The 112,411-nt window shown below is 53.8% G+C and overlaps 11 protein-coding genes across 20 annotated transcripts; 5 read left to right on the forward strand and 6 right to left on the reverse strand.

Annotated features, from left to right (window-relative positions):
* Positions 1-24: 24 nt before the first annotated feature.
* On the forward strand, positions 25-1,944 carry LOC308184416 (microtubule-associated protein 1 light chain 3 gamma-like). The gene is made up of 4 exons (XM_080571499.1): positions 25-99; positions 196-251; positions 541-647; positions 1,101-1,944. The coding sequence occupies exons 1-4, from the start codon at positions 48-50 to the stop codon at positions 1,318-1,320; spliced, it is 435 nt and encodes a 144-aa protein (XP_080427625.1). The 5' UTR covers positions 25-47; the 3' UTR covers positions 1,321-1,944.
* Positions 1,945-14,270: 12,326 nt separating this feature from the next.
* PIN1 (peptidylprolyl cis/trans isomerase, NIMA-interacting 1) lies at positions 14,271-26,763 on the reverse strand. Of its 2 annotated transcripts, XM_080571493.1 has the most exons (5): positions 26,510-26,763; positions 24,755-24,955; positions 18,719-18,829; positions 17,365-17,467; positions 15,741-17,274 (listed from the first exon to the last, which is right to left on the reverse strand). In XM_080571493.1, the coding sequence occupies exons 1-5, from the start codon at positions 26,595-26,597 to the stop codon at positions 17,265-17,267; spliced, it is 513 nt and encodes a 170-aa protein (XP_080427619.1). In that variant the 5' UTR covers positions 26,598-26,763; the 3' UTR covers positions 15,741-17,264. The 2 variants fall into 2 exon arrangements, with proteins under 2 accessions (XP_080427620.1, XP_080427619.1); XM_080571494.1 differs by lacking the exons at positions 15,741-17,274; positions 17,365-17,467 and adding an exon at positions 14,271-15,562 and having other exon boundaries at positions 26,510-26,661.
* A 140-nt stretch (positions 26,764-26,903) lies between these two features.
* Positions 26,904-42,332, reverse strand: UBL5 (ubiquitin like 5). Of its 4 annotated transcripts, none has more exons than XM_080571505.1 (5): positions 42,326-42,332; positions 28,522-28,582; positions 27,995-28,078; positions 27,853-27,890; positions 26,904-27,135 (listed from the first exon to the last, which is right to left on the reverse strand). In XM_080571505.1, exons 2-5 carry the CDS (start codon positions 28,575-28,577, stop codon positions 27,092-27,094), a joined length of 222 nt encoding a protein of 73 aa, XP_080427631.1. In that variant the 5' UTR covers positions 28,578-28,582; positions 42,326-42,332; the 3' UTR covers positions 26,904-27,091. The 4 variants fall into 4 exon arrangements, with proteins under 4 accessions (XP_080427631.1, XP_080427628.1, XP_080427629.1 ...); XM_080571502.1 differs by lacking the exon at positions 42,326-42,332 and adding an exon at positions 28,955-29,048; XM_080571503.1 differs by lacking the exon at positions 42,326-42,332 and adding an exon at positions 28,812-29,021.
* On the forward strand, positions 28,977-31,116 carry FBXL12 (F-box and leucine rich repeat protein 12). The gene is made up of 3 exons (XM_080571489.1): positions 28,977-29,155; positions 29,359-29,431; positions 29,535-31,116. The coding sequence occupies exons 1-3, from the start codon at positions 29,049-29,051 to the stop codon at positions 30,285-30,287; spliced, it is 933 nt and encodes a 310-aa protein (XP_080427615.1). The 5' UTR covers positions 28,977-29,048; the 3' UTR covers positions 30,288-31,116.
* LOC308184412 (hepatic lectin-like) lies at positions 33,004-35,899 on the forward strand. Its single transcript, XM_080571491.1, has 6 exons — positions 33,004-33,163; positions 34,015-34,122; positions 34,384-34,458; positions 34,761-34,912; positions 35,234-35,346; positions 35,556-35,899. Exons 1-6 carry the CDS (start codon positions 33,121-33,123, stop codon positions 35,689-35,691), a joined length of 627 nt encoding a protein of 208 aa, XP_080427617.1. The 5' UTR covers positions 33,004-33,120; the 3' UTR covers positions 35,692-35,899.
* On the forward strand, positions 36,336-67,088 carry LOC308184406 (LIM homeobox transcription factor 1-alpha-like). Of its 3 annotated transcripts, none has more exons than XM_080571476.1 (9): positions 36,336-36,597; positions 37,453-37,518; positions 40,616-40,802; positions 56,430-56,662; positions 57,156-57,313; positions 57,407-57,484; positions 58,148-58,280; positions 58,699-58,857; positions 59,227-67,088. In XM_080571476.1, exons 2-9 carry the CDS (start codon positions 37,461-37,463, stop codon positions 59,379-59,381), a joined length of 1,161 nt encoding a protein of 386 aa, XP_080427602.1. In that variant the 5' UTR covers positions 36,336-36,597; positions 37,453-37,460; the 3' UTR covers positions 59,382-67,088. The 3 variants fall into 3 exon arrangements, with proteins under 3 accessions (XP_080427602.1, XP_080427601.1, XP_080427603.1); XM_080571475.1 differs by lacking the exon at positions 36,336-36,597 and adding an exon at positions 36,611-36,942; XM_080571477.1 differs by lacking the exon at positions 36,336-36,597 and adding an exon at positions 36,968-37,265.
* Positions 65,315-68,541, reverse strand: CHCHD5 (coiled-coil-helix-coiled-coil-helix domain containing 5). Of its 3 annotated transcripts, XR_013942645.1 has the most exons (5): positions 68,408-68,541; positions 68,193-68,333; positions 67,897-68,048; positions 66,801-67,060; positions 65,315-66,682 (listed from the first exon to the last, which is right to left on the reverse strand). XR_013942645.1 is itself a non-coding variant. In XM_080571501.1 (4 exons), coding segments are annotated over exons 1-3 (279 nt in total). In that variant the 5' UTR covers positions 68,410-68,541; the 3' UTR covers positions 65,315-67,060; position 67,897. The 3 variants fall into 3 exon arrangements, 2 of the variants coding, with proteins under 2 accessions (XP_080427627.1, XP_080427626.1); XM_080571501.1 differs by having other exon boundaries at positions 65,315-67,060; positions 68,208-68,333; XM_080571500.1 differs by having other exon boundaries at positions 65,315-67,060.
* On the forward strand, positions 68,409-83,469 carry ATP13A1 (ATPase 13A1). The gene is made up of 26 exons (XM_080571470.1): positions 68,409-68,973; positions 69,514-69,603; positions 69,907-70,097; positions 70,454-70,526; positions 70,823-70,978; positions 71,389-71,458; positions 72,086-72,192; positions 72,818-72,947; positions 73,215-73,270; positions 73,905-74,031; positions 74,304-74,441; positions 74,940-75,060; positions 75,704-75,861; positions 76,628-76,803; positions 77,093-77,203; positions 77,730-77,855; positions 78,187-78,295; positions 78,884-79,083; positions 79,448-79,544; positions 79,942-80,123; positions 80,443-80,557; positions 80,847-81,043; positions 81,479-81,621; positions 82,210-82,321; positions 82,572-82,715; positions 83,065-83,469. Exons 1-26 carry the CDS (start codon positions 68,434-68,436, stop codon positions 83,173-83,175), a joined length of 3,780 nt encoding a protein of 1,259 aa, XP_080427596.1. The 5' UTR covers positions 68,409-68,433; the 3' UTR covers positions 83,176-83,469.
* Positions 83,470-83,729: 260 nt separating this feature from the next.
* MVB12A (multivesicular body subunit 12A) lies at positions 83,730-86,169 on the reverse strand. Its single transcript, XM_080571490.1, has 9 exons — positions 86,011-86,169; positions 85,838-85,930; positions 85,331-85,427; positions 85,126-85,252; positions 84,892-85,029; positions 84,638-84,735; positions 84,217-84,281; positions 84,079-84,129; positions 83,730-83,973 (listed from the first exon to the last, which is right to left on the reverse strand). The coding sequence occupies exons 1-9, from the start codon at positions 86,095-86,097 to the stop codon at positions 83,911-83,913; spliced, it is 819 nt and encodes a 272-aa protein (XP_080427616.1). The 5' UTR covers positions 86,098-86,169; the 3' UTR covers positions 83,730-83,910.
* An 84-nt stretch (positions 86,170-86,253) lies between these two features.
* Positions 86,254-89,717, reverse strand: DSN1 (DSN1 component of MIS12 kinetochore complex). 2 transcript variants are annotated; one of them, XM_080571478.1, is made up of 12 exons: positions 89,598-89,717; positions 89,464-89,511; positions 89,326-89,371; positions 88,878-89,135; positions 88,393-88,466; positions 88,038-88,110; positions 87,565-87,652; positions 87,174-87,233; positions 86,921-86,992; positions 86,653-86,800; positions 86,488-86,575; positions 86,254-86,401 (listed from the first exon to the last, which is right to left on the reverse strand). In XM_080571478.1, the coding sequence occupies exons 1-12, from the start codon at positions 89,700-89,702 to the stop codon at positions 86,316-86,318; spliced, it is 1,146 nt and encodes a 381-aa protein (XP_080427604.1). In that variant the 5' UTR covers positions 89,703-89,717; the 3' UTR covers positions 86,254-86,315. The 2 variants fall into 2 exon arrangements, with proteins under 2 accessions (XP_080427604.1, XP_080427605.1); XM_080571479.1 differs by having other exon boundaries at positions 89,464-89,500; positions 89,598-89,707.
* Positions 89,718-89,805: 88 nt separating this feature from the next.
* On the reverse strand, positions 89,806-104,643 carry PBX4 (PBX homeobox 4). Its single transcript, XM_080571474.1, has 9 exons — positions 104,334-104,643; positions 100,770-100,843; positions 93,408-93,649; positions 92,859-93,049; positions 92,409-92,544; positions 92,000-92,156; positions 91,693-91,799; positions 90,986-91,072; positions 89,806-90,618 (listed from the first exon to the last, which is right to left on the reverse strand). Exons 1-9 carry the CDS (start codon positions 104,564-104,566, stop codon positions 90,526-90,528), a joined length of 1,320 nt encoding a protein of 439 aa, XP_080427600.1. The 5' UTR covers positions 104,567-104,643; the 3' UTR covers positions 89,806-90,525.
* Between the last annotated feature and the right edge of the window lie 7,768 nt (positions 104,644-112,411).

Raw genomic sequence — 112,411 nt, forward strand, 5'->3', positions numbered from 1 at the left:
CCCTCCAGCAGCCCCTGCCCTTACTGCCCCCCCCTCCAGCCCTAAAAATGCAGCAGGCTGAGAGCAGCACTCGTCCCTTCAAGCAGAGGAAGAGCCTCGGTGGGTCCCTGGGGGGTGGAAGAGGAGGAGGAGGAGGATGAAGGACAGGGAGGGGGGGGTGCTGTGCTCACCGCTCCCCCCTTTTCTCTCCTGCAGCCACCAGGATGCACGAGGTGACGGAGATCCGCATCAAGTACCCCAACAAGATCCCGGTGAGGGCTGCGCCCCGCTCCCTTCCCACCCCCCAACGCGAGGCTGGGGGCTTTCGGGCTCTTCCCCAAACCTCAGCTTCTCAAAGGAGTCCCCTGTGGCCCCCCCCCCAGGACCTCGAAGCAGCCACAGGGGTGGCACCTTCTCCCCCCCCAAGGGGCTAAAAGCAAGCCAGGAGCAGCTTCAAAGACCGGCTTTGCTTCCCTGTTCCCCCCCCTGCAAGCCCCGTGAGCTGCCCCCCAAGCCCCCCAGCCCCTGTCTCGCCCCCCCAGCCTCCTCTCCCTGCTGCAGGTGGTGGTGGAGCGCTACCAGAAGGAGAAGAACCTGCCCCCCCTGAGCAGGACCAAGTTTCTTGTGTCCCAGGACCTGCCCCTGGCCCAGTTCGCTGTCACCCTGCGGTAAGCGGCGAAGGACACGGAGGGGTCTGGGGGCTTCCTTTGGGGGGGGGGGGGGGGGGCATCGACACCCCCATGTGGGTGCAGCTGATCCTGCAAAAGCAGCCCAGCTTGGAAGCCGCTGCTTCAGGCATTTGCCCCACCGGGCACACGTTGATTAGCCTCAGCCTGATGCAATTAGCCTCCGCAATTAGCCAAGAGCGTTTGCTCGCCAGCGTTTCCAACCTGCCCCAGCCCTGCAAGAGAGCAGCATCTGGCCAAGGGCTTGGGATCTGCGGGGGGGGCTCCAGCCCCGCAGGCAGGACCCCCCCCCCCGCTGTACCCCATCTGCTCCGGCTTTAGCGGGCTGGGGGAGGACGCAGGTGAGCTCTGCGCCTCCCCTCTGGGTGTTTTTTCGGGTCCTGCCACTGCCACTCCGCCGCAAAACTCAGCCGGTGCCTCCCCTCCCCTCGCCAGGACGCGTCTCTGCCTGGCCTCCTCGCAGACCCTCTACCTGCTGGTGAACAACAGGGGGCTGCCCAACATGACCGTCACGATGCAGGAGCTGTATCGCGACAACAAGGACGAGGACGGCTTCCTCTACCTCACCTACGCCTCCCAGGAGATGTTCGGGGGGCTCCTTCCCCGGCAGACCCCCTCCAGCCCCGACCTCGCCTTCTCCCTGGCCGTGGTTTGATGGCCGCGGCTCTGTCCCGGTCCCAACCCCGCTGCCGGCTGCTCCTTAATCCTTGGGATTTAGGCCCAAATCGCTCCCCCGGCGCAGCAGGGGCTGGTGCTGGCTCGCTCGGGGCCACGCAGAGGTTGTTTTTTGTTTTTTTCCGGGGGTTTTGTGCAAGGCTTTGCAGCCCTGGAGCCGGCCGGCCGCGTGGAAACCTTGGGCTTCTCGAAGCCACTTTGCTCTCCTACTAGGATCGGGGCTGAGGATTTCGATGGGTTGTGGAGGTTTTGTGCTAAGCTGCTGCTGGAATAAAGAGAACGGGAGCGGGCCGGTTCCCCTGCTCATCAGCCTGGCTTCATCCCTGGCTTTACTGGGGAGAAAACAGAGAGGGGCAAGGATTTTGCTTCCCCCCCCCCATGGGATATGGGGCAAAAGCAACCCCTGGAGCAGCTCCCCATATCCCTTCCCTGCTCAGATCCTGGGGTTGAGCCCCCCCATTGCCTCCCCCTCCCTCCCCGGCAGGGCACGGAGCAAAAAGCTGCAGCAGAGCTTAAAAACGCGCTCGAATTTTCGCGTCGCGCTGTGAGTCAGGCACCGCCGCTTCCTGCCGCCGGCGCCGCAAAGCGCTGCTTAAATATTTAAGGCTTCCCTCGCGAGAAAGTGCCTCGTCACCCTGGGTGAGTATTTCACGCACGTTTTACGGTTAAAACGTTAATAAGTAAAGCTCTAAAATTAGCCGCCACCAGCAGCAGGAGCTGGGTCCCTGATGTGATGGGGGGGGTGAGTCAAGTCCCCCCCCCCTCCTGCACAAGGATGGAGAGAAGGGGCTGGGGGCTGCCCCTTGGTGCCACCCGGGTCCCTCCGAGCCATCTCTGCCCCCCCAGCGGTGCAGCACCCGAGGTTTTGGGATGGGGCGAGGCATTTCCACGGGCGCCAGCAGCCGGGGAAGCATTCTGGGGCACTGTTTGCCTCTTGAATGCTTCGGGAAGCCGGCGCGGGGTGTTCTTGTTACAAGCGTGTATTTAACCTGTCAGCCCGCAGCCGCTCCAGCTCTACCCCAAACCCTGCTGAACAGGGAAGGGGCTGGCGCACCTCGCTGTGTTTGCACACTCCCGTTATCTCCTGGCATCTTGTAATTAAGACCGCGAGCTCGTCAGGGCGAGGACTCCGCTTCACCCACGTGCGTAACTCCATGGGGCCGGCTCGGAGCACCCCCGGTAGCTCCGTGCTGAACTGCCTCGTGTGAGCACATTTGGTTTTTGTTTTTTTTTTTTTTTCCAGCAGCATCCCTCCGACACCTGAGACCTGCCTGGAAGCCTTCAGGCTATGAGCAAAGCAGAAAAGCACCGCGTGCGGTACGAGGGGGCTGGGGAGAGACCCCCCCCCCCTTCCATCCATCCTCTCCTTCCCTACCCTCATCAGAGCAGGATGGATGGGGCTGGCATTTGGGAGATGAAAGCGCATTCCTCACCGCTAGCGGGGAGAATCGCTTCCCAGAAAGCGTCTGCAGCCAGGGGAGGCTGAAAGCAGGGAGGACCTGAGCTGCCTTGCAGCTGTGCTCCCCTGCAAATCCCCCCCCCCGACACGCACCCATTCCTCCCACACCGGGCCGTGTATTGGTTGCAGAGGGATGGGGTGCCCTTCCCCACCAGGAAAAACTCTCCATTACCAGCCGGGGCCAGTGCTCGGTTAAATCCAGCACCCTGGGAAGCCTCCAAACCCTCCTGCAGGGCTGCACGATGTCCTGGATGGGGAACTGGGCTTTGCCGCTTGATTTGCGCGTGGCCGCTCGCAGACGCGAGCCGCTTGCGTTCTTCTGCAGTAATTGCTGCTTGCACTTTTGCACTAATTGCTGCTTGCAATTAGTGGTGGATGCAGCCAGGAGTGAGCTCAGGGCCAGAGCAGTGGAGCAGAGCATGGGGGTGAGCGCTGACACCTGGGGGGGGGGTCTCACTGCTGGCCACCAGCCCCTTCCCACCATGGGGGATGTGGTTCTACCCCCAGCATCCCCAGTTTGATTTGGGAAGGGGTCTCTGAGCACGGCAGCTGCTTGTCCCACGCCCCGATGCTCGCTGAGAGGAGCCCCTGGCCCCTTTAACCCCTTTGTTCTGGCTTCAGGAAAAGGATGGGGCTGGGGGGAGATGGGCAGCTCATCTCAAAATGAAAGGGCATTTTAAGGGCAGAAGCTGCCCTTAATCCCGTTTCCCTTCCCAGAGCAATCCCAGGCTCCAGCTCCACCGTCCCCACCCTCCCTTCCCACTTCTTCCTTCCCAGGCGGTGGCGAATCCCTCGCCCTGGCCCCGAGCTGTGCCAACCTCCCTGTTACAAAAACTCTCCTGTGGTTTAATCGTCGTTCCCCGTGTGTTTGGACCTTTTTGGTCCTGGTGTGCCCGGTGCAAAGCTGCTGCCAGCCCCATAACTGGGGAAATCCCTCCAGGGAGCAAACCACACGTGGAGGAGACGCCTCTGGATATGCACCAGTGTTATCCATGCTTCAAAGGGCACGGGGAGGACGGGGGGCTTTGGGCTCTCTGCTGGCTCCAGATCCAAGCACAGACATAAAGCGCTGAGGAGCCCGGCGAGGATTACCCAAAAGTGGCTGTTTATCCTATAAAAAGGCTCCTCGGAGGGATAGAGCAGCTCAGGGAACGCGGCACATAAGCGCTTGACTTCTTCCCATTACAAATCCCTGAATGGAAGCAGCTGGGAGATGGGGTCCCCAGGGACCCTGCTCCCCAGGGTGGGTTTTCTTGGGGGGGGGAAAAAAAAAGGGCATTTTTAGGGCCAGTGGGAGGCAGCTGATGTGCCCCGTGGGATGAGGAGCTGCAAAAGGAGCGGCCTGAAGGCATTTTGGCTGCTCTGGGTGGCCTCAGAGGGCACCCAAGGAGCATGGGTGCAGGTGGGGGGGAACTCGGGTCCATCTTCATCACATCCTGCAAAGGGAGGGAAGCTTGTCCCGGGGGGGGGGGGGGGCGATGCTAAAAGATGCCACCTGCCTTCTGCTCGGTCCATCAGGAAAATGAAATAAAGCAACCGGCTCGGAAGGGGCTGCTGGTGGACTTTTCGGCTGCTTCGTTTATTTTGCTGGATGCCATTTGTAATCGTAAGCTGTCCCTCCTCGTACAAACATAATCACATATTTATTGCCGAGACAATTCTGAGTTAATTATAAGGCAACTAATTTTCTCAGCAGGGCCTTGCAATGTTTGGGTGTGAAGGAGCCAGCTGTAACGCCGAGCACTTCTCCTCCCCGTTTCTTACATGCAATGCGAGTTACTCAAGTTCCTAAAACAGAGCAAGACGAAACACGGGCAAACGGTGCCCTTTTTGGGCACAAATCCCTCAAAAAAAAAAAAAAAGGCGAGAACAAGCTGGTGGCCGTGTCCTGAGTCCAAGCACCAGGGTCCCCCGGGTGCCCACCTGCACCAGCTGGGCAGGATTGTGCCCCTTGCTCCTCAGTAAGCTCCCTTCGCAGCTGGTGTGTGGCTTCAGCAGCAGGGAAACGTCCCTGCCTGGGCTCTGTGGGGTGGGAGAAGTGATGTGCCTTTGTTTTATAAATTGGTCTTTCATCTCCGAAGACGCTGTTTGTGTGGGAAACGCTGCTCAGCGCACTGGCTCCTGATTATACTCAGCTCCTTTTGTCTCCCCCTTGAATAGATGTTTTCCATCAGAGCCGGGACAATGAAGCCATCTCCACGTTGAGGTGATTAAGCCCTCGCTTGCACCTGCTTCCTCTGCCTGCTTTAAGCCCCCATCCAAAATTTGGGGGCTCCTTACGTGAAGCTTCTGCCTTGGGTTTCAATCCTGTGGCCACGAAGCGATGGAGAAGGCTCAAAGGCTCCTGCACCATCCGCTGTCCCCCAAACCCATTTTTCCTGCGCCTTGCTGCTGTAATTGGGATGGGGGGTGAGGCCGCCTGATGCGTCAAAATAACCCCAAATGGAAAAAATTAAACCCCAGACCCCCAGAAGAGGGTTTGCTGCCCGGTGGGACCTGGCACCTCTGCGCATTTTGCAGGGCTTGAACGGCTTCGAAGGGCTCAGCGAGCCCAGCCTCGACGTTTTCACTTCTTCGGAGCCATTTATTCCCCTTTATTTACCCTGGGATCCCCCAAGGCTCTTTAATTTCAGCGCTAAATCCAGGTTGATCCGGCAGCGGTGATATTTCCTGCCTGCATTCCTCCCCTCCTCATTACTTTATATTAAAAGCGGTTTCGCCGCAGTCACATCCCGCGCTATTTATAACCCGCGGGAGGGAATATTTCAGAGCGGAGCTGGCTGCACCCAGCCTGGCTCCTCGCCTGCACCCTGAGCATCCGAAGGCACCGAGCCTTTTGGGGGGGGCCGCAGGATTTTGCTCGCCCTCGTCCATCTCAGAGCACGGTTTTGGCCGGCGCTGGCTCCCCAGCGGGATGAGCAAGGGCAATGATTCACCTTCCCTATCAGGCAATTAGCACCAGGTCTGCAGCTAATGAGCTGTCCTGGCTCGCTCCGGGCAGAAGGAAGAAATTAAAGAGAGGGATAGGAAAGAGCAGCGCTGTCTTCCCAGCACAGCACGGGGGGGTTTTGTCGATTACAGGGGGGCTGCGAGAGGCAGGGGCTGCAGGACCCCAGCGGCACCCAAAAAAGAGGGATGCTCCGGGCGTGCGGGGGGGGATCCCTCGCAAATCCCTCCGCTTCCCAGCCTGAGCAGGCTTTTAGGATCAAGGGGGGAAATGCAGAAGGCATCGGCTCCTCCGATGGCATCTCGGTGGCGTTAACGTGATGAACTTCTCTAATCGACGCTCATTATGAATAGAAACCTTCTAGGAATCCAGCCTCGTCTCTGGCTGCTTTATTAGCACCGATCATCCATCAGGCTGCCTCTCAAAATAAAGGCTTGGATGTGACCGGGGTGTGTGTGTGTGTGTGCGCGCACCCTTTTTCGGGTTTTTTTTTGCAAAACGAGAGGCAGAGGTGAGAAAGGAGGCGCGGGAGGGCAGAGCGGGGGGGGGAGCAGCTCCGTTAACACCGCTGCTAATTGCGTTCCTGCTGTTCAGCGCGAGAGCAGCCAAAAAAAATAAAAATAAATAGAAAATCGCTATTTTGCGCCACGATCCCGGCTTCGCCTGAATTCTCCCCATCAGCAGAGGCCCCCTTGGTGCCCGGTGATGGAGCAGAGGCCGGAGAGGGGACGCGAGGACACCCAACCGCCAGCACCCACCCAGAGGAGCACCTGGGGGCTGCCTCTGGTCCAGCCCAAAGAGCAGACGAGAAAAGACGAAGGGAGAAAAGGGAGAGGAAGGGGGGGCGCCCCCCGGCTCCACAAGGATGGAGATGGAGCTGGAGAGGAAGAGGAGGCTCTTCCCAAGGACCACGCTGCCTCAAACACGCTCAGCTCCACCGCGAGCTCCATCACAGCCTCGCGCGTGAAGATGGAAACCCTGCCTGGCCCTGGAGCCTCAAATAATTCACCGCTTTCTCCGTCCGTCCCCCGAAACCGGCAGCGCTGCTTTGTTCAAATTAAAGATTTCCCCCAGGACCGCAACCCGGCTCCTGCTTTGCAGATTTACAGCTGCTGGAAAGGGATAAAAAAATGTGCTTTTTTTTTTTTTTTTTTTGATGCCAAGTGCTCCCAGTAGGACGCCTTGATGTCTGGGTAATTTCGTTATCCGGGCACGAGGGGCCCCTTCCTTCTGCTCTGGCTCTTCCAGCGCTTTGCATAATAAATCCGCAGAAAGCAGCAGAGGACTTTTACCTTCTTTCCGAGCGTCGGAGCGCGCGAAGGAGCAGGAAGGGAAAGGGATTCCCCACCAAACAGCCCCGCGGCGATGCCAGGTGGGAGGGACAGATCTTGGAAACAGCTGGACGGCCGCGAAGCTCACCCTCTCTCCGCCGTCGCCTCCCAGATATCTGCAGGCAAAGCAGCCAGACAAAACTCCACCGAAATAAATAAAGGAGCCTCGTGAACAACCCGAATTACCCCTGCCCGAATCCAGCAGCAGGGGGAAATCCATCGCCCGAATCCGCCGGGGCTGAGCGGAGAATCAGGGTCGTGACTTTTTTTCCCCCATTCGTGGTGGGGGATACACTCGCGCTGCGAAGCCCCTAATTAAAGCCACGCTTCGTGGCATTGCCAAAAAACAAAACCAAAAAAAAACCAAAAAAAACATTAAATTGGGCTAAAATTGGAAGGGGACAAGGGGAGAGGCACCTGGCCAGAGGCAAAGCTGCTTCTGCCCACCAGGGCCTCATCCTGCCGGTGCAAGCGCGCTCATTCTGCATTAGCAGCACATTCCCTGGAAGTAAGAGCAGCCCCTCAGGTCATTAATATGGAAATGTATTCCCGCTCCACGGCAGCGAGATGTTTGTGCAGATTGGAAGCAGCTTGCTGAGATTCGCTTCTGAATGCGTGGACATTAAAGCTTCCCCATTACAATGTTGATGATTTCTTCCCTTTTGATGAATAGCCTGCCATAAATAGACTCTGATTAATTGCGGCTGCACTTGGAGGGCTGGAAATGCATCATTTGCCTCCGCGGATTGGGATAATGGTCATCATCTGCCTTTGAGAGCCATTCAGCAGGAGAGGGCTCGGCTCTGCCGGGGAAGCCAGGTGGCTGCTCGCGAGTTTTTGCGCCAGACACCCAGCTCCCAGCAAAAGGCTCGGGTGCCTCGCCGCAGGCTGGCTGCGAGCTAATTGCAGCTCTTTCCACTCTTTTGCTCTTATTTATCATCCCTGCTTCGGGGCGGGATGGCCAGCGGGAAGCAGGAGGGAGCGAGCGTCCTAAGGAAAGGGGCAGCTTTCGGGAACCGAGTCGCGAAGGGGACGGGAGACGGGCGCGCAAAAATCGTTTTTTTTTTTCGTCGAGCCAGGCGCGCGTCCTCGCACGCTTGAATAAACCAGACGGAAGGCACCCGAAACCGCGGGGCACCCCCGAGCTGCAGACAGAGACACCCGCGAGCACCGCGCCGTGCCCAAACGCTGAACCCGCTCCGGGCAAAGCCACCCCCCCCCCAAAGGGCTGCCCCGAATTGCACGGGGTAGGGAAGGAAATGTCGAAAGGTCACGGGGGGTGATGCCAAGCTGCTGAGCCCCCCTCCCAGCACCGCATTTGCAGCCTGGATGCTCGGGGAGTTGCCATGGAAACCCGGGAGCTTTGGGATGCAGCCGAGCATCCTTACGGGGCGGGACGGTGCAGGTGGCGCCCTGCGGCGGGGCGCGGAGGGCTGCAGCCCCAAAACTCAACAGGGATTCGGGCACCGGGGCTCCCCGCGAACAGGGGGAAAGCCATGCCCTGCCTCGCCCACCGGGCTTTACTCCCTGCTCGTTAACGGGGCTGAAATGAGCTAATTAGGCAGGGCTCGCAGCCCCGGGGTGCTGCTCCTGGACACCCCGAAACAGCCGATGGGACCAGGCTGGGAGACAGGTCCCAGCAGGGCAGAAACCCGCGGCTCAGGAAGGAGTAATAGGATTTTCCAGCTCTGCTGGCTCAGTGGAGGCAAACAAGGGCTCAGCGATTAAAGCCCCTAAGTGAATTACGGCAAGACGCTGCCGGGCCCACGGGGAAGGAGCCGAGGCAGCACGACGTGCCGGGACGGCCGCTTACTTGGGGTCCGCTCGTCCAACTTCAGCCTCAGCCGCTGGCTTTTCATTTCAAGGGGGGGTTGAGCTACAGCAGGTTATCAGCGTCGTGCTCGATTTAACGCACCCGAACACCAAAGGCGCCGGAATAAATCGTGAGCTATGCGTAACGAGGTCATAAAGGGTGAGAAACAGCAGGCTGGGGCACGTCCAGGGCTGGCTGCATCCCAGGGTGTGTTACCGCAGCGAACAGCAGGCGCGCAAACCCTCTCTGCTTTGCATTTCTCTCGTTCCAGCTTCCAGCCCTTGCATCTCGCCCTGGCTTTTCTCTGCTGGCCTCAGAGCCACGGGGATGCTTGCCCAGGGGCAGGAGAAGTCTCCTTTCCCCCCCCCAACAGAACGATCCCTCCCGGCCGCTGCAGGTTTCCAAATATTTGTTTGAAGGGACCGTGTTTAATGGGCCAACTGAAGAGCATAAAACCAGGCACTAATTGGCTCAGCGAAAAGCTGAGCTCCCATCCCTCCTGTCACTCGCCGGGGCTGACGGCGGCGAGGTGCAGCGTGATTCATCATTACAGCCGGGGCTGCGAGAGGGAGGAAAAACAAACGAACGGCCCACCGGGCAAACCTGCTGGAAGCTGGGGAAGTTTCTGACTCATCTGGAGCGACGAGGAACGGCGGCGGCGCTGCCTGCTGCGGTGGGACAGCTTTGTGCGAAGCTGCCCCCACCTCCGGGGGCCGTTTCTCCGGCTCGTGGCTTCCCCGCGGCAGCTCCCAGCAGGGCGAGGAGGCAGCAGTCTGCAGGGGCAGAGCCCGGCCGTTATCCGCGGCCAAACCTTTCGGAGGAAGGAGGTTTAATTCAGGTGGCTGAGCCTGGAACCGTGCACGGGAGCCGGGCAGCGCTACCCCCCACCCCAAAGCATCCCTTTGTAAATTCCGAAGACGAGCAGCTGCCCCAGGCTCCCGCCATCCCAGCACGCAAGCACCGGGTCCCGCCGGCCCCGCGTGCCTGATTTCCAGCCACAGGGAAGAAAACCCTGGGCACTGCCACGGGATTTACCAGCCCTGTGGCCACGCACACCTTTGAAGCACGTTGGGCTGGATCCGAACAACGACGGTGACGCTCACCCATCCTCAGTTCCCTGCCCAAATCCTATAGGAAGCAGAACCACGAGAAGGAAAAAGCAGAGCTACGAGAAGGAAAGCAGCTGTGACGCATTTGGGATGGAAAAGCGGTTGCTTTTAAAAATAATAATAATTAAAGAAAAGGAAACAACACTTTTAAAAGCAAAAGGGGGAAGTTTGGCACCGCGCAAGGGCAAATGGCTCCCTACGCTCGCGGCCGGGTGCCCGCAGGGAGGCAGGAGGAGGGGGACAAGGAGACCTCGCTCTGTTGAAGCCGCCGGAGTCTTTGTCCCATTTAAACGTTCTCCAAGCCCTTTCGTGGAAACAGCGACCTGAATCCTCGCCCGTGCTGCTGAACATGAATAAAGCATGCTCCCCATCCATTATAGAGCAGCCGGGCGGCACGCGGCGCCGCCGGCTCCCCGCTCGGGTCCTTCCCTGCTGCTCACGTGGGCAGAGGCCAGAGGTGGCGAATGCCCCAAGGAATTTGGCCTCAGCTGCGTTTCGAAGGCAAGATTTCCCTCCCCTGCTCTCCAGGCACGCAGCGGCCCCTGCGACTTGCTGCTTTCTAATAATTCGCTGCTGCAGGCACGGCTCCTGCCCTTCCAGCATGAGTTTGCAAGCCTGTTAACGCCCCGTGAGCCTGGCCGGGCTGCAGTCAATGTGTTTTGGGCTAAAATATAGGAAAAAAAAAACCACCTTGGTTCTCTCTAGCCCCTTTCGGAGGAAGAGCCCGGTGCAAAACATCGCGTCCCTCCAGGCTGCACCCGTCCCGCGCCCTCCAGCCAGGCCACAGCAGCGAGAGCTGGCTGTCCTTTAAGCTACCTAAAAATAATTAGCAGGAAAGTTCATTACAGCAGGGCTAAATGCTCCGGCGGCGTCCTTGGAAGCTGCCAGCAGCTCTCCCGCAGCTGGCAGCGGGCGCGCACGCCGCTCGGCTGCCCAGACCCGTAATGAAGCGCGGGGGGGGGGGGGGAGGCGCGCTCGGCAAATTAGATCCAGTTGATGATCCAATTAAGGGTATGTTTGCAGAACTATTGGAAGCAAAAGATGCTCCCTGGGCAGGCGCCACGCTGCGAGGCAGCTTTCACAAAATGGCCCCGCAGGGAGAGGCCTCTCGCTGCTTATTCGTTGCAACGGCTGCACCCAGAGGTCCGGGCACCCTCCGAGCCGAAAACCGCGACCGGCTAACGGGGGAGATGGCTCCTGGCTGGAATATTTGCAGTCCGAGCAGCGCATTTCCTCATCTGTAACAGATAATAATAGCTCAACGTAAGCAAAACGCGAGCGCACGCAGCAGGCGGACGAGCCTGAGCGCACGCAGGTCCTCTCCGGGCCAGACTTTGCCTCCCCCAAAAGTCCTTGCACCGGTGCCTTTGTAAGGTTAAAGGAAAAACGTGTGGTGCCAGGAGGGGAAGGAGCAACCTGAATGTGAGGGGTTAGCCAGGAAACCTAGCAGACTTGTTAACTGAACGCAGAGCAGCATCAGGGCAGCTGAGGATGGGGAGGAGCGGGCTTCCGCGGACGCGAAGAAGAGGATTTTGCGGCAGCTGTGACAGTCCTGGGGAAAAGGATCTGAAGGATCAAGGTATTCAGGAAGAGGGATTAGATGGAGCCCAACACAAACGAACGGAAAACGTGCACGCCTCAGCAGAGCTCCTCTGCCCCTCGGTTTTTACAGCAAACCCAGCGATGGGCCAGCAAAGCCCCGGGAGCAGAGGCACCGAATCGAGCCCCCGAGCACGCAGCTCTACTGCTTGTATCCAGAAAAGGCGATTTTTTGTCAAGCCTCCGTAAAAACCGGACACATTGGGATCAAACCACTCAGCAGCACAAGCAACGAGCGCCGTTTCAACACAACCACCACCAGAACCTCGCCCCAACGCGGCCGTTATCCCCTCGAGGCTTGGAGCCACAAGCTCGGACAGCGCTCCACGGTGCGCTCGCTGCATTCCCAGGACGAATTTTGGGCTGACCCGAGCCCGATTCCCTCCCCAAGCCCCTCTCCAGGGCTGGAAGCGGGGATCCCCAAGCCGGGCAAGCCCCGCTTTAATAGCGGGTACGAAGCGCCCGCTCTGCCTCCAGCCCAGCTCCCGATCTCCTGGGATGTGACGGCCTCCTCCTGGAGAGCAACCAGAAGAAATCCCTTAAATGATCCTTCCGGAGAAGTGAAGGCTTCAAACGCGGCGCCGTCACAAGCGGTTACCGTCAGCGTCACCGCTCCGGCGCCGGCGTCCAAGGGCTGACACGCGCTCGGAGGACGGAGCCAGAGCCCCTGCAGGACCAGGAGCCGCGCCGCTCACCCGTGACTCACCCAGAAACGGTGCTGGGAAGGGAAGGGCCCCGAATCCAGGCCACGACGGCGTGCCAAATCAGGTTACTGTATCACAGACGCTCGCCGGGCGCAGCAACGAGCGCGGGTTCCCCGGGGAAAGGGCAGGGGACCAAGGCAGCTCGTGGTTTGTCGCCCCTGCGAAGAGGAGAGCGGGCGCAAACAAGGCAAGGATGCGGCCGCCTCGGGATGGAGGAACCGGGGGCTTTGCCACGGGGCTTTGGGAAACATCGCTGATGCTCCAGGCACGTCCCCCTGGTCATCCCGAGCCTCTCCCAGCCCCTCCAAGCTGCTCCACGGCCACCGCAGCGCTGGAAGGGCTCCACGGGGGCTTCAGCAAGCACTGCCCGCTTGGGCTCGGGTTTCCCCCCTTTCAAAGGGCTGAAGATCACAAGCCGAGGCCGCAAGGGAAGAGCCACCAGGCTCCAGAGAAGCAGCAACGAAGAAGTCGTTCCCTCCACGTCAAGTGGCAGGATTTCCAGCGGAGACGCTGGCGGGCAGGTCCTTCCCCAGCCCAGCCGCTCGCCTCGCTTCAGCAGCGCGTCTACAAAGGGTTGTACCCTACCCTCGTCTCTCCATCTCCGTCTCCGAAGATCCAAGAGGTGTACAGACGGAGAGGAACCGCTGGGGAAAACGACGACAAACTTCAGGCGAAGAGCCTCGCCGAGCAGAAATGCCAATCCCCATCTGGAGCTGCAGGCGAGCAGCCCGTAAGCGAGGTATCGACCAGATCCTGCCCTGAACCCCTTTGGGTTCGACGGCTGCTTTGTTTTCAAGCATATATACGGCGGTACAAACCACGTTTTCAAGGATTTATCCCCGGCGGCATAAATCCCGAGGACGTTTATTGTCTCTTGCTGCTCGGGCACCGTCATACAGCAGAGCCCCAGCGGCGTAACGCTTTAGGGAGCTCCCAGCGGTAGGAAACACCCTGCACCCGCTGCCTGCGGTGAGAAAACCCCACCACCAAGCACCTTTTAGAGGCCAGCTCCCTCTCGCACAACCTCACAGAGGTCCTGCTCCATTACAACCCACCGGCAGCATCTTCACCCCCACCCCAAAAAGCTCCCCGCCCCCCCCCATGGCCACTGGTCCCAGTTCGAAGCCTGTGCTGGGACTGGCACAGCACCAGCGCCAACTGGGAAGCAAAAACCCCTGCAGCAGCAGAAAGGCACTCGCCTTCTGTGTTTCCAGACAGAACTGACATCTCTGCTCTCACTCATTTACCTTTGATCCTGCTTTCATGATACCGCGCGGTTACTTGAGGTAAATTTCCCTTTTTAAGTCCCCACCTGCTTGTCACCCTGTGCTGGATGTGTTTTTTTTTTTTTTAAAAAATCGATGCGTTGCTACGGAAACCAACTTTTATCTGATGCACCAAAGCCTTCCATTCCCCCGGCATAAGCAGCAAGGGTAAAAGCAAAAGCAGAAACGCCAGCGAAATTCCGATGTTTGCTTTAGGTGAGCACGATAATTGGAGAGAGTCGGGAGGAGACGTTGCCTTTCCCCAGCTCTAAAACGGGAGCTCTTCGGAAAAAAAGCACACCGAGGAGCCGTCGCGGCTGGTTTTGTACTGTGAACGGGACACTTAACGTTTGCAGAACTTGGGAGGGAAGGATCAGTTATCAAATCGCACTTTTAGTACTTTTTTTTTACCCGAATTAGCAGCTCATAGCAGGATTTAAACAGTTCTTACAAAACATCGACTCGACGTTAAGCACGTGAACCCAACGCCAAGAGAGAACAGAGAATATTAGCTTACAGCTTAAGACAGAAATTTTGAGAAGTTTTTCTTAATACCACGCGAGCCAGATTTCCATTGTAAGGATTAAAACAACGGGCATCAGCCAACTCAGCAGATATTGCAGGGGTTTTCATTTGCAATAGGAGCAGCGAGATCTCAACAGACAGAGGAGGAGAAATAATCAATACCAGAGCTCCTGAAATGTTTAATTGGAGAGGGCTTTATTTTCTGCTTACGAGAACTGGAACTTTACAGCTGGTTTGCACTGGACCGAAGCTGGGATTTATTTATTATTTTTTTTTTCCGTTTTTATTTTTGCTAAACATAAGCAATGCAGTGTAACTGGAAAACAATGACCTAACAGTGTCTAAACCACAAGTGGATCGAGAGGAACTTGAGAAAAAAAAAAAAACAAACAAAAAAAACCAGCCTTCTAGCTAAAAACTGAAAATCCGTAACACAGTCCGCCCTACAGGATGGCACTGCCTAACGAATGGAGCGACCTCGGGCTGGAAGGGGCAGCACACGGCACCCTACGGACCGCTACGCAGCTCGGGCTGCCTACCGCCCTCCCTGCCGCGGGAGCTACTGGCCGTGAACCTCTCTCAGTTGCTTTCAGGACCAAAAGGCATCTTCAAGTTTTAGTCAAAAGCGGCGGCAGGAGCCGGGGCTAAGGGGGGAAGCTCCGGGTGCCACCGCGGGACGGGACAGGGGGACGATCCTCGCGGGGAGAGCTGCAGCGAGGGAAGCTGGGGAGAGGCGCGGGTGCCCCCACGCCAACTGGCTCATCGCTTGCTATCTTACGGTCAATTTACAAGCGGCTTGAGTAAATCGCTTCTACAAACCGACGGGCTGGACTGCAGAGCAAACACAGTTTATTCTGGTTAAAGTGTGTTCGAACAAACATGCAGAGGGGCGGGGAGTTCATTCCGTCATAGCACCAGAGTTCACAAGTCAGCTTCGCCATCAGTCAGTGCTGCGCTGCAATAAATAACTCTGCGTCTCTAACGGGGAGGAGGTGGGAAGCACTGAAGTGTGACCTTTAGCATTGACAATTCCTCGGCTTAGGAGACATGTCAATATAACTCAAGCAGCTGTGGCATGCCAGAACTGTTGTTTTTTTTAACATTCTGTCTGCTCATGAAAGATGCTACTGCCTCGTTTTGACTGCGTTCTCACCCTTGGCTAACCATGCGTCTCTGCAGGTGAAAAACATTGTGTCAGGTGCCACAGGAGATATTGAGATATGAAATGAGCTTTTTTGTTTTGTTTTGTTTTTAAACTGGATATGAAGTTCATCTGGGAGAGTGCAGGGTTGGAGTAGGTTTTTTTTTTTTTTTCCTTTCTTCCCCTCGCCCTTTCCTTTCTACGTGTCACCAAGGCACTTCACTCTGTGCGTAGGATGATGTGGATCCCTGATTCTGTGAAAACTGGTCCGCTCATCTCGCCCGCCCTCAGCGCAAATGAGGCGTCTTCAAAAGGTTTCTGCATCTGACCTGCAGAGAGCAGCAACGAGAAAGTTCAATTAAGCCCAGCAAAGACTGGAAGATCTTTCCGAGCAAGCAAGCTTCAAATGAAGACAGCTTCCAGGCAAACAACAAAGTCACCAATTAACAACTTGCAGGGGGTGTTTGTTTTTGTACACTCCCAGAAGATGATCCAAAACAACTCATTCACACATGCGTGTGCACGCTTTTATTTATTTTTTCTCCTCCTCGAACAGAGATTTTGTTCAGATCCTGCAGACATCACTGCAGCAAGGGAAGACAGTCAGGGAGCTGCAGACTCGGGAGGCAGAGGAAATCTTCTCTGCAGACTCACGGGCACAAGGGGACGTTTGTCTTGCAGCCTCACGCGCCCTCGAGGTGCGCGGGGAGGGCGGACGCGGTGTGCGTTACAAGCTGCGCTAAATAATTTACAAGGCACGCCTGGCTAATGTCATGACCTAGATAAGAGCTGCCGTCAGGGCTCCGAGTCACTGACTTCCAGGAGGTTCGGTAACCCGGGCTCAGGAAAGCCAGAGGAAGTTCCCCACGAGGGGAATAACGAGCAGAACGAGCGCGGCTCTGCGGGGAGCAGAGAGGATAAGCGGCACGGGGACGGCGTTTGTGCCTGGCTTCCTGTAAGAGAAGTTAAAGCGAGGAAACTGGCAAACCCCAGCCAAAATAACGAGGCTCTGCCCTTACCGAAAGGCTGAAATCTCACTGGGGGGGGGCTCTCGGCGAAAGCTTAAGCAGCAAAAGGAGATGCCTGCGAGGTGACAGCGCCCCGTGCAAAGGAAACCCTCGCTCTCTGCTCGCAGCGCCGACCGCATTCGTGACGCTTGCCTGCGGAGACGTACAGACCGGTGCCTTGCCAAAAACGCGGCATAAATCTCCTGGTGGTTTACGAGCCCTGTCTCCAAGCTTCAAGGCAACGCTGTGGCTTTGGGTCCTGCTACACGCGAGGAGAGGGCTGCGGAAAGCTTACAGGCTGGATCACCAGCAGACGTTTCACCAAAATACTGATTTTTTTGGAAATTAAAGCTTCCCAGCCCGCTCGGTGGCCACACATCCGTGAGGCACCGCGTGTAGCCGAGCAGCATTGCCAGAATTTAGGTTTGATTTCAGGTCCTACACCCAGCCGTACCCGTTTCTCCAGCGAGGCTGCTAAGACGCCACAAGAGCTCAGCTCCTCCCTTTCAGGATTAGCCCGAGCAGCTTCGGCTTGGTGCTTTCCCCATCCGAAAAAACATTTGATTACTGAAGTGATCCGATGCCTCTGACTTTCCCGTTTCACTTCTCTCTCTTCAGCATTTAAATTGCCAGGGGAGGCAAACAGCTTGCCTGGCTCCCAGGCTCCAGTTACAAAGCCAGTGTCAATCACCATCAGATAAAAACCACCTTGGCACCTCAGGTTTTTGGTTCTTTTCTCCTAGGACCTGAAATCTTTACTTCAGCTGAAGCAGCAGCCTCCCCGCTACCCTGCGGCGCTTATTCGAGCGGAAGGCAAGACTTATTTGAAGGGTCTCAGGAAGATAAATGGAAATGTTTTAATAACTTCACCTCTGAAGAAACCAATGTTCCAAGTTCTAGCAAATTACATTTTCAGCCCAGTAAGAAAAGCGGCAGAGATGGGGACAGCGTGACAGCCGAGCAGTTTGGCCACCGCTCATAGCGCTAGTGTCATCTAGTGGAGACTGCCTCTTGCAACATTCCTTTAGGTTTTGCTGCAGCCATGAAAAAAAAATATATATATATATTTTTTTCCTGCACTCCTCCAAAGACCACAGGGAGCTGAGAGTTTTTACTGAACCTACCCTCCCAGGGCGGATGTTTCGTTGTATACGAGCCCAGAAAATGTCATCGTTTTGCCCTGCGACTGCAGAAGCAAGTGCTGCTGAACTGTAGCAGCACCGGACCCTAAAAAGGAGCAGCGATTAAATAAGTATATTGGCAAAAACATGATGAAGAAAGAAACCAGAACCTACACTCTCGAATGCAGTTTCGCCTGCGAAAAATGGGTGGGCTTCGGGCAGCAGGGGCTGAAGCAGCAGCTCTGGAGCCCCTTCCAGCATCACCCCCGCAGCAGCACGCCCACCGGTGCCTGAAATATTCTGGGGCTCCCTGCCTGCGTGGGTGACAGCCCTGGGGCAGCTGTGCAGACTCCTCCTGCCGGGTTCGTGTGCTCGCCGCAGGGTGAGAGCCTGGGGCGAGCTTCTGAGAGCTCCAGCCTGCTTCCCACCAACCCCAAGCGTGAGCTGGGGGAAAACACTTCCAGCAAAACGACAGGCTTCGACGCGCTGTTTGCCGCTTCAGACGTGGGCAGCTCTTACTACAGATCCTCCTCTGGGATTGCTGCAAGTTCCTGCGACTCCGGGGCACGGATTATAACGACAAATATAGCGTTTTCTCTCTTTGACAGGTACCTTTCTTGACCTCCTTCAAATAAAATATGCATGGACACCCTCGACTGCAAAGATTTGGGTTTGTTCTTTAAATACCATAGCTGTACTTGTGACATCATTGCTTTTATATTTTGCTCCTAGTGGAAATTACTGCAAAAAGCACTGGTGAGATAAAGCAAGACAGGTTTCAGTGCTCCGCTTTCCCATCCCAAAGATCATTCCTCCTGCCCTCGCAAATCTCATTAACGAGGACGCATCCACGAGCTTTTTGCTATCGCTCCCTGACTGCGCCAATCAATAACCCCGTAACGAATTCTCTCGCCAGCAACATTATTTTTGGTGGGCTGCGAATTGTTCCCATTTCCACAATTTGCTAATGGCTTTCTCATTTAAGACTAGAATGCCAAATCATTTATCCAGCATGTCCTTCGCCAGGCTTAACCGCTTCTTCCTTATCCGTGGCCTGGTACATCGGGCAACTGGATTTCCACTCAGCGTAACCAGGGAAATCTTTTCCTAGAGGGAAAAGCCAATTCCAGCATCCCCTCTCTGCCTGGAATAGCATTATGGTTGCACCGCTAATTGGTTTAACTTCTAGGCAGCAAGCTGCATTTCCTGCACAGCAGGCTGCTGAGCACACGGATCCGTTTCCGTGCCCGTTCCCCCGAAGCAGGGTGCGTTACCAAACCTTGCTCCCTGCCAGGGAGATCAGCACCCCCCTCGGGAATCTGGTGCTGGTGGCGGCGCTGGTCCGAGCTCGACTCACCTCGTCCGAAGGCGCCCAGGTCGCCGCCCGCTTTCGCCGAGCTGCAGTCGCTAAACTGGGAAGCGAGGGATTCAAAGTCTTCTTCCCCCGATTTTATCTTCTGGATGTAGCCTGTAGATAGAGGGAGTAATTCAGTCAGGAGATGGAAAACGGGGAAAAAGACAAAAATCAACACCTCTGCCCCCCAAACCCGATGAAGAACAGCGCAAGAGAAACTTTCCCAGCAAAGAAGGGGACATCATCGCCTTTTGGAGGTGCCTTAAGCATTGCATCCCACAAGAAAACGGGCACAGAGAACCACGCCTGCACAGCGTTCGATATTCCCCCCTACACACGAAGCCTTTCAAGCCCGACCGAAGACAGAGCCAAACTTCCCTAACGCCCCAAAAGCAACTGTCACAGGTTTTTATTTTGCCGAGCACGTTTCCGCCTTTGCCCCAGGGTCCATTTCTATTTAAGCTTCTGTTAAAAGAAAAAAAAAAAAGTTAATTCCACCTACTGCTACCCCTAAAGCACGGGAATTTATTATTGGGCTTCAAAATAGATGAGCTTTCGCCTTCGGAAGGGCTCGCCTCGGTGGAAGACCAAGCACGAAGAAGCCCCAAGGAGCGAGTTATTTGCAAAGGCAGCTTTTTAAAAGGTCAGTAAAGAAATATTCGTAGCCTCAACCGAGAGCCCTGCCTCACTGATCCAGACCCATGGAAACCCCCACGTTAGCTCACGGGACGATCTGGGAGCTGGTTCACCTGGCAGAGCACATTTTCCAGTTACCGGCGTGCCAGCAGGACTGGGGAGCCAGTAATTACAGAACCTGAGCGCGTGCGGCCACGAGCGAAGCTCCGATGCCGCCGCCGCATCCCTCAGCCTTTCACGGATGGCTGAGACGAGGAGAAAACCCCGTGCGGATTCCTGAGGCTCGGCCGGCTTCGGCTCCATCCCGAGCGTAACCGCTCGGCCGAAGCCCAAGCCAGCGTGGGTCCAGCTGACTCGCAGCCACCCCCCGCCGAAACGCTCAAAAATGTTTAGCAGCGGCCACAGGAAATGTTTCTGCATGAGGACGGTCGTGTAAGCCGGGATTTTGGGAAGCCCTCTGCCTTCCCAGGACAGCCTGTTCCTGCCAGGAGGGCTCGCTTTCTGTGCCTCGGAGCGTAGGTGAGGAATTAAGACGAAGTCACACTGAAAAAAAAATCACTTGTCCACATGTTTTAAGCAGGGGAACGTCTCCAAGAGGAAGCCAGGAAGCAACGGAGCCACAGGTCCCTACCCCAGAGGAACGGCCCCAGACCAGGGCTGGTGAAACCTGGCTAAACCGATTTCTCCTGAGAGCTTTGCTTCAATCTGAAATCCCTCCTCGCAGAAATCTCCTCTCGGCTTCCGAAAGAACTGGCAAAGCCATCTTCCACGTCAGACCAAGGCAGTCTTCCACCTTCAGAAAGGAACACCAAGAAGTCGGTAGCAGTAGCAGCACCACTTGGCTAAAATTTTGGCCGAATTATAAAACGAAGCGAGTCCGGAACAGGGCAGTAACAGCAGCTCGTGCTCCTTAACAAGACATCAAGAGAAAAGGAACGCAACCCCAAACACTGAAGCTGTTAAGGAGGGATGCTCTCAGGTGGTTTCTGCCGCAAAGGACGAAGAAATCAGCACTTCCCAGCTCAATTTGATGCCATATAGCTGAGGAAATACCTGGGAGAGCAGCTTAAACGGGAGCAGAGGTTGCCTCTCAGTAGCTGAAATAGCAAAGCGAGTTACCTTCGTTCCTGAAGCACCTAACCTGCTTTAACGGAAATCACCAGGATTGTTACCAAAGTGGGATTATCCCACCCGCCCCGTGCGTACAGGCAGGAGATACCCCAAAAGTCTGGAACTCGACAAGGCTTCCGACAACAGCTACACATCCTGCGCTAGGAAAAGCAGGAGGATTATTTATCCGGGTGGCAGGCGGTTCACAGCAGTCACGCAGGGATGCTCGAGGAAGGAAACCGATGCTGCTCATCCTATTAAACTAAGCTGCTTGAGCACGAACAGGCTACTTGCTGACAAAACGGAGTTTATCCTAAAATACATATTTGCACCACCACAAATACACATCTAATTGCATAAAGCTGCCGGTCCCCAGCAAGCGCCCATCAGCCTGGCACGCATCACATCCCGAAGAGTCAGGAATTACGCTTTAAAGCAACAAAGCCCCCAAATTAAGGATCCGAGCGTCTACATTTATGCGTTTCTCTCTTAAACCGCCCACGCTGGTCGCATCAGCTGGGCCCTAGTGGTAGAGCCTTTCCCAAGCTTGCAGAGCAAACAATTAATAATGCGCTGAAAGGGAATTTGGTCATTAAAACTTCCTAATTTTACACGAGCAACCAGCCTGAGAGCAAAATCTGCCTCTCAAGCGGATGAGGGTTTTCCTGGGTAAAACCTAAAGCTGAGAGCGCTGCTTCACGTCCCCTCTATGAGGACGAGACGCTTGCATCGTGTCCGAACTTGGGCTCTGCGAGGAGGGATTCGTGAGCCTTCTCCCCAGGTGATCTCTGCTGTTTAAAAGAAATCACCCAGAAAAAAAAGGTACTGCTTTGAATAAATCCCCCCCCTAAAAATCCCTCGGGTGTCAGCGAAGTCAAACAGCGGGAGACTGGCGCGAGAAAAGCGAGGTGCAGGACGGCGGCGGGTTGCGCTGAAACGAGACGGGGAGAAATTTGGGGGCTGGAATTTTGGGGGTGAAGCCTGGCGTTTCGCGAGCCGCTTCTGCGGCACGAAGCGGGGCCAGGCCGACGGGACGCGCACAGAGGGAGGCTGGGGGGCGGCGAAGCGCTGTCAGCGGAAAGGAGGGCCGGAATACCAAACGGGCCCTGAAATGACCAAGCAAGATTCGACGGCGCTGAGCGAAGCGACACGCAAACGCGGCGCCGGTTTCTGCCGGGGGCCGAGGGCTCGACCGGGAGGAGGACGGCAGGTACGGGGCTGCAACCCAGCAGGAATCGGGCAGCGGGGCTTTAACGGAGAGCACCGCCGCTCCGAAGCGGCGGCACCTCCGCGAGAGGAGGGCAACGTAACGGTAAATGCCACAGGAGAAGGCCAAGAGCTAACGCGGAATGCTGCATCCCACGATGAAGCCGTGCTCCGGGAAGATTAATTGGAAGCGAAGTGCGAAAAAGGGCTCAGAGTAGAAACAGCAGAACGGATGACCTACATTACCAGCAACTAAAAGCCTGGCTGGCTTCGCGGGCAGGAACAGGCTGGTAAAAAGAGCAGGACGCTATAAATCCACTGGGAGGTCGCCATCAGGAAGAAACTAAATTTAATTAAGTAATGAAACGGCTCTAACGCAAGAAACGACGGGGAGAAAGTGATCATAAGCAGTATTTAGCTGGAAACCGGAGTGGAGATGTTCTGGAATAGCCTTCAGAGCAAACACAGCGAGGAGAAACAAAAAAACCCTCCGTGCTTCTTAAACGGTGACCGATCAAGCTTGCAAGAGGGACCAAAAGGTTTCCTCACCCTTAATAGGGAGGCCCAGCCTCAAGTCGCCAATTTCTTTCCGTCAGCGCCCATCAGAAAGCACCCGGCAAGAGCCGGGTCCTCCAGCTCTGGCAACGTGAGGCCTAACCTGCATTTAATCCTCCGCTGCACCTTCTTTAATGGATGAAAAATTATTCGTGGCCAACGCACCCCTCCAGCTCTCTCGGCTCTCCTCCGTTTTTACTGGAGGAAAGCCGTCAAACGGAGTATTTGACATTAATTGAGCTCACCTACCTAAAACATTTATCTTTAGCACCGTCCCCTCTCCTGCGGGAGCGGAGAGCTCCCTAATCAAATTACCTTCTCGGGTTTTTATTGCGTAAAGCGTTAACGCCAGCGCCAGATATCCCAGACAGAAGCGATCTCCAAACAAAACACGGAACCGCGTGGTGCTGTGCCTGTCAAACAAATTCCTCCCCGGAGACCTACTTAGCCAATTCCACGCTATAATTACATCCAGCAGGTACAGCACATCTGCTCGGGGAAGTTCAGCGATGCCTGACTGACGAAAAGCCGTGGCAGAGCTGAGCCGTGCGTCCTCGCAGCGAATTTCAGCTGTTCTAGAAGCTCTGGGCGCTTGCGAGAAGCCGCGGAGCTGATGTTCCCTACGACCTTCCCACCGATAACATTTACCGGGGACAAACACAGACGGGAACAAAAAAAAAAGACGCCTTTCGACGCCGGTATCCCAGACTTGGGAATGAATTCCCTAGGGGCTTTTAGGGAGGAGGCAAACAGGGTGTTTACACCGTTTGAAGCACAACTTTCCCCTCTTCAGGCACCGCAGAGAGGCTGGGAAATGTACGATCTGCTAGCAAGGGGGCTCGGGAGCTGTGGAGCTTCGTCGCACCCTTTGGCACCGAGGGAAGATCAAGCTGTTTGGGGTTTTCCTGGCGTCGCCTTACAGGGAGCAAAGAACCGCGGCACCTGAGAGAGAGAAAAGCGCCTACAGGAAATAAAAACGACGACAACTGTTGAGCCCAAAAAATGCTATCGGGGCTCCTGAAGACAGCCAGTTCACGGAACTATCAAAAAGCCTACCCGGTCACGAGCTCCCGAAACACCTCCTGATAGCTCTGCCTGAGAGCCCCCCCTCCTAAAACACCACCGATTCCCTCTGCTGCCGAACCAAGTTCGCCCACGCCAAAAAGAGAGGGGGCTAAAACAGTTTTGTTCCTCAAACACAAAAAGGAAGAGAGAGAGAGAGAGAGAAAGGAACCGCAGGCTTGCAGCTTGGCTGACATCTTTCAATCTGTTTATCTTTACGCCATTCTCAGCGCCCTTGGCACAGGTCTCCACGCCAGGCGTGCATCCTGCTTCATCTCCCCCCGCCCCGGCCACGCTTCCTCAGCCACCCGAACCTGCCAGAGACGATTCCCTGAGAAAATTCCCATCCCCGCCAGCTATTTCAGCTCCCCTTCCAGAAGGCCTGCACACCACCTGCTGGTCGCTGCCTCCCTGCTTCCGATTACGCAGCAGAGGGAGAGATTTTCCCCACCCAGGGCTTTCAAACGAGACAGCCCTTCCATTTCTTGCCGGTCAGGATCGAGGCAATAAATAAAGCACGCTGCCCATCTCCTTCCCCTCGCTGCTGAAGCCAAAATAGAAAATAAGGCAGCTCCAGGACGGCAGAATCTGTCTGCGGGCTCGTAGGGTCTGGACAGTCCCCAGCCTTTGAAGAAGCCAGCGCCGCCCACTAGAGAGCACGGGCTCATTTCTTAAATTAATCAGCGGGCGCGATTTAAACCTCACCTCGAGCCCCACGTTTCTCACCCTAAGAGGAAAAAGCCAGCAGGAGGAGCAGCGCTCTCAACGTGCTTCCAGAGGAGCAAAACCTGAGCACCGAAGGAACGCGGCGTCAACTCGATTCTACTGCCAGAGCTGTGAGGGAAGAGCCAGGCTGCGAGGATCAACGCCACCGACTGCGGAAGACGTGCAGGACCCTTGCCCCTAGACCACGCCACGAGCCAGAACGCATCGGGGAAAAGCCCGGGCTGACAAAAATCAGCCACACGGCCTCGGCGGGGCCGACTGCCTCCTACGAGCAACTCGGTTTCGAGCAGAGGTTAATCGGAACTTCGCTGCTCTCAGGGCAAGGAGTCGAGTGCCATTAAACAAAAAGAAAATGTTTAAAGAACATTTTGGTTTAGCTTTAAATGATTTTATTATTATTTTTTTTAATGGAGAAGTACACATTTACAAAGAAAATACAAACAAACCTGAGGTAACATCACAAAAAAAAAATAAATAAATGAAAACGAGGGGGAAGACAGATGGGCTGGGACCTATCTTTACATCATTTAATCGTGCTGAGTAAACCACAGGGCAAAAAGGGTCTCTCCAAGCGGCTGCGCCACGTGAAAAGTCCACGTTCAAGCCTCTTGGCTTAAACGCTGCTTCAGTGAGTCCACGACACACTGAGCCACTTAGCTTGGGGTTAAGTCTAGCCTTAAAAGGGCTTTTCCCCGACAACGGTACCGTTCTCTCTCTCTCTCTCTCTCTCCTGCATTTACTTGCCATTTATAAGCTCCAGTGCCTCATCTTTGGTCCGCGTGATCTTTTCCTGCCTCCACGACGAGGGCCTTCTGGACTGGTTGTGCTTCACCAAGAGATGCGAACACCGCACCTTGCTGGGCTCCCCTTGGCCGTTCTTCCCGCTGCCGCTGGGGCGCTCCCACTGGCTGGCATTGGTGATGTGGTTGAAGTAATAAACGCGGCCTGCGGACAGAGAGAAGGCTGGGGTTAGCACAAAAAACCCCTGAAGAACCAGCTCCTCGTCACGTTGGGCACCACGAGCCGCGCTGCCGCAAGCGGCCGGCCCCATCAGCTCGAGCGCAGGCGGAGGAAACGACGCCTGACAGCGCCGCGCCGTCTCCTACGCGAGTCAGGAACGAGCCTGGCTTCAGTCAAAGCAAAATCTCCACACAGGAGCAGCTCCAGCTGCCTTTCCCGGTGCCACAGAGCGGTGGCAGAACACCCACGGGCACAGCCAGGACCACAAACGCTCGCAGGCAGCGCCCTGGCGGACGGCGCCGTGGTGCCGGCCTCGGGAGGTACCGCTAGCACCAGGCGGATCTCGGCACGGCGCAAAGTTTTCTTTCTGAAGTCAGTTTTCCAGCAGAAAACGCGACCTTTCCGGAGCAGGAAGCTCTCGCGAAGAGCTTCTCAAAGTGAGACGGTCAGCGTTAAGGCCGGGTAACGCCGGTATCCTGCCTCAAATCCACCCGCAGCAACTCAGCGCCGAGACCGTTTCTGCTCCCCTCCGCCCCAGGGCTCACCCCAAATCACTCCACTGATGCCAGGGGTCGAGAAAAGAGCCGAGCGAAGCGCGGTGAGGGATCACACCGGCAACTGCACATTGCGGGGGGGCAGAAATATAGGATCTAACAGCAAGGCGCATGATTTCCTAACGAACCCCCAGCTAACGAACTGTTAATTCCGCAAAGCCACAATGCTGCCCCTCTTCAGGACGCAGCAACCGCAGCGCTTCTGGCAAAGCTGGGCCACGCACGCCCTTTTTTCCTCCCTCATCTCCCCCCCTGCAGCAAAACGAAGGATAAAACCGAGCGTGAGCTGCTGGGAGCCCGTTTTCGAGCCCCTAAACCCGAAAGCTCTTGCTGCAGAACAGCAAACCGTGCTGGAAACGCCGCCCTGGCCCAAAACTTCTCCCAGCCACGCTCCGTTTCAGAGCATTATTTACCGGGCGTCAGAGCGTTATTTACCGGGAGTCAGAGCGTTATTTACCGGGAGCGTCTTTTGCTCTTTTTTACTTTCCTCTAAGGGTGACGGAGCACGGGAATCGGTCGCTCTGAGGGCTTTTGGAGTCTCCATCCCCGGAGACACCCAAACCCCCGCCTGGATCCCGCGCGAGGGGCTCGGGGCGATCCTGCCGGTGACCCCCACGGATCCCTTCCGACCTCGGCCGCTGCGGGACCCACCCCGGGACCAAACGGCGGCCGCCCCCCCCCCCGGTTACCGGGCCCCGCACCCGCCGCCCCCCTCCCCCTCCCCGGCCCCTACAGCCACCGGCACCGCCCCACGCGGGGGGCCGGGAGCACGGCACCGGCCGCTCCGGACCCGGAGGCCTCCAGAGCCCAGCTCTGGGGGCCCTCCGCGGGGCTCGGCCGCTGGGGGCTGAGGGGAGAAGCCGCCCGGCCGCGGGCCTCGGGGCCTCTACCCGTGCCTCAAGGCCTCCCCCGGTGCCTCGGGGCCTCTCGGGGCCTCCCCCAGTCCCCGCCGCCCACCCCCCGGTCCCCGCCGGCCGCCCCGTACCGGAGCTGCGGCTCATCCGCTTCTCCCAGCCCGCGGGCAGCTTCTCCTCCTCCGCCATCTTCCCTCGCCTGCGCCTCCCGGCCCTCATTGGTCCCTTTCGTCCCCCCCCCTTCTCGCTCTTCCCATTGGTCCGCTCGGCCACGGGGCGCCGCCCACTCGCCGCGCCATTGGCTGGAGCGCGCGTCGCTCCGGTGGCTAGGGGAAGAGGGGGGGTGCGGTGAGGTGGGACGGTACCCCGGCACGTGATCAAGGAAGGGACGGTGGCCGCCGAGGGTCAAAAAGGGTAAAGGCGCTCGTTCCGCCCCCGGCCCCCGGTGCTTCCCGGGGCACCGATCGCGGTCCCGGGGGCACCGATCGCGGCCCCCGCTCCCAAAAGCACGCAGAGAGCAGCGAGTGGAGGGAGGAGTTTATTAGAAACTAGAAAAAAAACCACCCGTGGGGACGCTTAGAGCCTCAGCGGGGCCGGAGCCCAGCCATGCCGGGGGAAAGGAATGGGGGATCCCATGGGGGGACACTGGTTTCACTGGTGGGTGGGGGAACTGGGAGCACTGGGAAGGGATGAGGAGGCCGCTGGTGGCCCGGCTACTGGTAGTACAGCTCCAGGTTCATGCCATCGTGGATCTCATCTGCAGGCTGGAGTTAAGGAGAGGGGGAAGGAACCGAACGTGAGCTGGCTGCGCGTCCCGGTGGCCAACGGCACCGTGGCTCGCATCAGGGACAGCGCGGCCACCAGGAGCAGGGAGGCGATCGCCCCCCCTGCACCCTGCTCTGGTGAGGCCGCACCTCGAGTGCTGCGTTCAGTTTTGGGCCCCTCGCTACCAGAAGGGCATCGAGGCGCTGGAGCGTGTCCAGAGAAGGGCTCCGAAGCTGGGGAAGGGCCTGGAGCACAAAAGGGAGGTGCGGGGAGCCGGGGGTCGGCCTCTTCTCGCAGGTAACCAGTGACAGGACCAGAGGGAACGGTCCCAAGTTGCGCCAGGGGAGGTTCAGGTTGGAAATTTTGAGAAGTTTCTGCTCAGAAAGAGCGGTCAGGCGTTGGGACGGGTTGCCCGGGGAGGCGGCGGAGTCACCGTCCCCGGGGGTGTTCAAGGAAAGGTTGGACGTGGCGCTTGGGGACACGGTTCGGTGGGTGGCAGCGGCGGCAGGGGGACTATTGGCCCTTGGAGGGCTTCTCCAACCTTAATAATTCCACGAGGTGGTTGTGACGGGGGTGACGACGTCCCCGTTCCCCGGTTGAACCTCCCCGCCTGCTAACGGCACAGTGCCAGGCACCCGCCCTCGCCCCCCTATTTAACGGGAACGCGCCCCCGGAGGGGGGCCGCCGCGACGCCCCGCAGGAAGGATACAGTCCCCGAGCGTGACGTGGTCCTTGAAGATGGTGTACCTGCGGGGAACGCGACAGTGAGGCACGGGCCGGTCGTCACGGCCCCGTCCCGAAGCGCCCCGGGGACGCAGCGGGTGCTCCCTGTCCCCTCCCCGGCCGCTCACCACTTCTTCAGCACGATCTTGTCCCAGCGGGTCCCCGTCTGCGCCGCAATGAGCTTCTTCAAGTCGCGGATGGAGTCCTCGGTGCTGGCGGCCCCGTTAAGGAAAGCAGAAGCAGGAGGAGCCCCCCCTGTGCCCTCCAGCGTCCCCCCAGCACCCTCCAGCGTCCCCCCAGCACCCCCCTGGTGCTCCTTGGTGCCCTCCCAGTCCCCAGTACCCTCTCGGTGCCTCCCCCAGAGCCCTCCTGGTGCTTTCCTGGTCCCCTCCCAGTGTCCCCCAGTCCCCTCCCAGTGTTCTCCCAGTCCCCCAGTGCCCCCCAGTCCTCCCCAGTGCTCTCCCAGTCCCCCCCAGTCCTCCCTCTGGTGCCCTCACAGTCCCCTCCCAGTCCCCCAGTGCCCTCCCAGTAGTCTCCTGGTCCCCTGGCAACCCCCTGGTCTCCTCCCCGGTCCCCTGGTGCCCGCTGGTGTCCCCCCCGGTGCCATCCCGGTCCCCCGGTGCCCCCCCGGTGCTATCCCGGTCCCGGGGGATACTTGCATTTCACCCGCACCTTCTTGCCCAAGCGGTCGTTGCAAACGACTTCGATCATGGTTGCTGGGGGAAAACAGGGGTCACCGGGGGGTGCTCGGGGGAACGGCGGCGAAAGGGGGGGGGGGGGGGGGAGGTGGTTACCGGGAACGGGGGGGGGGGGTTACCGGAGGGGGAGTACCGGGGGGAGGGGTTACTGGGGCTGAGGGTTACCAGGGGTGGGGTTTATGGGGGGGGTTGGGGGTTACCGGTGGCGGGGGTTACCGGTGGCGGGGGTTACCGGAGGGGGGCTTACTGGGGGAGTGAGTTACCGGAGGCGGGCTTTACCGGGAACGGGGATTACCGAGAAGCGGGAGGATTGCTAAGAGTGACGGGAGAGACCCCGGGAGGGTTTATCGGGGCTAACGGGGCCCACGCGGGGGAGGTCCCAGCACTCACCGCCGCCGCCGCCGTTCCCTGCGCAGCTCCTCCGCCGCCTCCGCCGCACCGGAAGCGGAAGTGCGCGGGGCCGGAAGCGCCGCGGCGCCCCCTAATGGCGGCGCGCAAGATGGCGGCCAAGATGGCGGCGGAGATGCCTGACTCGGTGCTGCTGCGGGTCCTGGCGCTGTTGCCGCTGCGGGATCGGCTCCGTGCGGCCAGGTGGGGCCGGCACCGGCGACCAGGCCTCTCCCGCGGCCTCCTGCGGAGCCCTGGCCGCTTCCTTCGGTCTCCAAGCCCCGACTGCCTCCTTCCCCGAGGGTCCCCGGTCCCCCGGCCGCCTCCTCCCCGGTCCCCCGGGGGCTCGGCCGCCTCCTCTCCGGTCCCCCGGCCTCCTCCGTGACTCCTTTCTCTCCTCCCTGCAGGGTCTGCCGGCGTTGGAGGCAGCTGGTGCAGGACCGGGTGCTGTGGGCAGACGTGGACCTGAGCCCACACAAGGTGGGCTTCTTCCCCGGCTGCGGTCCGCACCCCTCCGGCCCCCTTGTGTGATCGCCCCCCTTTTTTTATTTTTTATTTATTTCTATTTATTTTCTCCCCCCAGCTCAGCACCAAGATCCTGTGGCAGCTGGTGCGGCACCGCCTGGGCGACAGCCTGAGGACGCTGCGGGTTCGGGGCGCGCTGCTTGCCGGCGGCAGGGAGCGGCTGCTGACCCCTGCGCTGCTGGCCGCCCTGGCAAAACGCTGCCCGCGGCTCACAAGGCTCTGTCTGGCCGAAGCCGACCTGCGCCTGCTGCCCTACGAGAGCTTCCCCGATTCCATCACGGTGCTGGAGCTGAGCCGCTGCGAAATCCCTGCTGCCTGGTTCTGCGGCTCTGACGCCCAAGCCCTGCCCCGGCTGCAGCACCTTGTGGTCCGCAAAGTCCCTGCGTTTTCCAACCAGCACCTGCTGAACGTCTCTTCCCGCAACCGCCTGAGGACGCTGACCCTGTCGGGGACCTACCGCATAACAGACGCGGGGATTCAGAGCGCGGCTCCGCACCTGGAGCAGCTGGAGCGCCTGGTGCTGCGTCACTGCGTCGTTACCGACTCGGCCCTGCACTTCATCGGGCGCCACATGAAACATCTCCGGTTCCTGGAGATCAGCAGCACTCACTCCCTGACAAACATGGGCCTGGCTTGTTTAGCAGCCCTGACGTGCCTGGAGACGCTGCACCTTGACCACTGCAATAAGTTTTCCCCCGATGCCATTGCCACTTTGTGCCAAGCGCTTCCCCAGCTGAGGAACCTGAAACTGGACGGGGCTGACTTTGGAGATGAGGCAATGGGTAAAATTCAGGCGAGCTTGCCAAACTAGCTTCTCACACACTCCTTGAACAGCCCAAAGTGGGAGGGCGTTCACCACTCATTGCTGAGTTTCCAATTCCCCTTTTTGGGGGTAAAACCTTATTACCTGGGAGCTGCTGTTCACGTTTTGGGGAACAGAATTATTTAGGGGCTGAAACAGTGAGCCAAGCTGGTCTGGCTGAGGCTAGAGGGTGTGTGCGTGGCCGGTTTACAAGCTAAAGCTCTGTTTGCTCCTCTTCCCCCTGCTGCTAAGCATCAGGCAGCAGCTTAACGCGTGCCGAATTGCAGGAGTGAAGCGAGGCGCCCTCCTGCCGCTGAGCCCAAAGCCCAGACGTCCAGTTAATGCCTAACCCGATTGCCTCACCGCCCCGCACGTAGGCTGCAGGCTGTGCTGAGGAAGAAATATTTCAGCCACACGTGCCAGGGCTGTGTTCTTGGAAGAGCTGGGGTGATCTGCCCAGACAGCGTTGTTGTCACAGGCCAGGCTGTCATCACACTGGTGCCTTCCCCCAGGACTGGTGTTTGAAGCTGTTCTCCAGGAAGTTTTGGTCCCGGGGCTTCCTAAATGGTGCTAAGAACAACGGGTGGCCACAGGCGGACTGGCGTGGGCTTGCAGGCATCGTCGAGGCTGCCATCGCCTCTCTTGGCTTTCCTGGGAGCAGCCACGTTGCCCTGCCACTTTTTATTGCCCCGGATCTCCTCCCACCTGCAGTGTTGTAACCCCAGATAACGGACGTTGTGGCTGTAGCGCTGTGACATTGCTATTCTTGGATCGCGGAGTCAGCCAAGGGCGTTTTTAAATCAGATATTGTATTTATTAAATAAATAACAAATATTTTGACTTATGTCTCCTCCCTGCTGCAAGGTTTTAACTGAACTAAATAAAATAAAGAATTCAGGCAGCTTCTGACACCAAGCAGTGCACTCGGGTATTAACAAAGCTGCGGTGAGACAAGGTGCCTCGGGGACACCCAGGGATTTGTCTCCCACTTTAGCCACCCTTCCAGTCCTAGGGAATATTTTCCTTTATGGTAGGGACAACGCTTGAAGAGAGCTCGAGCAAATGTCCAGGCCCAGGATCCTCTAAGAGATTCTCTTGGATGTTCACATCCCCTCTGATACAAACCGGTTTCCTGCAGAACACAAGTTGCTCGATGTTTTTTTCCCTAGTGGGAGCCAGGAGAGACAAGGGAGATTTCCTAGGAAATGCAGTGGGAGGAAGGATTAATGGCTCTGCTGAGCCTCTCTCCTACCAGGTCCTGCTTCGAGACGCGGCTCTTTTCACCCCCTGCACCCCCTCCCCTCCGTTCAGCTGCGGGTTGTGCAACGAGCTGCTAGGTTTCGGCCAGCCCTGGATGGCACTGACCCCTGTGACGAAATCCTCGTTGCTGTGCGCCTCGCTAGCAGCCGGTCTTTGTGCCCTGGCCTCATTCTGCTTTCCTGTTCCTATACACAAACAATCTCGCTGTAGCTTTGGGGCAAATAAACAGTGGTAAATGCCCCAGCTCTGCTTTGGAAAGCATCCCAAGGCTGCCAGCTTAATAACCGCTGCTACGTGTTTATCGCAGGCCCAGAGATTTACGCTGGAGTAATTAGCGTTATTAAAACTTCAGCACTATCTGTCCCAGCACTCTCTGGGCTCGGAGAGCGAAGGTAAAACAGCAAAAGGGAAAATTAAAACCAGACAAATTTGTCAGTCAGTCAACGTGCAGCCTGATGCCGGGAGAACCTAAATGTTCTCCCGATGTTTGCAGTGGGATGCTTGCGAGCCTGATGGCACAGCGCACCGAACAACGTAATTTAATATCTGACGGTCCCAACTTGCCCGTTTTCCATCATCTCTGCAGAATGCATAATTTCTGAACGTGGAATAGCACAGAACAGCAATTGCAAGTCCACGCGCCTCAGAGCAGCCTTCCCGCTGCATTAAGTTTTGGCTGCTGGCTATCGCCTGAGGGGAACTGTGAATATTGGGTGACCAGAGGCAAAATGTAGGAGTGAAGGACTGGAAGGGCCCTCTGAAGTCATCCATCGATGCCCCAGCAGCACAGCATTGCCCCTCCTCATCCATCAGCTGAAGCATCTTCTCCCCACAAGCTTTGGGGAGCTCTTCCAGGGCCTCATTTCTTCTCAGTCCCAAGCTCGGAGGGGGGTCCGGTCTCCATTTCATCTTTGGCCATCACGTAACTCCTTTAGCTTGCACGGTTCTTCCCCCAAGCCCGCCTCACTGTGTGCACATCACAGAAGCAACCCCCTACGCTTCTTAAATGCGGGCCGAAAGACTTGCAGAAAGCCAGCCACAACCCCAGCAAAGCCGGCGTATGGAACAGGAGACGGGGTTGTGTCGGGGCTGAGGGGAGTGAAGGCCACGGCCCCCAAAACGAAAAGAATTCGGCACAGAGAGGCCCTGAACTCCGGGTTATCGATGAATTCAGGGAGCAGCGCTTCGTCAGAAGGCTGACGTTCCCAAGCAGCGCCTTCCCAAACCGGAGTCTGTTTTCCAGACCTGCTCTGGAAGCGGCACGTTCGTTCCCTTCCACTCGAGGGAACCGCCTCAGGAAGCCGACAATTTGCCCTTTTCACTCCACAGGGATGTTCAACCCAAACGGGCGCCCGGCTCGGCTGGCCGAGAGCCCCCCAGACGGGCGGGTTGTTGGAAGTGGACGCGATCCAAGCTGCTATTTTGAGAGCAGGAGCCAATAAGAGGCAGCTCGAAAACCTGCTGGTTAAACGCTAACCTTTGGACCGAACGTCCCCAGAGGCTCTGCGCGTCCTCTCCTCCAAACACTCTGATGACCAAGCTCCTACCTACGTGCTCCTAGGGCCAGCCAAAGCTCGTGGCGATGGACGAGGAACATCTCCACGATGACCTGCACATCTTTAAAGGTAAACCTCGGCCCTGCTAAACCCTTCGATCCGCTGCTTCATGGAGAGAGGCACCGAGCCCCGGTCTCCCAGCCTGGTCTTCCCCTGCCAAGGCGCCTGGTTTGTGAGGAAGAGGAAGGTCTGGTCTTCAGGGCAGCCGTTAGGGAGCTTGGCTAATTGGATCTAACGGGCTTGATTGGTTGGGGTGAGGAACCTTGCCCTAAGAAGCTGCTCCCTGAGTTGAGAATCAGCTGGAGAACGGGTGAGGGGGGCAGTGAGGGGCTGTGGGTGCTGGGGAGGAGCCGGGTGCCCACCCAGCAGCACCCGAGAGTGGGTTCGTTCAACCTGGAAGGGACCCAGGGCCCCAAAATGGGCTCCCAGCACCCTCACAGACCTCCCAAGGGTGGCTCTGACCCCCTCCGAGCCCCCCAGCACCAGTAAGGGACAGCAAAGACCCCCCCCCAGAGGGCTGTCACTAGGGAAATCCATTTTGCTTTTCCACCAGGCAGCCAGGAGGGTCTAGAACATGTCATATCCCAAAATACACAGCATAAAAACATCATTTCTGTAGAGGAGGCACTGGTTTTGTTCTGTTTGTGTGAAACCTGGCAGAAAATCACCTGCCCTGCCCCATAACACGGGGCAATGCTAGCACAAGGCACCGGCGTGACAGCCGTTGTGCCCATCGCTGTGCCCCAGAGGGGTCGGGACAGGAGCTACCACCCAAATTTTGCCTTCTGTAGCAAAAAGTTAACCATTCCAGGTTATTCATTAACCCTTCTATCAATGGAGCCCGAGGAGCTATGAAACTCAAATTAATCCGGTGGCCAGAGGGGAACCGTTTTTCACATCTCTTGTGTTTTATTTTAAAGACAGAAGCTTCTTCCAGCAGAAGCTGAGGTCCTTTCTCACGATTTACCTTCTGCTGGCGCTCTCCTTCTTGCTGATGATCACCCTGTTTGCGGTGTCGCTCTCCAGAGGTACCAAAGCCCCTCTGAGCGGGTGGATGCTTCACGCTAATTCACGCTAATTAATGAGGCGGGTAGGACCAAGAGATGCATGAGGTTGTGGGGCTGGGGGCTGGCACCATGCTGGGGGCTCGGACCTCCACGGAGACCTCCAAAGGATGAGGCATGGAGCAGGGAGTGGGTTCAATGCACCAGAACAGAGCTCATCCTCATCCTTGGCCGATACCAGTACAACCAGTACCCCACCGTGTCTCTCTCCCTCTCTCAACGCAGTTTCTGCCATCTCTTCTAAACTCAACGAGGTGCACACAGAGAAGAAACTGAACTTTTCCAACAGGGATTCCCTCTGTAAGTCCCGCAAGCTGCCCAGACCCACGGCTTTGTACCCCCCCAGCCCCCGCGCTTTCCCTAAGCTGGCACCTGCACAGACAGGGCTCCAGGAGGGCTGGGTGGTCCAGCGGGGTCTGCTCTCCTGCCTTCTGACAAGTTTTTTTTCCATTGGAAATAAAAATCCACCTTGTAGTAGAGGCGTCTTTTAGGTGCTTTTGTGGGAACCCAATATACAGCTGCAGGATTGTGCCCGCACCAGTTTGGCACTGGAGCACTGCTGGGAAATCCCTCCTGACTGCCCCCCATCCTTCTTCCCCCAGTGTTTCCCTGCGGAGCCGAAGCCAGGGAGTGGGAATACTTCGATGGCAAATGCTACTACTTCTCCATAGACAGAATGAGCTGGTACAAGGCAAAGACCCAGTGCGAGGAGATGCACTCGCGCCTGGCCATCATTAACAGCTTCGCCAAGCAGGTAAAGACCCCAGCAGCCACCAGTTAGACCCAGCTCCTGTCCGCATCCTTTGCTCCGTGCCCCACGGCCCCAACTTTGGGATGCCGGAGCATCCCAGAGCCTGCTGTTGTCCTCGGCAGCAGCCAGCAGAGAGCAGGCAGAACTCGTGCTGCCTGCCCGCCAGGCCGGGCTCCGCGGTTCTGCGGGATGCTCTGGTCCCCGTCCCGCTCCTCCGCGACCCCAAGGAGCAGCCAAGCGCAGGGCTCGGCTGTGCCCCGAGCCCGCTGGCTCCCGGAGCCCTTTCCTGGCGCTTTCCCCTCCTGATCCCTCTCCCCGCTGCAGAATTTTGTCATGTTCAGGACAAGGAATGAGCGCTTCTGGATTGGGCTGACGGACGGGAACTCGGAAGGGGAGTGGGAATGGATCGACGGGACCGACTACAAGAGCACGTTCACGTGAGTGCCAGCCTGCCCCCCCCGGGCACCCCAAAACCGCAGCCTGCTGGCGCACCCCTGTTTCACACCAGGTCTAACACAGTAGCAGAGCCAAGCGCAGCATCTAAAGGCGCCCAGAATCATCCAAAATCATCCAAGACAGGCGTAGCTAGTCCCCACCCCACGCTCCCTGCATTTCCCTCACCCGATTCGACATTTTCTCTGCCCAGGTTCTGGAAGGAGGGCGAGCCCAACAACAGCGGCAACAACGAGGACTGCGCCCACGTCTGGACCTCTGGGCAGTGGAACGACGTCTACTGCACCTTCGAGTGCTACTACCTCTGCGAAAAGCCTGTGCCCCACTGAGCGGTGCTGAGCAAAGCGGCGTGCCGGCGCCCCGGCACCCCAAATGTTTCCTTTCTCTTCTTAATTTATACTATCCTGCCCGTTTCCTGCCGGTTCCTCTCGACCGCCCTGTCCCGCTGGGGACGGGGTTGGACTTCCATGGTCCTAAGCAGGAATCCAGCTTCTCCATGGGGAGCTCGGCCGAATAAAGGAGGATTATTGCTCTGGAGCAATGGTTAACGCGGCCTCTCTGCTCTGGGGAGGCCGAGCTGGGGCGGCGGCGGGCACAAAGGGGATGCAGGGTGCGGGTCGAGCGCTGTGTCTGGGGAGTTGGTGCCAGCTCAGTTTTCCTATCAGGGAAAAAAAAAATAGTCATTTTTGGGAACTTTTCCTTTTTTTTAAAAAAAAAAAATATAATTTGGATTCCACTTTGCAAAACTGCCCGGCCCCCGCTTGGCATCGGATGAGCCGAGCTTTGCGCTGTGCCAAGAGGGGCTGCTGGCACCAAAAGGTGGGCGCCCCCCCCCGCCATGGCGCCCCCCCCGCCATAGCGCCCCCCCTATAAGGACCCCCCCCCCCCCCCATAGGGACACCCCCCCTACAAGGAACCCCCCCCAACAAGGGCACCCCCCCGCCGCGCCCCATCCCGGGGGTCCCCTGCCTCCTTCTCGCCCCGGGGGAGCCCCCGGGGTTCAGGGGGCGGCCGGGCCGGGCAGCCCCCGGGGGGGTCCCCACCGTCCCCCCCCCTCTCCCCGCTGCCGGGACGGTGCCGGCGGCGGATTCGTTTGGAAGCCGGGGGAGGGCCGGGGCCATCGAAGCGAGCCGAGCCCGGGCACCGCGACCGCCCCGACGGCGGGAGGACGAGCCGCCGCCTTCCCTGTCGGCGACACGGCTGTCGCGACAGAACCGGCAGCCCTTCGGGGAGCGGTAAAGCGGCGGATTAACGCGCCGGGCTGCGCGGAGCCCCACGACCGCCCTATTCCCACGGAACCCCGACCCCGGCGCCAGCGGGGAGCGCCGCCTCTATCGCGACAGTCGCCGACGGGGCTCCGCGCGCAGCGGGCTCCAGCTCGGGGGGCCCGGCGGGATGGGGCCCCCGACGCGCTCCCGGCTCAGGCGCGCTCCCGGGGGAGGCGGGGGGCGGCGGCGCTCACGGGCACGGGCGCGGACACGAGCGGGGGCTGCGCGCTCTGCCCCGCGCACACTCGCGCCCCGCTCCGCTCCCCGAAAAGCGCCGGTGCCGGTACCGGTGCCGGTGCCGCCGGTGCCCCGGTAGGTGCCGAGCACGAGGGAGGGAGGGGGGGGGGGGTCGCGGGGAGCCGGTACCCGGTTGACGGCAACCCCGGGGACGCGCTCCCGGTGCGCCCCGTCCGGGCGCGGAGAACCCACCCAGCACCGGGCACCGGGAACCGGGCACCGGACACCGGGAACCGGGCACCGGGAACCGGGCACCGGGAGCCGGCCCGCGGGTGTGTGGGGGGGGGGTCCCGTCGGGTCTCCTGGACGCGGAGCTGGGGATGGGGGGAGCGACCCCCGCCGCGGCATCCCCGGGACCCGGAGCGGACGGGGAGGCTCCCGGGGATCCCGGGGGCAAGGTCGGGGCTTGCCCTAACGGGACCGGGAGGACCGGGGCGGGTGCGCGTCGCCGCCGCCGGGATTTCGTTGCCGTTCGTTTACCGGGACGCGGAGAACGCCGGGGGTCGACGGGACCCCCCCGGGGCTGGGGGGGGGCTTTGGGCTCGGTCCCCCCCGGCCGGTCCTAACGCTGCTCTCCGCCCGCAGCCGCCGGGATGAAGACGGAGGAGGCTCCGTCCTGCTTGCAGCAGGCGACGCCGGTTCTGGGCTTCGGTGAGTGCCGGGGGCGGCGGGGAACGAGCAGAGCCCGGCCCCAACCCTCCCGTCCCGTCCCGTCCCGTCCTGTCCCCGTCCCCCTCCGTCCCTATCGGCTCCGGTCCCGGTGCTCCGGGAACGGGAGCGGCCCCGGGCTCAGCCCGGTTTTGCGGTTTGATGCTTTGGAGGCAGCCCAAGCCCCGGTAAAGCTGCGAAACGTCCCCCTCGTCCCCCTTCCCCTGCGACCCCAAAACAGCTCCGGGGGGCTGGTGCTGTCCTTACGGTGCTCGGTGGCTCCAGCGAGGCACCGAGCGCGGGATGGACGGGGACAGCCCCGGCATCCGACCCTTCCTTGCCTGCCCTGACCCCAAAAAAAAAGCCCCTTCGCCTCCTCCGAGCCCCGTTCCCCCCCATTTCCTCGCTGATTTTACGCACAACCCAACTGCGCACCCGCACCCTGCCTGGGGTTTGCCGCTCCCCAACGGAGCGAGGCCGGATCCGGCCACCCCAGCAGGGCCTGGCCGGGCGGGGGGGCACAATTTAGACCGAGGCACCCGAGGGCTGCCCCCCTGATGCCTTCGCCCCTTCTCGCAGAGCTGCGGCAGGGTGGGTGGAAATTGCTCTTCGTTAGCACAGCGGCTGGGCCAAACTGTTGCATTTCTACGGCCGCTCGTAAAAGGCTGAGGTCTTTGGGGCAGCGAAGGGCAGAACCTCCTCCGCTTTCGGTTCCCGCTGGGGAATGGGGGCAGCCGGCGTTCCCCCGGGCCTTTTCGCATCCCCTCTGCCCCCCGAGCTCGACACCGCTCACGCTGTGCTAAGGGCATCGTTCGCGTTCGTGTCCTTGCACCGAGAGAGGCTCTGGTGGGAATCACAGCCTGGCAGAGCTGCGCTGCTGTCCCTGCCCCTGCATCCCGACCCTTCCTCCCCCCAGCCTCAATCCCCAGCAGCCTCCCTGCCCACCCCCTCCGCTCCCAAGTTTTCTGCCTCTCCCTTTCACAGCGATCCCCCTTTTGCTATGAAACGGTCCCCGGCTGTTTAAATATCCGCCCTGGGCTAATCCGGCGTGAAACGATTCCCTGCTTTTTCCCCCCAAATTAAAGAGGAGTTTGGGGTCGTCGGCCACACACCGTAACCCACTGGAGGTTTGGTCCCTTGGGATGCAAGAAGGGTGAAAATGTTTGACCGCAGGAGTTGCTAGCGGAGGAAAAAAGGGGGAACTGGACGGAGGTGGGATGAGCACCCACGGTCCCACCGTGCCGGTGCTGCGCCATCACAGCCCTCCTCGTGGCCCCGGTGCCGGTGTGCTGCTGCTCCGGCACGGCACACCTTCATTTGTCACCTTCCTGAGCTCAAATCCCCATTTCCACCCCCGAGCTGCTTGCAGGGGCTGCAGCGAGGACAGATCCGTGCCTCTGCCCTTGAGGAGCGAGTTTTGGGCTTGCTGCAGCACCGAGAGCCCCGACACCGGCTCTGGCCCCAGCCGTTCAGGGTGGCTGCAAGAAGCGTAAGCTTTCAGGGTCTGTCCCCCTCCCACAGGAGCTGCTGTCCCATTTCCAAGCCCCAGCACTCGATTAAGAGGCTGTGCTGAGCCCGGGAGCCGCGAGGGGCTTGGGCAAGCAGCCGAAGTCAGCTGGGATGGGATGCCGGTGGTGCAGGACCCCATGAAACGTGGCAGAAGCTGCTGCTGCCCAACACACCCCCGTTTTTGGAGGTGCTTGTGGGTGTAGCGAACCCGAATTACTCAAATTTACTCCCTGCCGACATTTCCTCCTGCCTTGGTGTAATGGCAGCAGTGCCCAAAACGCAAAGAGGATCACCTGCCTTTACCCAAATTTCCCAGAGCCACCCTCGCCTTTGCTGCGGTTTCAGATGATTTCAGGACGTTGTGGCTTCTCCGTCTCTGGCTGCAGCTAAACCTGGGCAGAGCGAGCGCTCAGAAAGCTTCCTGCGTGCAGACACTTTCTGCCCACCCGCATTTTGTCCCTGCAGCAGCCCTGCCTGCTCCGTGCCCCCTCTGCACCCGGGGCACACATTTCCAAAAGCTGGAAAAGCTGGAAAGCCAGCTGCCGAGGGGCTGGGTCAGGGCTCCTCCGTGTGTCCCAGCCCGGTTTTGGTGCAAATCTCTCTTTGGGCAGAGGCCAGCAGAACCCCTCTCCACTCCTCGCCCCGGAGCAGTGACCTGCGTCTGGTCCTGCTGCTCGCCAAGGGCTCGAGCCCTCCGAGCCCCCCGCTCCTCCGAGACCTTGCTTCCCCTCGGCAGCTTCGTCCCCGTGAAGCCACCGTGTCCCCCCCAGCCCCTCTGGGGCAGGTGTTCCCAGGCTGGGGAGGGAGAGGACGGTGATAAGCGCTCGTAAAAGCCAAGGAGCTTGGCACCGTGGAGGCTGTGCGCATCGGAGGGGGCGTCTCTGCCTGGCTCAGCCTGCAGCCCAGATCCAGCGCGGCAGATAGTGCATTTATTGCTCACTCCTCTACCTTGAAGCTATCATGACGAAGCCTTTGAAGAGCAGCCATAGATTTGCATGTTGATAAAGCTGAGGGGAAAAAAAAAAAATTCCCAAATCTCTGCAGCCTTTCCTCTTTTAAACAGCTTAGCACCGAGCGTGGGGCGAAAGTGGGCAAAATTCACCCCCGGGGCCGTGCCCTGGCCTGGGTCAAGGTTTGCAGCCCCGCCACCTCCTGCGTGGATCTGCTCCACGTTGGCTCCCCGGTTCCCATTGTGCGTGTCCCCCACGTCCAGCTCGTGCGACGCCGGGAGCGCGATTCCCCTGGAAGTCACCGCACAGAAACCCTTTCCTCTGCTTTCGCAGGAGCGGCTTTGCTGCTGCTTTCGCATGGGCCAACTTCTGCCTTCATTTTCAAGGCTGAGCTCCATGCCGAGCCTCCCTTCTCGCCCTCCTGTGCGTGCTCAGCCGCTGACACCAACACCACGTGGTGCTTTTTTTTTTAAAAAAAAAAACAACAAAAAACCCACCCAAACCAGTAGATAATCGTGCAAGCAAACGGTTGTGCGAGGCTAAGCGTCGCCCCCTCCCAAAAGGCAGACACCCCCGCACGGAACATGCGTCCCGGGGCAGAGCCCAGCTCCTTCTCACGCCGCCTTCTCCCCGCCGCCCAGGTTCCGACCCCAAGATGCGGGAGGTGTGCGCCGGCTGCGACACCCCCATCTCCGACCGCTTCCTCCTGCGCGTCAACGAGCGCTCCTGGCACGAAGGCTGCGTGAAATGCGCCGTCTGCCTGCAGCCCCTCTCCGGCACCTGCTACTGCCGCAACCGGCAGCTCTACTGCAAGCACGACTACGAGAAGTAAGTGATTTTTTATTTTTTTTTTTTGGCCGGGCTCGGCGCTGACCGTCTCCATCCCAGGCGGGGAGGGAGCTGGTGCAAAGTGGGGTCCTGGAAGCGTGGCCACTGGTGGCGCGCAGGGCGGCGAGCAGCAGGTGAGGCGAGCAGGGGCACGGAGGCGTGCTGTCTCGATTTTCCGCCACGACGTTGGGATCGAAGGCTCTCCTGGGCTGCTGGGATGGAAGGAGGGAGGCTGAGCCTTAGGGACACGCCGTCCCGGGTGGATGCTTTGCGTCCTGGTGATGGGGCAGGAGCCGGACCCCGCTCCTCGGTGCGGAGGAGCCCGTCCCAAAGGATGCGCCCTGGGGCTGTGCCGGTTTTCTTGCTGTTGCTCGGCTCTGCTCGCGGTGGCAGCCCCGGCCCTTCAGCAGGGCGGCCACCACCAAGTTCTCCTTCGGAACAACTTGCCAGGGCTTCCAAGAGTAGAAGGGCTTCTGCCTTTCTCTGCTTGTTGTTTCGTTTTAATGGTGTGGATCAAATGAGGTGTTAAAGTGCGAATCTGGAGGTGCAGCATGGAAAAAGGCACCCCGACATTAACCCGTGGCAGGATCAGCTTCCCTCTACTGCTGGGCTCTGCCTTGTGTGTTGGATAAAACACAGCCAGTGCTGCGCGTGGGGTTATTTGGAAAAAAAATCTGGTTTTTAGATTGATTTCGTCAGCAGGGGCAAAAGCTAGAGTGGGATGGTGGAGGTCGTGCTTTGTCATGAGAGTGTGGAAGCAGAAATGAGAGAAACGGGGCCGCGGGCAGGGTGGCATCTCTGCAGTTAGCGAGTCAGGGCGTCCGTCTTGCGCATATTTCCAAGAAAACCGTATTTATCCCCAGCTCAGCCTTGTCTGCAAAACTCAAAGATACGAACACGGGCGTAATTTTTGGGGTGTCTGGTGTTGGCCAGGGAGGTGGGGGAGACGCAGCGGTGGCAGGCCGCACGGACACCCCAGGGTATTGCTGGGTTGCTGGAGTTTGGCAGCATCCTCTAAAGGCTTTTCTGACCGGCCCGATCTTATCTCCTCCGTGCTTCATCAGAGAGCGCAGCCTCCTCCCCGCCCGTGACGCAGGCGCTTGGCAGCGATGGGGATGGCAATAAAAACACCAGGGCTTGCCCGCTTCCCCGGGGTGGCTGGGAGAGCCGGGCAGGCACGAGAAGGCTTCTCCCTCACCCTTCAGCCACAAAGGGTGGGCACCAAGGGCTGCTTGGGTCCGAGCGGGCTGGGCCTCTGCCAGGTCTCTGCTTTGGCCAGGAGGAGCCGGTGGCTGGAGGGGATTTGGTGGCCGCGGTTGCGTGTAATCAGACACAAACGTGTTGGCAAAACCCACCTGCGCAGAGCCCCTCATCCCTCCGAGGAGCTGGGTGCCTGATTTGTGATGGGATTTCCATGGGGTATTGTGGAAACCCCAGCCTCCACGCTGCTTTTGGCCAGAAAAATGCGTCCTCAGGACAGCATGGCCGTGCCATTTCCCCTCGCCCTGCGCTGAATTTGACCACGCCGCCGCTGCTCGGTGCTGGACCCGGTCTGCTCCGTCTCGCTGCAGCGCTTGAAGGACCTCAGCCTGATTTGCAAAGACGCCTTTAGGGTCTACAAGTACTGAAAGTCGGTCCTCTGGGCGCTTCCGACGGCGTCCGCTCAGCACCTTTGCGCTCCCAGCATGGGAATTTCCAGGGAGGCAAACTCTCAGTCCTGCTGTTTGGAAATCCGCTCCCCCCAGAGTCCGCATTCTTGGCCTTGACTCTCCAAAAGTTCCCGGGCTTGGCCAGCGATTAATCCCAGGCTGCAGGACCCAGCGTCGCCCCGGGGCCGCGGCGCAGGCCGTGGCTGCAGCAGGGTGACCTGGAGGGGAGACCCATCTGGCATTTATTCCCCCCTCATGCGAGCTGCGCAATAAGAGGAAAATGCTTTAATGGCGAGATAAGCCAGCAGCTGCAGCTGAACGTGGGGGAAGGAACGGGCTGTTGATCTAGAGATGAAATGTTAAGCCCGAAGATGGATGTTGTTCTGCAGTCCCTATCATATAAAACCACAATCTGAAGGCTTTTGGGAAGCTTTCCTCTTCCCCTCTCGCCTGGGGCCCCGCCAGCTCTCCTGCGCTTTGCTCAGGCACCTGCCCTGTAAATCCCGCTCCGGGCAGCTCGCGTAAATGCTATCAAACAGCAACGGCTCGGGACGGGCCGGGGGGGGAGGAAGGAAAATACTCCTGAAGGATGATAGAGTGGCTGCAACGGCCCCGTCCCGGGCGCCTTGTTTACTTTGAAGTTTGTTTTGTGGAATGACAGGCAACGCGGGGGCTGCCGGGGAGCTGTCGGGAGGGATCTGAACCGCGGCCGCGCGCTGGCAGCCGTCCCCCTCTCCTCCGCGCTCTCCTCTTGCCCATGTGGAGATGATTTCGTTCGTCCTCGCTGGAGATACGGGGTGAACTCGGCTCGAACCTGGCTCGCCGGCTCCCCATCGCCGCGCTGCCGCCACGTGATCGAGCGCGGGCTCCGTGTGCCCTTGTGCTCCCCGTCTTTGCGTGAATCCCCGCGGCTCCTCCGGCTGGATGCTAAGGGATGAGGAGGGGGCCAGCGGCACAACCCGTCCGTCGGCCCCCCACGGGTGCCTTTGGGTTGTTAGCATCCCGGCCGGGCATCACGCAGAGCCCAAGATGACCTCGAGCCCACCCTAAGCAGCCCCTTCCCCACCTATTGCTGCGCTCGGAGATCATATCCACAGCCAAAAGGGTGGTGTTTTTTTTTTCTGAAAGCTCACCCAAGGAGCACCCGAGCGGGGCACGGGCAGCCCCGCTGGGTCAGATCCTGAACCAAGAGCAGCAGCGGCTCGCTTCGCCTTTTGAAGCCTCAGGCACCCCTGAGCAGCGGGGTAGGGATGGCCAGAGGCAGGGAGCCTTGCAAAAACGGTCTGAGAGCAGCAGGCTGGGCGCACACCCCCAAAATAGTGATGTAGGCGCACTGCGGGGACACCCGGCATCGTCCTGCTGTGTCCCGTAGCGCAGGGTGGCACCCAGCACCGATACTGGCATCCAGCGCCGACCTGGTTTTGGCCAATTTTCTGGATGGAGCAGGTTGGGAGAAGTCCAGCAGCCAGGGTGGGAGGTGAGAAATGGGAGACGGGGAGGCAAAGGTGGCAGCGAGCTGCCTTGTTCCATCGGGGGGGGGGACACCCAGGCTGCAAATCCAGGCTGGCATGCGGAGGGGGGGCAGAGGGGACCCAGAGGCAGCTCTGCTGAGCGGGCTGGGTCATGCTTAAAACCCTGCGGGAGGGCTCCCCCCCAGGCATGGATCCCCTGGGGAGGAGACGCCGGGACAGGGCTTTGAGAGCAGAATGAGCCCAGGCGCTGTCTGCAAACCGCACACATTCCAGGCGCGGGAGTCAGGCCCTAAAAATGATGAAATTGGTGTTGAAAGCAGAAGGATTTGGGATTTTTTTTTTTTAATTTTTTTTATTTTTTTTGGCTTTTGAGCATAAAAACTTTGCCGTGTTTGGGACGTTTGGTTACAGCCAGCTCAGAAATTATCAGCGCGCTTCCTAGGCCCGAGGAATTTCAAAAATGATGCTTGAGATGCGCCTGAAATGCCAGAACCTGACGAGCGGGGACTCAAGGACGAAACGTGATGGATTGCAAGAGCTGCTGACAGGCGCTGCTCTCGGGAAAGGGCTTCTGGCTGCCCCCTGCTTGGCCCAGCTCTGCTTTGCGGAGCGTTGAAGCTCCCAAAGGTGCCGATTTTCCCCCAAAGGCTTCGGGCAGGGACGCCAGCCCCGCTCGGCCACATCCAGCTTCTCCATCCGCGGAGCGCCGGGGTCCCCCCGTGTCTCCCCCTGTCCCCCGCCGCCCATGGGGCAGGTAACGAGAAGTGACAGCGCTCCGAGAAGCGAGCAAATAAACGAGATAATGAGCACCGCGACAAGGCAGTGATGAATGGGGGCCGCCCGCCCAGCGAGCGGACCCTGCGGGTGCCTCTGCGAGGACAACGGGAGATGGAGGAGGAGGAAAGGGAACGTCCCGCAGCTCCTTCCAGCCCCCCTGGGCAGGGAGCGAGGATGGTGCGAGGCGCACCTGATGTTTCAAGCCCCCTTTCTGCTCCCAAGCAGCCTGTGCTGGTCGCAGATGGTTGCCACTGTCCCCATTGCGCCAGTGCTTGGGGTCTGCAGCAAGAGTGGAGCTGGGGTGGAAGGAGATGGGATGGAAGGAGCTGGGATGGAAGGAGATGGGAAGGAAGGAGATGGGAAGGAGCTGGGATGGAAGGAGATGGGATGGAAGGAGCTGGGAAGGAGCTGGGATGGAAGGAGATGGGAAGGAAGGAGATGGGAAGGAAGGAGATGGGAAGGAGCTGGGAAGGAAGGAGCTGGGAAGGAAGAAGCTGGGAAGGAAGGAGCTGGGAAGGAAGGAGATGGGAAGGAAGGAGCTGGGAAGGAGCTGGGATGGAAGGAGATGGGAAGGAAGGAGATGGGAAGGAAGGAGATGGGAAGGAGCTGGGAAGGAAGGAGCTGGGAAGGAAGAAGCTGGGAAGGAAGGAGCTGGGAAGGAAGGAGATGGGATGGAAGGAGCTGGGAAGGAGCTGGGATGGAAGGAGCTGGGATGGAAGGAGCTGGGAAGGAAGGAGCTGGGATGGAAGGAGATGGGATGGAAGGAGCTGGGATGGAAGGAGCTGGGAAGGAAGAAGCTGGGAAGGAAGGAGCTGGGAAGGAAGGAGCTGGGATGGAAGGAGCTGGGAAGGAAGGAGCTGGGATGGAAGGAGCTGGGATGGAAGGAGCTGGGATGGAAGGAGATGGGAAGGAGCTGGGATGGAAGGAGCTGGGATGGAAGGAGATGGGATGGAAGGAGCTGGGATGGAAGGAGATGGGAAGGAGCTGGGATGGAAGGAGCTGGGATGGAAGGAGCTGGGATGGAAGGAGCTGGGAAGGAAGGAGCTGGGATGGAAGGAGATGGGATGGAAGGAGATGGGATGGAAGGAGATGGGATGGAAGGAGATGGGATGGAAGGAGATGGGAAGGAGCTGGGATGGAAGGAGCTGGGATAGAAGGAGCTGGGAAGGAAGGAGCTGGGAAGGAAGGAGATGGGAAGGAAGGAGCTGGGAAGGAGCTGGGAAGGAGCTGGGATGGAGCTGGGATGGAAGGAGCTGGGAAGGAAGGAGCTGGGATGGAAGGAGCTGGGATGGAAGGAGCTGGGAAGGAGCTGGACACACAATTTGCAGCCTTACATCCATGGTTTATGTGGAGCAAAGCAGCTCCCCAAAGCTTAGGGCACGGCCAAACCATGGGCTCACCGCGATCTTTTCCCCGTCCCAAGCCTTCCCTCTCTCCTCGTCGGGTGGGTGGCTGAGCCCCGTCTCCCACCGAGAGCATCATGATTAATGACGTTAATTACACAAAGCTATTCCTACCCCAGTTCTCACTGTTCCTCGCCTTGGTTTGTTCACAGGGCCCAGGAAATTAAACACTAACTCTATAATCACCGCAAAATGAAAGAAATATGCAGATGTGCCTTGAGCATGATTAAGAAACCAGCCACCACGTGCTGTCTGTTCCCCATCGCTGTTGGATTGTTTTTCTAATGGGGGAATACATAGGGGAGGAAGAGCTTTTTTTTTTTTTTTTTTTTTCTTGTGCCACACATTATTTTTCTAGTTTAATTAAATGTAATTTACTCTGATAGATTTCTCTCTCTTTTGGCCTGTATTTTCCTTCCTTGCTTTGCGTCCCATGGCTTTGAGCCTCCCTTAGACCCACGTCACCAAATTCCACGCCATGAGTGGGCACAGCTTTCTTACCCACCAGCTGACCCTGGTCCGATAGCAGCTAGGCCTGCCTCTAAAATGGTTTGCTTTCTCTTGTGCCTGATGAGGAGAAGGAAAATATGAACCCCAAAGGAGTTGGAAATCAAAGTAAACTACCACAGGTCAAGGTAACAGCCCCCTGCAGCAGAGAACACAGATGTAAATTAACAATCAAGTGCTTGCCAATGCTTTGGATACTTGGTGCTTCCAGGATTAGTGATTTCTCCGGGATTAGTGCTTGCAGAAGTGGTGGAGAGAGTGGCAAGGGGATCGGTGGCGGCTTAGGGAGGACGCGCGAGCAGGTGAAAGGTTTGCACCAAGGTGCAGAGCCCACGGCTGGTGAGATTGCAAGGGCTGAAGGGGAGGTGGTTTACGGAAAGGTCGCTTGTGGTTAGCCCTGAAGTGCTCGGGCAGTTGGACTCGGTGGTTTTTGTAGGTCCCTTCAACTGAAATATTCTATTCTATCCCCTTCCCTTCCCTTCCCTTCCCTTCCCTTCCCTTCCCTTCCCTTCCCTTCCCTTCCCTTCCCTTCCCTTCCCTTCCCTTCCCTTCCCTTCCCTTCCCTTCCCTTCCCTTCCCTTCCCTTCCCTTCCCTTCCCTTCCCTTCCCTTCCCTTCCCTTCCCTTCCCTTCCCTTCCCTTCCCTTCCCTTCCCTTCCCTTCCCTTCCCTTCCCTTCCCTTCCCTTCCCTTCCCTTCCCTTCCCTTCCCTTCCCTTCCCTTCCCTTCCCTTCCCTTCCCTTCCCTTCCCTTCCCTTCCCTTCCCTTCCCTTCCCTTCCCTTCCCTTCCCTTCCCTTCCCTTCCCTTCCCTTCCCTTCCCTTCCCTTCCCTTCCCTTCCCTTCCCTTCCCTTCCCTTCCCTTCCCTTCCCTTCCCTTCCCTTCCCTTCCCTTCCCTTCCCTTCCCTTCCCTTCCCTTCCCTTCCCTTCCCTCTGCTGCTGTCCCCGTATTTCCACAGTTCTCTCACTTCCAAGCCTGGCTAGCACTGGAAGGGCAGCGCTTGCAATCCTTCATCCCATTTCTTCATCCTCTCTTTCCTTCCTCGAGGAATCTACGTGGAAGCAGGCGATGGGGGCTGTGGGGAGCCCCCTGACCCATCCTGCTCATGACAGGTCCCCACCTCCCCCGGCTGCCCCCTCGTCTAAAATGCCGAGCCAGGCATTGCCGTCACAAACTCCTCACGGGTGTTTTAGCAGATTTTTTCTTTTTTTAAGCAGTATTTTCCTGCGTTCTGCTTTCCAGCCCTGCGTCCCTCTCGCTGCTTCTGCCCACGGGTCGTCTTGGGGTCCGGGGAGCTCCGCACCTCCCGTAGGGCCAGCACGGCGCTGGGAATGTGGCCCCTTCTTTCCTCATGGCCCCTTCTTTCCTCTTGGCTCCTTCTTTCCTCATGGCCCTTTCTTTCCTCGTGGCTCTTTCTTTCCTCGTGGCCCCTTCTTTCCTCGTGGCCCCTTCTTTCCTCGCGGCTGCCCAAAGCGAATTACAACCCAGAGCCATCGAGTGCTTCCTCCTTCCTTTCCCCCGCCCCCTTAATGCAATTAGGCTTCCATGTGGCTAATTGCAGCTTACCCTAACTATCTCGGCGCCACCTCCGCACCCCCGCCTGGTCCCCCATCGTCGGGATCGCGCTGGTGCAGCCGCGGTCAGCCCTGCAGAAGCCCCGTCCCGAGCCTCTTTCCCAACTCCTGTAAAATCAACGCACAGCTTTTAACCTCTTCTTACTTTTTTTTTCCCCGCCACTTTGAACTTCCCTTCGCTTCCCTCCTGGCCCCGTGTCACGGGCTGGGGGAAATCTCCCTCCGGTGTTTCTCGAGCTAAAGGCTGGGTTCCTGTTAGGGGACAGCTTTCACTGTTTTTCAAAAAAAACTCTCTTTTAGACGCCTGATACGATTTGCAGTGTGTTTAACTCACATCTGCTGCTTAAGGGCATCCCCACAGAGGGGCTCGGAAGCTGACGGCGCTGGCTTGGGGTGCTCGCTGTCACAGACCGCTCATGAAGGCAATTTTCCTTCGAAAATCTTTCCTAAGGTGGCTGCTAGCAGACGCGCGCCTTCTCCGTTCTCCGTCCTTAACACAGCGCTGAAATATTTTGGGGCCGTGGTCACGCCGGGCGGGCATTTACATCATTTCCAGTCCTGTTTTAAAGGACTTTAAGGGGGGGTTGATCCCTTTGCTGCGTGGATCTCCATTCCTCCTGACCCGCACAGGGAACCGCAGCACAGGGAGCTTGCGGGACGCGCAAAAACCCCGGCAGGGCACGGTCACATCCGAGCGCCCTCGATGGCACCGGAGGCTTTTTGCTGGAGGCGGTGCGGCGAAGCTCGGTGTCACCCACGGTGGCCCGGCCAGGGACGCGCGTCCCGGTGCTGCTGCTGGCTGCCGAGCCTCCCCCCGGTGCTGCCGCACGTCCCCTTCCTCGCTTAAAACGGAGGGGAGAGGGAGAGAGCCCGGAGTTTAATTTAAATCACATCTCCCCAGCTTGTTCTTTTCTCAATCAATATTGCTTTTTACATCATATCTAATCTCTTCTTCTTTTTTTTTTCTTCCTTTTTTTTTTTTTCCTCCCCTCTTCCCCCTCCGAAGTAAAATTTAATTAAATAATTCTAATGAATGTTTAATGATGTTCTTTTGTCATTATTAAATCTGTAATAAAAGTGTCGGCAGCCCTTCTGCCTCCCCTCCCCGGCTTCCCCCCCCCCCCGTTAATGCCCCCCCCTCCCCTCCCCGGCACACACCGTCCTGCTGTCTCCCCCCACCCTTGCCAGCCCCCCTCGCGCTGTGACAACGCTCGCATTCAGACCTGCAAACAGGAAATGAGAAAAGGAGAAACAGGATATTGAGCCGGGATACTATCGGGGTGGGTAATATCACCCCTAGCTACTAGCGCAGGAGCCCTTCTCCTGCCGGGCATACTAATGGAGCTGCCCGCCGGCCCCGCAATAAGGCAGGACGAAATCAATAGGAATTGATAACTCCGGCGTCGAGCCCGCGTAGCCGGGGCGAGCTCTCGGGTCGTGTCTCGTTGGCTGGAGAGGGGGGAGCGGGAGAGGAGCCTCGTCGAGGGGGTGTCTCGCCATGCAGGGCTTGGCACCACCCGTCGGAGGTGCAGCGCCCATTTTTTCGGAGCTCCTTCAGAGCTCGGTGAGAAGCTGGGTATGAACGTCAAGCTTTACGCTTGGAAGAGGAGCTGATTTCCTAAGGGAGTGGAAAGCACCCTTCCCGGGCATGCAGGCAGGGGGCTGGGCTCACCTCTTCTGTGCCGCAGCAGCATCGGGCTCTGCTCTGTTCTTTAGGCAGCTGGCAGAGCATCACCGAGTGATAAAAATACGCAGCGAGTGATAAAAATATGCACCAAGTGATAAAAATATGCACCAAGTGATAAAAATATGCACCAAGTGCAAGGCCCCACCAGAGCTTCCGAGCTGCAGCAGCGGCTTTAAAGGAGCTACGGGAAAATAAAGGCTGCGCCCGAGCTCTGGGCGTCCGGCAGCCCACTCTGCCTGCCCCTGGTCAGCCCAAGATGTGACCCCCACGATCTGCATTAAAAATAAAAGAAAAAAAGCATTAAAGCGTGCTCCAGAGGACACAAAAGCAAAGCTGCAGCCTGGTGCCGGCGCAGCCCAGGGTGTGCAGAGATTCAGCGGCTGCATCGCACCTTCCCGCAGCTCTGAGATGGCCCGGTGTGGGATCCAAGCCGGGAAGGAACCTTTTTGCCGCAGCATGGCAGAGGTGAGGGCGATCACAGAAGCTCGAGAGAGGCCAAATTCCCCGCACGCATCACCCAGAGCATCCCCAGCTTCGCAGGGCGCTCGCGGGGCAGCTTGGATGCCCGACAGGGCGTTAGGGGCAGGAGGCAGCAGCTCCAGACACCGTCCCGCTGCCGTCCCTCTCTCCTGGACCCGTTTTCAAGGTGTGGTCCTACCCTGCTCCTCTCACCATGGGGTGCCTGCGTGGGGATGGGTTTTGCAGGCAAACCTCAATTTGGGGGACCAGTTTTCCTTGCCATCGAGCTGTGCCCGTGGGGAGCACCCGTGGGGTGCGGAGGGAGGTTTTCCTTCGCCTTTCCCACCGCCTTCCCCTGCCACCTCCCCTTCACCTGGCAGAGCCACCGCAACGCAACCCTCCCCGGCGGTCCTCGGAGTTGGGGGGGGGGGGTGGGGGGGTGAAAAATAATAAAAGAAGAAACACGCATTTTTTGTTAGCATTCAGCAGTGATATGACAGGCGCCCTATGAATTCTGGGAGATTTTAATAAAGAAGACAGGCCTGTGAAATTTAATAAAAGAGTTCATCAGATTATATGGTGATGGCTCGGTGCCACCGTGCTGGCAGTAATATCCTCGCAGTGGGGGGGTTAACCCCTTGAGGGACAGAGCAGCAGCACAGTATTAAATCTTTCAGTAGCATTTCACTCGTGTCACTTTAATATTTATGAATCTCTCCGGCTTTGGGAACCTCTTTGGTGTTGTTTTGCTTTTTTGTTTTGTTTTGTTTTGTTTTGCTTCTGGTTCGGATCTTTTTCCAGCGTCGGTTTCCATCTCTGACACGAACAGAACCGAGCCCCGGGAGCAGGGCTCCTAACACCTCTTGGCTCCTGGATGGGTGCTGGGTGCACTCACGGGGTCGGGACAAGCCGGACCACACTCGTGAGATGCTGAGGTTTGGTTGCTTTTCATAACCAACATCCCCAAATCCTTCTGTTCTCCACGGCCGTGGTGTTGCCCTCATCCTTCCAAGTTGTGTTCCCAGCGATGGACGGCGAGGGTCAGGTTTGAGCACGCCTTGCACAATTCTGTGCACAAAGTGCCCTTCTGGGGGTAAATCTACCCACCTAGCCCACAAAGAGCTTTGGAGGGAGCCGAGAGCAGCTCGTTGTCCCCCAGTTTCCTCCCTTTCTCTGACCCAAATGTTGCTGCAAGAAGCCAGAGATTCAGCACGAGGAAATTTTTCCCCACCGTGCCCCGGTGCCGCTCTGTATGGCCGAGCCAGGGGACGTGGCTGGTGCAGGAGGGAATGAAAGAGCATATTGTGCTGTCATTGCCTCCTTGTTTCCCCTGTGTGTCCCCGTCCCCGTCACGCCCCTAGCCCCCAGCCCCAGCCCGAAATCTGGCCGGCGGCTTTGCAAGCTCCACTTCAATATTTCAGCCAGCTACAATGGATTTTGCAGCTCAGTGTTAAGTAAACAGACCTTGCTTAAGCCTGGACTGCTTCATTTTGACTAAACCCTAACTAAATAAGCTAGTTTCATGAAGCACAGGCCTCCCAGCTTATTCCTTGCTTCATTAACACCTTTTAATCCCATCGATGCAACCGTATGCGCTCCAAATTACCCTTCCCAGGCCTGGGTCAGCATCCCCTGCGCTGCTGCTGCAGGTCAGAGGCTCTCATCCTGAACTGCAACGGGGACGCTCAGCGAGGATTAACAGACAGCCAGGCACTGGGGTGGTTTGCCAGGACTGGAATCTGATAAACGCAGTCCATGAAATGTCTGAAAAGAGGTGGGAAGACCTCAGAGCAGTCTGCAGCTCCTTTGGCAATATGCAGGGGTGGACGCAGAGGATGCTTTGCTGTGATGCCCCTTGCCTGGGCTCAACGCTTGGAAACTTTACTGAACTTCCAAGGGAAAATGAACAACGTGCTGGTTTCTCCCAGCTGCTTTGCTGGTCTATGTTATTAAAAGAAAAGCAAGTTAATGGTAAATAAAGAGTGAGGACACTTGTTTGAAAGTGTCAGCAGAGCAAGGGGATTGAATAGTGGAAAGAAACTGTTTTCCATAGCGCGTGACTCCTCGATACATGATGCTGAGCAAGACTTCAGCTTCAAAAAGGTGCTGGGCATTGCTCGAGTGCCCAGGCATGAAAGGAGCCGTAGAGCAACAGTGCTGGGACTTCCAGACTGCAAATCAGTGTGCTGCTGCGTGTGCTCCTGCAGGCAGCGTTTGGGGTTTTCTGCAGCTGCGCCAGCCGCGCAGCCCTGCTGCTGGTCTCCGAGAGCTCCCTGCAGACACAGCGTGGGCAGCCGGTGAATTTGGCCTCCGGCAGCAAAGCTCCTAAGATGTGCCGTATCTCCGTCCTTGTTGGGTGACAGACACGCTGCCTCCGAGCCATAAAGCAGTACAGATGTGCTTGCCCTACGTCGCGTGGTCGCCGCACGCTGCTCTTCTGCCCACACTGCTCTTCTTGCATCCAGCATCCACCAGCTTCAGGAACTGGCTGCCAAAATCTGTCCCCAGAGCCCCAAGCCCCTCTCACGATGCTGACCTGTGAGCAGCCATGCAGCTTGCAATCCCCAAAGACATTCAGGCTTAGAAACCCATCCGCCTCCCAGCTCCTGATGGTTTTTCCATCAAGGTGAGCCTTTCCCCAGCGGGAAAATCCAACCCTATCTTTTGCAAAGGTAATTAATCTGAGGCAAGCAGGTAAGGATGTGGGATACGTGTCTGTAGGCATACTGTGAATGCTGCGTGCAGGCACGTGCCTCTGCTTGTTGGAAGGTTTCTGAACATCCCCAGGAATAAAAATTCGTAGCGTTATCACAGCTCCCGTAAGGAAATCTTATCAGACTCAGCTTCTTGAGGAAACGTGGGTGTTAAGGACACGGGAGTGTGGAGACCCAGCCAAAAAGTGGGGTCAGCAGGGGCCTTTTAGGACAAACAGAGACACACGGGCCGCGAGGCTGACACTGCACAACGGTCCTCCCAGAAAACGGGATGCGGCGGCAGCGAGCTACGAGCCCTCGGAAGGGCTCCTGCTGCTGCTCCCTCTCCGTCAGCTCGCAGACATCCTGCTCGTGTCGCTGCTGCTCCTCAACGCGCTTTTCATTACGAAGCCAGGAACCCGCTTCGGTTTTGGACCATCCCTCGGCGTGGTTTCTCCAGGCAGCCGCTCCCAGACGTCGGGCAGCCGCGTCCGCCGCTCAGCCTCCCCAGCCTCCTCGGAACCCACTGCCAGCCACGGAGATGTGTTTTGTTCCTATGGCAACCTAAACAATATTACCTTGACTTAAACGGATTCAGGCAATATTAAAACCAGCCTCTTTAGGAATTCCTGGTGTTGGAGGGGCTGAGAATTTTAATTTTGTGTAATGCGAGCTGACACCGTGTTTATGAGCTGCTTGCTGAATGTTTTCTTCAATTAGTACAAAGCAGAGTGGATTTGTTTTCGGGGCTTAGCTGGGAGATGGAGTGTGCGAGCCTCGCAGTGCCAAAAGCATTATTGAGTTACGCTGCAGTAACGGCACTTCCCTCACCTGGTAGCTGCACAAAAAAAACCCTTTTCGGGGAAATCTGGCACATGACAAGGTCTTCACATGAGGCTTGCTAACTGCCTGGTCCCGACAGCGGCAGGGGGAATGGGTTTGTTGCCTTGCAGGGGAATGGCTCTCCTTTCCCAGCCCCAACTTCTGTACCTCCATCTCCTTGCTCTGCTCCGCACATCCCACTGCGCCCAGGTTCAAAGCTTTCCTTTATTTGCTGTTTCTGGGCAATCTTCTAGATGTTTTGCCCAAGCAACCATCAATGTCACCGAGGGTGGAGATATGAAAGGCCCCAGGAGTGCTGGGCACCTAACTGGGTACAAATGATTGAGGAAACACAAGTGTGGATCCATACAGAGAGTTTTCCATCGGCGTCTTCCCAAACGCTCCCCTTCCTTGCTTGGAGGCAGGCCAAGATGTTGAAGTAAAACTTTGGTTTGATGGGCCTGTGGTCTTACCGCCTCCCTCTCTGGATTTGGGGCTCTTGGGCTGAGCCTGGGCTCCCTCCAGGAGAAAAAAACCTCTGAAAAATTCATCGGGACCGGGTGGGAGCGTGGGGCCGGCTTGTCTCAAAGTCGAACAGTCTGTCTGGCACAGCAGATTCAGCTACGCAGCAGCACACAAAGAGGCAAGGCAGAGCTTTCTTCGGGGACAGCAGTTCTGAAATTCAGCGCTCACTCCTAAACCGGTCGTTTGCGGGATGAGGGACAGGAACTTTGAAAGACCCGTGTGATTTCCCACAACTGGCATAACAAATTACAAGAAAATAAAGACGTGACAAAGTCTAGCCGCTGGGCGCGGAGTAAAGGCAGATTCAAGTTGGAAATAGGGGCCGAGGACGTGGTCAGCCTCTGGAGCCTCTGCCAGCGACGTGGGCAGGTCCTCCTCCACCTGGAGCCCTCCACCTGCAGCTGGCTGGGTGCCACGGCCCGCGAGCAGGATCCAGGTGGGAACCCCTGGGTGAGAACACAGCAGGAAAGGGCTCTGGCTACACGATCGTTACGCTCCAGCCGGGCTTGAAGTCCAGGAACGTTAATAACCGAACGGTTGGTCGCATGTCACTTGTTCCCGGCCGGTCCCAGAAAGCCACGAGCACGGATTGGCTCTCTTGTTGGGTTGGGTTGGTGGTTTTTTGGGTGTTTTTTTTTTCTTTTTTTTTTTTTTCCTTTTTACTATTTCACTTCTGCTGTAACAGAAGGATGTCGGTGTTAGGAAAGGGACAGGTTTGGACTCAGCCCAGATTTGGGCTGGGCTTGTGCCTGAAACACTCTCCCAGCTTGCTCCTTCCGTAAGACGCTGAGGTTATGGCTAAAAGGCTGCTCTTTACTCCCCACAATTCATCTCAAATTCAGCTATTATTTTTCAAGTGTGAATTAGAGAAAGACAAAGAGGAAAGGGAGAGAGGGAGAGGCAGGGCGAGGAACGTGCGTGCAAACGCACTGACACAAAGGAGAGAGAAATCCCACACCATTCCAGTTGGAATGTCCCAGGCACCGCAGCCGAAAGCCACTGCACAGCGCAAATCCATGGTGGTATTTGGAAGGGATGAGCCCACCCCTGTAAGCCTCTTCATCCTGCTCCACAGAGTTTGCCAGGAGGATTAACCTAGTCTTGTTCTCAATCCCAGTTTATGAGTTCCCTGCTGGTGGGGAAGATCCTGTGTGTTTAAACAACAGCCTAATTAATCCCTATTTTATTACTTTCTCTTGTCAAGTGGCTAAATAGAAGCTGTCAGCCGGCAGCCACCGCCGCTCACATTTGTTTAGATCCCAAATTACTTCATCAGAACCATCTGCTCGGTGCGCGGGGCGCTCGCAGTTGTTTATGCCTCTCTCTGGACATGGAGTGGGGCACAAACACCTCCCGGTGGGACTCCCCGCGCCAGGCTCCGCCAAGCCCTGGGGACTGTCCCGGAGGGGTCCGCAGAGGAAATCTGCCATGAACCTGGCGAAGCCAGGCAGCCAACAGCCCTGGAGAGGAAGAGGGGACACCCAGCTCTGTCCCGATGGGCCAGGCACGTTTGCGTTCCTCCCTGGGGTTACAGGTGGTCAGGAAGCCCCTGAAAAAGACATTTTTTGCTGGATACGAGGCTCCACACATCCACCCGCTTCCTTCCTTGGCTTCCTGAGACCCTCAGGGATGGAAGGAGTTGGGTGTTTTCACCCCGGAGAAGAGCAGGCTCGGGGGGACCTCATCACAGTGTTCCAGTACTTAAAGGTGGATACGAAGTGGATGATTCTCTCCACGAGGAGCCACGTGGAGAAGACACAGGGCAATGGGTACAAGCCATACCAGGGCAGGCTTCATCTTAATGCGGGAAGGAAATGGTTTACGGTGAGAGCAATCCCTGGAGGAACCTCCCCAGGGCTGTGGTGGAGTCCCCATCACTGGAGGATTTCAAGGTGCAGGTGGGCAGGGTGCTGGGTAACCTCATCCAGGCTCCCTTTTCCCACCAAAAGCTTGGACCTGGTGAGCTTTCGGGGTCCCTTACAACCTGGGCTATTCTGTGGCTATGTGATTCTGCCCCGGCAGCCCCGCGCAAGTGCCTAACCCCCAGGACCTTCCTTGCAGGCTGTTCCAGACCAAGTGCAGCAGCTGCCTGAAGGCGATCGCCCCGTCCGAGCTCATCATGCGGGTGCTGGAGAACGTCTACCACGTCCACTGCTTCTACTGCTGCGAGTGCGAGCGGCGCCTGCAGCGGGGGGACGAGTTTGTGCTCAAGGAGGGGCAGCTGCTGTGCCGCAGCGACTACGAGAAGGAGAAGGAGATGCTGAGCGCTATCAGCCCCGCGCCCACCGAGTCCGGTGAGGGGCCGGAGCAGTGCCGAGGGCGGGGAGCGGGCTTGTGGGGTATGGTGGTATTTGGGAGGGGTGAGCTCATCCCCGTGAGCCTCTTCGTCCTGCTGCCAGTCCCTAATTAACGCTGAGGAAGGCTCCAGAGGAGGAGGAGGAGGTGGGTGGAGGTTGCAGCGCCTTGTCCCCTCGGTGAGGGCAGAGGGGCAGCCCAGGGTGTACCTCGATCTATTTGGTGTGTCTGGAGAGGGTTGGTTGGGCTGATTTGAGACGTTATGGGATGGAAGGTGCGGGGCCAGGCTGGTTCCTCAGCACCACCGCTTATTGACCGTGTTCCCCTGAGCCGCAACTCAGCCCGTGAGCTCTCCTGGCTTCGTTCTGCGCTTCTGGCCCAAATTGCTCCTCATGAGGAGCAAAACTGAGCGTTTCTCTGCATCCTTGCCCTGGGAGATGGCCTGGAAAGGCCACTCTCTGCTGAGCCACCGCTCCCGACCTTCCGTTGCAGTGAAAAGCGAGGACGAAGACGGCAGCCACTCGCACGGCAAGGGCGGCGAGGAGAGCAAAGACCACAAGCGCTCCAAGCGCCCGCGCACCATCCTCACCACGCAGCAGCGGCGGGCCTTCAAGGCTTCCTTCGAGGTTTCCTCAAAGCCTTGCAGGAAGGTATAACGGGGCCGTTACACGATGGCAGGCTTGGACCCTTTTAAGCGTAATTAATTTCTGATTCAGCTCTCCGCCCCTTCGTTTTGCGGACAGGTGAGGGAGACCCTGGCAGCTGAGACGGGCCTGACCGTGCGGGTGGTGCAGGTCTGGTTCCAGAACCAAAGAGCCAAGGTGAGCAACGGTCCCTGCCCCACAGCTGTGTTCCCAACACGGCTGGGATATCACACACTCATCCAATTCAGAGGAAACACAGGACAGCTTAGGAAAAGAGAAAACGGTCAGAACAGAACAGCTACGCGGGACCAAACCACGGGTGCACCTCGCTGTGCAACAGGGATCTAATAATAGCAAAAGCCTAGAGAGGAATGTAAGAAACCTATAGATGTTTGCAGAGCTTCAATGTTCTCTTTTTTTTTTTTTTTTAATTATTATTCATTTGCCACTTGCTACTTTTTCCCTCTCACTGTGAGACTGGGAAGACTGGAAGGATTTCCCACTTCTTCCCTCTAGAAGTTGCAGGGAAAACCTTTCCAGCGGTGCAGGATGTACAGGGTGGAAGCAGAACCTGCCTTTGCAGTAAACCAAAGTCCTTTGCTTTTTAAATTGTGCGTGGCATCCCCCGCAAAGATCCTACAGCCTTTCCTGCCAGCCCCGCTGCTCACAGGGCTTGTCTTGGCCGGGCGTAGAGGATGCTGACTGCAGAGGAGTCACCCCGAGCAGCCTGGCAGAGATATACCGGGGCAATGCTCGGTGGCGACGAAAGGCAGGTGGCAGTCATATGCTGCCTCTCCCCCCGCTCAGAGCCTCAAAGCTGGGGTCTCGGTCTCCTTGCAGATGAAGAAGATCGCTCGCAGGCAGCAGCAGCAGCAGCAGCAACAGCAGGAGCAAGACCAGCTGGGCAACCCTCGCCTGGGGAGCGGGAGGGGGACCGGCCGCAACAGCAGGCAGAGCAACGATGACAGCGAAGGTGAGGAGCTGGGGGGCACGCCGACAGCGCTGGGGGCTGCAGGCTGGGGCGGGGGGATTGGCTCGAACAGATCGGAGAGGGAACACACACGGGGAGTAGCAGAGAGCAGGCAGGTTGTCGCCGAGTTGGTGCGCAAGTTGTCGGTGACCACAAAGGTGGAATGATGCTGGGTAATGCTCGGCGGGACTCAGGGGTACTCACGATGCGGCGTGCCTGGCCTCTTCTTGGGAAGAGGATCCTTTTTATAACATCGCATGGATGTTTGTAACCTTGCATCCATGCTGCATGGGTGCCCTGAGCCTCGTGCAGTGCTGACCCCGACTGGGACTGCCACACACCGCTGCAGCGACGTGAATAACGTTCCTGCACCTGCGCTGCGCGCCCCTTCTCCAACCCGTCCCACTGCTTGTGTCTTTAGACGGTGCAAGCGTTCACGGCCTGGACGGGCTGATGGTTCCCTATCCTCGCATCCCCCAGCAGCAGCTGCTGCCCCTGGATCAGAACGGCTACAGCACAGACTTGTACAGACAAGGGCTCACACCGCCCCAGCTGCCAGGAGACCATCTGCACCCCTACGGTAGGAGAGCGCCGGGGAGCTTGCACCGAAGCCGTGTCCCTGCGCCAAAGCTGCCCAAGCCATGAATCCAACCCTGCCAATGGTCCACGGGACTTGGACGTAGCTCAGAGCCTTTCTCAGAGGAAGTTTGGCGAGGCCACAGCCTCGGGCTGAGCTCTGCTGGAGGCTGGGGAGTGAGCCTGGGGTCTTCTCTCCAACGGGAGACGTTTGGGTGAGGGAGGGAAGAGCCGTGCCCAGTGCCGGTCCCGGCGTGGGGTCCCCTCGTGCTCACAGTGGTTTGTTTTTTTGCGATGCAGCCACACCCCAGCTCCCCCCGTGGAACGTGCCCGTGCCACGTCCCCACTTATTTCCCTCTCCTTCCTCTTCCAGACTCAGAAGGAGTTTTCCACGACATGGACAGCGACAGCATCAGCCACCTGGGAGACTGCCTGCTGTCCACGGCTGAGGCCAACCTCCTCCAGGCCCGTGTGGGCAATCCCATCGACCGACTCTACTCCATGCAGAGCTCCTACTTCACCTCCTGACCATAGAAAAGCTCCCGGCTCTTCGCGAGGATCTCGGGTGGATGCTGCTCCAAATTCAGAAGTGGGGGTGAGGGAGGAGAAACCAGACTGAGACCGTCGGAGACATTCCTCGAGCACTGCACGGCGGAGGAGGCAGCTGGGTCCGCCGCACACACGAGCACTAACCCACAGGGACCTTTCACAGCCTGAAGGACTTTGGATTGCCTCTCTCCTTTTTTTTTGTCTAGCCACGAGTAGATCAATGGTATGATGTTGTTTAGCTGTACCTTTAGCAGTTTGTCCAGTGTTTAAGCTTTTGAGCATTATGTCCTTCAAACAAAGACTGGCCAAGCTAACCAGGGTGGCCCCCCGAAGTAGCAGGTGCCCTTCGCACACAAACTCTGTTTATTTAAGTCCCGGTTGCAGCTGAGCTGCCCGCCGGGCTGTTTTGCCTCATTTCCCAGCCTATGGGACAAGGTTAATTTTCAACATCAAAAGCCAAGGTCCTGAGGCGTCTCCGAGGGATGCCACTGCCGCTTCGGAGGTTCTCTTCGTGGCTGTCGATCAGTTGGCACGGTACGGTTTTTTAATGGTTGACATTTCAGAAATGCACGACAGCCTGGCTCCGGAATGAAACGGCTGTGCTCGGGTATCTGCTTCAGGAAACAGCAGTATTCGTGCTCCGTCATGCTCAAGGACGCCAAGAGAAGTGTAACACATCCACAGCGAGCTTTCTATTGCCTTTACGTCTGTCTTTCTTTCTCTAAAGGGGCACTTCTACTCCCTTTATGGGCGGAACAAAGACTGTCTTCTGTTTGTTTCCTTTCTAAAACAGCAGAGTGAAATGGTTTTACTCTAAAAATATTCCTGCTAGAAAGCCCCTTCTCTATAGCAGGATTCCCCACTCTGGCTCCTCTTTCAGGCATCCTAACACCCCGCTTCCTTCCAACAAGTGATGGGAGAAAGAAATCGCGTTGCATTATCTCACTTACCTCCAGCAGGCTACGTCTGGATTGTGCTTTGAGGACAGCCCAGCGGTGACAGCAGGACTCAGCCAAGAGAAAAGCGTGTCTCCGCTGTGGATAGCGAGCAGAAATCCATTTTCTCCCAATTTTTTTCTCGTGAAAGAATCCATTTCTTTCATCACGACGCCCTCCCGCATGAGGCAGGCAAGAGTCACGAGACGCCGACGGGTGCCGATGTGAATATCCACAAAAACTAAAATGGGCAAGAAAGAGAGAGCAGAGACTGGGAGCCTGAATTATTACCAAAGGGAAATCCTTCAGTCTCCTGCCCAGGACCCAAGCCTGGGATTTGGTTCTTTGTGTTTGTGAAGGACAGCCAGTATTCCTAGAAAGGTCAGGTTTCCCCAGGAGCACGCCAGCTGAAGGGACAAGGGCCTTCAGAGCTTCAAACTGTCTGTTTGAGCAGTGACTAACTGGCAGGCAGCTCCAGAAGGAAATGACGGCTTCTTTTCACATCTCCATCTCCAGGGTTGTGAGCCTAGAAACGCAACCTGAGAACCTGGCTGGCTGCTGTTTCTGTATGTGGTGTTTTACTTCTACGCCTCCACAGGCTTGCCGGTCTGATTGTAAAAGGTGTGTATCCTCTCAAATAAGAAAAAAAAAAAAAAAAAAGGAAAAAAAATGGCTAATTAGTGTTGTCTGTGGTTATGGCGGAAGATACCCAGGAGCTATATAATCCTGGCTTTGGGGATGAAAGGAGATGCAGTCCTGATGCATTTTGCTTCTTATCAGGCATTTTTCACCTTCTCAAGACTACTTATAGAGAACGGACACAAAGATGCTGTGTAACAGAACCGCAGCCCTATAAAGCTCACGCCACCATTGCTTCACCTTTAATAAAGCTGTGTGAATGTGACACGTCCCGTTGTGTTTGCAGCGCCAGATTCTGTAGCTGGACTCTCCTTTGCTCTCACCATCAGCCCGTGTACATAGTTTACAGACAACTTTGGCATTTCTTTTCAGGAGGGAAGGGGGAGCCTTTTGCAGAAACAGGCGTTTCTGACGTATGTTCGCCCACAAAGACAAGTTCTAGGCCCAGCTACTGCAGTTGGTTGGCTTCCACCTTTGTTGCGTGGTCATCCGCCCGTAAGAAATGAAACTGAAAAACTCCTGAAGCTGCACGTTTCTTTTTGCACAAAGACGGCCTCAGCTTAGACTAAGTTTTAAGAGAATGTTACGGTGAACTCTGTGCAAATTGGTGTTTCTCCCGGACGCTGGAGCCAGCTTCACCCGCTGAAACCCTCCCTTCTCTTCGTTGTGATCTAGTGCTGTGATGTGCCGATGTTTTTTTTTGCATGTACGTTTGAAAATAAAAAGCAAACCCTAAGTGGAAACCTGAAGCTTGCCTCAGCGCAGGCAGGCAACCTGCATGCACAGGCAGCCCCAGTGAAGGCTGGCCTGGGCTCCTCGGATGGCCCGGCCCTTCCCTTCCCCGGGAGCGAGGTATCCCGGAGCAGCTGAGGAACTCGTGCTGGCAGCTCTCCACCTCCCCAAGCAGCCAGCTCAGCAGCAGGAGTCCCAGGCAGCTGCTGGAATCCCAAGGCGAATAAATAAATACGGGGAGCTGCTGTGAGGAGCTGTGCGAGACCCGGAGCTGCTGAGAAAAGGAGTCCGATGGTGACGAGAGATCGAGTGCAAAAGCCACTTCAGGGTTATATCCTATAGAAACGACCGGCTGTTAGCGTGCAGGTGCTCTCCAGGTCTGGATTCTGCCCGAAAGGAGCAGAGGGAAAGCAGAAAGGTGGGCACCAGAGCCACAGCCGGTGCTGTCCGCGCCTGGGGAGCTAACGGGCTTGCCAAGCGAGCCCTGACGCCTCTCCTGGCATCAGCCCGAAGGACAGGGCTGCTTTTAGCGTCGCCAGCATGGCCAGGTGTCCGAGTTCGGTGATCGCAGGTGAACCTGCTCTCTCCTGCAGCTCTTGCGTCTCCATTCTTGCAGACACGAGGGGCCGGGGGAGGCACGGAGAGGAGCGGCAGCGAGCACCGACCCTGACCAAGGGGAAGAGGCGGAGGCAGCTTTGTGACCATCGCCCACCGTGGCGCAGAAGGGACCTGACCCTTCTGCACCTCGGGGGTAACGGCGTGCATCCCAAAGCTCCCGCGGACGTCGGGGAGCTAAGTCTCACGGCTATCACGGGCCCTGGAAATAATCCCAGGAAAAGGCTCCAGCCACTCGCTGGCAGAGCGAAGAACCCAGGCTTTCCGGCTCTCCCCTTTTGCTCCGCATTTTCGGAAGATTTGCTCTCCTCACGCAGGGAGACGCAGGCCCTCGGCTGCGGGATGCCAACGCAGGAGGGTCGGGGAACGCCCACAGCGTGCTGAAACACCCGGCCGTCCTCTCTTTTCTCTCCAGAGAGAATAAAGGTGAATGAAAGCGGATCAAGGTGACCGCCGGGTGAAAAACGTTCCCCCTCTGCCCATCCAATTCCCCTCGTGCTTGCAAGGGACTCAGAAACCAACTGGACAACGGCCAAGCAAAGCAAACGTGTGTGTGGATGGAATGTGGCCCTGCACAGCTCCCTGCCCTCGGCTGCTGCCCATTTCAGCCCTGGCCCTGCCAGCAGCACTAAATCTCTCCCGGTGACTGCAAACACCAAAGGAACACGCTGATTTATGGCTCCTTTAAGTAAGAGAAGCAGAGTGTAAAACGAGAATATTTTCTGGATGAAAAATTAAAGAGATGTTTTTGTTAGTTCCTCATTCTAGGATCGTGTGTAATTTACCTTATTGGTTTTAGAGTTCCACTTGAAAGGAAAAGTGACATCAACAGGAGTTAAAGCAACAGGCTGAAAAAAGCCCTGACATACTTAACTTCGTATTCTGAGATCTAAACCTAAAAGGAATTGAGCAAAAATAAAGGAGAGAATGAACCTCGTGATTCTTAGCTTTCTCTTAGTTAAGGACCTCAGAACTCCTTGCATATATTAATTAATTATCCCTCACCGCTCCCCAGCCAGGTAGGTGTTATTTATTTCAGAGGTGAGTAAACAGAGGCACAGAACATGATCAGCATCCAAGGCCCCACAGAAAGACAGAGGGTAAGTGAAAACACAACTGACATCCAGGTCGCTTAAACTACCAGCCAAAGCGCACATCTGCCTGAAAACAAGCGCTGAGAGCAATTAAAAGCGGAGAAAGCGCAGGACCAGGAGAGGATCACCGAGTGAGAACGGAAAAGCCCGTGCCAGAAGTAACAGGACACAAAGGCTTGGTGAATGACGGATCGTTTGCCCTCAGAAGTCTGACACGGCCTTCCTGGTCCTCAGGCATCTCAGAACTTGGTCCTCTGGGTTCTTCTCCTCGCTGCTGCGGGGGTTTAGTGTTTATTTCGGCTATCTTACGTTTGTGAGGACGTGAGAGGTCCAATCTAGCCAAATCCTGGTCTAAATCTCTAAATCTTTTTTTTTTTTTTCTTTTTTTTCCCCTAAGCCTCCCTCTCTGGGAAAGACGGGCTTATTCACTTATCGATTTCAGCCACTTGGCGTTAATTTAGCCGAGTCTTTGCGGCCTTTGGAGATAAAGCTGAACCTACCAGTTTGATTGACTGCCTGAGGTCTTCTTCCCCTCGCTCGGCTTTATGTCAGTATCTGTCGTACCTGTAACCGCTTCCCGCGCTCGTTTCCACACACCTGGCCTAACCAAACCCAGCGGCGTGAGGTGCTGTCATCTTCCTGCGGTACAGGAACAAAGAAAACGCTTCCTGGGTCCCCAATTCTTGTCCCACTCTCAGGTTTTTCAGACCTCTCTCTTGGCAATTTGCACCTGGGGAAAGATAACGGAGCAACTGATGCTCCTTTTAGGAAGCGTTTGTGTGGCTGCGTTTCCAATGACAGGACTAGAAAACTGGATTTGGAAGAGCTTTTTCCTACACTTCCAGGGACTTGCCCTCTGGCTTTGCCCTATTTCCAGCCTCTGTCATGCACCCACAGCCCTTCCCTCACGTTTGCCGATGCCAACAGCTGCGGTAATTGCTACTCCGTTTTTATTCCAGCAGCCGGCAAGAACAGGTAGCCCATAGCAGTTAGAAAAAGAGCTGCAAAACTCCTGCTCCGTGCTCAGGAGAGGGCTCAGACTTAGCCTGCTCCAGCATGCAGCTACAGATTCCCTTCGGGCTAAGAAGCAAAACACCCCTCGGCTTCTTCCAGCCATTTTCTGGCACGGCCCGTTGCAGGAAAGAAAATCGCCGATATTCCCTTCACTTTTCACGACATTCGCCAAATTTGACGAGGCTACAAATGGATTTAGCCTAGAAACTCTTCCGAGGGCGCTGGTAAACTGAAGAAAGCGCCGATTTCAAACGGCAGCCACCACCCCAAGACTTCCCTACGCGGGGAGGTTCTGTCCCAGTTCTCTGTTACGTGACTTTTGTGTAGCGGGAGCTGTACGTGGACATTCCTTATTCAGAGCAAAACTTGCAGCTGCCTCACCGGTATGTTCTCAGAAAGCCTTTATCTCCTCGACTGCACACAGAAGCGGGATGGAGCAGCATCTCCCTCTGCCCCCTCTCCCTAGGAACGAGTTTATTGAACCCCCACGAGCGTTTGGCTGGTCGATGGCAACGGCAGCTCAGCGGTTAACGCGCCCGAGCAAGTAATAATAGAGCGGCTCAGGCTCCTGAGAAGGAGGAGACATAACCGGGCTTAAGAGGGGGCCCAGTGCACCTTAAACATAATGAAAAATGGCTTTTCTGCTGACAGGCTGACATTTCAATACAATGTCAACAACATGTAAAGCACCTTCGCTCCCGTCTAACGGCACCCTTAATAAAGCTATTCACGCCACAGACATTTCTGACTAATAGGGTCCTGCCCAGAACAAATAAATTTCAAAAGATTCCTCCTCCTTTTCTGGTAGCACTTGCCTCCTCTAAATTCACTTTGAAGCGAAGCCACCGTCACCTTTTTCTCTCAGCTTTTCCACCAGGAGATAAAACATGCTTTATCTTTACTCTTTTTTTTTTTTTTTTACATTTGCAGCATTTTTACGTTTGCAGCGTTTGATAAAAGGAAACAAAGTGTTTTTTGCAAGTATACATGTTGTTAAGACAGGGCCCCAGCATCCAGACACACTTCGAATCCCATCACTGCTGAAATGCAGCCACCTCTGTGCGGCAGACAGCAACGCCGACGGCCAGCTTCGTGATTCGGGCTCTGCTAGAAGCTGGAACAGATCAGCTTCAATCTGCTGTCCCTCTCCCCAAAGGAGTTAAACTCTGCCCAACTGGAAAATGCTAAGTGATGTTTGCCAAACACCACAGGCTCGAAGGCAAAAGCTTGGACTTGTGCCTGGCTGAAGCACGGCTAAGGATTAATGTGTCCCTGGAAGGGGGGTACGAACCCCTGGGAACCAGGTCAAAGCCAAGTTTCCTGCTCCGTGCCTCACCCTTAGGGGGACAAAAACCTCACGCTGAAAACACAGCAAAGCTGCGCTGTGCTTCCAAAGACTGCTGGTGCCGTACACGACACTTTCTGCACGTGCTCTGCTGGCTGCACGCTTCTGGAGAGTGTTGGTTTGTGGTTCCCTGTAACTTTTCTGGAAGCTGCTACTCTGGACAGCAGCAAAGCCCTCACTCAGCAGACGCTGCGTTGTGTAAGCAGGCCGTAGCAGCTCCTTTCTCCCTCTCTGTAGCTGGCCTGCGAGTATCCCAAAGGGCTTTCTAAACCTCAGAGACCCGTTTTTGGCTAGGGGGGATTCTCAGTCCCACCTCACACACTGCACATCAGCAGACCCACAGCAGTTTTCAGCCGCCGGCACGCTGGAATAGGGCCACAGCTCGCAGTGCCTCCGCAGAGTGCTCACAGGTCTCACGAGCCCTGGCTCTTAATTCACTCCTTGTAAAACCAGCTATTCTTACACCGTCGTATATTTTTCCCCCCACCAGTTACAGCCCAGAAACCACCTTTCCTCCTAGCTGGGCTCTTTGTTCCCCTGTGTGAGAACACCGGTGGTGGCCCCCCCCTTCACTCTAAGATCATTGTGCTGCTGATAGAGCAGCAGGGTTTGAGGAGAGCTCTCGAGTCCACAGTTATTCTGCCGTCTCCGCTGGCAGCAAGACTCCCTCTGCTGTTCTGAAACAGCAGAAGAGCCAGGGCACCCCCAAAACTGGGAGCTGCACAGCAAATTTTCAAGCGGGAACCTTTGTGGTCAAGGAAACGTCACCGTAGGCAGTCCAGCTCTGAGGGCAGCTTCCATCATCAGCGGGAAAAGCCAGAACTGGCCTTTGATCTTCAGGAGCGATTTTTATTGGGACGAAGGAAAACACTGTGCTTAATTATCAAAGAAATTGTTGAATACAGACTGCAGAAAAAGAGGTAAAGGCTGATTTTAGCTTTTGGTTCCTATTCAAGTACATCTGCAGGTTGCTCACTGATCCTTTGGTGTTCAGCGCAGCTCTGTAATTTTTTTTTTTACTTACAAAGTTGCTAAGGGCATGGAGCACCAGCAGCGAAAACCCAGCATTAGCAGCACACAAGTACCAGCAGATTAGGGATGCTCCGACAGCCGTGTCAGAGTCCAGCTGGTCGTTGAAGACAAGCACCAAGAGAACCACGTCACAGGGCTGCACTCAGTTTTTCAGAGGGGAGAAACAACCCATCTGAGCATTGGAATGAGACTCCAGGGTACGGAAAGAGTTTTCATTCACTCCTGAGGATGAACTTTAATTCCGAGGATCCCCTATGGAAAAAAAAAAACACAAAAAACAGCACAAATAAAAGAATCAGGTATGCAACACCCCAGTCGTGAGGCAGAGTAAATTACCTTTTCAGGTGACGGGCAGATGTCACAGTCAGTCTGTTCCTATATGCTTAGTAGCACATTATTTGCTTTAATGTAGCTCCACGGAAGTTTACAGGATCTTTATCCCAGTGCTGTGTGCTGCAGCCTGACCCACCCAACAAACCCATTCTGCATATATTACCACACAAACCTGATAACCCAGTTGATTAATAGAGTTGGACCAATTAAACCAAGACTTTACGTCAGAACAAGACTGCTTTCATCCCAGGGTCTTTTACCGCAGGGCAGCACCTTAGTCCAACACAGAATGACCACTTGGAAAAACACGCTGCTGCGCTTGTGGTCACAAACAGAGGAAATAATTCCCCTGATGAGCCATGCCAATGGGTTTAACCTTGATATCATTCCCGGCTATGCTTTCAGAGTAGCTGGGGTTGGAAGGGACCTCGTGGATCACCTGATTCCAACCCCAATGCCACCCACTAGATCAGGTTGCTCAGGGCCTTGAGCACCTCCAGGGATGGGGCATCCACAGCCTCTCCGGGCAACCTGTTTCAGTGCTATATGTTTTTCTGAGAGGATGCTAGGTCGGAATTTACAAGGGGTGGGAGAGAAACACGGGTGTAAGCTGAATTTGGGCTGGCCTATTGTGATGCTGCTGGGCTAGCCGATAGCAGCGCGGCCGCTCCAGCTGTTTAAATGAGAGAAATGGAGCACGGAGGGCCCTGCGCTGCACGTCCCGAGCGAAACCAGCCCCCGCAGCCCCCGCTCACCTCACGCGGCGACCTTCACCTGCTCGGCGCAGCGCAGGAAGGCGGCGACGTGCTCGCTGCACTTCCCCACGGCGGCCTCGTTCTCCTGCAGGCACCTCTCGAAGGCGGCGAAGGGCTCGGCGCAGTCGCTGCGGATCCTCCTGACGATGGGGCTGCGAGGACACCGCGGCCCCCTCAGCCCCCCGGTCCCCCCGGCCCCCCTCGGCCCCCCCGGTCCCCTCCCTGGCTCCCTTCGGCCCCCCCGGCCCCCCCGGCCCTCTCAGGCCCCTCCTCCTCCCCCCTCGCCCCTCACTCACTGCGCGGAGGCGCACCGGGAGATGCCGAGGCGGAGGCTGTGGCAGTCCCGCTGCCACGAAGCCGGGCTGGCAGCCACGCAGCGCCCGTACTGCTCCAGCTCGCTGCGGCAGTACCGCGCCGTCACCTCCAGCGCCGCCTCCCTGAGGGGCGACACCGGAGTGAGCGCGGCCCGGCCCGGCCCGGCTCCCCCCCCCCACCACCGCCCCCTACTCACATCCCGCCGCTTCCTCCTCACTGCGCATGCGCCGCCACCTCGCCCTCCTCACTGCGCATGCGCCGCCGCCCCTCTCTCCTTTCTGCGCATGTGCCCTCTCCTTGCAATGCCACCAGGCTGCCAACGCGCATGCGCAGCCTCCGCAGCTCCCCGCCCGCTGTGCCCTCTTCGCGGTTGTGCGCACCGCGCATGCGCGCCGCCTCGCGGCCCACGCCCGGAAGCGGAAGCGCGCCGTTGCTAAGGGGAAAATGGCGGCGGCCGGCCCGGCTGCGGGCCCCGCGGACGAGCTGGTCTCGTCGGTGACGCTGTACCGCCGGCGGCCGCGGCTCCTCCACGGCACCGTGCTGCCCTTCGTGGCGGGGCTCTACCCGGCCTGGCTGTGGCTGTGGGGGCCGCGGGTGTGGGCAGCGTGGGGGGAGGAGGAGGCGGCGGCGGAACAGCGGGAGGGCCCCGCGCCCCCCGAGGCCGCGCTGCTGGCCCTGGCCGCCATCGGCGTGGTGCATCTGCTGACGGCGCTCTCGGGGCTCTGGTCGGTGCACGCGCACTGCGCGCTCACCTGCGTGAGGGTGAGTCCCGGGTGCGGCGCTGGCCGCGGGGCCGGGCCAGGAGATTGGTCCCGGGGACCCCACGGAGCCGCCTCAGGCAGCCAGGGGGGCGCGGTGGGTCGCTGTGCACCGAAACGTCGCCGTTTCGCTCGGTCCGACCCAAATCTGGGGTGATTTGAGCGTTTGGAGCGGGGCTGGCTGTCTTTGCGACCGTCAGCCCTTCTGCCTTTCTGTGAGGGGCGATCCCCACGCCTTCTTGGTGGTCGTTGTTGCAGCCGTGCCTCACTGTGTGTGCTTCCTGCCAATAAAATATTGGTTTATAATTTCTTAACATAGTCATAAGCTGGGGACAAGCCTACGGATAACACGAGTTGGTGGGGTTCTGTTTTGAGGAAGGATTATGATACCCAAAACGTCCTCGATTGTCATGCTTTTGGTCTACAAAAACACCTTGCTGCATGGATTTCTGTACTCTGTGGGTCTTAACGTGGTCCAAAAATGGTTCTTCCTGTCTCTCAGAGTATAGTCTTCTTTACGACGTGTGTATTGTCTGTGTTTCAGGAACCTAGTCCTAAGAAAGCCACATTGGCTAAAGTTGTGCCAACCCCAAATAACGGATCTGTAGAACTAGTGCCGCTCCACAGAGACCAGGTAAGGACGTGGCCGTTGCAAGCAGAACTGAAATCTGTCACGTGCCAGGAAATGGCATTTTCGTGTCAAATATGCAGACTCTTGGTGACATTTCTTAGCTCCTAACTTAACTTCTTAGGGAAATGTCAGCTGCAGTCAGTCACGGGTGGGGATGTTGAAGATTGCATTTTATTTCCTGCTGTCTGTACCACAAGCAGAATCGTACAAGAATTAGAGATGTGAGGGACTGGGATTTCTTTCCTTTTTCAGCTGTAAAGTGAGATTTTTGATGTGTATTCAATTGTTGTTTTTTCCTCTTTGCAGGATGAGGATGGGCAGGAAGCTCTTTCCTTTGAATTTCAGAAAATCAAGTACTCGTATGAGATAAACGGCAAGAAACAGTTTCTTCCTGTAGCTTTCCCCGTGGAGCATCCCCTGTGTTATTACCAGAATGCCCGAGGCTATCAGGAAGACAAAGAGATCCGAGCAGCTGAGAAGAAATACGGCACAAACAAGTGAGTTTTCCAGGCACAGATCTGTCTTTTCGGAGTGAGAGGGGACCAAGGTATCTCAGTGTGTCAGTAACCAAGGGGTAGAACTACAATCCTGGTGCTGATTTTCAAATGCTTGCTCCTGGCACTCGCTTTGCACAGTGTCCAACTTCTTTAAGGCCCTAGAACGGTGTCAGAGAAGATTGTAGATGGAAAATAATTGTGTGTAGCAAAGTGACTGAGACAAAGTAGCTGAGAAGAGGGAGATTGTGCATGGATAGTGTGAAACACAGCTTGGACTGACACCAGGTGGCTTTGGGGTTGGGCTGTTGTTGAGAATCCAGAACTTTTAGCCTAATAAGGATTCAACTCTTTCCCAGGGCTGAGATGGTGGTGCCAGAGTTCTTGGAACTCTTTAAAGAAAGAGCTACAGCTCCATTCTTCGTCTTTCAGGTAAAGCGAGCAGACGTAAAGGGCTGTAAATACTTTGTCCTGTTACTAAAGGAAAAAATTCCTTATAATCCTTATTTGAGGATCGGAATCAGTTTTCTAAAATCAAAAGTACGTGCTGTTCTCACACCCTTAGAATGATTTTATTTGCCTGTTGTGGGAGTGAGCCTGTTTTTCCCTAATGAGTTAATACAATTAAATGCATACCAAATTAGCTGGAAAAAAAAAAACTGGAAATGGAAGGCTTTTGTTGTCTGAGTGAGATTAGAACAACTTCTGCATTGTTTTTCTCCCTGCAGGTGTTCTGTGTGGGTTTGTGGTGCCTGGATGAGTACTGGTATTACAGCGTTTTCACCCTCTCCATGTTAGTTGCATTTGAAGCTTCCCTGGTCCAGCAACAGATGAGAAACATGTCAGAGATCCGAAAAATGGGCAACAGGCCATACATGATCCAGGTAATCGGAATGAGAGAAGAAATGGTCACAAACACTGGAAAATTGGGTACTTGGCAGTGAGACCAAGAGCCTAGAAATGGGAAAGATCATCGCTGGCTGTGAATCTTCTTTCTAAAAGGGGCAAAAGTCCAGTGTAAATGGAATAAATTATTGCTAGTTTAATCTGAAATTCTTCATCTTTTCGTTCCGTTAATTCTTATAGTTCTGGCTGTATTTTCTATCACATGTTCTTTCATGGTTGAGTTGGTGTTTTTTGTTTTTTTGGATTAGCTTGCTTTGCATAAAGTTCTTGACGGAGCTGTCTTTCAGCTGGCTTGCTGTTTCTTTTTCCCATCTTTTTCCTCTGTCCTTTTTGACTACGCTGATGCACGCAGGGCTTCTCAAAGTGCTTTTTTTTTTTTTCCCTGCAGGTTTACAGAAATCGGAAGTGGCGACCCATTTCCAGTGATGAGATTATTCCAGGGGACATCGTTTCCATTGGTAATGGCTTGCATGATGGTTGTAATCAAATCCTTGTTTAAAATCAGATTCCTTCTGGTGTGTGAGGTTGCACAGTGAATAAAAATGTAACAGTCTTGGTTGGGTGCTTTTGGGGACTTTGGTTTGTAAATGTCACAATTCAAGGGACTGAGGGATTGATCCTTGGGCTGGATCTCTTGGACTTTTTACTGTCTTGAAGAAAGGTAAACAGCTAGATCAATCAGCTGCAGGTTCCTACCTCAGCTTAGGATTGTGAAGGTGAAGAGTTCCCTTCCTCCCAGCAATATCTTCCTTGAATGGAACAGGGAAGGAAGTGCAGGTCTCTGTCTTAACTGTACTTTCTTTTTTGAGGTTGTATTACCTCAGGATGCGTTCCCAGTTCAATGGGAACTAAGTGACTTCATTTTGAAGCTTTCCTAGCCCGAATAAAGTCCTAACCTTCAGGGCCTCTTGGTTCTCAGCAATGTGGAGTCAACTGAGAGACTTGTCAGCCCTTGAGTGGTTTGAACCTTTAGCAAACTTCTTTATCTCAGCTAAACTGGAGGAGATCTGTTCCCTTCCGGTCAAATAGCCAAGCAGTAGTCATTTCTGCCTTCAAACTTCAGCGTTCTCGTGTATTAATTGCAGGCCGATCTCCTCATGAAAATCTAGTGCCGTGTGATGTGCTGCTGTTACGTGGAAGGTGTATTGTAGACGAAGCCATGCTGACAGGAGAGTCCGTGCCGCAGATGAAGGTCTGTGGGAAGCATCTTCTATGTTTTCCCTTTGTTACAACCTGGAAAAGTAAAGATATTCAAGCCACTGTAGTAGTTGTGAATGCAAATGAATCTCTTTGTGTGAATGCTGGCCCAGGCGACCTGGTCTGTTTGTTATCAACTCCCTATCAGTGATTGATGGTCTCTGGTAAATGAGAAACAGAATGCCTGTTTTGTCTGGCTGCCTCTCCAGCCTTTGAGCCTGAACTGCAACATGTGGGCACGGCGTCGCCCTCCTACGCATTCCCCCCGGTCTGGATTCTTTTGGCTGGGTAGGGGTGGGAGGAACAAGTGTAAAGCACTTCAAAACCCTGCACCTTCCTTCTTTTTGTGCCAGCGAGTGACTTAAAAATGATAAAGTAGTGCTTACAGAGCCTCCCTTGCTAAATTCACTGTGCCAAGGGTGAACTAGTCCTCTGAAACCAGAATTTCCACATGAACCAGGCTATAAATCAGAAACTGAATGGCACGTTCATGTCTAGATTCAGTTCGGGCCACCTGTGGCCGAAGCGAAGCTGAGAGCATCTCGTGCGAGATAAAAGAAAGCAATGCGTGAAGATTACTTTAGATAGCTGTGAATCTGAGACCGATCGTTGTCCTGCAGGAGCCTGTGGAGGATCTCAATCCAGAGCACGTCTTGGACATGCAGACGGATGCCCGGTTACACATCATATTCGGGGGAACAAAGGTGGTGCAGCACATCCCGCCCCAGAAAGCCAGCACAGGACTGAAACGTACGTACCTGCGCAAATTCCTTCCAAGAGGGCGCGTAGTATGCTCGCAGGTTTATTTCATGGGGCTTGGTGCAACTTTTGAAGGTAGTTATTGAGTTAAGTCTCCTTGGCCCTGCTTACTGTGATTATTAGACTGGTTTTCTGCTCAAGTTGACTATATCCCCTTGTAAGTGAGAGGAGGCTGTAATTTCAAGTGTATTCTCTCTGTGATAAACCTGTAAAAGATTTGCAGTAAACTTACTGTCTTCATTCCTGCTGCTGTTCCAGCTGTCGATAATGGATGTGTGGCATACGCTCTGAGGACAGGCTTCAACACATCTCAGGTAAGACGTGAACGTGCCTTCTCGCCTCTGTCTTGTCAGTGATGTTGGTTCTGTTGTTTAGTGCTTTGCTATAAGGAAATCCTCACGAAATACAGCAGGGGAAAATAGAAATCAGGGCATCAGAACTGCTTGTTTGGTTGGAAGAGGAACAAATAAAGTTGGTCTCTGGCACTCTGTTCTGTGCGCGCCAAATAAGTGGTCTGATGTTTGATGCAGAAGCCTGGGAGTCAGCATTTAGGGCTGGTTTTGTGACTGGCAGCGTTATATATACGTCCTTAGCTCCTGGTTATCCCTGTTTGTGTAATGAGAATTGTCAGGAAGGGGTAACTGGGGTGTGTTTGCAGAGGCTGGAGATGTGAATGTGAGCTTCTTAGAAGTCGATTGAAAATTTAAGACTGATTAAAAAGATGTAGTGAACTTAAGTGGCTTAGGAGTGGGTTTATTTTTTAAATAGATTAATTGTGGGTGGCTCTAGGCTGATGGCTATTAAGAGGATCACAGAACTGGGAATAAGTTTCAGGCTCTGGCACCAGCATACCAGAGTGTAATTTTAAAATTGGGTTTCAGACGTATTTTTAACAAACCACTGCATGCTGCAGAGATAGCTTCTTGCACTGAAGGCTGTTCTTCTCAGGGGAAATTGCTACGTACAATCCTCTTTGGGGTGAAGAGAGTGACAGCCAATAACTTAGAGACCTTCATTTTCATCCTGTTCCTGCTGGTCTTTGCCATTGCTGCTGCAGCATACGTCTGGATTGAAGGTGAGCTTTCTTCTTGCCTCTTCCAGGTGTCTGCACAGGAGTTGTACCAAAGCTTGTGGGAAGGACAGTTGACGTAATTTCTGAGAGTTACAATAGCTGGGTTGGGCTGCTCCAGTGTTTCAGTGTAGGGGCCCAGACTGCATTCTGGATGCTTTTCTTGCCCTCCCACAGCTCTTCCTAGGTAGGTGTGCTTCTTTGTGCTATTCGTCTTAGTTCTGTGGGGCACACAGTCCAAGGGTGAGGAGTTACAGGTCTCCTGTCTCATCCTATAGGCACGAAGGATCCTAGCAGGAATCGTTACAAGCTCTTCCTCGAGTGTACTTTAATACTGACTTCGGTTGTCCCACCTGAACTTCCCATTGAACTCTCTCTGGCTGTCAACACCTCCCTCATTGCCTTGGCCAAGCTCTGTAAGTACCAAGCCTAAACGCAAAACCAAAAATCAGACTGCTTTCTCGCACCTGGAACTGTGGGGGATGTCGGTGAGAAAATGGGTGTGAAATTCCTGTAGTCTCTTCATTTCTATGCGGCAGCAGTATCTGACGTGGGTTTTGGAGCTGGTGTATGAGAGTGGGGCGTAAACCCCAAACGCAAGAGCCTAGGAGGGGTGTGCTTTGAAGTGGGTCCAAAGTAGCTGAACCAAAATATTTACATGAAAGCCTGCTTGCTCAACAGTCGTGCAGTTCTGCACTGAGCAGGTTCCTGTATGCGGATTAGGAAGGTCGGTGGCTTCTGTGTTGGACTGTGCTGCTACAACTTCGTGTCCGTTGTGGTTTTAAACACTACAAGATTTCAGAGCAGAGAGCTGAACGCCATGTTTATAGCTTCTGTCCTGTGATAAAAGCTGCTGATCTGTCCTGGCGTTGTCGTAGCTGATCTGTCACAGGCTTTCCTCTCCTCTCTTCTAGACGTGTACTGTACAGAGCCCTTCCGCATCCCCTTTGCAGGCAAGGTTGAAGTTTGCTGCTTTGACAAAACTGGAACGTTAACCAGCGATCACCTTGTAGTGAGAGGAGTAGCTGGGCTCAGGTAGGTGACTGTCGTTAGAGTGACTTGCTGTGTTCTGGGCTTTGGGCACGGCAGCACTCCTCAGGCCCAGCTGAAATCACAGTGGGGAAGGGAAGATAATCGGGGATTCAGAGAGTGAAAGAAGTGGCTTGAACTGGAAGGGGAGAGAGTTGTTAGTCTCTGGCAACAACGCTCAGAAAAAGGCTTTCTGGCCTCTGGATTTCAAAACGTAGTTGTCTCAGGGGATTTCTCACACGGAGTTTTTATGTAGCTGATATATTTGCAGCCTTTCCGTGTGGTAGCATCCTGCCTTCTCGTTCGCCGCCTTAATGAACTGTGCTAGAAAGCTAGACGCCACAGCAGGGGGATCTCTTGGTCCTTTGATTCTACAGTTATTTAAATGTGTTAGTTCAGTCTTCTGTTTTGCGTGTTCTGCTTGAATCAAGTTTGCTCTGGAGAACTGGCAAAAATTATAGGGTTTGGCGCTGTTTGCAGTTGAGACAGAGCCAGGTTTCCCATGGCTTTGATCTTGCCATGAGAAGCTCTGCTGTTTACTGTGTTAGAGTAGATTTATTTTATTTTTTTTTGCTGGGAAAAATTCCAGGGTTTGTTTGAGATAATGTGAATGGGTCTGTTAACATGGGCAGTCTCTTTTATGTCGCAGGGATGGGAAGGAAGTGACACCAGTATCTGACATTCCTGTAGAAACCCACCGAGCGATTGCTACTTGCCATTCACTTGTACAGTTGGATGACGGGACGCTGGTGGGAGACCCGTTAGAGAAGGCAATGTTGATGGCTGTGGACTGGACCCTGACCAAAGGTAAAACCTTCGTGTGTTTGTTTTGGGAGGGTTGATGGTGATAACGCTGCTTTTTGTCAGTTGGTTTGAGCATGAAATTATCTGGTCTCTGGAGATCTCCTGTGCCTCATCCCGGCTTTCTGCAAATCGTGAATTTGATCTGGTGTGGTCCCAGGAACTGGCTTGGGGCAGTGGAAATCCTTGCACTGCGTGTCTCGGGGACAGCAAATAGTAAAAGGCTGTTCTCAGGACTGCAGATAATGCATTCTGCAACCAGTATGCTTGGGGTGGTGCCTTTTGGTTCTAATTAAGCAAACTGCAAAATGGGGGGTGTGACTGGCTAGTGCAGATCGCAGTTGTGAAAACACGACAGTGTGTGTTGTAGCACGGTCTGCATGCAGTCTCTGGAGGTTTTCTGCTCTGCTTTCTTGGCTCTGGCACACGCAAATAACTAAAGTAAGAATCCTCTAGAAACCCTGAATGCATATCTCCCTGAAACCCATGCGGTTGTGTTTTCTGCTTCTGGATTTTGACCTGTGATAAAACTCTAACGGTGTAAATGCACCTTCAACCTGCTGCGTTGCTGTTCATATTAATGCACTTAGACATTCTGACTGGTTATGTCCCTTAATCCTTGGCGTTAGAATTTCCAGCTTTGTATGCTTGTATCTAAGGAAGAAATTCTTAAGCTCTCGGTGATCTGTGGGTTCCTTTGGGACCTGAAGGGAGGGGTGTTGCTTTTGATACCGAGAAACCTTTCAGGATTTCCTGATCTGTTTGTTTCCAGATGAGAAAGTTTTCCCCAGAAGTATTAAAACTCAGGGACTGAAAATTCACCAGCGCTTTCATTTTGCCAGTGCCCTGAAAAGAATGTCTGTCTTGGCGTCGTATGAGAAGATTGGCTCGACTGACCTCTGTTACATTGCAGCTGTGAAAGGGGCCCCAGAGACGCTGCACAAAATGGTGAGCGCAGCTCTCTAGGAGAGGGAAGGCCTTCTCCAGCACGTGTGCTCGTGCCCTTACACCTCAGTTTGTCCCTGCAAAGTCTGGAGCCTGAATGCAGGACGTAGCTCTTTTGCAAGACGAAATTCCTTACCGAACCCGTGCCTGAGAACAAACTCCACCGGGGAGTTTCAGTCTACCCAAATGTGCCTCTTTTCCCTCTCAGCATATTTAATGTGAAATACTGGAATGTGCTACTGAATTGTGTTTGGAACCGTCTTAACGCGACTTTTCCCCACATCTTCTCTAGTTGTCTCAGTGCCCAAGCAACTATCATGCTGTCCACACAGAAATTTCGCATGAGGGGGCGAGAGTGCTGGCCCTTGGCTACAAGGAACTGGGGCACCTCACTCACCAGCAGGTATGCCTCTCTTCTTAAGCCTTCAAACTGAGCACCTGTCAAAGGAAACAGATGGCGTGAGCAGGGCTGCAGAACAGTGAGATCTCTTTTGGTTTGCTGTTGCCCAAAGCTGCAATAGTTGTGTTGATTTTACAATATGGATCTTCTGGGAAGATCGCAGCCTCTGCATTGTGCTCCCAGCTTTGACTCCCACGTTGCTTCATTGATGCATAATTTTTTCCCCAGTTTGTAAAGCAGGGTCAACTCTTTTCCTTGTAGCAGCTGGGGAGAGGCTTAGCACTGAACTTCTTAGCTGTGAACTTGTTACTGTGTGGGGATGGGCACATGTAACTGTGCTCAGGGCCATCTCTGGAGCTTTTTCCCGAAGAATTCTTTCTGGTAGAGCAGCTGACAGGTTGCTCTGTGCATCTCAAAGCACCAGTTTTCTTTCTAGTGATGCTTTGATTGCCAGGAAGCACCCACTGGAAGACCAGATTGCTGCTCTGAAGCACCAGGTAATGCTCTGGTTACTGATTTGCTTTGGCAGGTGCGAGAGATGAAGCGTGAAGCTTTGGAGTGTGATCTTCGATTTGCTGGATTCATTGTGGTTTCCTGTCCTCTCAAAGCTGACTCCAAATCTGTCATCAGGGAGATCCAGAATGCATCCCACCACGTAAGCATCAGCAGCATCCGAGCCGTTCTGGCAGACCTGGTGTTCAGGAAGTGGAATTTCAGTGCCAGAAACCTTTGTGGAGTGAGGGCAAAGGCTTCCCTGTGATGAAGGCAGGGAAGCTTTGTGGATGTGATGTTACTTTTGTGATGGGATTTGCCTTGACCTAGAGAGAAAAGGCCTTTCTGCAAGGTGCTGCACAGAGCTGCATCTCATAGGGAATGTGTCCAGCATGCCTGCTAGGTGGAACTCTTTTCGGTGTAAAGGAGTTTCACTGAGAATGACCGCTTGCCCTCCCGGAACTCATTTTGAACCTCTTGTGCTTTCCCCTCAGGTAGTTATGATAACAGGAGACAATCCTCTCACTGCCTGCCATGTGGCCAGGGAGCTCCACTTCCTCCAGAGGGAACACACCCTCGTTCTGCAGCCTCCTGTGAGCAAAGGTGACTGATTCCGTGCAGGAAAGGGTTCTGCATTCTGGGGGACAGCAGCCAAAGCCCTCCTGGGACTGTATCCAAGTTAGCCACGTGACGGCAGCCTGGCTGCTTGATGCTGATAATGGAAGCTGCTCACTTCTTTCCAGAGCCCCAGACAACCCTCTGTTCTTTGCCCCTTTCTTCTCTGAGTGCTATGAGAGCTCTGCCAGCTCCTAACCAAGCCACCAGAGCACCAAAATTAACAAAAACAGCAGCAGCTGGAAGGCCTCTACCCTGTGCAGATTCAGAGGCCAGAGCTGACACAACAGGAGTGAGCTTGTCCATCTGTTAAAGCACGGCGCAGCCTGGGGAAGCTGAGAGCGCTGTGTCACTGTCACTGACTGCCAGGGGCTGCAGTGCAGGGAGTCCACATAACGACTGCAGCTGGATGGGAGGCGGGGGGTGTCACTGTCACGAGAAGCAGAGGGGCCTCGTGTCTTTAATGGCGAGGGGCTGCAGACAGCAGGGTTAGTGTACGTTGGGTGTCTGGAAGCGTTACTGACAGCCAGGCACCTCACAGGCACGTTCACGTCAAGCTTGTGCTTCTCTTTCCAGACTCCAGCTGGCAATGGCAATCCATCGATGGTGCTGTCGTGCTCCCGATCTTGCCAAGCTCCTTGCGAGAGCTGACCCAGCAATACGACCTGTGCGTGACCGGGGAAGGTCTCTCTCACCTGCAGTCTGTGAACAGACAGCAGCTGCTGAAACTTATACCACACATCCAGGTGTTTGCCAGAGTGGTGCCAAAGCAGAAGGTGAGGGGTTTCAGCTGGGGTAAAACCCAACTTTGGCAGGTTTGCCAGCAGGGCTCACCTGGTGCCTGGGAGCAACACAGATACTAGCACATGATTAGCACTAAAGCTGTTTTCAACAAACCAGTGTAACCACTCCTGATACCCATGCCAGCTGGCAGCGAGAACCAGAGATCAGGATGTGTCACATAGTGTTCCTAAAGACTCGCCAGCCCATTCTAGCTCTGCATGCATAAAACGAAGCCTGAGGGCGAACCTTTTGGAGGCTGAGTGTGAGGCCAGCAAGTTCTTGCAGAACAGAAGCACTTGATCAAGACAGGTAGCTCAGCCCAGGCTGCCAAATCTCACTACACAATTCTTCTTGCAGGAGTTCGTGATCACTACATTGAAGAGCCTGGGCTATGTAACGCTGATGTGTGGGGATGGGACCAACGATGTTGGAGCTCTGAAGCACGCGGATGTGGGTGAGTGTGCATGCAGGACTCGTGTGCCCTTGTCTGAGCTTTGCTGGTGTTCCTAAACACAAAACTAGTGTTCATTTCTCTGGTGGTTTGGGGGCTGGGATTGATCTGACCAGCATCATTTGAAGAAGGATCTCTGTGCTGGTGGAATACTGCTGTGCATATACAAGCAGGTAGCGGGAATTAGCTGCAAAGCATTTTCCTGGGAGAAGGATTCTTCGTGATTTTTTTTTTCAAAGCTTTGCTTCAGCAAGCGTAACCTGCCTGAAGTCTCTGTGTAAGCAGCCTGCTCACCTGGCTCCAGGTGTAGGTAGCAGCTGGGATTTCTGTGTGGTGAAAATGCTCTGCCAGCAGAGGGATTACAGCACTTCCCCCTACAGCTAACGTTTTGGTCTTCCAGGAGTGGCTCTGCTGGCAAATGCTCTTGAGAGACTGCCAGAACGGAAGAAGAGACCCCGAGATGGACCCAGTGATGGGAGGCCTGCTTTGCTGTCAATGGGGAGCGGGACTGTGAAGCCCACGTCCCGTGGTGCCAAGCACAGAGTCATGTCCCAAAGAGAGGAACAACTGGCCATCCAGAGGGTTGGTAACTAGATGTTTAAAAGCCTGTTAACTTATCCTTGCTCTTGGTTCTTCCTCACGTTTACTGCTAATTCGTGAGAACTGGAAACGGTAGGATGTACTGGGAAAAGACCAGCCTCTCTGGTCCCTTGTTATCCTGAAATAGAATGATTTGGGCAGGGAAGATGCTGCTTTGCTAGGCAGCTCTCAAGCTCCAAGAATGAAGATTTCTCAGCCTCACCTTGGAACTGGGGTGTGGGGGGAGGATAGGGAAGACTGTCATCAGTCCAGGTTGTGAAAGTGGGGTGTGAATGTGTGTCTTTCTCTTACTGGCCTGCAGGAGCGGATTAGTCAGGTCCTGAAGGATTTGGAAGAGGAGCGTGTGCCAGTCGTGAAGCTGGGCGATGCCAGCATTGCAGCCCCCTTTACCTCCAAGCTCTCCTCCATTCAGTGCAGTAAGTGCAGGGGGGTAGCTGAGCAGTTGGCGTGGATCTCCATGTGCTCACATTCCTCAGTGAGAATAAGTCTGGATTTGAAAGAAGCCCCAGAGGGCGTGGGGTGGTGAGAAATGCTCCCAAACCCATGGCTTTGCCGGTTGGTTGCATGGAGGAACCTTGTGGAGGGTTCTCAGGTGGGGATGCTGTGTACTGCGCCTCTCTGTACTGCTGCAGAAGAGGAGGAGACTGAGGGACAAAGCCCCCAGACTTGTTTTGTGTCCAATCACTGCTTCTTCTTGCTCCTTAGTCTGCCACGTGATCAAGCAAGGTCGTTGCACACTAGTGACAACACTCCAAATGTTCAAGATCCTTGCCCTGAACGCCCTGATCCTTGCCTACAGCCAGAGCGTCCTCTACTTGGAAGGGGTGAAGTTCAGCGACTTTCAGGCAACTCTGCAGGGTCTGCTGCTGGCTGGCTGCTTCCTTTTCATCTCCAGGTCAAAGGTACGGGGGGGGGACGTGCATTAGGACAGTGGCTGGTTGGCATCAGTCTTATCAGAAATAATGGAGGAGTGAGTGCCTCTCTCTCTCAAAAAAAAGCTGTTTTAATAAATTAATAGCCCAGAATTCCGGGGGGTGAGGGTTTTAGTTCCACTGCACTTGGGAAACTCCCAAGGCCAGTGCTTGCTTAAGGGAGCATCTTGTGGTTGTGGGCAAGCAGCTTTGTTCAGCTTTGGGAAGAAGAAGAGGTGGGAAGGGTAATGCAGATAAATGGTTCAATGGAAGCTGTTACCTGCACCAGCCAAGCTGTGAGCCTTACGTTCGTTGGCATGAAGTGGAATCCTTGCAGGCATTTCCTGAGAAATGAGATTGTGCTGGACAGCTGCATAGGGCTGGTCAGAACTGTTCTAGTCATCCCTGCTTGGTTTTTGCTCCCAGCCTTTGAAGACGCTGTCCAAGGAGCGCCCGCTGCCAAACATCTTTAACCTCTACACGGTCCTGACGGTGCTGCTGCAGTTCCTGGTGCACTTCCTCAGCCTCATTTACCTGTACCGCGGTGCCCAGGTGCGCAGCGATTCCAAGTAAGTGTCTGTTCCTCCGGCACAGAACACATTTTCTCCAGCTGCTGCTAAGCAGGAGGGTGGAAAAGACACCACAGTGCTCTTGCTCTGAATGCTCCGTTGAGCACACCGAGCATTAGGAGTTTAAAATGCGCAGAGAAAGCGTGCTGTGCTGTACGTTGAGTGTGCTGGCAGCAGCCCAGCAGGGCAAGGATGATAGAAGTGGTGGGAATAGGGTCTGTGATACGCTGCAGTTCCAGTGGTCTCCTGGCCCCAGACCGAAGAGGTGGGTTACTGGAAAGTTTTTTTTATAAAATAAATAAATAAATAAACTTTTCCACGTGATTTTTGTTTTGTGGCCAAGAGCCCCGTGCTTAATTGTGCTTGCAGCACATGCGGCTCCACTCTCAGCTGTGCAAGCATCCTTGTGTCAGAGGGAGGGCTGCTGCTAATGGGAGCGACAGCAAAGTTTGGGAACGACCTGCTGCTGGCCAGCAGAAGTTGTGCGTAATTTAAATCAATCAATGTCAGTGGGGTGAGGCAAGGGAAACTCTGTTCCTGGTGATCCTGAATCTGGTCCGCTGATGGTTCAGCTTTGTTCTCTTTCAGACGGGAGGAGTTTGTGGATCTGTACAAGGAGTTTGAGCCCAGCCTCGTCAACAGCACTGTGTACATCATGTCGATGGCAATGCAGATGGCCACCTTTGCTATTAACTACAAGGCAAGCCGTGTTTACTTGCGTCTCTAGTAGGACTGGAGGAGTGATTTTACAACTAAGATACCGTAGAACAAAGCAATGCTCTTGCTTTTCTGCAGAGAAAAGCCCCCTCTCTTTGCACCAAGTCAGAATGAGCCACGTCTCCCAAACCATGTCAGGAATTGCTCTATCCCCTACCGTGAACACGCCACCAGCGGGCGAGCACAGTGTCACTTTTGCTCATGTGTTTTTTTTTTTCCCTGCTGTGTTTCAGGGCCATCCATTCATGGAAAGTCTGCAGGAGAACAAGCCTTTGCTGTGGAGCATCATCCTTTCAGGCCTTGCCATTGTGGGCCTGCTCACTGGCTCTTCTCCGGAGTTCAATGAACAGTTTGGCTTGGTAGAAATCCCTACTGAGGTGAGCAGGCAGCATTTCTCTGTGCCTACTGCATTTCACACACAGTTTCCACGGGGAGAACAGGAATCCTTCTGCTTTCAGAAACTCTGAAGGAATCTAAAGGGTTTTAGCAGACAATAACTTACAGGAATACCAGCTACCTGGATAGCTTTAAGTAGAGAATGTGGTAGCAATCCTCCTGGAGCACTGGGGGTAACTGTAGCATGGTGCAAAAGCAAGTTCAAGCTTCTAGTTAAGCAGTTGCTGCAGAGGTACTCTATTAAAGTGCCTCAGCGCGGAGGTTTTGTTCTGCTGGGAAAGTCACTGAAGTGGGGGAGGAGAAGGGGCTAATCACTTGTTTGTTTCCTAGTTTAAGATTGTGATCACGGAAGTGTTGCTGGCTGACTTCTTCCTCGCCTTGCTAGTGGACCGAATTCTTCAGTTTCTGCTGGGGAGCGCAAAACTTAAAGTGCCTTCCTGAAACCAATGACAAGGTCCTCGCCCCCAGCAGTGCTACACGAAGGACAGCACCCAGGGCCGTGTTTTGACGCCACAAGAATCATCTTTACTGTTTTAACAATAACTCTGATCCTGTTCAGAAACAGGCATGGGGAAGCTTTCTTCCGTATCCCGTGGAAACCACCTCTGTGAAACAAGACCTGACTTTTTAATGTTTCCGGGACACGCCACCACCTGTCGGGAGTTTTGTACTGCCCTGTTTGAGGAAACGTTTACAGAATTTGGTTAACTAAATCAAAATCGATGTATTTTGAAACATGTTCGGAACTTCCTTTTGGGGGGCTGAAAGCTTTGTGATGTTTTTAATAGACAGTGAGACAAAGCACAGGATTAGATCAGCAGTAAACTAAAGATTAGGCTCAAAGGCAAGAGGTTTTTACACGACAGTAACACCAAATGCTCTTGCACGAGCTAATGTTCAGAATAAAGGGTTGACAAAGCATAGGAGAACACTGCCAGGAACTCCTATAACGAGACTCTGGTGAAGCCCTCTAATTCAAAAGCATTACAAAAATATTTTGGCAGTTGAGAAGAGAAACGCATTTATTTTTCTTCCTCAGTTGATTCCTGTAATTGGATATCGATTAGGTTTCTTCAGGTACCCTGAACTTTAATCTGAGAGAGAGAGAGAGGAGCTCAGAGCAGCTTGGATGTTTGTCAGCACTTTACATCCTCACAGGCCTGGTAGACCCCGGTGCTAGCAAATGCTGGGTGGGAGTCTGGCAGCAGCTGTCCTTTCCACTACAAAAGCGTAATTGTACTGAAAACAATGACAAAAAACAATCAGTCAAGGCAAGACACGGGTATTCAGGAAATTCAGACTGTTGCCACCAAAACAGGGGTGTGGTAAAAGCAGCCTGCTTACCTCTTTCTCAATGTCAGCAAGGGACTTAACATTCAGCTCTGCAAGAAGAGCCTAAAACGGGCATTAAATGTTTCTAGGTAAGCCTAGTTAGGGGCTGGGACTAACTAGCGGCGCGTCAGCACCTTAAACAATACTCACATTACTGCCAAAGCTGAGGGAGCTTTCAAATTTGGGATGTAGTGTGAAAGGTACCCCATCCATAGCTGAAAAGAGAAGCGAGCAGCAGGGGTTTTAATAACGCCAAAGGAGACCTCCTGAAAACACTCAGGGTGCTACACTGAGCAGCCGAGGCCATCTTAGCACCTGGAGAAGAAAAACTTTGCACAGGAGGCCAGTGATGTCTCCTAATGCAAGCCAGGAACAGCTTTCAGGGGGAAGTCTCTCACTAAAAGAAGCTTCCTCTAAAAACTTTGCTCAGCTGCAACGTTTAAAAGGATCAGCTGTGCAGAAATAACAGTGTATGAGCCAACACTCTGATTTCAGTTGAAGCTCTCTTAACTAGGGGTACGCTTTGCTTTACGCAGCTCCATGGTGCGTGGCAGATGAAGGGCGAGCTTACCTGAGAGGTTGTAGATGCCGGAGCCGTCGTCTGCCGAGTTGTGTAGTGTGAAAGAAGCTCGTTTGGTGCCACTCCGAGCCAAGGGCCTCTCTGGTGCCCTGTGGGACACCAGAATTAACTCAAGGCTCACCTGGAGGCTGCATTAAAACGCAGCTGACCCTACAGGGGTGGGAACCACGAGGTGGCAGCAGCAGGAGCTGTTCCCAGCGCCGGCCAGGTCCAGGTAAGGCTGGAAGCGTTTAACGCATACGTACTTCTGCTCCGCGTCCGCAGCCGGCTGCAGCGAGAGCTGCTTCAGCCCCAGGCTGACGGTCCTGGGGCTGGGGACCGGTGCGAGGCTGGATTTCGGCACCGGCCCTTTTTTACACCAGACAGCAAAGCCACCCAGTTCCCTAGGGAGGGGGGAAAAAAAAAAAAGCAAGAAAGGGCGTTTTGCAGCAGAAAGCTGGGAAGGGTGGGAGCATGGGTGAGGGGCGCGGCCTCCCTACCCGATCTTCATGTAGTGCGGGATGGCTTTGCTCTTGCTGCTCAGCTTGATGTCGAAAACAGCCGTGTCGGCGGCACTGAGCGGCTGCAGCCTCACGTACACCCGCTTCTTGCGGGACACCCCGGCACCTGCGGGGGGGGGAAACAGCGAGCGGCAGGGGCTGGGGGCTGAGCTCCGGGCCCCGTTACCTCCCCCCGGACACTTACGAGGCTCCGGGAACTCGGGGACACGGCTGTAACCCATGGGCTGTGGATTCCGCTCGCTCAGCACCTGCACGTCGGTCACCACGGGGCTGGCTGCTGCCTGCATGGGATGCGGGGGGCTCGGCACCGGGATTGGAATGGGGATGGGGACCAGGATCAGGACCGGTTTGGCACCGAGACCCAGACCAGGACTGACTCGGCCCCAGGATGAGGACAGGGGGCTCAGTCCCGGTACTGGGATGAGGATCAGGATCGGCTTGGCACCGGGGGCTCAGCACCGGGACCATGGGAGGCTCGGGACAGGGACCTGGACCGGGGGGTACTCGGCCCCGGGACTGGGACCAGGATCGGCACCGGGGGCTCAGGCTCGGGTCCCGGACCGGGATCGAGGGCTCGGGACCGAGACCAGCTCAGCACCAGGACCGTGGGGGGCTGGGGACCAGGACCGGGGGACTTCACCCCCCTCCCGCCGCGCCCCCCTCACCCCGCAGCCTTGCCCGCCCCCCGTACCTGCCCTCCGGTGCTCACGCACAGGTACCCGCCGCCCTTGTGGCCGAAGCCCTTGCCCAGGTTGGCCGCGGCGCCCTCCACGCTGGTGGTGAGCTGCGGGCACGGGGAGGGTGAGGCCGGGGCCGGGTCGCTCCGTGCCTCCCCCTCTCCCCCTTCTCCCCCCCCCAGCTCACCACGCTCCACCCCGCGGGGGCCGCCTCGGGCGTCGCGGCCCAGCCCACGCCGGTGAGCGGGGCCGGCGGCTCCTCCGCCGCCGCCATGGCCGCCGCCGCCACTTCCGCGTTGAAGGGAGGCTCCGCCCCCACCCCGCTTTACCGCGCGGCTATTGGCTGACACCGAGCGCGACGCTGAGGCGATTGGAGGCGGCGCTTTGAGCGACGCGCAAAGCGACCAATGAGCTGCGACAGACGCCGAAGGCGGAAGAGAGCCGTGTTTATTGAGCGCCCCTCGGCCCGGTCCGCTCCCGGTCCCGGCTCCCTCAGCCCTCCGGCGGCGCCGGCCTCCGCGGGGCAGCGAGGAGCTTGCGCACCGGCGAGTCCTCCAGGCGCCGGAAGGTCCGTGTCGCTAGAAGAGAGGGGCACAGAGAGGCTGTCAGCCCCCGGCTGAGTGGTAACGGTCCCGGTAACGGTCCCGGGGGGATCGGCGCTTACCCAGGTGCTGCGACAGTCCCCGCAGGTACTGGTGGCCGTCCTCACCGAAAGCCCGCAGCAGCTCCACCGCCTGCCGCAGTTCGTCGAGCTGCGAAAGGCCGCGGGGCTCAGCGAGGAGGGGCGGGAAGGGGCACGGGGCGCGGCGCGGGGCAGCGCGCAACTCACCGCCAGCTCCACACACTTCAGGACCTCGCCCTGCGCCTCCAGGATCTCCCGGTAGTTGGGTTTGCTGCTCAGGACCTGGGCCTGAGACGTCTCCAGGTAGTTTGGAGGCTCTGCGTGTCCTGGATTAGCCTTGCACTCCTCCAGCTGCCTGGAAAAAAAAAAAAGGTGGTAGCGTCGTGCGCTGCCTGCGGCATCGCTCGGAGCAGGCTTCTGCGTTTCTTTTTCTGCCAGAAAGTTCTCGGGTACCACCGCACGTAACAAGCCGCACCTGGCCATTTCTTCAGCGCCTTTCTGGTAGCGCTGTAAGAGCTCGTCCCAAGCCCGACATTCAGCAGAAAACCTAGGGAGAGAAGAAAAGAGGTCTGCACGCGACCAGTGTTCCCTTTGTAAGGTTAAATTACAACACTCGCCCTCAGAAAGCAGAGCCAGAGAACTAAACACACCACAAACGCAACCCTAACCCTCTATGAAAACCCGTTTTGGTCTTTATACAATCTCAGAACGCGCACAGCCCACCTTACCTGGCGATATGCTCCTTGGCTTGGGCCACTGACTCGTCTGAAATGGAATCCAATGAACCCCTAAAGCAGAGAAGTGCAACACCAGTACGATATACAGAGATAAAACACTTGTGTATCGTCACAGAGGGCTCGGGTGACTGCTTAGCGCTTACGCAGCAATGCTTTAAACTGCACAGCATGAAAGAGAAAAGCCTCTTGGACCTCCTCAAGGAAAATAACACCCCTGTAAATATTCACCGGACTGTTTGCTCGGCCATGTCATTGCCCCCCAGGAAGCCTGGCACCCACAGGCAACAGGTTGTTCGCTGTTTGCAAACTGAGACGTCTGGGGAGGGCCACGAGGTAAAAACAGAAAAATAATAAACTAGAGATGAGCCAGGCGAGTCCTTACATTTCAGTCTTCTCTATGCAGGTCTTCAGTGTTCCGTCTAGTTTCAGTTTCTCTATGTATCGCTTCAGGTCTTCTGAAACCGAGTTGACTGGAGAGGAAAACAAAGTAAGATGGAACAGCGCTTGTACCTACAGAATTCGTAATACCGAAAAGCAAAGCTGCTACCTAACCTGCACAATACCAGCCTGATTCCTCGTCAGGAGGCATTCTAGTTATTACTCATACTGCCTCTAAAGGAGTAACTCATCTCTGGGACCATAGTTCAGTGTGTCCATTTGTCTTCCCCCCCAAAAAACCGTGGTCATGCGCTGGATCTTACAAAGACCATCATTCAGGTAATTTTGGCAGCACCTGACCTCTCCAACCCCTCCTCTCAAAGACATCTGGTTTCATCTCAAGAGAATGCCAGCGAAGGGTAAGTATTTAAAACATTGGGATTACCCCTGCTTTGTGATGCACATAGTGCAACTTACCGTTAGCTTTGAAAGCCTCGGGACTAAAACCCTCTGTCTGCTTCAAGACGTGTTCAAGTTTCTGCGCAGAAAACTACGAGAACAGAGAAAAGGTCTCAGCACCCTTTAATGTGCTATATGGCAAAGTTAAACAGGTCACCCCTAAGCTCTGTATGCTGTATGACTGCTCTTTTTTTACCCCCTTAAACACCTGCGTAAGGTTAGACCTTCTGCTGTAAGCTTGCGGGATGACTCGTTACTGAAGGACAAAGGAGAGCCTCCTTCCCTGCCCCTACCTCACGGCTCAGTTACAGGAATCAGAATGTCAGAGAAAGTCAAGAGAAGAATAACGCACTTCCACAACAGAGAAGCTTACCTGGAAACTGGACAGCAACAGCATAGAAAGCCGATCCGTCTCTGGCAGATCAAGGCTAATTGACTCGCACAATTCTGAAAAATAAAATTTAGGAACAACTTTACACCAAGCCACAAGCAGCCGAAATCATTCCACAAGACGCTTGTTGTACGTGTGTGCCATCTGCAGGACACAGAAGGAGAAGGGAAAAGAGGCAGAAAGACCTAGCAAGAAAAATCCTCCTTAAGGCTCAGCCATAGAAGTAAAAAGGCAGAGACTGCAAACAGGGGTTTACAGAACCCATTAGCACAGCAACCTCCTTTTAACTTCAAGTACCCGGACCTCAGAGACCATTGCCAACACAGCCACAGGCTAGTAGCTTGGAATAATGCAATTACTCCGTAATTACAGTAAAAACCATTCCATGAAATCAAATTTCAACTTGCAGCAGGCCACCGCATGAGTTTTTCAAGAGAGTTCAATAAAGGGAGGCAGAAGAGCATTACCAGTGACATCCTGGTGAAAAGGAGGCAGAGATTTCCGACGTTTTGTCCCCTTCAGGCTTGAACGACGCCAAGAGCGACGCTTGGCTTGAGGACTGACAAGGAGCGGGCTTTTCCTGGGGCTTGGACTTCCATAGGATCTTTTCCTTGTACCTGCTCCAGCGTTCACAAGGGAACTAACGTTCTCCTTGCTCACAGCAATTACGTCAGGTGCCTTTACGGGTTGCTCAGCATCCCCTTTCTTTTCTGCGGGGTCAAGTTCTGAGAAAAACGCGCACAATCACCACATTGCTAACGCCAGCAGGAGAAGGACAGAGAGAAACGGGCTTTTCCTGGGGGTTTAAACGTACAGGGCCTCGCTCAGAGCAGCAGCAGTGCGGCGTGTGAGGGTTAGATCAGCACCTTTTCCTCACAGCACCCCAGGACTGCTGCTGCCCGCGGCCTCCCCTACCTGGCACAGCACCGTCAGCCGCACAGGGGGATCCACCGGGGGATGCCTGAGGGAAAAACGGTCCCGCAAACGTTACCACACGCTGCGGGGCGGCCCCGCCGCCCCCTCAGGCCGCCCCCGCATCCCTCCAGCGCTCACCTCCTGCCCCGCCGCCCGCTGCGGCATCTCCTCGGACCTGCAAGAACGCTGCGGTCAGGTTCACGGCGGCCGTGCCCCCCTGCCCACCCCTCAAAACCCCCGGTCCCGGTCCTGGTCCCGGTCCCGTCACTCACCGGCACCGGGCGGGCTCCGCCGTCCGCGCCAACATGGCGGCCCCCGCTGCCCGCCGTTGGGCGCGGGGCACGTCGGGAAATGGCGGCGCCCTGAGGAGGGCGCATGCGCGGGAGCTTCCCTCAGCGTCCTCCCGCCCCCCCCCCCCCAGCCCCTCACGGAAAGGCGGGAAAGAGGAAAAATAAAAAAATAATAATAATAATAAAAAAAAAGGCTTTGGAAGTTTATTATCTTTGATAAAATCTCAACTGAAAGTGGTGGTCTTTGTATTAACAGCGGCAGAAATGCACAGAACCAAGGGGGGGGGGGGGAAGGCGGTTTTACACTAGACATTAAATTAGGATTAGGGGTGACACAGGATGGAAGGGGCTACCCGAGAGCCAAGTCCAGTGAGAGTTTTGGTAAAGCAACGTTCTGATTAATCAGCTCAGAATGAAGTCTAGGTAAGAAAAGCTTATTTTCCTATACAAAATTACAATACAGAGAACGCATACAATTACAATACAGGGGGGGTTAATTGTTAGTATCTATCAGCTAGAACAGAAATCTCAGAGTAAAAAACTTTATGGAAATTAAAATAAGTCAATTTTCTTAAGCTGTAAAACTTGAGACAAACGCCAAGTTCTAGAAGAGACACTTTCAGATTCTTACCATAAAATTGATATTTAAAAAAATGAATTTGGTTAGGAAAATGAAGCAAGTTCTTTTAAAACAATTTCACATCCCAATGGGCATAAGTAAAAAGAACTCAACTGCGTGAGGCTGAGAGGTAGAGAGGTATCATTGTAATCACAATCTTCTATTGGTTCCAGGGTTTTTCTGAGGTAATTAGCTGTGTGTCAAGTTGTATAAACAAGAGTATTGGCAAAAGAGCAACATTGACAAATTACACTAATGACCTCTTTCCTCTCATCAATAGGTCCTAAAAACTTAATTAGACGCATCCGAATTAACACTTCCAGGATCTCCAGCAGGTGAAGTGATTGATGAAGGGGTGGTAGCATCCTGCCAGCTGCCATTAGCCTGAAGGTAAAACAAACATCATTTCATTAGATCTTTTAAGAAACTACTTGCAGACAATAAAGTATGCCTTCATATGCTTAAACCTTACAAGTAACAGTGCTTATGAAATCAAATAGTTGTTATTTCCTGGCAAAGAACAGTCCAGGAACATCCCATAACACCTCCCCACCCCACCCTGATTTTACAGTAGCATTCTTACTGCCATCTGTTTGTGGCAAGAATAAACTGAAAACTTCTACTTTCAGCTTTTTCCTGTCCCCACAACAGACAGCTCAGGGGGAATGAAGTTAATGTTTATTTACAGATCAGTAGCCAATCTCAGGCATGAGTTTTGTTTCTACTAGAGTAATATTTGAGTACATCTTACATCTATGCGCTGCGTCGTGTACAAAGGATTCCCCACAATTGTGTCATATCTTCCTGTCTGGTGTATGACATGATGCAAGGAATCCATCTATAACAAGATCCCACAGAATAACAACAATAAGAGAGAAAAAAAAAAAGTCAAGTCAAAGAAATGAAGTATTATGAGTGGGATTACCTATTTTATTTTAAAACTTTGAAGTTTTCTTTGCAGCTTCTTGCTATTAACTGAGCTATACTTAACTAGGTCATTAAACAGAATTAGAACCTGGTATCAAGCCTACTGTCACATACAGCTTTTCATAGAACAACTAGGGTTCCTGTGAGAGGAACAAATTCTGTGCAGTTCCAGTGCATTTAGGAATTCATAAGAAAGCTTACAGTGCATCTGACAATACCATTAATCAGAAAAACTACAATGCTACACAAAGTTCTACGTATACAGAGCAAGACTGACTCTAAAATAAGGAAAAACCAGTTCAGTAATGTAAATTTGAAGGATGGAAGAATACCAGTAGGTTAATTTAGATCTTACTCATTTTAAAGGGTCTGGTTGAAACAGAAAACATACATTTGAGCAGGTTTGTTTCTTGACTCATTTCAGCATTTTGACTCTAGTCACTTCTTGCATTCTGGTCAGTGCTAGCTAGAGAACCAAAAATCCATCCTTATCTGATATTAAGAGAATCTAGTTTTAAAAAACCTGCTTACCTGCGACTGCACATTGCCTCCCACTGGGGAGCTCTGGTAGGAAGTCAATGACTGCAAGTTTATAAACGAATCTCCGGAATTTGTCATCTTAAAAGAGCCAGAGGAAGCTTAAGAAAAAAATAAACAAACAAAAACCACTTTGTAATGCAAAAGCATAGATACTGTAGTACTCCTAGAAAAACTAAGTTTAACGGAAAAAGAAATCCTGTGACAGGTTCAAAAAACAATAGCTCATGGTACTTGTCATCACAGGAAATAATTAGAGACTTTTCAAGCAGACACTCTCCTCACTAGCACTCTCGCTTACCTGAATTTGGTGTAGATGGAGAATTTGCCTGGTTGCCTTGAGCCACAACATTTGTTGCATCTACAGCTGTTTTTGCAGCATAAATATTGGCTTCTTCTTGGAACTTCCCCATGTTTTTTTTGTATCGAATTCTTTTGTTACCAAACCAGTTGGAAACCTGGAGACATATATCCCTGTTAGCATTCGATCAAACTAATACATTTACACTGTATTCACAAGTTACTCAAAGGCAGCATTTTAAAGCGGGCTTCAAGCAGAAAACGCACCCTACTAATCCCTTCAGAATAACCTAAATGCTGTGTACTATTTCACAGCAGTGAGTGAAGCCTCTTGCTAGCTACTGGGGACAAAACAACACTATTTAAGAAAAGAAGTCACTTAATTTAACTCCAGATAAAATCCTTCATACCTGTGAAACTGTGATGCCACCTTTCTTTGCTAGCTCTTCTTTGGCCTCTTCACTGGGGTAAGGATTACTCAGATGCGAATAAAAGTATTCATTCAGTACTTCTGTTGCCTGTTTGCTGAAGTTACGTCGTTTACGCCTATCAAAAGAGCACAATTATTCCTACTTAGACCGCGTGACAGAGTAGACCTGACAGAGAACAACAAGCCAGTGGTCTACTCCAAAATACATCCCATTTGAAGGAGAACATAAGAATTGCACGGAATTAATCAGATGTTAATGTCAAAGTAAGCATACTTTAGCAGGCAGAACAGGTGGCAAGTTGTCAATACTTAAACTAAGTCAACACTGGGAATGACAGACTCAAGGCTCCTTATGCAGTCATTGGCATCGAGCAACAAAGAAAGTCCAGACTTAAACATCTGTTATCGCTAGATTGTGTTTTCACAGTACCTTGCATCAAGAAACCGTGAACGCAGGATCATTACTGCCTCGCACGTGCTCTGCTTCAGTTGCATCTGGATGGTGCTGAATTTGCCATGGATTATGTTCACCATGCGCTCTATTTCTTTTGGCGAAATTGGTCTTGTTCTACTCTGTTCCCTAAGCAGGTTCATAACGTGGGTAGTAAACTCACTGCAGGCCTGAAAATAAATACATTTGTATCGACAAACAATAAAATACCCCGGAATTAATTTCCCCAACAAGAATACATATCCAAAAACTTTAGAGGAGTTTCCATGTTTCAGTTTTACTTTTATTTACTCTTACAAAACGCTGCAACAAAGATAAACGAGACATTTATTATCTTTAGTTTGATGTCCAGTCCCTCTATCTTCACCTTACTTCTGTAACACTGAGATAAGTTTTCAACCGAATTTGATATCCTTGCATTCATCTGAATTTATTATGCTTCCTGTTCTGTTCTTAAAACCAACACCAAAGGAAAAAACGGTTATTTTTAATTGAGATGATAAAAACTCTTCCATGCAGAAAGATCACCTGTTCATATTTCTCTAGCTCAGAGTGGTATATCTGTCGGATCTGTGACAGCTTGGCCCTGTAGTCAGAGTGTTCAATGCTATTGTCATTTGGACAGCCACCTGATGTTGCTGCTACAGCCATTGGTCCTCCTCTTCCTCTTTTCTCGGGCCCGGAGACACCCTCTGCCAGCAACATGTTATCTAGTCTCATTAGTTGAGCATCGGGGGGATCTTCTTCCTGAATACCACGAATACTTAACACTAGATAAATATAAAGAGGGAATCAAAAGATTATTTCTGAAACAGGAAAGAGCATCCACTTCAGATCTGGTAGAGCATTTAAACACCCTTCACAGGCTTTAGAGGACTTCTTGAGGTCAAGGGAAAAAAAGGAAGCAGTACCGAAGCCAGGAGACAGCACATCAGAAGAAAACATTGGTCAGATCGAGAGACATGAAATCACAAGGCGAGTTTTCCAACACATGCAGATAATAAGACTACTCGGGGTCCTACTAGTTTACACTCCATCCACATTTAGAAATTGTTTTAGAGCTCACGGACTAGCACGCCTGGCAACCTGTAAAAATTAGGAGATTTTTACAGAGCAGCTCACCACCTATCAGCCTGCTGCCTGGCTGCTTGCACGGTCCTCAGCAGTAATCGGTACTGGATTATGAAGACAGACCGCAGTAGGTGGACAAAAGGCCCGAACCACTACAGCTGCTACATTTCCAAGTCCAGGAACTGAAAAGAACACCACACCACTGTAAGGTCCTGCTGAAATCTGTCCACAGGGGACAAGTTTGACCTGGGCTGCTTAATAGGCCAAGGACACAATTATAGCGTACAACAACAGACTACGTTTTGTCCTATTAAAATCTGAAAAAATAAGAAAATATGGACGAGAAGCCAGTTTCATTATGCTTATATCCAACAAAGCCAGACTCTGTGCTCAGATTACTCAAGATTGATTCTGAGCAAATTTGTTTTGAAAACTGAATTTCCCAGTTTTTGACAATTTATCATGAACTCCCTTAAAAAAAACCAAAAACTCGTGAGATACTGAGTCAATTCAGAAAACGCCAAGAGCTCTTTGCCTTTTAATTGGATTTTAATTGCTAGACAATTTTAGTTTAACGAACAGTTGGTCTTAATCTTGTGAAGCTACAAAACTCAAATGACCTTTTCCAAATTTTAATCAGCAGGTTAACAGGAATATTTTATTCCCTACCAAAGCTAAGCACAAAACATCTCTTGTTATGCATAGATGCTAGTATGAGGGCACGAGAACAATGTATATGTACAGAGACATTTAACGTAGACATTTATAGTAATATTCAGCATTTTATAGGCAAACTAGCACATTTTAAAAAAAAGCAATGCGCCAGGTGCACAACTTTGAACGCACAAAGTCTGAACTTACAATCACATTGCTGAACATGATTTTTTATATTGATAAATATATTATATGATAAAATATTATCATATTTTGCAGGCCATACAGAAATTACTACACAGTTCTGAAGAAAAGAGAGCATTTGGGGTGGCTGCAGATCTTCTCTCTGTCACAACAATCAAGGTCTTCTCCGGGACGCCCCCGAGCTCTTTGCAACCAGAACAAGGTAAAGCAAAAGCAGCTAAAATGTAGCACAAGGGATGGCCACTAAATGTAACTGTTGAACTCCAGTTACAACAACAAGGGAGGTGTCCTGGTTTTGACTGGGATAGAGTCAGTTTTCTTCACAGTATCCGGCATGGCCCTGTGTTTTGGACTTGGAAGGAAAATGGTGTTGATATATATTGCTGACCCAAACTCACCAAAGGGGGGCTGCTGATGCTCACAGACTGGCTGGGCATCAGTCAGCTGGGTGTGTTTTACATCACTTGGTTTGGTTTTGTGTTTTTTTCCCCCATTTCTTCCCCCCATCCCTTTTCTTTCTTATTGACCTTTCTTTATCTCAACCCACGAGCTCTCACACTTTTCCCTGTTTCAGTTCCCTCCTCCATCTCACTGGGGGGCACTGAGCAAGTGGCTGTGCGGTACTCAGCCGCCTGCCAGGTTAAACCACAACTTGAGGGGCCTGTTAAATATGTAAAACGTTAGTTGATTTTCTAACCATTATGTAATTAAAATGAGAATATCTTAAAAATAATAGCAGACCATCTACAGCATAAACCCGATGGTACCGAATGAACAGGAAACAAAACAGAGAAAGGGCTCTTTTTTCCAGAAGGCCTTGGCATAGCAGAGAATGCTCCTTGTTTTTTGTTTTATTTTTTGACAAAACCCACTTTAAACTGTTTGGACTGGCAAGTGTAAGTCTGGAGGAACGGGTATTCTGGTGTCATGTTCTTATTTGAGTGCGTTTCTGCCAAACACCTTTTTATGCACATTATGATGCATATCAGCATACCTCATGTTGAAGTCAAGCTCCCAGCTGCAGCTTAATTTTATGTCACTTGTCTAATTATGGTAATTAGACATTAGTTATCATCAATTACACATAAGCTCATCTCAAGTTGACTGCTGAAAAGCATGTATAAAGCACTTCCACAATCTCAAGGGAAGAATCCGGTTGGCTGGAAGAATCTGGTAAGCAGCAAGAAACTAGAGAGGAGTTAACTACCACTAACATGCTGTAAACTGCATTTGCAACCCAGTAGTTCAAGGGTTTATTGAATGAACTCCTTCAAAGATGAACAGACCTAAGGATCGATGAATGCAAGCAGCTCAGCTCAGTCCGACCCACTCTCTCGGGTTGATTTCAAACTTTTTTTGGCATAACCGCATCTTAATTTGCCTGACAGATAAAATACAAGTTCTACAGAAATCATTAGCACAGATACTGTCTTTAAAGTAATGCCACCATCTCCTGGAATGGATACCTTGTGCTTGAACTTTATCTTTACCCCTAGCATCTTCACCCGGTGATAGTATTTGTACAGATCATAACTTACATGAGATTCAGTCAAAACTACCTAGTCAGTGAATTCATAACCGTGTTTGCTGCGTGCAGCAGCTGATTCTAATTTCCAAGTACAAGAGCTGCAGTCACTTGTCTACCAACCTCCCAGAGTTGATAATCTCAACAAAGTGACAAAACGGGAGAGTAAAGCCTTTGCCACTGTAGGAATGCCGTGCTCACACCAGCTTCTGCAAGTCTCTTTCGACAGCCTAGCAAGAACAACGCCAGAAGTACGCGCTGTACCAGCAAGCAGTTTGTCAAGGGAGCTTCCTCTGCCCTGTGAGCTCTTGGCATGCTCTGCAGGTCAGGCATCACCCCCTTTCTGCACACAGTCCTGATAGATGGCAAACTCCTGCTGGCATTGTGGCTTCTGTAAAAACTAGACTGGATTAAACAATAAGGATTCCAAAAGGAGAGAGCTTACCACTTTTAACCACGCATCCTAATCGACAGACTTGTTAAACACGCGTGTCCTTACCTACTGATTATTTTCTACTGACTCACAATGCTTAGAAGGCCAGAAAGAAAACTTCCCACTCTCAGCAGCCTTCTGACCATCAGATTTTTGAAGTTCCCACACCACTTTAAGAACATAGCATATGACAGCTCTTTATTAATACTCAGAGCTTTGAGTCAAGACGCTAAAACACTGGAGCATGGGTACAGCAAAAGCATCAGGAAAAAAACAGCTGCTCCCAGCAGCTCTGGCAAAGGCACAAAGAAGCTCAGTAACTATGTAATTCTTTGGCTGCCTTTAAATACAAGCTTTGAGAAAATACAAATTATCCATTTTATTTCCTACCTGTTGAGAGGACAGCTGAACACTGGGTTTGCCCTTCCACTAAACCAGTTACTGCACAGTTAGTGTTTTATGAAGTCCTCGTGTAATGGTACGTTTAAATATTTCACAATATTTCACTTTTATGAATGCCTAAGAAAACCCTAGACTGGATCAAAACGCCTGAAGAGTCGCTCCTGTCACAAGCACTAATATAATATTGTGCATTCTCTTGCACATCACCTACCAGATATTCATCAAATATGTAAAATAATTATACTAAGCAAAATGAAATTCCCATCATTTCTAATTAATCTTTAATTAAAACACATCACAACCTAAGGTGCTGAAGCCTCACTCAGTATGCAAATGCAATCATTACAATATATTTACATATCATTAATTAAAGATTTGCAGTTCTGTAATGAACTGTACAAGATCAGTGGTACCAAAATAAGTGATGCACACTTTGCTTAGACTTGCTTTCCTTTCCAGGTTTTCCTTCAAAGAGCAAATAATGCGGAAGAGCAAGATAAATGCATCTAGAGGGTATAGAATATACTAAGTCAAAACCAAAAATTGTCATCTTAGGGCCAGAAATGAACAGCCCATGCTGTATTTAGCAGAAAATACCTACGCAGAGTGCAAAGAAGTAGGCAGCTGGGTCCCATGTTGGCCGCCATTAGTTTGCTTTTGATTTTTGCTTGTTTCTTTTTCAGTGAAAGCACACGAACGCGCCTCGCCAGCACAGCACCAGCGGTGCAAGCAGACAGCACCTTGCACTAATGCTGCGCGTGTCCAGTTCCACAGACCTGCGTGCCTCCTCCTCGATGGCTCAGTTTTCCCCCCAAATGATCCTATCACCTATGTTACACCTGCAAACATTTATCCTATAAATACTGCTAAATACTGACTTGTGATGTTTTATTCAAGGCGAAGGGTTTCCTCCATTTGGCATTCCATGCAGCAAATCAGACTGTTAGGTGAGAAGGCAGCTTTTTTTTTAGTAGCAGGTCACCTTAAAACTGGCTTAAACCATCACAAACCCCTTCCAAACCACTTCTCAGTGCTAGCATAACCCCGCACACACATTACCAAACAGATTTTTCATCCAGCAGCCACAAGAACAATCTTCAGGCATACAAAACACCGCGTTTTTCAGTCAGTTAGGATACCGGCTTCCCAAGAATCCCAGCACAGAGAATGACAGCGCTGTTGGTTCAGCTGATCTCAAGGCATTGTAACAGGAGAGCACTTTCTCAAAATTCAAGGCAGTCTTGCTCACTCAGAGAGAGGCAGGGGGAGAGAGAGAGAGAGGAAAGCGAATTGAAACAGAAGACAAAAGCCAGCAGGGCTCCGAGTGCTGAGGAACAAGGCACAGCTACGTAAGAATGTCAACAAACCCAGCAACAAAGAGAAAGCGTGTTCTTCGGCCACACCGTTTGCCAAGTTTTATGACCGAATCAAAAGGTACCCATTGAACGAACCGAGCCGAGCGCCAGCACGTTCAAAGGAAGGCCAGCGGATTGCAGCTAGCAACGGCAACAAAAAAAAAAGAGAAAGAAAAGGCAAGGGGAGGCACGGAATGTGTTTGTGGAGTACCACAGGTCAGAAATACAGGATCTGGGTCCCACTGTGCAGCGTGTTCCACAAAAGTGCGCAGAAACACACTCTCCCTGTGCCAAAGGGCAGCAAGCCCCATCACAGCCCAGCATTCCCTTAGCACAGTACAGCCAAGACCTCCAAAATGTAATATCCAGCACCGAAAGCATGCATCTTCCACACTACAGACATTTAATTCTGATTTTTATTATAGAATTAGGCCATGCTTGAATTCAGATAGCTTGAATCATATATCTGAAGCGTAACCCAACCAGCAGCACACCAAAGTCCTATTTGCTGCATAGATTAAAAATGCTCCTGCTTCTGTGAGTTCCCAAAAAAAAAAACCTAAGTAGGATTTATTGGATTAGATGCCTCTTCAAATAGCTCCATATGCTCTAGACATACATAGTTATGACCTACCTGAAAACAAAATACCCATTTTCCCCATAACTGAATAGTTTAAAATGAAAAAATATATAAATATATAATTTTAGAGGAAAAAATAGGGCTTGAACAATTACAAAATGTGGCCAAATCCGAGTCATTTTTATTTTTTTTATTCAATATACTGCTGTTGGGCAGAATTTTTCAGCACCTTTCAGCTGGCTGCCCCTTGCAAAGGCGTACGGCTTATCCTGAGCTATTGTGAATGATACTAGCAGTCCAACAAAGGACGAAAAGAAAGATGGGGGGGAGGAACATGTTTTAAACTGATTTCAGAGCTAGAAAAGAAGCTTGTGTGCCTGGGTCACAAAGAAAGCCCAAAACCTTGTGCTACAGTATGTCCAGGCTTTTGTTTGCTTGAAGCCGTAACATCTGCTCCCCATAATTTAAATAAGGAATAGACAGACCATCAGACATTCAAAAACCTATGAGACCAAAACAAATCCAGCATAACCGGGATATCAGAGCCTGTTCCTGCAAGTGCATTTAGCTCGGAGAAGTCACAGCTTCAATCAATAAAGCCCAGAAGGCAGCTTTCAACGTAGAAAGGAAAATCAGATGAAAGACCCTCTTTTAAGGATACCGGCACTCAAAGTACAGACAGAAAAGCAGATCCAGACACCACACACACACTTATTCCTCCGTTTTTCTTCCGAAACAAACTGCTACTGTGAGAATGGGATATATGCAACCAAACCCTAAAAAGGGGACATCAACGTCTGCCTTAAAGCTGCCTCGGATGACAAGGGCAGCACAGAGGACGTAACCGTATGGTCTTCATTTGGCGGCGTTACGAAATGTACTGCAAGGTGCAATACACTTTTAGAAGAAATAATGCAAACACAGGTTGAGGTTGTCAAGCATTAATACAGCTAGAAGCTGAAAAAGCACCAGTTTAGTTACAGATAACGAAAACAGATGTTTTCTTTTAAAAAAATCAAAGTTCACTACACCTTACAGAAATTAGATATTCAAGCAACATTGCTTAAGAGGTTATGTATGAGTGTACACTGAGTGATCCAAAATTGAAATCCGTTTGCTCCCGATGCTTCTGCTCTTCAAAAAGACAGTTGCATGATACACCCAACAATTCCACTTCCTGCCACTTCTGTGTTTTCCAGTATCCCAAAGCTTTCTCTCTTACTGTCTCCTTTCCTCTGTAATACAATTATTTGTCAACTTAGAACTCTTACTACCACTGCAGCTTTGGTACCAATTCCTTAAAGGAAAAAAAAAAAAAGCACAACAGCACAGTAACATTATTCAGGACAGTCCAGGTATTTTGCCAGGTATCAAAAAAGAAAAAGAAAAATCTATAGATTTCCTCCCTCAGCACAAGCAAAACACTTGTGCAAAACAAACAAACAAACATTGTTTTCTCCAAATGAAAACACTAACAGCATTATGAAAAACAAATCAAAACAATTCCCAGCTTGCAGAACACTATTAATCCCCAAAATAGCCTTCAGTAGTAGAACCAATAAGGGAAAATCTGGGCCACATTAAACAAGAGCAAAGCTAATCACCGACTGTTGGTTGGGTTGGGTTTTTTTTTTGCAAGTTGAAACCAGAAGAGACACCAACGCACCTGTTTTTTCCTTGATCTCACACAGCACGCTGAAAAGAGCAGGCTTCATTCTGTGGCAGTTCAAGGCATGTTTTCTGAAATGAAAGAAGAAAGAGTGAGTGAATGCCAACAGGAAACACAGAGAAGATGCCAAGGCTTGCAGAGAACTGGATCGTGCTTCAGTAATAGCAGGTTAGCATACACGATTAAGAAGTACATTTGCAAGTTCTGGTGATATATTTCATTTAAGTGCTATACTCATTCATCACGGGGAGCAAGCTGTCATAAAAACACACAGGCCTTTAAATTCAGAATTTTGCACAGCTTATATGAACCATAAGCAACTTCAGCTCTACCAAAAGAGTATTTTATGTGGGGGCAAGAAGTGCAGTCTTCACAGAATTACATCCCTTGCTTAGTCGAAAACAAACGTGAAGTGTGGAGAGCAGCACATAAGAGAGGAAGCTGAAGTTGCTCACAAAGGGTGAGCAGCATTTTCCACAGATACCGGCTGTTATCAATTTTAAACAGCAGCCAGCAGGTAGGTGCCTTGCTTGGTTAGTGCCTCGCTTCCACTAACTGGCAGTGGGAAGAAGTGCCTAGCTGCAACATACGCCTCAGCGAGTCTCTTTTGCTTCTCCTGACCTCTTTTGTACTTCAGAAATAATATTTAAATCACCCTCGCACCTAGGTTTCAATGCTTTTGACGGTTTTTATATAAACAAATTGGCCTTCGGTCTTGCACATCAGCCAGTTCTCAGGCTATTGGCAAAAGCACAAACACAGGTGCCCAGCTTCAGCTTCCTCACAAGCTTGCACCAATAACATTTACAGCAACTGAACCACCAGTGAACGTCAGAACACTGGCTTTTAACAAAAACAGCAGAAGCTGAAGTCAATTGGCCGGTTTCGTTCGTTACACGGCCGAAAGAAGCATAAACCCAGTTCATCTATATAGATGTTTGATAATATCAACCCAAAGACAAACAGCCTGAGAACAAAGGCAGCTGAGAAGACAGCCTAGTGGAGTCTATTGTCCTTGCCTGATGAGGGAAAAAAAAAAGGGGAGGGGGGTTAGGGGGGGAAGGGAAAGGGAGAGAGAGGGAAAATGAACACTAAGCCTCAAGACTGTACTCTCCACCTGGGTTTAAAAAGCGGTGCTTTACGTACAAGGCAGGAGGGTAGAGATACTAGAGCCAAGAAGCTTCCCAGGAATCACTGCATAATTAATAACGCCTCTAACTCTTGTCAAGAGCTGTAAGTTGATAAGGTAACACGTTTAATAGCAGCGATGAACTTATCCTTGCTACATTAATTTTCTCTAAATCAAACTTTGACCCAAGCTTTCATCTTACGGTTTAAAAATCCGAGTTATGTGCACTGAAAGAACTGAAAGAACTCAGGAGAACCCTCGGACATTCAAACATACATATAAATAATACAAACGAAGTACAGCAACATGCATTTTTAATACAAAAGAATAAAAGTAATGCCCGACAAATAAAGCCGTTAATCATAGCAATGCTGTTCCACTGAGGTATGACAAGTCCCAAATCCCCATTCGTGTCCCTGGAGCAATGGGTTTAAAACCAGGCCCCAGTTTTACTTTCTCAGCATTAAGTCCTCTTAAGGACATGCAGATTTTCTGAGTAAACCAAACAAACTTCTTGTCCAGAATACAAAAGCCTCTGTTATGCACATAGACATGAAAATATGGTAAAGGCACTGTAAAATTTTGGGGCCTTCAAAGTCTGCCGTGCTTCCAGTATATTTTGACTGCATTTTTAAGACAATGAGTGCAGATAAAGTAACATCATTTAAACAAAGTTCAAGCCATCTTTCCAAGCCTGTTCTTCAACTGTTATTTGGATCCGAAGTTCCCGACAAATTTCTTTTGCTCTCAATTGCCTTAAATATGAGGCTGTAAGAGCTGCAATTTTCTTTTATGCTACCTATAGGCCATTCTCCTCCTAGAGAAACTATATGGGAGCTGCACACAGTTACTTCTGAGATCTGGTGCCAGGTAGAAAAGAAAATCATACTTGAGCGTTGGGATGACTTCCTGCATTACCAGTGGTCATATGCTTGACCCAGAGCAAGCACCGCTTTCAGGTGTCATTTCCCTACACCCTGCAGTTGAAAGTTACCTGGAAGAGTTTTCTTTAAGAACAGATGATGACCTTTGTTGAAAGGACCACTTTTGCTTATATTCAGACAACCCACTCGAACCGCCAGGAGCCTAGCATCTGCCTGGGCTGCGTCAGTCACTGACAGCATCCGACAGCAACAGGTGTACCTGAATAGGGCTAAAACTTCAGGCAAAAATAAAAAAATGAAGCCGCTAGTTATCGGCACCATTACAACCGGATCCGATGGGGAAAACTGGGGGCAAGCAGAGAGGGTCAACTGCGCAGAATGCCTGGGCTTCACAGCGGAAAGTCCGAGCAGCACGCGACTGACTGGAAGAGGAGGCCAGAAAACCATGTCGCCGATTTCATAAGCCCGCTCTGTTACAGTCTCCACCTTCTTCCAAACTGCCTCATCATCGGGGCTGCCCACCTCTCGTAACCAGCACACGCCAAGTAAGCAAAGCATGTAATTACACAGCGCCAATCAGGGCCAGACGTACCTCTAGGGCAAAGAGAATACACGAGAAGATGCTGAATTATGGTGATTTCTTTGCAGCATGTCATGTTATTCTCTGCAATTATTTACATCCCAACGAGGTCAACGAGACACAACAGCGTGTCCAGGAAAAGAACGAATACAATTCTTTTCCCTTTTAATGTGGTTCTAGGGAAACTCAGAGCAGCGAGGAGGTGGTGACAGATCTTTGGGTGCAGCTGCCCCCTGGCACCTTGCACCTGCACCGGGCCGGGCTCCCTCCTTCCCTGCCAAGCAAACCGTGATCGAAGCGCCAAGCGCCTCGACACTCAACGGCAGCCACCGCTTCGCCGCTCCAGGTCTTGGTCCCACCATGCAGAACAACCCCAGTTTTACTGGGGGTGGTGGCTACAGTCCGAGTCCGAAGCCCAAACGTGAATTTGTTAGTGGGCTATACTGAAAAGGAAGGGGTCTGAGAAGTAGAAGTGAAGAACCCGCGTGTCCTCCAGGCGCTCCATCCAACTATTCAAGCACATCCCAGCGGAGGAGAAGCAAGGACGCAGGAAGACGTGGGGAACTTTGTGCCTCCGGACCCCGGCTCCCCACCAAAGAGCCTTTAACGCCGACGAGCCCAGCACAGGACCACGGCACATCCCGAGCCGCACGGGACCCCGGAGGAGCAGACCCCAAACCCCAGCAGCGTTTCCAGGCGGCGTTCAGCGGCCGTGCCCCCCAAGCTCTCAGACCCAACAGCCCCCCCCTCCTATCGCGACATCCCCGACACGACCCAGCGGCCCCCGGCCCCCAGCTGAGTCACGGCACCGGGCTGCGGGGGAAGGCGACCGGCACCCACCCGAGCCCCCCCCACCGCCGTACCGGGGGTGTCGGTGGGGGGGGGGGAAACCCCGGGGCCCTCCCCACCCACCGGGGCCGCTCCCTCCCCACCGCCGCCGCCACGGGCCCGCCGCAGGCCCGCGGTACCTGGCCTGGGCCTCGTCCAGGCTCTGGTCGGTGATGGCCATGATCTGCTGCAGGACATCGCCCGTGTCGTGAGGGGCGGGCGGCGGCCCCGGCGGCGGCGCAGCGGCCGGATCCCCGGCGGCGGCGGCGGCGGCGGCTCCTCCGGCGGGCGGGATGCCCCCGGGCAGAGCCACCCCGGCTCCGTGAGCGGCCGCCGCCGCCGCCGCCACCAGCAGCCGCGCCGGGTCCTCCATGGCGGCGGGGCCGGGGCCCCAACGGCTGCCACACAACAGGGCCGCGGCGGCCGCAAGCCCACCCCCGCCGGGCCGCTCCGCCCGCCGCGACGTGGCCCGCCCCTACCGCCGCCCCTCCAACCCCCCCGGTGGCCGCCGTCCCCTCCCCGGTCGCCGCCGAGCTCCGCCCCGGGCTCCTCCGCCGCCGCCTCCCGGCCGGCCTCGTCCTGCGCGACCCCCCCCGGCGCCATCACGGGGCTGGCCCCTGAGGCCTTCCCTGTCACCGGGCTTCTCCCCGGTGCTGGAGAACGGCAACGGCACCCCGCAGGGCGATGGCCCCTTGTCCCCATCGCCGGTGTCCCCCTCCCCAGTGTCCCCAGCCCCGGTGTCCTCCTCCCCGGTGTCCCCAGACCCGGTGTCCCCAGCCCCGGTATCCCCCTCCCCGGTGTCCCCAGCCCCGGTGTCTCCCTCCCCAGTGTCCCCATCACCGGTGTCCCCAGCCCCGGTATCCCCCTCCCCGGTGTTCCCAGCCCTGGTGTCCCCAGCCCCGGTATCCCCCTCCCCGGTGTCCCCAGCCCCGGTGTCTCCCTCCCCAGTGTCCCCATCACCGGTGTCCCCAGCCCCAGTATCCCCCTCCCCGGTGTCCCCAGCCCCGGTGTCCCCAGCCCCAGTATCCCCCTCCCCGGTGTCCCCATCGCCGGTGTCCCCAGCCCCGGTATCCCCCTCCCTGGTGTCCCCATCGCCGGTGTCCCCCTCCCCAGTGTCCCCAGCCCCAGTTTGGCCTCCTCCCCAGAGCGCTGTGCAGAGGAAAGGGCTCTGGGAGTGCTCATTGATGCTCGCCTGACCACGAGCCAGCAGCGTGCTCAGGTGGCCCAGAAGGCCAACGGCATCCTGGCTTGTACCAGGAACAGTGCGGCCACCAGGAGCAGGGAGGTGATCGTCCCCCTGTGCTCAGCTCTGGTGAGGCCGCACCTCGAGTGCTGGGTTCAGTTTTGGGCCCCTCGCTACCAGAAGGACATCAAGGCGCTGGAGCGTGTCCAGAGCAGGGCTACGAGGCCGGGGAAGGGCCTGGAACAGAAGTCCTGTGAGGAGCAGCTGAGGGAACTGAGTGTGTTCGGTCTGGAGAAGAGGAGGCTCAGGGCAGACCTCATTGCTCTCTACAACTCCCTGAAAGGAAGGTGTGGGGAGCTGCAGTCAGCCTCTTCTCACAGGTAACTAGTGATAGGACCAGAGGGAATGGTCCCAGGTTGTGCCAGGGGAGGTTCAGGTTGGAAATTTTGAGAAGTTTCTGCTCAGAAAGAGCGGTCAGGCGTTGGGACGGGTTGCCCAGGGAGGCGGTGGAGTCACCGTCCCCGGGGGTGTTCAAGGAAAGGTTGGACGTGTTGCTTGGGGACATTGTTTAGTGGGTGACATTGGTGGTAGGGGGGCGGTTGGACCAGATGATCTTGGAGGGCTTTTCCAACCCTTACGATTCTATGATTCTTCGTCGGGGGGTGTAGCGATGGCTTAGGCTTTAAACTAAAAGAGGGAAGATGTAGATTAGTCACGAGGAAGAAATCCTTCACCATGAGGGCGGTGAGGGGCTGGAACCAGTCTCCCAAAGGAGCTGCAGATGTCTGGCCGTGCCCACGATCAGGCTGGATGGGGCTTTGAGGGGTCGTGGACGTGGCAGGGCTTGGAATGAATCTTTAAGGTCCCTTCCAACCCAAACCGTTCTGTGCTTTTATGATTCCCCAGAACCTGTCAGGAGCAAATTCATGCCATGTGTCAGTGCGACAATCAACCATTTTACAAAACTATATTCAAATAAGCTGTGGGATTCACCAGCTAAACGTCCCCTAATTTGTCTGGAATCACAGTAAGCAATCTAAACATGCAAATCCACACTTAAATGGGATGCAAGGATTTTGGAAGTGTTCAAGAGGCATTTGGATAATGCCCTCATTCCTTTAACTTTTGGTTAGCCCTGAAGTCGTGAGGCAGTTGGACTTGGTCTTTGAAGATGCCTTCCATCTGACCTATCCTATCCTGTCCTGTCCTATCCTTTGCTAAGCTGCCTTGGTTTTCACACACACCTGATGTCAAGCCAAGCATTGAACAATCAATACTTCATCCCGATTCTCCACTGTTTGTACTCAAAAGAGATGAAAATGATTCCGATCAATGTTCATGGAGTCCCATCAGTAGGAATCACAGCTGAGGGAGGAATTAGATTATATATTTTTCCTTTGTTACTATTCACTTTTTTAAGTAACCTGAGGAAATTGCCTCACCTTGAACTAGTTTATTCTGCCCAGTTGGTACTAAACTACCGGTTTCCTGAAACACCACCACCACGAGCACCAAATGGCACCAGAATCGACATCTTCCATCAGCAGGCAGCACAGAGGGCAGCCTGGCCTCAGCTGCGACTTTGTCATACTCACTCATGGCTTTGTGACCTTGGAAATGGGCTTTAATGTGACCGCACGCAGATCTACACTTGCAGAGGCTCCAGCACCAAAGCTGATGCAGATCTCACGTGCTTGCAGCTGGATAAGGTTTGCAGCTACTTCGCAGGGTAGGAAAAGTTGCTTCTTGCAGAGGGTCACCCAGACAGCTTTGTATGAAGCCTGGGCACCTTCCTAGGCTGCTGCTTTAAAGTCATAGCATTATGTCCAGACCTAGGATTGAGTAAAACTATAATTTTAACAGAGGAAAAAATGCAGATTTAGATTATGTATTTCCATGCTTATGTGCAAGCACAGAGCTCTCTGACTGTCAGTTGTCGTTTATCATCTTTTTCAAAGTTTTCCCTCCCAGTAGTGTAATGTGCTTCCAGGATTTATGTCCCTTTACAGCTGCACTTCAAGTAGAAGCATCTTCCATGCTCCCGATTGCTAACGATCCAATGCTTGAATCTTCACCTCATAGCCAAGGGTAATTTAGTGTTCAGTGTTGCAGTTTTAGAGCTGTTTAAAATAACAATGATGTCAATTCTGCAAATACTAAACATTGCAAGCAGGCGCTCAACGTTCCTCTGCTGCTTCAGGACACGAAATCCGGATCCAACCCCTCCGTCAGATGCCTGGAACCCTGGTCTCTGCATCAGCCTGGAACACCAGCCTCTCTGACTGCTCAGCAAAACCTTGGTAAAGAAAACATTCCCTCCTAGACAAGATGATGAATGATGAATGTGCTGCAAAGTGATCTGGAGCTTCCCCTCTGGGGATGTTCCACGCGGAGCAAGTGCAGCGTATGGGCAATTGTTCAGCTGAAGTAGCTGAGCTCTGACAACATTAAAGCACCTTTTCCGTTTCTCCAAAGCAAGCACATGGAAGTTGTTGAGCAAAAAGTTTATTAAAAGTGGCAATTGCGGTAATGGGCAGGGTCCTTCTTATCACCCTGCTGCAAGCCCCGAGTTCACCACACCTCGATTGCCTCAGCTTTCAGAAGCAGTGACACGGTTTTATTTCTGCACCAGGCTCCTACTTAGGGACCTTTTATTCTTGGAGTTAAGCAGAACGAGTCCAGCGCTTGCTTCATTGCTCTTTTTGATGAGTGACCACAGATAATGATCCTCTTTCACCAGATAACTCCAGAAAAGATACAATGACTGTGACAAGTATTTTACATCCAGCCTTAATCCTATTTGATAGCAACTTCGCTCCTCTCCCTCAGAGGGAAAAGGTCTAATTGATTTAGAGGAAGGAGGATGGATGACCGTGGCTGGCTCAGCCCCGTGCTGCAACGAAAGACTTCATTTCCGTAAAAATTAATGGTGATGACATGAAGAGGGTGTTTCTCCACTAAATTTTTAAAGCCTTGTTGATGCTGTTAATTCTGGCACTTTAGTGTTTAACAGCTCAGAAGACTATACACACGCACACGCATTTTTAAGGAACGAGGGGACTGAAAGCATTTAACATATTTGTTAATACCTGTGTTTTGCTGATATCTTTTGGAGGGAGGCTGAGAGAAGTATACCATAGGTGGCTCTTCTGATCAAAAAACTGAGAGCAGGAAGAAAATCTTCCAGAATTACCAAGGAGGGAAAACTCCTCCTCCTCCCGTTCTCAGTTTAGCTGACTCTCCCCTATAACCCCATATACTTAAACCTACTGCTAAAACTAGAATCAAAAGTTTTAACATACCGCTGCTCCTGGGGGGCAACTATTGTATCTAGAAAAACAGGCAAAAAAATATGTCACTTTAGAAAGTTTCCAAGAACTTGCCCTATCGGCAAACGCAAACATGTAAGTACTGAGTTCCCAGAACTCTGCTGGCCTCTGTACAGATCGTGAAGTCTTGTTTCCAGGCAGAGCCTTACCTTTCTCTTCGTATCGGTGCATTTATTGATTGAACTGACTGAAGCCTTAAATCCGAGGGGAAAACAATAACCCCCCTTAAGACTCTCAATCGACCTGATCTTTGTGTATTTATCTTTAAAAAAAAATCGTTGGGCGGTGTTTGGACCATAACCAGCATTAAAGTCCAGAAACAGAGCAGCTTCTTGCTGTTTTATATATATATATATATATATACACACACACGCACATATATATATAGTTATGGTATCCCATTTACAGTGATTACAAAGCTTCAAAGCTAAAGCAACCCTAGCTTGACCCCTCTCTGGATCCAGTTGCACGTGGATGATGCTTACATTTCCAAACAGCACTTTTGCTCGCCCTAATGCTTTCTACCACATTTCAAGATTAGCACCAAACTGCAGCTTATTTGTTAAAATTTCCAAATATGAATAATTCAAACTGAGCTTTAACATTTACATATGAGGAGAACCAAAATTTATTCTGGTTCCTGGCTTCAGGAATGTTACGGTATGTTTTTTGCCTTAATTATGGCAATGGTATGTTATGGTTTTTTGCCTTACGGTATGTTTTTTGCCTTAGTTATTTCAGGTCAGAAGTTTTAGCTAAAACTCCAGTGGAATTATACAGAGAACGTCACGAACAAGGAATAACTTACTTGGAAAGGCATCATACTGGAAGTAAGAGGATGAAAGCAGGTGAGAAAGAGCAAAGCAGGGATAAAAATGACAGTGAGAGGAAACAAACATTGCAAGTCCCTGGGCTGTGGCTTGGCTCAGGTCAACCCCTCCTCTTCGTTACCCTAGCTGGGATCAGCAGGCTGGCCCTGCTCACCAGAACACGTGTAAACGCTCTGCGATCATCCCGCAGCACAACTTCTTGGTGGAATTCCACAGCATCTGGGGATCTTCCATCTGCTCCAATGTTGTAACGGATTTAGAACTCATTTTAGGCACCTGCCCGGCTCAGTATGACAGTGACCCCCTGCTTTGTGATGCTGAGCACGTGCATGTGTTTTTTCAGGCTTTATTGCAAGCAGCATCTTTCATAAAACACTTGGGCCAAGTCCAGTTCTGAGTAACACCCATTAAGAGCCCAGAGAAGGCAAAACCCAGCTCCACGCATTCACACCTGTCAGGTTTTCACAATGAGAGAACTAATTTTCCCATGTCACAGGGTTGAATGTTTATGACCCTGTGGCTCTCTGAGTACTTGGGGAATGCTGACTGATGAGATATAGAGCAAGCACCGCTGAAGAACTGCTGTATTTCTCAGCCTTTTGCTAAAATGATTAATAAACCATCTTTTCTCGTTCACGGGCTGACTATAGGGGTAAAGGGAGCTGGATTAAAAGATGACAAGAAATTAAATTGTCTCGCAAAAGTTCTTGCTGATGCAGCCAAGGGAACAGGGAGAGCTGTCTCCAGCTCTCTGATAAATCGCCCTGTGCATTTCGATAGGAAATGGACTGGGGTATAATTAGCAAGTGAATTCTCTCCTGTCAGCACAAAAAAAAAAGGGGGGTGGGGGAAGAGTTCATTTTAAAACTAAAGCCAGGACTTCACATGTCAACCGACAATTTATAAACTGAGCCTGAAACCCACAGAGCATAAAATTCACAGGGAGATTCACCCCCGCTGTAATCCATGCCTTATCTCTCGGCATTTCCATAGCAAGAGCTGAAGCCCAAACAAATGTTTGTGTTGTGATGGGATTAGATGAGCTGCTAGACAAGCAATCGCTGCTTTTCACAGTCATGAGCTCCCTCTGGAGAAAGAAAAACAGCTCAGTTTGGGAAGGAAACTTGACCCTGGCTGTGTCACAGAGTCCACCTGGACAAAGAATGGGCTTGCTTGTAAGGGCAGTGCCCATAAAATGGGTAAATTATATGTACACGTGCGAGAAGATACCTGCACTCCATCCCTGTATGCTGTTCATTCATACAAACATCAGCTTTGCTCTCACATCTGCATCTATCAGCACATGGACTGGGTTCCACTGATAACATTTTTTTTTCCTGCCAGAGGTTTCGCTCAGCCCCGAGCCCAGCAGGGAAGCTGTAGGAACCAAGCTCGCCGCCTCAACAAGCTGTCCAGCCCCTACACTCGCATCCCACCGACAGCACGGGTGGCACAGCCCCCCGGGCAGCATTCGGAGTAATCAGAGTACTAAAAAGTGCCAACAAAGCACCGAGTTATTCCCCAGCTAGCTACCAACTTCAAGAGCATAAAGCATCAGCTTCAGTCTTCTGGTCTCTCTGCTCTTGGGCTTCTACTGGGAAGTTTTACAAGAACACCAGTACCAAGTCGAGAAGATCTGCGGCCAGAAGCAAGTGCTGGGGTAGGGGATAATGCATTTCCGTTATGAACATCTAATGTAAAGGAAAAATAATGAAAAAAGCTTTCTTACTACATCAGAAGAGAAGTTTTATGTGCGGATGATGCACCGCAATAAGTATCTGACATTATGACTCACACACTCTAATAGTTTTGATCCAGATGAAGCCATCGTGAGACACTTTGTGGCGTGGTTGGTCCGCGTGTTGGCTGTTAGCACAGCACTCGTCAGGAGCAAGATGAAAGAACTGAGAGAACCCAAAAGGATTTCGTTGGTCTCCGAGTGGTGTCAGAGCCTCACGGGGCGCAGCGCATGCACAGCGTGGGCCCTCCTGGCCCTAAAAACACGGCCTTGTGAAAACCCTGTGTGCTAGATGGTAAGTGATAAAGATGGCTATGCGAAAACCCTTAGTATTAGGTTCCTCTCCTGGATGGGGTTGAACAAGGTCTGTTTTGCCAGAGCACAGCCAGTTTCTGGCAGAGACGGGGCTCCAGCAGCCTGCCCTCACCCCATAACACAGCAAGGAGCACCAGGAGTTACACACCCGTGTTATGAAATCCAGCTCACAGCGAGCCCGGTGGACAAGCCCCCTCCAGTGGCTATTTACTCCAGCATTTCTAAAAGTGGGGACAAGTTCCAGGAAAACGCCCGGTGCAGGTGAGACGAGAGCTGCCGAACTCAGCAGGCTGTGGCTGTACGAGTCTCTGGGGACAGCTGGCTGCCGAGGCTGTGCATCTCCTCCTCAGGGGAGAAGGGACGCGAAGCACCAGGCAGAGACCAGAAAACCCACGGTGAAAGAAAGGCCTGATGAAAGAAAAGCTTGCCCTGCATTGCCTCCCGGCGGAGGAAAGCTACAGCACACTGCACACAGCTGCTTTTCCAACCAGGAAGGGGCCCGACGAGCTACTGCGAGGAGAATCTTACACTCACCATTTCCAAGCACCGTCCGTAAAGATCCCCGTGCGCTCTGGAGAGCTGCATCCCGCTGTCACACTGCTCCTGTGGCTGTTCACACACGTCCTGGGGCTTCAGCCTCAAATTGCTCACGTATCCCCGGCTGCTGCCTGCTGCAGTGGCCCCGGTGACACCGAGCAGAGCTACAGCAGACGAAGACGTTTGCACAGCCCACGCAGCGCTGCTGATGCAGGGCACCACTGGCACCCCCAGGGTACCCCCCTCCACGCTCTGGCTTCTGGGTTTTTGGAGTGCCTCCTGGACT

Source organism: Anser brachyrhynchus (assembly GCF_964034855.1).
Source record: "Anser brachyrhynchus genome assembly, chromosome: 32".
NCBI lineage: Eukaryota > Metazoa > Chordata > Aves > Anseriformes > Anatidae > Anser > Anser brachyrhynchus.

Coding starts and splice junctions, on each gene's coding strand:
- LOC308184416 (XM_080571499.1), top strand. CDS start 48: ATGCAGCAGGCTGAGAGCAGCACTCGTCCCTTCAAGCAGAGGAAGAGC. Junction 252..540: donor AGTACCCCAACAAGATCCCG/GTGAGGGCTGCG, acceptor TCCCTGCTGCAG/GTGGTGGTGGAGCGCTACCA. Junction 648..1,100: donor CAGTTCGCTGTCACCCTGCG/GTAAGCGGCGAA, acceptor TCCCCTCGCCAG/GACGCGTCTCTGCCTGGCCT.
- MVB12A (XM_080571490.1), bottom strand. CDS start 86,097: ATGGCGGCGGCGGAGGAGCCGCCGGCCCCGCTCACCGGCGTGGGCTGG. Junction 84,736..84,891: donor GCTGCGGACGCGGAGCAGAA/GTACGTATGCGT, acceptor GGTGTCCCACAG/GGCACCAGAGAGGCCCTTGG. Junction 84,130..84,216: donor CCCTCAGCTTTGGCAGTAAT/GTGAGTATTGTT, acceptor TGCCCGTTTTAG/GCTCTTCTTGCAGAGCTGAA.
- LOC308184412 (XM_080571491.1), top strand. CDS start 33,121: ATGGACGAGGAACATCTCCACGATGACCTGCACATCTTTAAAG. Junction 33,164..34,014: donor TGACCTGCACATCTTTAAAG/GTAAACCTCGGC, acceptor TTTATTTTAAAG/ACAGAAGCTTCTTCCAGCAG. Junction 34,123..34,383: donor TGCGGTGTCGCTCTCCAGAG/GTACCAAAGCCC, acceptor CTCTCAACGCAG/TTTCTGCCATCTCTTCTAAA.
- DSN1 (XM_080571478.1), bottom strand. CDS start 89,702: ATGCGCCCTCCTCAGGGCGCCGCCATTTCCCGACGTGCCCCGCGCCCA. Junction 89,372..89,463: donor AGCGGGCGGCGGGGCAGGAG/GTGAGCGCTGGA, acceptor TTTTTCCCTCAG/GCATCCCCCGGTGGATCCCC. Junction 87,653..88,037: donor CGAGGCTTTCAAAGCTAACG/GTAAGTTGCACT, acceptor TTTCCTCTCCAG/TCAACTCGGTTTCAGAAGAC.
- CHCHD5 (XM_080571500.1), bottom strand. Junction 68,049..68,192: donor TCCCGGTGCGCCTCCGCGCA/GTGAGTGAGGGG, acceptor GTGTCCTCGCAG/CCCCATCGTCAGGAGGATCC.
- PIN1 (XM_080571493.1), bottom strand. CDS start 26,597: ATGAGGGCCGGGAGGCGCAGGCGAGGGAAGATGGCGGAGGAGGAGAAG. Junction 24,956..26,509: donor GCGGATGAGCCGCAGCTCCG/GTACGGGGCGGC, acceptor CTCTGTCCGCAG/GCCGCGTTTATTACTTCAAC. Junction 17,468..18,718: donor CCTGGGCGCCTTCGGACGAG/GTGAGTCGAGCT, acceptor GCTCCTTTTTAG/GGTCCGGTGCTGCTACAGTT.
- LOC308184406 (XM_080571476.1), top strand. CDS start 37,461: ATGAAGACGGAGGAGGCTCCGTCCTGCTTGCAGCAGGCGACGCCGGTT. Junction 56,663..57,155: donor CCCCGCGCCCACCGAGTCCG/GTGAGGGGCCGG, acceptor CTTCCGTTGCAG/TGAAAAGCGAGGACGAAGAC. Junction 57,485..58,147: donor TCCAGAACCAAAGAGCCAAG/GTGAGCAACGGT, acceptor GTCTCCTTGCAG/ATGAAGAAGATCGCTCGCAG.
- UBL5 (XM_080571505.1), bottom strand. CDS start 28,577: ATGATCGAAGTCGTTTGCAACGACCGCTTGGGCAAGAAGGTGCGGGTG. Junction 28,079..28,521: donor AAGGTGCGGGTGAAATGCAA/GTATCCCCCGGG, acceptor CGGGGCCGCCAG/CACCGAGGACTCCATCCGCG. Junction 27,891..27,994: donor AAGATCGTGCTGAAGAAGTG/GTGAGCGGCCGG, acceptor CGTTCCCCGCAG/GTACACCATCTTCAAGGACC.
- FBXL12 (XM_080571489.1), top strand. CDS start 29,049: ATGGCGGCGCGCAAGATGGCGGCCAAGATGGCGGCGGAGATGCCTGAC. Junction 29,156..29,358: donor GATCGGCTCCGTGCGGCCAG/GTGGGGCCGGCA, acceptor TCCTCCCTGCAG/GGTCTGCCGGCGTTGGAGGC. Junction 29,432..29,534: donor TGGACCTGAGCCCACACAAG/GTGGGCTTCTTC, acceptor TTCTCCCCCCAG/CTCAGCACCAAGATCCTGTG.
- PBX4 (XM_080571474.1), bottom strand. CDS start 104,566: ATGGAGGACCCGGCGCGGCTGCTGGTGGCGGCGGCGGCGGCGGCCGCT. Junction 92,545..92,858: donor TCACGGTTTCTTGATGCAAG/GTACTGTGAAAA, acceptor CTCTTTTGATAG/GCGTAAACGACGTAACTTCA. Junction 92,157..92,408: donor GTGGCATCACAGTTTCACAG/GTATGAAGGATT, acceptor ATATGTCTCCAG/GTTTCCAACTGGTTTGGTAA.
- ATP13A1 (XM_080571470.1), top strand. CDS start 68,434: ATGCGCCGCCACCTCGCCCTCCTCACTGCGCATGCGCCGCCGCCCCTC. Junction 69,604..69,906: donor TGCCGCTCCACAGAGACCAG/GTAAGGACGTGG, acceptor TCCTCTTTGCAG/GATGAGGATGGGCAGGAAGC. Junction 73,271..73,904: donor CAGGCTTCAACACATCTCAG/GTAAGACGTGAA, acceptor TGTTCTTCTCAG/GGGAAATTGCTACGTACAAT.